Source organism: Molossus molossus, unplaced genomic scaffold, assembly GCF_014108415.1.
Source record: "Molossus molossus isolate mMolMol1 unplaced genomic scaffold, mMolMol1.p scaffold_m16_p_1, whole genome shotgun sequence".
Lineage (NCBI taxonomy): Eukaryota > Metazoa > Chordata > Mammalia > Chiroptera > Molossidae > Molossus > Molossus molossus.
In genome coordinates this window covers 46,105,861-46,250,039 of record NW_023425344.1, presented here as the reverse complement: position 1 = coordinate 46,250,039, position 144,179 = coordinate 46,105,861, and the positions used below count along the sequence as shown (strand labels likewise).

General features: G+C 34.4%; 1 protein-coding gene across 1 annotated transcript; it reads left to right on the top strand.

Moving 5' to 3' along the window:
- Positions 1-36,756: 36,756 nt before the first annotated feature.
- On the top strand, positions 36,757-127,597 carry TECRL (trans-2,3-enoyl-CoA reductase like). Its single transcript, XM_036245848.1, has 12 exons — positions 36,757-36,972; positions 57,572-57,623; positions 79,381-79,425; positions 84,017-84,120; positions 92,038-92,153; positions 97,470-97,575; positions 98,733-98,805; positions 99,163-99,206; positions 116,312-116,369; positions 125,615-125,700; positions 126,230-126,275; positions 127,470-127,597. The coding sequence occupies exons 1-12, from the start codon at positions 36,757-36,759 to the stop codon at positions 127,595-127,597; spliced, it is 1,074 nt and encodes a 357-aa protein (XP_036101741.1).
- The last annotated feature ends 16,582 nt before the right edge of the window (positions 127,598-144,179 follow it).

Here is a 144,179-nt window from a genome sequence, read left to right as displayed (position 1 = left end):
TTTTTAATTTTAATCCCTTCCTTTTACAATCTTCCCTAGAGATGTGCTTGCTCACAACATTTTAAAATTGTAAGATGGCTGATTTCAATGCAATAAGCTCTAAAATTATTTTTAAAGAATCACCAGTAAATCTATGGTTCTTTTATAGAAGGCCATACTAGCATACATGCAAAATGTAATTATGTGTTTTCTCTCTCAAAATTTCAAAGACAAAGTAACTGTTTTTCTTTTACAGTTAAAGTGTGAGACTTATTTTCAAGGTATCATTCTTTTATTGCAATTAAGGGGAATTGCAGCCCTTATTACGTGACATTCTTTTTGAGGCATAAATAGCCAATATTTTAAAAATCATATTGCAGTTTATAGTGAAAATTATAGTCACTATAATAATGTCCAGATGAATGCGGATTCATGTAATTATATTTAAAATGACAATAAGCCAACAGTGCACTAGAGACTCTTGTTATATTGAACACAGACAAGGTTTATTGGCTGTCATTTTAAAGATAGTATTTTTTTCTTTTTCCTCCATCATGTTTATTCATTGAACAAGATTTATTTCCAGATTCCTGAAAATTCAAGTCTTGTGAAATTTTTGACTACTGTTAAGATAAAAAAAGACTACTGCCAATTAATATCATTGATATAGTCTGAATTCAGATATCCTGCCTTCTTAAATAATAATACTTAAATCTTTGTGCTCAGGTAAATTTCTCTACCTTCCTCAAGTGGGTGTAGAGCAGGCAAATACAGAGCTCCTCTGACTAAAGCAGGTGGCTGGGCGATCTAGAGTTCTGCTCAGTTGTCCCTAGCCTTACCCCAGAGGCGATGAAGAAACATCCCAGAGAAAGTCAGTGAGGGTTTGCAAACCATGAATATAGAGGAAGGTATAAAGGAAATATTAATATAACAGAGTGCAGATTATCTCGTGGTGTACCGATTCATGAATGATGAAGTACAGGATGAAAAGCATTTGTTATTGCAGCTAATCATGGAAAATAAACTGGGGAGGAACACTTAGTCAAGTAGATTTTACTCCAGCCTCTTACACTGTCCTCTGAAATTATGGATGAAGCCCCCTTTGCTATACTTTTTGAATGATTCATCTTCTCAGCAAAATTTGATGGTATGTTTATTCTGTATCTATTTCTTTTTTTTTTTAAATGTTTTTATTGTTGCTAGAGAGAGAATACAGAAGAGGAGGAGAGACAGAGAGATACATGGATCATGAGAGAGAAATCATGCTGCCTGCATGCCCCCAATTGGGAATTGATCCCACAACCCAGGCATGTACCCTGACCTAGAGTAAAACCAGTGACATCTTTGTACACGGGATTATGCTAACCAACTGAGCCACAGTGGCCAAGGCTATTTCTTATGCCAATTAGTTTTTGTTTCATGATCATTGATTTTATTTTATTTTACTTTCCATTGCCTATTCTTATTCCAATAGTGCCTGCTTACAATCATATCTTTTATGTAAAGGGTGTCCCCAAACTGTATATAGGGGGTCTGTAGATTCTATTACATTTTGAAATTGAAATGTATTTTAATAAATACTGGATTTATAATTATTTAAAGTTGTATATACTTTTTTGGTGTGTGTGTGTATATAGATATATATGTATGCAAATCTGCTTTAATTGGTATTCCATATAAAAACTTACTTTATATTTATTGCATGATTTTCACTTTCAGAAGTATTTGTCTAATTAAAAATTTGCCTGGAGTTTTCATTTGTCTTAAATAGCAACAAATACATTCATATATATATATAATATAATATTATAAAAGTGGCTGATCTAATTATAGTGATATCCTAGAAAAACGTGCATTTCATTTACTGTATTAAACTGATTCTAAGACTTTTGTGAATAACATTTTGATATAAGGATGCATTTAAAATTGATCATGTCACAATTTCATTGGGTTTTGGGATCCATAATAGTAGTTTATAGAATAATGGTGCAAAAGTATGTTAGATAATATGAAATGAGTTTTTAATTTTTTCTCTTGACTTTTAGAATGCTTTGCAATTTTTTTCCTACCTTCTATATACTGTTTATTTTTCCCTCATATATTTGTAATATTACTGTTACTGCAAATAAGATCTGAAAATGGGTGTTTGTGTGTGCGCATGTATGTGTTTGCATGATGTGTGTACACCAGTGGATTCTCTTTAGTTGCTTTGAATCCTTCTAACAATATAAATGGGACATTTAAAAATGTTTTACATTTATTTTCTAACTTTATTTCAAAAGAGCACAATTTTTTCAATTCTTTATGTGATTTTTTAATCATAATATTTAAAAATATCTGTTGATTATTTTTTCTGCATAAATTTCAGAACAGAAGAGAAGATACACATGTGTTCAGATTGGCATCTTGACTCGGGTGTTCAGCAAGAGAAAGAAAATAGACATCGCCATTTTCCTTTCTTTCTGGCTTAGAAATAAGAACTGTTGCTGCCCCTCTGTAATTGAATGAAATATATCTAATGTCTAATTAGAAAGTCTCCCATGAAGAATCTCAAGACAGGGTATGACTGACCTGCTGCTGTTCTGTGATCGTGCCAAGTGCTTCCTTCGACAGTGTCTGCTGACCTAAGGGGTTTGCCCGGTGTGTTTGAGCACAGTGTGGCAACTGGCTGTTACTACTTTTGTCTCCCAGTGTCAGGGTCCTTCTCACAGTGCTGCCACACAGAGGTGAGTGCAAAAATGTAGTCACTGCCCCCCACATGGCAGGAGGCAGCGGAGAGCAGTCAATGGAGCCCCATGAAGACAAATGTGCATTTTCTTACTGAGTAAGTTATGTAAACTAAGGCTCTTGAACATTCCCCATTGGTGTTCTTATAAACTTGAAAGCAGTATAATTAAGTAAAATATGCATAATAAACAATTATGTGGCAATTAACAGAAACTCTAGGTCTGTTTCTTTTTAAATGGCAAGTTACTCATTTAGAATGGATTTCACGTGACTTGTGCTGATGCCATTATCGGTGATGTTATTGCTGATGCAGGTGGTGCGGTCCATCCTTTATTAATCACAATTCAAAATGTTGTATCAAAATGACTTCAAGATACAGTATTTCTAAAGGTTGGAAAAGAGAAAACATTAACTAAACTTTAAACTGTAACAGATCCAACAGGGACTAGCTGGGAACTCCAGCTGCTGAGGTACTCTAAAATAAATAAACTGTATTTTATGGAATATTAGTTTGATATATAATTAAACAGAAAAATTTCCACCTGGCTTGGCTATTCCAAGAGTCTTAAACATTTCTAATTGGGCAATGAGTATGTTGGGGTCTTGTCTTTCCGGTTTTGTTGTTGGAATTCTGATTTTCACATGGCACTAGCCTCTCTATAGCAGACCAGGTACCCAGGGGACCTGTGATGAACACAGGGAAGTTATAGGCCTCAGGCTGTTCATTCTTTACAATGATGGATTATCACATCAGAGTTTTCCTAGGGATAAGGGATTGTTTAAAAGTGGTTACCTCATACCAATTTGGAGAAACAGATTAAGCTGTGTTTATGATTTTCCAAGCATTCATAAAAATAAGCGAAGTTTCAGTTATGTTTAGGCAATAAGCTAGATTTATTTTGCTTCTGTGGCTGAAAGGTGTGTCTGCTCTGGGAATTTTCAAGTCTCCACTTTGTATTTAATTTTAACAAGACACTGATGTGTATTTCACTCCTCTGATTTACATTTTAGTGTTCTTGCAACGAGAGAGCCTGGCTTTGAACCCAGGCCTTCCTCGTCAGGTCCCGGGGGCTTCCTTGGCTCATGCTGTCTTTCCCCACGCCCTATGGTCTCAAACTACTTTAATTTTAGGCTGCAGTATTTCATAGCTCTTTTTTGGATCACCATGATTAATTACACTGCCACCATCTTACTTGTAGCTTTGCCTGCCAGCCATAATGTCTGTAGTTCTCTACCAAATAAACCTATTGGATATAAATCAAGCACACACAAAAAAATCAATCAAAGATACAAAATCAAAAAGTGACAAAACAGAATTAAGATTTTTACAGTGTGAAAGCCAGCCCGAGTTGGTTAAGTTCCTAGAACCTCAGTTCTTTCTATTTAGAGTCTTTCCTCTCATTTGCTTGTCTAAATGTGAAGTTGCAGAATGCTTTTCAGTCTAGTGATGATTAGACCTCTTATTTGTTATATTTATATTAGAGAATATTAATTCCAGAGTCCCTATTCACAGTCCTAATATTCCATCACAGACTGACCAATGTGTAACACAAAGTTTTGTTCTCATTTTTTTCAAAATATTTTTCATAACCCATTTTATGTATTCTTATATACTCATAAGAATACAATATGATTTTTTTTTTTTATCCTCACCCAAGGACATTTTTTCCATTTTTTGTTCAGATAGAGTGGGAGGGAGAGAGAGGAACAGAGAGAGAGAGAGAAACATCGATGTGAAAGGGACACATCGAGTGGCTGCCACCCACACGACCCAACCAGGACAGGGAACAAACTGCAACCGAGGCACGCAACCTTAGCAGGAATCAAGTCCGGGTCTCTCTGGACCACAGCCTACACTGTAACTGCTGAGTCAAACAGGCCAGGGCTACAGTATAATTCTTATTGTAAATCTGCCGCATATGTCAACTTCATCATGTTATATGACTTTAAAACAACAACAACAAATAGTAGAAATAGTTTTTGGGTAAAATCTACTTTCCCACATTACAAATGCACTCCATAAACTTTAATTGGGTCTCACAACTATTAATAGGAAAAAAAAAAGTAGATATAAGATGCAATGATTTTGGAATTTTATTTTACATTAATTGATGAGGAAAAATGTCTGCAAACTTTTACCTATTCACTTGCATGCTTTTGAAATACATTTTTTAGAATCTATTATTTGGTGATATGGGTCAAGAATTAAAAAAAGTCCATAGCCCCAGTGTTCCATTTCTTAATTTAGAGCTCTGACCATAGAAACCTGCTGCTATATGTGTAGCCATAATGGGTTCTGATCTTTTAACCAAAGGTTCTCTTAGGATTAGTTTTAGCTACAAATAAATATGTATCCTTTGGCACCTACATTCTTATAATTATGGCCCAGAGTTGTTTTATAATTTCTGAAGATATTTACAATTTCTATGCATACTACATAAATACCATGCTACCTAGAAAATATTAAAAATAGGAAAGTTTTTCCTGGGGGCGGCAGACAGAAGCCATATCTGGGACTCCAGCAACCTGGCTCACACTGGTAACCCTTCCCTGCTGACTCCCTGAGGCCCCGCCCCGCCCCACACAACTTTCAAGTCCACCCAAGCTGTTGCCACTTGCTTAACCATAGGATTGGCCGGTCTTGGATACTGCTTCAGGTTTTTCCTAAATTCTTTCAAACGAGCAGTACCGGGTCTCAGATAGCCCCATACCTCTCATTAAGTAATACACAGAAACAAACACAGGGAGGCAGCCAAAATGAGGATACAAAGAAACAGGTCCCAAATGAAAGAACAGAACAAAACCCCAAGAAAAGAACTAAGCGAAAGGGAGATAAGCAACCTAACAGATACTGAGTTCAAAATACTGCTTATAAGGATGCTCAATGAACTTAGTGAGAACCTCAGTGAACTTAGGGAGGGCCTCAAGAGCATAAAAAAGGACCAGTTAGAAATCATGGATACACAGTTAGAATTAAAGGAGGCATTAACTGAAATAAAGAATAATTTACACAGCTTCAATAATAGAGTATATAAATCCAAGGAGCAAACCATCGATTTGGAATATAAGGGAGAAGAAAATCCCCAATCAGAACAGGAAAAAGAAAAAAGAATCCAAAAAAATGAGGATAGTGTAAGGAGCCTCTGGGACAACTTCAAGCGTGCCAACATTCGCATCTTGGGGGTGCCCGAAGGAGAAGAGAGAGAACAAGAAATCGAAAACCTGTTTGAAACAATAATGGCAGAAAACTTTCCTAACTTGGTGAAGGAAACAGACATACAAGTCCAGGAAGCACAGAGAGTCCCAAACAAGATGAACCCCAAGAGGCCCACACCAAGACACATCATCATCAAAATGCAAAAGGTTCAAGACAAAGAGAGAATCTTAAAAACAGCAAGAGAAAGGCAGCTAGTTACCTACAAGGGAGTTCCCATAAAACTGTCAGCTGATTTCTCAAAAGAAACTTTGCAGGCCAGAAGGGAGTGGCAAGAAATATTCAGAGTGATGAAAACCAAGAACCTACAACCAAAATTACTCTATCCTGCAAAGCTGTCATTTAGAATCGATGGACATATAAAGACTTTCCCAGACAAGAAAAAGTTAAAGGAGTTCATCACCACCAAACCGTTATTATATGAAATGATGAAGGGTCTTTTTGAAGAAAAAGATAAAATATATGAACAAACAAAATGGCAGTTAATATATATCTATCAACAATGGAATCTACAAACAAAATAAACAGGTAGAACAGAAACATTCTCATAGATACAGAGAACATTTTGTTGGTTGCCAGTTGGGAAGGGGGTTGGGGGAATGGGTGAAAAAGGTGAAGGGATTAAGAAGCACAAATTCATTGCTAGACTGACAAACCTCAAAAGGAAAGGGGTTGGGGGGGTGGGAAGGAATAAACCAAAGACTTATATGCATAACCAATGGACACAGACAATAGTGTGGGAAAAGGTGGGAGGGGGGCGGGAGTGGGGAGGAGGGGGTCAATGGGGGAAAAATGTGGAACATCTGTAATACATTTTACATCCAACAATAAAGATTTGGGAAAAAAAAAATAGGAAAGTTTTGCCTAATTCATTCTCAACTACACCATTACTATCTCTTCATGGTTTTATCTGTTGAGCATATTTAATTAATAGAAATATTTATTATAAATTTATTTTTACTGTTTATAATTCAAAAGGAGAAAAAAATTAAAGTTTCCATTTAAAGATTCACCTTAATTTACAGGTGATTTTAAGCTGCGTCTAGCCAAGTAACGCTAGAATACTGATAATTGTAACATGGAATATATGCTCATGAACCACTTAATAATATTTAGGTGAATGATGGACCATATATATATACAATGGTGGTCCCGAAAGATTTAATGAAACTGAAAAGCTCATATCTCTTAGTGACATCATACCATTTTAATGTAACGCAATGCATTACTCATGTGTTTTTGTTGTTGTTGTTGTTGTTTTGTTTTGGGTTTTCTTTGTACGTACCCCTAGCAGGAACCAAACCCGGGACTCTCTGGTCCACAGGCCAATGCTCCAACCCCTGAGCCAAACCGGCCAGGGCTACTCATGTGTTTATAGTGATGCTGGTATAAACAAACCCACTGTGCTGCCAATTGTGTAAAAGTACTGTATGCCATATTTTATTGTACCTCTCCTATGTCCAGATATGTTTAGATACACAAATACTGACCGTTGTGTTCCAGTTGTCTACGGTATTCAGTACAGAAACTTTATGCATAGGTTTGTGGCCAAGAGGTAATAGGCTATGCCATACAGCCTAGGTGTGTAGTAGTCTATACCGTCTAGGTTGTGTACGTCCACTCTATGATTTTCGCACAAGGGCAAAATCACATATTAATGCATTTCTCAGAACATATTTCAGTCATTAAGTGATTCATGACTGTGTACATATATAAACAGAAAAAGAATATTAGATATGACTAAGTAGTAACTAATTAGAACTTTCTCAACAAGTATTTTTATGAAGTGTTCCTTTTAAATTAAATGAGCAGTAATTGTAGTATTTTAACAGCAATTTTCTAGCAACCCCTCATAAATAAAGATTTTAAAAAAATATTTTAGATCAAAATACTCTTTATCAGTCTATTAAATGACAGATAGCTGTCAGAATATTTCTGTATTATAACATTTCAAAATAAATATAACATAAGCCAATTTTCTTGATCTGCTCTTAGATCTTTGCATTAAAATGGGGGAATATACAGCCTCACCTCTATTTTCTCTAAGTTGTAAAAATTACAATGTTTCTCATGCACACTAGAAACACACTAAATCCCTTTCTCTTTTGTTTTAAATCTGTTTTGTAGCACTAAGGAGGCTACTCTCATTTACATGTTAATTGAAAAGAAAATAGTGGAAAAATGTTAGTAAGATGATAAAAAAAAGAAACCTATTTATCCCACCTAAACTTAGGTGTCATTTGTTCATTCTGTTAGATAGAAAAATGACAAGACCATCCAATTAATTACTCACATGGATTGTAATTTTGCAGCTATCTGCTGGAAAAAATGAGAAATTTATTAATCAATGAAAATGAAATGAATCATAAGCTCCTGTGCTCACTCCACACAATTTTAAGTTTCGTCTGATATGGGCTGGGAATTTTATACAGATTGACGATGCAGAAGCTCATTTATTTCGTCAGATTTTGTTCATTAAATTGTTTTCATCTATCTCTGTTGCTATGAAATCAAACTACTCTGAATAAAATCTTGTTCAGTTTTTAAGACAGCAGGCTTATTAGCCCTAAAGAATGGCTAGACTACAGAAAACCAATTTGCGATGTGTCTATAAAGCCTTGTTTTTAGTATAATTGAGAAAATACAATTTATAAAGTTGAGGGAACAGCGTTACTTCATATATTAATCATATTGTAAAATTTTTGTAAAAATAATAGTAATATTTTCTATCTAGTAAACTTATGTGATTGTGGGTGAAGTAGTCTAAATAACTGTTGGCTCATAAAACTATCAATTTCCTTTGGTGGGAAAATGTATTTGTAAGGACATACTTATTTTAGGTTGATTGTCCTCAAAACTCCTGTATACTCTTTTTCTTTATTTTGAGATAGATGACAGATGTTTCCCATTCAAGTCTGTAGAGGGTTCTGTGCCTGACTATAACAATAATTTCAATATTATATCAAAATAATTAAGTGACATATGTATAACTTATTCAAAGTTCATAACAGAAATCATTGTCATTTAGAAAGCAAACAAATAGGAAAATATCAAATTGTTCCATCACATTAAATATAATATTATTATCTAAACTGTATAAAAAACTAAGTGCTGATGATAAAGGATAATATTAATAGTCGTAAGATAAAACTTAAATGTTAATTTCAAATTTCTATCTCTGGAATTTCATAAAATATATTAACATTGAATAAGTCTATAAATAGATTTTGGAGGTTTTTATCTAGCCAATTAGAAACATCCCACAAACTAAGCCTCTGAACAGACTTTTGAAATTTAACAGTAAAAAAAAAAACAAAGTCAAGTCAACCATTTCTATATCCTGGAACAATTGTTCTTACTGCACCGATCTTGAAGGCAAAGGCAAAGTCCCAGCTCTTCTTATACTGTCAATGCCTAAAGATATTCTCTGAGAGATTTGCCACCTCTCGTGTCCCCCAGTCCTTTACCGCCACCTTGTATCCCTGCACATCTCAGTGGATTCTCATTATTGCAACTCTCCACTGCTTCAGGTCCACCAGCTCCCTTGGCTGTTTCCATGATAACCTTAGGTTTAAAATATTTTTTTCTCCTGGACCAGTACTGATAAGCCTGTGAAGCTCAGATCTGTCTTCATAAATGCACAGTAATTCAACTTTTACCTGGACTTTTTCTTTTTCTTTGGAGACTTAGCTTGTAATTGGGATAATATCCTTTTTTAAATTGCAAAAGTGTTACGAAGCTTTACTTACTCCTTGTTTTTTGGCCTGTGGAGCAGTATAAAAGTAACTATTTCTAATGTCACAACATAACTCTCATCTTCCCATCCATCCATCTATCTTTTCATCCACCCATTCATTTATCCCTCTATCCATTATTGTAACCATATTTATTGAACATCTGTTGTGTGTTAGGTAATATTCTTGTCACAGTGGCTACATCACCACCCAAATAGATCAAGTTCTTGACATCATGGGTCTCCCATTCAGGATGGGTTAAAGATAGCAAATAAGTCATGTGTGCTATATAGTTATATGATTCCTAATAACACAGATAGGGCTCCTTGGGTGTGTCAACTTTATGGAGGGTAATTTGTCAGAATCTCTCTGAGAAAGTCACATTGGAGCAGATTCACAGAAAGAAGTGTGGGGGTGAGTTCCTACAGTGGCATGGGGAGAGTTTCGGAGAGAGGAAGAGACAAGTGTAGAAGCCTTGAAAGAGGAACCTGCTTGACGTGATCCCTGCCCAAAAAGGAAATGAGTATCACTGAAAGAGAATAATCAACAGCAAAGGGGTTAAAAATAAAGTCAGAGAGCTGTTGATGTTGAGTGTGACCTTGTGTAGCTTTGTAGATCACTGTAAAGACTGACTTATAATGTAAGTACGATGGGAAGCCATTGCAATGCTCTGTGTAGACTGTTAATGTGATTTTACTTGCTTTTACAGATCTCTGACCAATATGTGGAGACTGCACGTTGGAAACAAGAACAGCTAAGAGAATACTGAAGTAATACAGGAGACACATTACCTTAGTTTGTACCAGAATAGAGGGAGTGGTAAACGTGTGTGTGTGTGTGTGTGTGTGTGTGTGTAAATTTTTGAAGGGAATATTCATTCAATATTAAGATGATTTGCATGTAGGGTAAAGAGAAAGTAGTCAGAGATAGCATCAATTCCTGTGAGTGTATCTCTGTGTTTATATGTGTGTGAATGTGTATGCCTCAGTAAATAGTTAATGCAGTTTCCATCAAATAATGTGGCAGATTGAGAAAGGATTGTTCACAGAAAGGATATCTTCTTTGAAAGATTCATTACGTTTGATGTGACTTCTAAATGGAGACATCATGTTTGCAGTTTGACACACAAACCTGAGTTTGAAGGCAGATTCCAAGTTGAAGTCTCAAAGTGTGAAATCCTCAGCGTGTGAATGGTATTTTTCAGCTATAAGACTCAATAAATTCAGTGTTGAGTGCAAATAAGACAAGAGAATGGCCTCTTCCTTCACTCTAGACATCTCTAACAGTTAGAGACCAAGATCTGAGACGCTGGATAAGAACCTACAGAAAAAACTGAGTAAAAGTGACTCATGAGATAGGAAGAAAACCAAAAGAGACTGGTGTTTTCGAAATCTCATGGAGAAAGTTTTTCTAGAAGGGAGTGATGAACTCTGTCAAATGCTTCTGACACTTCCAGGAAGATGAGTGCTTAAGGGTTTGCAGTGGATTTGGCAATACAGAGGCCACCTGTGGCCTCAACAAGACGTTGCTTTGGACTGGGAGACCTCAAAGTCTGATTAGAATGAATTCAGGAAATAATGGAGATGGTGAGTGTGAAAATGTTTATTTAGAAACTTTGGTTTCAGAGGGAGGGAAACATGAGGTATTTGCTGAAGAGGAATGTGAGAGGCTTTTGTTGTTTGTTTTATCCATAGAGATGTTATAGTATCTTTTTCTATTATATTTTTAATTTTTGTTTGTTCAATCAGAATGATACACTAGGGAAACAAAATGATGGATAAGAGGAAGAACATAATTCCTGGAGTATCTCTGGTGTTCAAGAAGGGGTGAGATCTAGTTTATAAAGGAGGCTAGCCTAAGGTGTATAGGAGTTTACCTATCCTAACAGTACTTAAAGCAACATATGTGCAAGCATATTTATTTATGGGCTGAAGAAACATGGAATATTATTTTTGGTTGCTTCTTTTCTCACTGTCAAATAGGTGGCATGCTTATCATTTGAGTTCCGGGATGGAAAAAGAAGTTCTGGAGGCTTGAAGAGATGACGGAACTTGGAAAGAGGCATCTCAAAGCAGGGACAGAGGAGGAGGAAAACGTAGTGAGCAATTTGAAAGACACTTAGGATGTGTTAGATGTAGTGGTCCTCGATGTACAGTTAGAACAACCAGTGAGTGAAGTTTCCTGGGTTTTTCAAACATATATACCTATTTTTAATTAGGTACAACATAGGTGATGCTTTGGAGTTAACCAGAGTTTAAATTAAGATAGTTAAAAATAATGGTTAAATTGCTATTCACGACTGGTAATTGCTTTATAGGCTTACATGAATGGACTTTAATATACTTTCTATATTACAAATTAATGTTAAAATTATTTTTCCCAGGGAAAAGATATAATGTTCCCTTTCCTAAATTTGGATCCATAAAAGCTGAAAAAGAGAGAGATTGAGAGAGAGAGAGACAGAAAAAAAAAAAAGGTTCCTCTTCCCTCCGTTACCATTCTTAATATTATGTTATTTTAAGACTTGATTGAAGAAAAACCATTTTTCCTCTGGCTAACTTTGCATATAAGTCTAGTTTTCCTAATTTCATTGGTAGAATTAAAGATAAATTTCAAGACTTTTCTTTTTTACCTTTATACAGTAAAATTCTTCACTCACTTCACTTTTAGTTCAATATAAGTTCTTTTCAGTAACTAAAACAACTACTCATATGTAATGATTAATTATATGGGTTAACTTTTCTTGATCATGATACCCAGCTATTTGGTCAAATGGCAGTCTAGATATTTCTGTACAGGTGTTTTTAAATAAGATTTACATTTAAATCCATAGTTTGAGTAAAGCAGATCACTTTCAGTTATGTGGGAGGGCCTTGTGCAATCAGCTAATGTCTTTCTTTTTTTCCCCCTTGATTGATTTTTTAGAGAGGAAGAGAGAGACAGAAACATTGATGAGAGAGAACATCAATTGGCCACCTCCTGCGTACCCCCACTGGGGATCAGGCCCACAACCTGGGGATGTGCCCTGACCAGGAACCAAACCGGCAACCTCTTGGTGCATGAGTCAATGCTCAACCACTGAGCCACACTGGTGGGGCTCAGCTCAAGTCTTTACACAAAATGACAGTTCTCTGGAGGAAGAGATACTGCAACTCTTCCTGGGGTCTCCAGCCTCATGGCTCAGACTGCAGAGTTTGGACTTGCCAGCCTTCACAATTACATGAGGCAATTTCTAAAAATCTCCCTCTCAATAAATAGATAGATGATAGATAGAAACATATAGATAGATATATGTGCACATGTACATACATACACACGTATGTTCTATGCTCTGTTGACTAATAATAACGAGCAATCTCTGAATTCCATTTCAACTGAAACTTGTATTCTCTCTGTCCTTCCTGTTCCATTCTGGACACCCGAATTCCTCTCTAATTCTCCCCACTCTTATGCTTCTTTTCCTCACAAGTTCTCCAGTTCGCTAAACAGGGCTCATGATGCTTCAATGTTGTAGCAGTGGCCTGGCCAGGCTCTCATTGACTAGTAGGGTCATGAGCTGTAACTGATGTTCTCTAAGTTTAGTAGGTCATCAGATTATCTCTCGTGGAAAGCTTTGTGAACTTTCAGACACTGTCCTCCACTGGGGATCCCTCACCTGTGTTTTACTTAAGGAAAGTTATTTTTTTTTTACCTAATGGCCTCTTAAAATTCCTCCCCTATCTCTTCTGATATTCCTCTTCAAGGCAGTCAATTGAGAAAGATTTAAAAATAGCTTCCCTCTAGTCCCCTCCACTACCCAGCCTGACTTTTTTTCCTCCTGAGATACAGCCTAAGCATTCTTTACCCCAACAAACTCTAGGAGCTGTCATCATGAATGACCTTTAACGAAACTCTCTTAAAGTCCTCCTGACCCCTTCTGGTTCAGAGAGCAGACTGCAGCAGACAAACAGCAAGTTCTGTCTGATCTTTTCATAAAATCCCTTTGACTACACTTGATGTGAGATTAAAAATAATGTTGTACCCTTTCCCATTGTGATAGAAGAGAATATATCACAGAGTTGTGATATTTACCAAAAAAATTCCAGCATACAATTTACTAAGATTTTAATTTAGATCATTTTATATCTACAATATGAAGGAGTCACTTGTGTTACAAAACGTAATTGTTAAAGTGAAGCTCCAAGACTTCTTTTGATAGCGAGTTTTTTCTCTGTACCTCAGAATTATAAATTCTAATTCTAATGATACTATATGTAATTTTAAATATAAATGTTTTTCTGATCTTTTCTATTCCAAATAAGAATTCTGATTATAGGTTATTATCGTTTGTGTTTTGGGGTCTGTGTGTATGTGTGTGTGTGTTTCCACTTTTCAATTTGGTCACATCTGACATAACTTATTCCCCTTTATTCCTCTAGGATTTAATTATCTAATTCCATCAACCACTTGAAACAAAAGTACATAACTGCATAATGAGAATAAACTTACATAATTTAGCAAATGTGTATGGATCCTGGCAGTTCATGCCGACGGTCTGATATATGAATGAATGCATATGAATGATGTTATGGCCACTCATACTTAGAGACAGAAATTGGAACTTGGGTGTGAGGAAGTTTACAAAAAGAGTGATTTTTTAGCCTGGACAGTGTGGCTCAGTGGTTGAGCAACGACCCATGTACCGAGAGGTTGCCATTTTGGTTCCCAGTCAGGGCACAGGTCCAGGTTGTGGGCTAAATCTCCAGTGGGGGGCATGCAGGAGGCGGCCAGTCGATGTTCTCTCTCATCAATGTTTCTCTCTCTGTCTAAAATAAAAAAATATATTTAAAAAAATGATTTTTTTACACAGTAAGAAATGCAAAATAAATTTTTGTTGGAAGCTAAAATATGTATTTTCCTTTTTGAGTGTTAAAATATATTTTTACTTACTAAGAAATTTTTATAAAACTTTTTGAGAAGACTTCCTTAGAGGGTGTTTCTGGTGCCTGCAGGCACCTAAACATATTATCCTTGTTTCTGTGCTGGGATTTTGATGGAAAAACAAATATTCAACTGGAAAAAAATTACTAATACATGTATTATGAGCATGATTAATTTTCTTACAAATGCAGTTAGTTCCTCTCAGGCTCTTTATTTAATTTATTTATTTTACTGTTGACACTGTTGCAGATGCCCATTTTTCTCCCCTTTGCCCACCGCTAACCAGCCCCCTCCCCATCTCCCTTGGCCCTCCCACACTATTGTCTGTGTCCGTGGGCTATGCATATATGTTCTTTAGCTAATGCCATCACCTTCCTTCATCCAGTCTCCTCCACCCCTCACCCCTCCAACATTTGTCTGTTTATTCCATGTATCCATACCTCTGGTTATTTTTTGCTCATCAGTTTATTTTATTCATTATATTTCACATGTTAGTGAGATCTAGCGGTATTTGCCTTTCTCTGACAGACTTATTTCACCTAGCATAATAATTTCCAGGTCCATCCATGATATTGCAAAGGATAAGCATTCCTTCTTCTTTTTTTTTTTTTTTTTTTTTTTTTTTTTACAGCTGCATAGTATTCCATTGTGTAAATTTACTAAATCCCATATTTTTATAATAATAGCCAGATGGCTTATCTTCTACATTGCCCCAGAAGGTAACCTGTTTGTCAATAAGTAGAAGAAGGGCCAAAAACTAAATTTTTATTAGTAAAATTGTACAAGCTTATATAAAAACATATATAAAATTTGTGTATTGATTTATTGCTTAAATTTAAACCAAAATGTATTTCATTGTTTATGCTACCATTGGTACTGTTAAGATATAAACTGACAGTTTATTTTGATATTTTTCAAAGTAATCTATCTATCCGTCACCCCTCTTTTTCCTTTCAGGATTCTCTAAAGATCCTCTCTTTATCTTTGGTGCTGAAATGTCATTAAGATGTATCTGGCTATGGACATTTTTTTTGGTACGTGCCCCTAGCGGAAACCGAACCCGGGACTCTCTTGCCCGCAGGCCGATGGTTCAACCGCTGAGCCAAACCGGCCAGGGCTGGACTTTTTTATTTATCATTCTTGTGAGTCTCTTGGTTAACAGACTGTGAGACCTGGTGTCATTAAGAGCAGAAATAAAAAAATAGAAACTAGAAAGATAATAGACAAGCTCAACAAAACTAAGAGTTTATTTTTTAACAAGATAAACAATTCAACTACGATAAGAAAAAAGAAAAGACTCAATTAAAATGAAAATGAAAGAGGAAACACTACACCTGACACAGAAATATAAAGAATCATAAGAAACTACTAGGGACAACTACACACCAACAAATTGAATATCCTAAAAAAAACTAGATAAATTCCTAGATACATACAACCTACTAAGACTGAATCACAAAGAAACAGAAAATCTGAACAGACCAATAACAAGCAGAGAGATTGTAGCTGTACTAAAAAATCTCCCAACAAAGAACATTCAGGACCAGGTGGCTTCACTGGTGAATTCCACCAAACTTTTAGAAACAAATTAATGTCAATCCTTCTTAAACGCTTCCAAAAAAACTGCATAGGAAAAAACATTCCCAAGCTCATTGTACAAGGCCAGCATTACCTTGATACCAAAGACATATAAGGACACTACAAGAAAAGAAAACTATAGGCCAATATTCCTGATGAATATAGATGCAAAAATCTTCAGACTGGCCCAAGATCCTGGTGCCTGTGCTTTTCCAAATCCCTGCTTTGTTCCTGATGGGTTCCCAGAAGATCAGGGTGTACAAAATCCAGTCAATGCCTCTAAGGGGTGAGGGGGGGGGGGTCCCACAGGCACAGCCAGGTCCCCAGAGGACTAATTGCCTGCCTGTCAGCTCCCAGCAGGCTAATTGGAAGCCTGACAATGAGGCAGCAGCTGTGAAAGTCAGGACACTAGATAAGCAGTCTAGCTTCTCTCAGGAGGAGCAGGGAGCTTGGTGTTTTTGCCTACTAGCTCTGGGCCGAGCCTGAGGGAATAGCCGCTAGGAGTGCTTATGTGTCCACAAAAAAACTGCCTGTTTCTTCTGTGTCCTGGGGACTCAAAATTACAGAGCTAGGTGATTTGGTAATCAGTCCCTTGGGTGGCAGCCTTGTAAGCGGGGGCTGTTTTTGTATGGACAGGGAGAAGCTGGAGACATGTATTACTGGGGAGCGCTTAGAGGAGAAGCAGAGGAAGTGGCCACGGTCCTCTCAGGCTGCGGGAGGATTTCAGCCAGCTCCCAGTAGCAGGCTAATTAGAAGCCGGACCCTGGCGGCAGCTGGAAAAGTTTGCAGTCGAACTCCACTCTGGGAGAAATGAAGAGCCTTGCAGTTTTCTTGCTCTTTCTGCACTGGTGGTGGTGGCGCAGCATTGTTTCAAACTGCCTCTTTGTTTAATGTGGTCCCTGGGCGAATTGCAAATGCAGAACCTCATCAGGTTGTCATCATCCTATCTAGCTAGCTAATACAAAAAATATATATATATATAAAGAAAGAAAAGGGAAGGCCAGACATTATAAGCATGGTCATCTGGGCAGCTTCACCAGGAAGCTGCAACTTTACCCTCCCCAGGGAACCACGGGTCCATTCCCTGCAGATCCCGGGGAAGAAGGCTGATGCATGTGCAGGGCAGTCTGGTGACATAGGGTGCTTGCCTGTCAGTCTAACCTGGGGAAAAGAGAACCGGCTAGAGGGGTGGAGTCTCCGCAAGTGCACAAGCTCCTGAAGGATTCGTTGTTGAAACTCCGAGACAAAGAACTGTCTGTCTTGTTCCTCTTGCTCGCTGGCTTACTCCTGCTTCCTTGCACACACTTGTTCCATGACTCGCCTCGGCCCGCCACGTGGCCCTCGAAGCCGCATGACCCAGGGACGTGAAGACCCCACAAGCGATGGACTGCAGCTGGGAACACAGGCCAAGCTGGTCGGATTCTGGACAGCACTGTGCTTTAACATGGAGCGAAGACTCTGGACAGTGGGCTCACTCCTAGCTCTGCGAAGACTAAATGGGACTTTTCCATGACGAGATGGAGGGAGATGGGACTTTGGAAGGGAACCTCCTTAACGTTACCTCATCAATAAAGCTTTCCACGATACCTTATTCTGCCGTAGGGTCCCCAGAAAATTCTTGTTCTTATGGCACCCCAAGAAGCTCACTTGCACCAGGGACAGGTGGGAACACAGAGGGAACCCCGCTGATTACAAGGTGATTTGGGAGCCAGTCCCTGGAGTGGCAGTCTCAAAAGCTGGGGTGTGAAATGTGCATCTCAAACCCTCTTCTCCTCGGGAAGGAGCAGGCTGTTGGGTTCCCTGTGCTTGTGGGGCAGTGACCATAATACTGGTTTGTCTTAGCTTTCCCCTTTTCACTGTGGGTGTCCTCTCCATCACCCAGTGTGTAGAAGTCACCCAACTAGTTTTGGGTTTTTTCTCAGAGGGGATTGATTCATGTGTGGATGTTTCTTTTCTGTGTCTCTGAGAGAAAAGAAAGCCAGGAGCCTCCTATTTCTACTTTCATGCTGACATCCCTCTTACCATTCTTTTTTAAAACGAGTTATGTTCTAGTCAACAAATTATGGAAAAGAAAAAAGAAAAGCAATGTAAGAACTCAAGATATTATTTGAAGACAATTCAGAGAAAAATATGAATTATAAGGAAATTGTTAAAATTAATACAATGTTATTTTCTCCTAACTTTAATTATAATAAAAACCTACAGACTTGTTCAAGAAAATTGATAGCATAGTTCAAAAATTAATATAACAGAAAGATGCCAAACATATATAGGGTAACCTGAAGAACAACCAAAGGGGAGTATTTGTCCTAGTTTATATTGTGATTACTTGTATGACTATGGCAGTAAAAATACTTTGTAATGGTGTAGGAATGGGGAATTCTCCAGTTCACAGGACCAGGTCACCATTTATTAATATGGAAACCTCAAATCCACAGGGCCGGTACTGCGATGCATCAACGGAGCATTAAATAAATGGGCTAGGGCCACTAGTTACCCATGTGGAAAAATTATGAATTGCTCATTGTACCATAAAAATATCACTATCTTATGAATTATAAAGATATATCTGGAAGGCAAAATTTTCAAAGGAAAGCTTTATTAATTCAGCAAATAGATTTATTAAATATCCCAAAATAATTAGGCAAAAAAAAAAGAGAACAGATTATTTCAAAATTAAGAATTAATGTCTATATGAAGAAATGCTCAACATCACTAATCATCAGAGAGATGCAAATTAAAACAACAATGAGGTATCACCTCACACCTGTCAGAATGGCCGCCATCAACAAATCATCAAACAACAAGTGTTGGCGAGGGTGTGGAGAAAAGGGGACTCTAATACACTGCTGGTGGGAATGCAGACTGGTGCAGCCGCTATGGAAAATAATATGGTGCTACCTCAAAAAATTAAAAATTGAACTTCCATTTGACCCAGTGATCCCACTGCTGGGAATATACCCTAAGAAGCCTGAAACACCAATCAGGAAGAATATATGTACCCCCATGTTCATAGCAGCACTATTTACAATAGCTAAGATCTGGAAACAGCCCAAGTGTCCACCAGTAGACGAATGGATACAAAAGCTGTGGTACATATACACAATGGAGTACTATGCAGCGGTAAGAAAGAAAGATCTCTTATCCTTTGAGACGACATGGAGGGAACTGGAAAGTATTATCCTAAGTGAAAGAAGCCAAGCAGAAAAAGACAAATACCACATGATCTCACTTATATACGGAATATAATGAACATAACAGTCTGAGGAATACAGTAGACCCAGACACATGGAAGTAGGGCACAGACTGACATCCCTCAGAAGAGGGGATGGGGGGTGGGGGGGTGGGAAGAGATAAACCACAGAACTTATATGCATGTATGCATGACCAATGGACATGGACAACTAAGCCGGGGACAGGGTGGAGGGGGGGTAGGGTGGGGGGTGCCAATGGGGTAAAAAGGTAAAATATCTGTAACAAAAAAATAAATAAAAATTCATATAAAAAAAAAAAAGAATTAATGTCTAGTAAATGCACTATCAGTAGTGAGATGTAACAAGTCAAAAGACTAATGAAGATATTAACAATACACATAATCAATGAAGGATTTAAATACAGATACAATAAAGAGCCTCTACAAATTATTTGAAGAAATATTCGAATCAATAGAAATATAAACAAGAATCTTGAGCTTGTTTTAACAAAAAAGAAAAAAAAAACATCAGAAATGTACGAGAACATGCTCAACCTCATAAATAATCTTAGAAATAAAAATTCAGATCACAGTAAAAAATATTTTACACATATTTTGTTAAAAAAAATACAGTGTATGATACTATTAAGTACAGAAAAAGCTGTGAAGCAATGGCGATTTTTGACGCCCCTGCTGAATGTTTAAGTTTATGCAACAACTTTGGAAAGCAATTTTCACTTCACAGTACAATTGGACATACCTGGATTTATGACACAGCCATTGTAGTTCTGGGTATTCAAGATAGGGAAGTATTTTCATGTGCATACCATGAGTCATGTACATGCATTTATATTGCAGAATTGTTTGTAAAAGCAAAAACATTGAAAACAAAAACCAAACCCTGGCAAACATCTAATAAAAATATTGTGTCGCACTTAAACAAATTTTATTACATAAAAAAATGAAATGATATGATCTATCAATGTCAGATCTAATAATTAGTGACAATTTTCTTCTATTGGAATTACTGCTGACAAAATGTGTGACTATATCTAACTCTCAAAAATGGAATGCTGAGCCCTGGCCGGTTTGGCTCAGCGGTTAGAGCGTCGGCCTGCGGTCCTGAGAGACCCGGGTTCGGTTCCCGCTAAGGGCACGTACCTCGGTTGCAGTTTGTCCCCGGCCCTGGTCGGTCGTGCGGGTGGCAGCCACTCGATGTGTTCCTTTCATATCGATGTTTCTCTCTCTCTCTCTGTTCCTCTCTCTCCCTCCCACTCTACCTGAACAAAAAATGGAAAAATGTCCTCGGGTGAGGATAAAAAAAAAAAAAAAAAAAAAATGGAATGCTGAGGAGAACATGTAAATCACAGAGGAATAAGTACTGCTTTTTTAAATTAATTTATTTAATAAATTAAATTAATTTAATTTATTTTTGTTACACATGTTTGTCCTTTTTCCCCATTGACACCCTCCTCCCAACCCCCTCCATAAGTTTATATGAAACCAAAAAAGACCCTGAATAGCCACAGCAATCTTGAAAAAGAAGGACAAAGTAGGTGGGATCATAATACCAAATATCAGGTTATACTACAAAGGTACTGTAATAAAAATAGCCCGGTACTGGCTCAAGAACAAGCATATAGATCAATGGAACAGAACAGAGAACCCAGTAATTGACCCAAGTCATTATGCTCAATTCATATTTGACAAAGGTGGCAAGAGCATATATTGGAGTCAAGACAGCCCCTTCAATAAATGGTGTTGGAAAAATTGGACAGCTACATGCAAAGCAATGAAGCTAGACCACCAACTTACACCATACAAAAGAATAAACTCAAAATGGATAAAAGACTTAAATGTGACTCATGAATTCATAAAAATCTTAGAAGAAAATGTAGGCAACAAAATTTTAGACATCATATGCAGCAGAATTTTTACTGATACAACACCTAAGGCAAGAGAAACAAAGAAAATAATGAACACATGGGACTACTACAAACTAAAAAGCTTTTGCACAGCAAAAGAAACAACCATCAAAATGAAAAGAAAACCCACTATATGGGAGAGGATAATTATTAATAATACATCAGATAAGGGTTTAATTGCTAAAATATATAGAGTACTCATAAAATTCAACAAAAGGAAGAAAACCCAATTAAAAAAATGGACAGAGGACCTTAAGAGACACCTCTCCAAACGGGACATACAAATGGACAAGAGACATATGAAAAAATGCTCAACATCACTAATCATCAGAGAGATGCAAATTAAAACAACAATGAAGTATCACCTCACACCAGTCAGAATGGCCGCCACCAACAAATCATCAAACAACAAGTGTTGGCGAGGGTGTGGAGAAAAGGAGACTCTAGTACACTGCTGGTGGGAATGCAGACTGGTGCAGCCACTATGGAAAACAATATGGTGTTACCTCAAAAAGTTAAAAATTGAACTGCCGTTTGACCCAGCGATCCCATGTCTAGGAATATACCCTAAGAAACCTGAAACACCAATCAGAAAAAATATATGTACCCCCATGTTCACAGCAGCACTATTTACAATAGCTAGGATCTGGAAACAGCCCACGTGTCCATCAATAGATGAGTGGATTAAAATGCTGTGGTAAAGTCTGGCCAGTATGGCTCAGTGGTTGAGTGTTGACCCGTGTACCAAGAGGTCGCCGGTTCAATTTACAATCAGGACACATGTCCAGGTTGGGCCTGATCCCCAGTGGGGGGCATGCAGGAAGCGGTCCATCAATGTTCTCTCTCATTGATATTTTTATCTCTCTCTCCCCCTCACTTCCTCTCTCTCTCAAATCAATAAAGAAAAAAAAAAAAAAAGCAGTGATACATATACACAATGGAACATTATGCAGCTGTGAGAAAGAAAGATCTCTTATCCTTTGAGACGACATGCAGGAACCTGGAGAGTATTATCCTAAGCGAAAGAAGCCAATCAGAGAAAGAAAAATATCACACGATCTCACTTATTTGTGGAATATAATGAACAGAACTTATATGCATGTGTGTGTAACCATGGTCATAAACAACAATGCTGGGGTTGGGATGGGGGTGGGGTGGGGAGGAGGGTGTCAATGGGGAAAAAGGACAAACGTGTAACAAAAATAAATTAATTTAAAAAAGAAAAAAAAAAATTTGTTTTATTTTTAGACATTTTCTGTTTGACAGGTCTCTTAGGTTAGCAATCCAAACAAGGTCAGTGATAAAACAGAACCAGGGGAGATGGAATCCTAGAGACCAACTGATGAGTATATTTTGGAGAGCATGACTTAATTTGGTCAAGGCTGCAGATGGGTTCAAAACCTGCAGACTGACACTTGAAGTTTTAACTTGCAAAAATGGACATTGACAATGATCTTGTTCAAAACAACTGGGTATGAGCAAGACACATGTTAAAATGAGGCCAAAAGAGAATATGTTAAAAAAATGGGACAAGGATCCCAGATAAAGTTTGCAAGATTTTCTATATAAAAAAAGAACATAAATGAAGGAGTAACTAGCTGAAAGACAATATGGGGTAAAGAGATATTTTTAATATAAGTGGTATTATGATATTCATAAACTGATATAAATAATTGAGTAAAATTTAAATGATAAAACAGGAAAGAAGGGGTTAATTGCTGGAGCTCTGTGTTCAGCCAGACAAGAGGAAATGGGATTCGGTGTACAATTGGAGGTTCTGGCCTTAGGTGGAAGAATGGCCAGTCTTAAAATATGAGTGCAAAGCCAGGCCGGTGTGGCTCAGTGGTTGAGCTTTGGCCCAGGCACCAAGAGGTCACAGGTTAATTCCCGGTCAGGGCACATACCCAGTGTTGTGGGCCAAATCCCCAGGGGCGGGGCATGCAGGAAGCAGCCAACTGATGTTCTCTCTCATGGATGTTTCTACCTCTCTCCCTCTCCCTTCCTCTCTGTCTGATATCAATAAAGAAAAAAATTAAAAATAAAAAACGATATGAGTGCAAAGAAGTAGGGATATAGGCACAAAGCTGGTTTCTGGACAGATGTGGAGCTTCTCTACCACTGCTTCTATTTTCTATTGGTATGTGAAGAGAGGCATGGGTAAAGTGTTGGAAGAACAAGAATTGAGAAAGTCTCAGACACTTGGATGTGTTCAGCAAAATACAAATATGCAGGAAGTCATGTGTGAAGTGTAAGGATTAGCCCTTTCCAAGTAAACACATTTTCTTTCTATCCATATTGGAGAGAAGAGAAATTATTTCCTAACACATAATTTTCTGTTAACTTTTTATTAAGAAATAATTTTTTTATCTATAGTTTGATTATTCTTACATATGTGTATACACAGATACATTTTTTTTTCAGTTAGCATATATCCTTCAAAAGATTTAATTTAATTTTCAGTGACTTATTTCAGTTTAGGTGCTTTTAAGGTTAGGAGGTATAATAATAAGATTTAATGACAAAAATGTTCATAAACAATACTGATATGGTGGGTAAACTTGAATAGCATTAAAATAATATTAATAGAAACATAACTATCTATAAAAATAAATTAAATAATAAGCACATGGATATTTATCACTTAGAAGATGACCTATATGATAGAACCACCTTTTAGGGAGATTATAAAATAATCCTGCAGATTTATAAAATATCTATAATATTAAAATAAAATCATAAATTTTATGGCACTTTTTCATGGTATAAGGTGGTTGGTACAATGTGAATTTTATAGTAATTTTATGGCAATTACTTCTTTCTTTAATTGAGCGCCCTTTATGGGTAGACTACACTAAAATATAAATGATACAATGTGATAACAGTGAAACTCTTTGCCCTAAAGATTAGCTAGGAAGCAAAGCTACTAATATATTCATCAGGAGGTTAAAAGTCAGAAGATGTCATGGATTTCTGGAAAAAAACTTTAGCTTCCTATTATTCTTTTTTGCATTTCTCATTACAAATGAGGAATACATTTTAAAGGTTTTTATCCTTATATACGTATCCTTCATCTCTTCGTGGGGTTATCTATCATGGTCCCTTCATTTATAAAAACATTACTTCTTATTTTTAAATAGTTACAAGCTTAAAAAAGTAACAGTAATGATACAAAGAATACTTTTAACCCCAATTTACTGTTTTTTGACTTGAATAAATACATTATTTTCCTGAACTATTTCATAATGAGTTCCAGACCTTATGGTCTTTTCACCCTAAATAATTCATCATTTATCTCCTAAGTACATACTCTTATATAACTATGATAAAATTATCCAATTTAGCACACTACTGATACAAAACTGTTATTTAAATATACAGTTTATTATTTCTTCAATTATTTCAAATTCATCCTTTAAAACATTACACAGTTTCCACCTGATCCTTCATTCAATGGAGAATTAAAAATTAATTACTGTTTATGTTTCTTTAGTCTTTCTTCATCTGAAACAGTTATTTAGTCATTCTTTTACATTGTGAAAAAAATTTATTTTGATGAATTTTTAGTCCAGATGTCTTATTTATTTTTATCTGATATCTCCTTATGATTTGACTGAACAAGTCGTCTTAAACAATTATTTTGGGAAGCAATTTTACAGAATTAGTGTGTCCTTAGTTCATCATATCAGGAGACACAAGATATCAGTTTATCATATTTTTGTTGGTGTTAGCATAGATCTCTTATGGTGATGGCTCCCAGGTTTCATCAATGAAACATTACTATTTTCTCTCTGTAATTAGTGACTATTTTGTGTGCAGTCACTTTGAAACTATGTAAATATCCTGTTATGTTGTCCATGAAAGATTATTGTTTTAGATTTTTTAAATATGCAAAATGGTGTCTTTGTGACTCTATTATTCCTTATTAGTTGGTATTCTACTGTAAAACAATTCATTCTTCACTATTTATGTGAGTGCATAGGCCAATAAGACACTACATACAAAAAGTACTTGAATTTTATATCTTTCTGCTATATGATTCTTCTTAATTCATTTATTGTTAGTCCATTCTCCCAGAGAACAGATATGGCAGAGTTAGTCTATTCTTCAATAGATATTTATTTTCTAATATAATCAAAAGAATATTCTGGTACTAAATATATTTTAGCACAATACTGATATTTACTGTACTTATTAACACAAAGCTACATTTTATCCATCTTTGTTATACTGTCTGAAGCATAATTATTATATTGCTATTTGTTTCATTTATTCATTAAAAATAATTGAGTGCCTGACATACTACACACTAAGCATTGTGCTGGATTCTTTCAAAAACAGATTAACTAAAATGAATCATAAGATTAAAGGGAACTACAATTCCTTTATAAAAACAACATAATACACCAAATAAAAAAAATGAAATTAATATTCAGCACAGGGACGTTTAATTTTCTTGTACATAATGACACTGTGGCAGCCTACTTCAGACCTTAAGAGAATTGTTTAACTCTAGGTATCACTGTGGCCCAGGTGAATCCCAGAATGGCTGGGACCCCCTAGGAATAGCAAGAAAAGTGATTCATGGAGCAAGGGTAGAGTGAATGATAGAGGAACATGAGCCTATGTAACAGTCAAGGGATATTGTGCTTGCCTTTCATTAAAAGGAAGCTCTCCAGCCCAGCCAGTGTGGCTCAGTGGTTGAGCATTGACCCATGAACCAAGAGGTCACTGGTTCAATTTCTGGCCAGGGCACATGCCCAGGTTGTGGGCCCAATCCCCAGTGGGGGGCATGAAGGAGGCAGCCAATGGATGTTCTCACTCATTGATGTTTCTATCCCTCTTTCTCTCTGAAATCAATAAAAACAGAAAAATTGAAGAAAAAAAAAAAAAAAAAAGGAAGCTTTTTGGCTCAGTGGTTAGAGCATTGGATCTTAGACAAAAGGGTCATGGGTTTGATTCCCAGTCAAGGACATGTACCTCTGTTGCAAGTTTGATCTCCAGCCCTGGTCAGGTTTGTGCAGGAGGCAACCAATCAATGTGTCTCCCTCACACCGATGTTTCCCTCTCTCTCCCTCCCTCCCTTCCACTCTATCTAAAAATCAGTGGAAAATATCCTCAGGTGAGGATTAACCAAAAATAAAAATAAATAAAAGCAAGCTGTCAAAGAACAACACCAACACACACACACACACACACACACACATGCACACATGTATTGGTACACTGAGACATACTTACACATAGATGATATTGTGTTTGAAGATAATGTAGGTTTTGAAAGTTTGCCACTAAAAATGTGTGTGTTGTCTCTCATTTTGAAACCACCATTATATTATGAAAATATATCTATCTATCTATATATTTTAACTATAATTTTAACTATATAATAATACATTATACAACCCTATATACATATTCAGCTATATATGTTTATGTGTGATACTGGAAAGTGATTAAGAACTTAGACTAGCTTGTGACCAATTATGCAAATTTTTGAATGTATCATTTTGGTCAAGTTTCTTAAACTCTGTGCCTCTATCTCTACATCTATAATATAAACCATCTATACAGCTGCTGTGTGCATGAGCACTGAGTACATTGACTAGAACCTAATATACCTCAGATGAACACTGGCTATTATTCTGTGAATGCCAAGTACTTTAGTTTAAACATAACTTTTATTTTGTCTAAATCAATTAAACTATGTAAATTGTGGCATAAATGTATTAAAATGAAAACCACATCCCAATCCAGAGAATTATAAAACAAGATGATATTTTAAATACTGAAATAGTTGATCTCTCTGATTTCAGGTGAAAATATACCTCAAATATCTCGGGGCCCATTACCTCTTTAAAATGTGCATTAAATATTGAATAAAAATAACACTATTAAATTTTAAATTATGAGGCTGTACTGTTTCAGTCATACCTCTCTGATATATTTTAAGTTTTCCTGAAGACCCATGAAACTGAAAAAAATGAGCTGACCTCAATCTCCAAGCCCCCGCCCCCTTCCCCCCAGAAAAAACAACTACATGTAATAAAAAGTAAACAGTTGTTAATTATCCAATTGAACCTTAACTTTTCGCTTGACCATCATTTCCCCACAACTTACTTACCAAGTTCAAAGAACGCTGCAGAGAAAGTGTTTAATTTTGTTTCTGAATAAATAAGTCCCGCATACTGGAATTTTTTTTTTCATGTTCTTTTTTAAATCTTGATAAAGGAGCTCTATAGTCCACACTACTCAAGGGAAGCAGTCCCTGAAAGGAGGCAAAATAGACATGGTCTCAGCTCCCAAAATAAAGGGCAGGCAGTTTGTGCCAACAACACACACCAGAGAACTATGTAATCACAAGACAGACCTCAGTGAGGGGCAGGCCTGAATGGTCTGGAAACTCTCCAGGGACGATGTAGAGAACACAGGAGAGAGCACAGGCCACTGCCCTTGAAAAGCATAACATGCGAGTAAGGAAAATGAAGCAGACAGAGCTGAGTTAAACATTGAGATTAAATGGTGTTTTTGTTTTTGTTTTTAGTTACAAAGGTAATTTATTTTACAAGTTGTTAAATTTATTGGGGTGGCATTGGTTAATAAAATTATATAGGCTTGCCTGGACGGTGTGGCTCAGTGGTTGAGCATCGACCCATGAACCAAGAGGTCACCAGTTCAATTCCAGGGCACATGTCCAGATTGAGGGCCCAATCCCCAATGGGGGGCATGCAGGAGGCAGCCAATCGATGCTCTCTCTCATTGATGTATCAATCTCTTTCTTCCTCTGTCCCTTCTTCTATCTCTAAAAACCAATGGAGAAAAAAAAAGATTTATAAAAAAAAAATTATATAGGCTTCAAGTGTACAATCCTATAACATGTCATCTGTGTACTGAGTTGTGTGTTCACCACTCAGATCGTCAGCGGTCAGTTTGTAATTTGTATACATGGTTCAATGAATACATTTTAGTAAATATTCAAATCAAAATTAAAAACATAATGACAATTAAGGTAAATAGAAATATATGGTCTGCTTGAAACTGAATATGAAGTGTGTTCTCTCGCCTTCCTATTTTTTCTCTTCCATGGATATTTTCATTTTATAAGAAAATTGAACTTTATACACATACAAGATGAAACTATGTTTTTTCTATTTTTCTTAAGAAAGATCAAATCTCAATCCAATTGATGTGTTTTTCAGGAAACCATTTTATTTCACCATAGTCTTGGTGAACAGACCTACACCTCAGTCTGATTTCTAATTAATAATAACGTCATGGGATTTCACAGTACATTTTTACAAACATTACTTTAACTGTACAATAACCTGTGGGGAAGGACTATAATGAGGTTTCATTTCTACTTCTTCTTTATTATGGTTGATTTTAAACAAGGAGCAAACTTTTAAATATTACTTGGAAATCATAGCTGTAAGGGTCATAGATCATGTTGAGAATGTGCTTGGTTAATGAGTAATATAAAATTAAGAGAGGTTCCCAGTTCATGCAACATCACATAGCACATTTTGGTAGAGTCAGAACAAAAACCTACATCTGTGACTTTAACTCCAGAGCTCATTCCCCTACATTTCAGCTGTACTGTCATTTTTAATAGAGCATCTATCATTTATCTTTAACGTAGGCTGATTTATTCATCATTATTTCTTACTTATGATTGTTTTAGATCAACTATTATAATATTTTTCCTAAGAATGTAAAACTCAAACTCTGTCATGGTAAGAACACCTTCTTTTTTTATCCTCACCCGAGGACATTTTTGCATTTATCTTCAGATAAGAGCAGGAGGGAGAGAGGGAGGAAGAGAGAGAGAAAAATATTGATGTGAGAGAGACATATCAACTGGCTGCCACCCATATGACCCCAACTGAGCCTGGGACAAACTGCAACTGAGTTACGTGCCCTTGGCGGGAACCAAACTGGGTATTTCCAGTCCATGGGCTGATGCTCTAACTGCTGAGCAAAACCCACTAGGGCAAGAACACCTTTTTTAAAACTCCTATCGCTTTCCTGATATTACAAGTGCTTTACTTTATGTAACCAAAATAATTTTTCAAATATGTATTAGTTGAAATGTTAACATATGTGTTTTTAACCACTTTGTTGTTTCAGGACTTTCAAAACCTTGTGTAACAGATCAGGATATAAAATATTCTTTGGGGAAAGCACCTATACTCTGGAGACTCAAAAAAACCCCATTCTTTTTGGCCGGTGTGGCTCAGTGATTGAGCATCGACCCATGCACTGGAAGGTTGCTGGTTTGATTCCTGGTCAGGGCACATGCCCAGTTTGTGGGCCTGATCCCCAGTTAGGGGCACAAAGGAGGTGGCCAGTTGATGTTCTCTCTCATCAATGTTTCTCTCTCTCTCTCCCTCTCCCTCTAAAATCAATAAAGAAAAAAGAAATGAAAAAAAAAAAAAACATTGTTTTTGTATTGCTTTTATTGCTAAGGTCATTTTTATCTGCTTTAAGCCTGCTGATTCAGAGCACATTTCATAGTTCATTGGTATCACCAAAATTGGGAAAATTGAAGAAAAAAAATAGGACAATATGAACTTCTAGGGGAAGCTGATGTAATATATTTGCAGATATTTGGTGGAGTCAGTTGAACTAGGCTAGAATCATGTCTGCAGGTCAGTGTGGTTATTTTGTAAATTTCATTTTCCTGTGAAGTAGTACACACTTTTGGGATTAGAAAGATAGAAAACAGGTATAATCTGAATGCTTGAGTATGGTGATGGGGTGAAGAAAGGCATAGAGTTTAGAGGCCATTTAGAAAATATATACCATATATATATATATATATATATTTCGATATTTTGTTCAGATTGAGTGGGAGGGAGAGAGAGCAAGAGAGCGAGAGAAACATCGATGTGAAAGGGTCGCATCGAGTGGCTGCCACCCGCATGACCCAACCACGACTGGGGACAAACTGCAACCGAGGTATGTGTCCTTAGCGGGAACCGAACCCAGGTCTCTCTGGACCACAGGCTGACGCTCCAACCACTGAGCCAAACCGGCCAGGGCTATTCTATGTATATTTTGAATGCCCTCTATTTTTGAGAAAGTTACCTGTTTACTTTGTATGTGTTCTATTAGATTTCATAAAAGTTTTATGAAATTCATAATATGATAAAATGACAGAAATGGAAAGTCTGAGATCACATATCTTTTTAGTTAAGACAAAGAACTTCTTGAAACCATATTGTTTGCATGAAACAATAGTTTCCTAGACACATATTGCTGCTATATATTTGCATAGGTCCAAATACAGTGTATCTTGACATATATTTTGATATTCTGCTCACACATTAACTTCCTAATCGCCTATTCTTTGTACCTAATATACAAGCATTTTTCATGAGCATTGAGAAAAAAATATCTAGGACTACTGGTTTGTCTTTGGCTTCCTATTTTGTTTTCTCTTTTATCCACCTAACCCCAAGTTTAGTGTGTTCCAGGATTTACTCTGGTGAAATTTAGCACAGATTAAAAGGACATTTTTTAATATGAGGTCCTTCCTACTACCAAAGAGAGTCTTTAACTCCAGCGATCAATTTACTATGATATCACTGATTAATATGTAAGCTTATGAAATTCCATTCAGCCCTGGCTGGTTTGGCTCAGCGGTTAGAGTGTTGGCCTGCAGACAAGAGAGTCTTGGGTTCAGTCCCCGCTAAGGGCACGTACCTTGGTTGCAGTTTGTCCCTGGCCCCGGTTGGAGTCATGTGGGTGGCAACCAGTCCATGTGTCTCTCTCACATTGATGTTTCTCTCTCTCATCCCCTCTCTCCCTCCTGCTCTATCTGAAGATAAATGCAAAAGTGTGAGGATAAAAAAAAAATTTCATTCATGTGGTGATTTATTCATTCAATAAGCAATATTTTATACTTTCTATATACCAGAAATTATACTATTACTTGAAGATAGAGGGTGGGAAAAGTTAGATCCAATTTCTGCATCATGAAACTTATGGTTTGGTGAGTAACAGAGTCATTAGTTAAATGTCACAAACATCTGTGGGTAATTAAAATTCCCATTACTTGACTATTGATTTAAAAAAAAAAAAAAAAAAGTAAGTATTGTAAAATGAACTACTCTGGAGAAAGAGCCAAGAGGCATTTATCCAATGATGGGCCATAAAGTCCTTTACTTTTTTCATTTTGCTAGTGATTCAGAGCAAAGGGGTATCCATTCTGAAAATCCCCCATACTATAATCATATGAGAATATCCATTGTTAACATGCAGCTATTCAAATTTGAGAGACTATAATTTAGAAAATTCATACTACAATTTTGGAAACAATTGGAGTATCTATAATAACATAGAACTAAGAAGCAAAAGACCCAGAATAGTCCTCACAGTATTAAAGGAGAATAAAGTTGGGTGACTGACACTATTCAACATCAAGACTTATTATAAAACTATAATAATAAAGAGAATATGGTGTTGGCAAAAGAATAGAAAGAGAACACAGTAGGGAGTCCTGAAGTAGACCCATACAAATATAATCAACCCATTATAGGCAATTCAATGGAGAACAGATAGTCTTTTCAACAAATGGTATTAGAACAACTAGACATCCATATTCAAAAAGAAAATAAATATATACACAAACTTTACATTGTTCACACAAACTAACAAAATAGATCAGAAACTAAACTGTAAAATCATACAATTTTTAGAAGATAACACAGAAGGTCAATGTGATCTTGGGTTTGGCAATGACTTTTGAGATACAACACCAAAAGCGTAAGTCATGAATTTAAAAAAAAAATGATCAGTTAGAATTTGTTGAAATTAACAACTTTTGCTCTGCAAAAGTTATGCTTAAATGGTGATAAGACAAGTCATAGATAGAAGAAGGTATTTGGAAAGTACATATCTGATAAAGGACTTATATACAAAATATACAAAAACTTTTAAAAGGCATGTCCTTGCCAGATGGCTCAGTTGGTTGGAGTGTCTTCTCATACACCAAAAGGTGATGGGTTCGATTCCTCGTCAGCGCACATATCCAGGTTGCAGATTTCATCCAGGCTCATGCAGGAGGCAACCGATGGATGTTTCTCTCTCACTTCAGTGTTGCTCTCTCTCTCCCCTCCTCTCTCTAAAATTAATTTTAAAAAACTGTAAAACTCAACAGTAAGAAAAAAAGAAATTACAAAGTGGACAAAAGATCTAAAGCTGCTCAAAAAAAAAAAAAAAAAAAAAAAAAGGATGCGCCCCCATCATTTATTATTAGAGAACTGCATATTTAAAAAACATTGAGATATCATGTCACCTGACAGAATGGCGCAGATCTGAAACACCAACACCACCACATATCATGTCACCTGACAGAATGGCGCAAATCTCAAACACCAACACCACCCCAAACATGGTGAGGATGTGGACCAGCAGAGCTTTCTCATTCATTGCTGACAGGGACGCCAGATGATGCAGCCCCTTAGGAAGGCAGTCTGACAGCTTCTTACAAAGCTAAACAGATGTCTGTCTACCATTCAATCCAACAATCACACCCCTAGTTATCTACCCAAATAAATCGAATTTATATCCACACAAAAACCTGACTATGTAGCAGCAATCAAAATGTTCTTTAAGAGATGAATAAACAAATACACTGTGGAACATTCATGTAATGGGTCTTTAGTGATTAAAAAAAAAGTTTTCAAATTATGAAAAAGCATGGAGGAAACTTAAATGCACAATGCTAAACGAAAGAAGCCAGAATAGAAACACAACATACTGTAGGATTCCTACCAGTGATATTCTGGAAAAGGCAAAACGATGAAGACTGTAAAAAGATCCCTGATTGCCAGGGATTCAGAAGAAAGGGAATGAGGAGGGATGGATAAGTAAATCACAGCACGTTTCAGGTGAAACTGTTCTGTATGATACATCATGGTGGATACGTAACTTTATAAATCTGTAAAAACCCATAAAACACAGTCTAAACATTGAAATATAGATTTCAATTAATAAATATCTATCAATATTGGTAACAAATATTTCACACCGATGTAAGATGTTAATAGTAATAGGAGAGATTGTGTGTGGAGGAGGCAGGGAAAGGGAGTATATGGGGACCTCGGTACTCTCAATGACTCAATTTTTCTGTAAATTTTTGTAAACTAAAATTGTTCTACAAGTAAGCCTATTAGTTATTTTAAATGATTGAAGAAGAAATAGCACTTCAAATGGAAAGTAAACTGAGATAAAAAGCTTTCTGTCAAAAAGATATGAAAAATATGAGGGGAAAGAGCAATGATAACTACCTCCTCTTTCACATTTTACTACTACTAAATGCAGTTTGAATACAGATTCCCACTTGAAACTACACCTTTTATAATAGCTTCTCATTTAAATATAGGTTTATATTACAATCTAGTTTACAAAGTGGTGTCTCAGTCTAGTATGAAACAAATATAAATTCAGGCTGTTATTTGCATTACGATCTATTTAGCAATAACCTTATAACACGTTAGTGAATATAAATTTTTAATTTTTGCGACAACTTCAAGAATACATAATAAAACAATACATAACATAATACCTGAAATGTTTATTCTCTGCCAGAATGATTTACTGTATGTGATTAGTACTCTCATCTTTTCTCCTTCTCCATTCTTTTAGGTGTGTGTTTGGTGGGTGGTGTTTATTTATGCTTTTTATTTTGCGTAATTTTACAACAACATTAAAAAGAAAGTACACAGTTTTGTTTTTTGTGTTTTTTTTTTTATGTACCTTTTACCTAGCATTCCTATTTTTGGCATCTTGCATAACCTTGGTATATCTACCAATATCATAACCTAACATTGGTACAATACTGTTAATTAAATTATAGCTATTATTATTTCACCAGTTTTTTCACTAATTTATCTTTCTGTTCCAGAAAAAAAAAGTTAGAATACCACATTGCATTTTCTAGTCATGTTTCCATATAGTCATTTTCTATCTGTCACATTCTCTTAATTTTTTCTTTTATTTTTCTCAATGGCAAAGTTATACTTTTTTTCCTACCCCAAGACCAGTCTCCTTCCATCTCCATTTATCCCTGCCTTTACCTTCTTCTACTTCCCCCAATCCCCTTTTCCCCCTGCTAATCACCATACTGTTGTCTGTGTCTCTAAGGGTTTTTTTTTTTCTTAATCCCTTCACCCTTATTTTTTATATTCTTGACAATTTTGAAAAGTGTTAAGTATTTTGTAGAATTCCCCTTGATATGTGCTTGTCTGATGTTTTCTCATGGTTCAGCTGAGGTAATGAACTTTTGGAAGAATACCTCAGCGGTGAAGTGTACTCATCTGATGATATCAGTGGGTACGTGATGTCAACATGACTATTCGTGGTGATATCAGACTTGGCCTCTTGGTTAAAATGCTGTCTGCCTGCCAGTTTCCTCCACTATAAAGTCCCTATTTTCTCTTTCCACTTATTATAGTTTATAAGTGTGTCATTAAATGAAACCTACACTCAAGGAGAGAATATATTTAGATATTATTACAAATCTTTGTGTAAGAAAATTTCTTCCCTTGTCCCTATTTATTTATTTAATCATTTATTTATAACAGTATGGACTGCTGTTATTTGAATTTATATTGTTCTTTGAGTTAGAATCTATTATCATCAGTATTTATTTTCTTAATTTGAATTATTGCAGCTTGGACAAAAAGAGATCTTTCAGTTTGGCTTCTGTGTCCTTTTGACAATTCCCATTTCTAAACAGAAACTATCAGTAAAGATACATTATATTGGTTGAAATTCTGTCATTTTAATAGAAAGCAATAGGCACCCGAGCCATACAATTAGCATCACATCATTCTTCCACACCCCTAATATTTATTTATTTATTTATTTATTTATTTATTTATTTATTTATTTATTTATTCAGTACATGTTTATTGTGCACCTACTATGTGCCAGGGATTATTATAGGCACTACAGATAGTTTAGGAGATGAGATCAAAGATACAACAAAATGCTGATGAAGCAGATCCTTGTGGACCTTTGCAAAGAACATTGGCTTTTCGTTAATAAGATAGGAAGTCTCTGTAGTGTGGTGAGTAAATCATTGAATTATCTGCATTAATATAGACACTGATTACTTATCTACTGTGTTAAAAAGATGCTCTAGATGGGCCAATGTTGCTACAGAAAGACAAGTTTGGAAGAGCAATTACAAGTGAGAATGATGTTTTGAAGGTAGCTGTGGGGATGGGAAGAAGATTTTGTTCTGGATTGCTGATCAACTAGATCTTCAGTGTAGAAAAAGGAAGACAGTATGGATAATGAAAGTTTGTTGTCCTGAACAATTGGGATAATAAAATTATAAAATGTGTATGTGCATAAATACATACACACACACATATTCTATGTTTTTAAAATATTAAATACCCAGCGTAATGTTGGCCTAAAGTATGAAAAAGACATCTGAGCATTGTACATGTGAATTTTCAGTGCATAATGTGAAGTGAAATCTAAAAATAAATAATGCAGTATTTTATTTAATTATAAAAGTAAAGATTAGCTTCACCTAGATATATAGATTTTACCCTCTATAATTTTAGCCATTTTCCTTTTAATGTTGTTATTAAAAATACCATCTCAGAATAATTTTATGTACTAAACTTTTGAATCAGTGACAATACATTTTGGATTTTTTTCAGTTGTCTCCTCACCAGATTTCCAGGTCTCAGAGTAGTTTGGTCTTTTTTACAAACCTGTCTTTCCAGGTTTTTATTATTTTTCATTGTTTATTCTGAGACTATTTAAATTTTCTATAATTTAGTGGTATGGTAAATATTATATTTAGTACTGATTTTACATACAAGTTCCATAATTTTTCAGTGATATAAAATGTGTACAAACATGAAAATAAATCACTCCCATAGACAACGTGCCATTTTTTCTGATCCCTGTATGGAGCAAAGAATTCATCCATTTCCTACCAGATATTTATACATGAAGAACATGCCATAAGTCTTCATTTTAGACAGCATCAATAAAAACATGTGTTATATAATAATGTACTAGGTGTTTGTAAATTTAACTAAGAAATAGCACTAAGCTAATTTTAAATACTTTTAAATCTGAATATGTGCATAAAGATACATGTGTCTGAAGATCAGTGCATCCAGAATTCAGAGATATTAAGAACTCTATCTATTCCACACTTGCTTTGGAATTTCAGATACCAGTGGCCATATTAAGAAGCAGAGATAAAAGGAGAAAGCAAGAAATAATCCAAATGCTGGTAAAGTAATCCTCTGCATTGCAGCGATTCGCAGTGGTGCGTTATATATAGAAGTAAAATCAAGCATTGTTTTTAATCCTGCTAAATAAAACTGAACTACTGGAATGGCATGCCACTTGACCTTTTGTGTTTCAGGAGCAGTATTTAACTGGTGTGAAGGAAAAACACTTGCAAAGTGTCTCCTGTTGACATGACAGATTCTCCTGGTAGTTCGCACAATGTTCAGAAGGCAGAAGACCCTTGCTTCAGAAAGCAAGAACGAGTTTTTTCCCCAAGGAGCTGCGCGGTCCACACCGAAGAATGACATGAGAAATCTTCTGCTTTCAGCAGGCCCTCTCAAACCAACCCCAGCAGTGAAACATTCAAAGACAACTTACTTTGAGATTGAAATACTTGATGCTCAAACAAGAAAGCAGATATGTATTGTGGACAAGGTGAGTTTATTTATTTAAATTTTTCTTATCTGCCACAAAGATTATGAATCTCTTGTTAAATGCTGACAAGACTGTAGTAAAATACATGATGGGCTTTGAGTGCTAATTTTTTTTTATGAGCAGGAAGGGCACTTTATACATGGTTTCGGTAGGAGATATTTACTGCATCTTTGGCAATCAGTGTACATGGTTGCTGATTATTATTAGGTTCTGGTCTTCCTACTAACATTGGCCATTACTGGGAGGCACAATTTCCACTGCTCACCTTCTTGTACATGATAAAAACATCTCTACATTTTTCTCTTCATGCACTTTGTTGTAAATTTGTATTATTTAGAGTTCTAATAGTATTTGTAGAAAATAGCAAGAAAAGTCACTGAAGTTACTAAAAATTATATTTAGCATATATGATAAACTCTCATCACTAAAATTATTTATAATCGATTATTTGTCTTAAAAAATGAACATCTCACTTTTTATAAAAGGTTTACTTATTTTAAAACCACAGTGTTTAAGGTCCTAAAGATAATTTTCTGTTTTGTGTTACCCACTTATATACATATCACAGATATTTTACTAAGTAAAGATAAAAATATATACTTCCTAGCTCACAAAATCATATGTATATTCTAGATACACATACGTAAGTACAATATTTCAAATATGTTCAGTTACAAAAGTTTTAAAAGACATTAGAAAATTTGTAAATTTTCTCAGATTTTTATTTGAGAAAAATTGGTATTTAAATGAAAGATATCTTCATTTATTTTATTTTTTACCGACATGTTAAGTTTTTGCTGTTCTAAAAATAAAATTGAATCACTGATTCTGTTTAACTAATCACTAGTCTTGTTTCTAGATAAGAAAGGAAGGACTTGTTTGCTGTTTTACTTGCCAAGAAAATAATATATACTTCCTTATTTAGTAATTATAACATTATAACCAACCTATTTTAGAGTAATGTTAACTTTCATTTACAGGTGAACATAAAAAATAATGCACGTTTACTAGTTAATCTAAGTGGAACATAGATTTTTATGCAACTCTAAAACATATTTTTTTCCTATCGTACCATTGGGGTCATATATAAATGTTGAATATATGTTATGTATAAAGAATTTTAATTTATGAATGTTATACACAGTATAATCTATTCTACCATCTCAGAAAAGATTTTATATATTTGTATCATACAAAAATAAAAAAATAAAATTATCATCTAGAAGTTGCCGATGCTTGTCATATCTCACCACTGAAAATTCAAATAAAATTTTAAATTAAGGAAAATAAAGCAATCAATGGTATGATTGTTAAATTGGTCGAGGATTTACAAAGATCAATATCCTAAAAATGAGACTGGTTATTGTGTCCTTTCTGATATGTATCTAAACCATGACAAAAATATCCCCCTGAAAATAGTAACAAGTGGATAGTAAACTGTCTCATCATGATGGCGTGACATTTAAAAGGAAAATTATCTGAGTTAATTTACATTTTTTTTTTTTGCTTCATGATCCCTAACAGTTCAAATTTGTAACCATGAGAAAGCTGATTTTGTCTGCTCCTCAAGATATTGTTTTTCTTAGACAAATGTGTAGCTATATTAATAGTAAGGTCACATTAAGTACCTTTTATTGTATTTGTCTCTATCCAGCTTACAAAAGAAGAGTTGCTTATGACGTAGTCCTTATCTTTTAGTAAGTACTGTCTAATAAAGTTGTAAAAGTTAAAGGTCATGTACTTCGGAAGTAAGTAAATCTGGACTGAATCCCTGCTACATCAGTAGTATTTCTCAAGGCTCATTAAAGTTACCGAATTGCTGATCCCAGGACCATTATTTAGAATATAGGTTAATAAAACCTATTTTGAAAGTATATAGTGAAGGGGAGATAAATAATATGTAATAGGTTTAGCATAGTGCCTTGAAAAGAATAGGGAAAAACATTTTTTTGTAATTTAAAAAAATCATTTGGAGAGATAAATTTAATGTGTGCAAAAATTTAAGAAAAATTAAGTGATGAACCTTGTGATACAGGCACAGAATTTCAATTTTACTTAATAATTACCCATTGACATGATTTGTTACAGCTCTTAGGTTAGATATACATGTTTCGATATCTTAAATGAGATGTATGTATCTTAGCAATTCATGCTGAGTTATCATAGAAATTGTGTTTGCATCTAAATATTATAACATTAACTTTAGAATTGACAAAGTATGTACAAAAGATAATCATGAGATAAAATCACTGAGAGAATTCCTGAAATTAAGAAAAATATATTGAATCATGTTCTACTTACACACAGACACGCACACACACCCCCTGAACAGAACACTTTCTATGACCTTAAATATCTTCTCCAGCTTGTCTCATTTCTCTCATTACTTTCATCGTGCTCATTTTGTCTGCCCATCATTCCCTCTTCTCATTTCATCATCAACATAATCCATTCAGATATCTGCTCCCATCACTTTCTAGAATATGAACTTGCTGCGGTCACCAGAGGCAGTGGTAAATACCTTGCTAAATCCAAAGGTCAATTCTCATACTTTACCTTAGTATATCAGGAACATTTGCCAATGGTAAGTTGGCAATCCTCCTTAAAATACGTTTGCTATTTGAGTTCCAGGATAATACTACACACTTTTGTTTTTAAACTGATTTCATTGGCTTTTCCCTTTCCCCGTGCTGCTTCTGACTTATTAGGCGTGGACTATCACAAACTCAGTCATCAGAACTTTCCATATTAGGTCATTTACCTTATTGAGCCCTGAAGTTTTATTTATTATTGTTATTTTTTCTATTTATCTGAAGATAGAGTGGGAGGAAGGGAGAGAGGATGAGAGACGGACAGAGAGAAACATCGATGTGAGAAGGGCACATCTACTGGTTGCCTCCCACAAGACCCGACCAAGGCCGGGGACAAACCACAACCGAGGTATGTGATCTTGACCAGAATAGAACCCACGACTCTTTGGTCCACGGGCTGATGCTCTAACCGCTGAGCTAAACCGGCCAGGGCAAATCCCATAGTTTTAAATATCATCTGCCTATTGATGACTCATAAACATGTAGGTGTAATTTTTACTCTCCCTGAATTGCAAATACATTTATGTATGTATATATCTATCTAGCTAAATGTTTACTAGGCATCTCAAATTTAGTGTATCTAAAACTGAACACTTGGTCTTCTCCTGAAATTTTTCCACAAGATTTTTAAGGTCAATAAGTGGAATCACATTCTTTAAATAGCTCAAGCCAAACACTTAGGCATCACAATTTATCTAATCTCAGAGAACACATACAATCCATCTTCACGGTGGTGCCTTCACATATATCTAGACAATGAAAAATTTTAACCACCTCTCCTGCTAGAACTCCTCATTTTTTCTCTGTTCGTGTCCTTAGTACCGTCAACACATCCCCTACACAGCAACAGAATTAGCCTGTTTAATCGTGTACAATAATGCTATTCACTACTCAAAACTAGTCAGTGTCTTCTTTCGGTCTGGACTTAGCTGTCAGTTTTTTCTCGGGGCTTTTCCTCGCTTCTTATTTGGAATTTCAATTATCTGGCAATATCTTCTATTCCTCTTCCTTGCTCTGTTTCCTTACTAGCACTTATTTTCTTTTTTGCTTTGTTTATTATTTAGCCTACCCTTGTATGCACCTTCACAGAATCAGGGACTTGGTTTTTGTCACTCCTGTCTGTCCAACGTTTAGAACAGAGCATGTCACAGAGAACATGTTTAACCAGTATGGACTAACTAGATCAATGCCTGCACGACACACATGCAGACTTTCAACGCACTCACGTTCAGCACTGATAGTTTATAGGTAGAGGAGTATGATATTAGAAAATACTTTTTACTATTTTCTAAATCAAATTGTCATAGGAATAAATGTAAATATGTTAATAGGAAAAAACGTTTAACTCATCCATTGTACTGAATCACCAAATTCCTCCTGGCTTGCTCCCAACAATGATGTATATAATTTAACTTTGTATTAGTGTATAATTTACTAAACAGTCATGTATAATTACAAAATCTAACAAGCTTTTCATAAAGAAGACAGTACAGAATGGGATATTTAATTAATTTAGTTATTTGCCATGAATGATTAAAATAACATAACTAACCAAGGATGATAAGATGGAGAATAGATTTAAAATATATCGTTGAATATCACCCTTACACATTTAATGGAATATCAAAAATACATAATACATACAAATGTAAATAATTTAGCAATGAATTGTTTCTAGTTGCTTACTTGCCCGGTCTCATTTCTGTGTTATAAAATGTCAGAAGCTTATCCTGGGATCTGTGGATGATCCAGGAGCGTGGCTGGAACTCTACAAGCTAGGGTTGGCGAGTGTTTCCAGTAGCATGCCATTCTTTTCTCTTTACCCGTCTCACCAAGGAACTTGACCAGAGGAGCCCTCTTTCTTCTACTGTTTAATTTGCTCTGTCAAAACTCTCAAAAGTTTTTTAAAAACTCTTACAAATAAAATAGAGCACTCAATAATTCTCCAGTCCTTCTAATGGTAAACGTACCAGTTTTTACCAGAAACCAGTAGAGAGAATTATGGTGTAGTAAGACTGCATAAAAATTTCACTTTTAATATGTAGTTAGAAATTTTGAGAATTCTTAATTAATGCCTTCATTTGTTCATCTGTAAAGTGAGGATGGCACCTGTTTTTAAATGGCCTCGGGACAGTTTTCTTAATTCCACATATGAGTAAGTGACATTTTCTTTTTCTTCCATTCTTCTTCTTCCTCCTCTTCTTTTTTTCTTATTCCTCTCCTCTCATCCCTGGCCCCTTTTCCTACCCTCCTCCTCAGTCCCCTTTCTTCTATTTCTTATTATGTAGCACGATCAATTTGAAAGCATACAAGCTTTGGATTCAGACAGAGCAGAATTTATCTTTTTTCTTCAACATGATCTGATATCTCTGCCTTTTATTTTTTTTAAATATGTTTTTATTGATTTTTTTTTTTTTTTGAGAGAAAGGAAGGTTGAGAGAGATAGAAATATCGAGGTCAGAGAGAAACATTGATCAGCTGCCTTCTGCACATCCCCAGAGGATTGAGCCCACAACCTGGGCATGTGCCCTGACCGGGAATTGAACTGGGACATCTCAGCCCATGGGACAATGCTCAGTCTACTGAGTCACACCAGCCAGGCTTATTATTCTTTTCTATAGAAGGATTCGAGTATTATTATTCTTGCCCTTTACAGAGGAGAAATTTGTGGCACAGAGAGTTGAAATGAAAAAATGAATGTGTTAGAACCAAGCCATGAACCTGGACAATGCATGTTCTGTGACTTGCTCTCAACTATTATTCACCCCCGCTTGGCAGATAATGAGTTGTCATGAGCCAAAATTCTCGTGTTCAGTTTAATGTCATGACTTGGGTGACTGACTTCTGACAAAGACAATGTGTTTCAGGACAAAGGTGATATATATATGTATATAGAAAATATATATATTTTCTTTATTGACTTTAGAGAGAGGAAGTGAGAGGGAGAGAGAGACAGAAACATCAATGAGAGAGAACATCAATTGGATGCCCCCTGCATGCCCCACACTGAGGATTGGGCCCACAATCTGGGCATGTGCCCTGACCGGGAGTTGAACTGGCGACCTCTTGGTACATGGGTTGGAGCTCAACCACTGAGCCACATTGGCTGGACCAAAGGTGATATTTTAAAGGGATGTCTACTTGCCCTTCTATTTCAGACAGAGGAAAATTCTTGAGCATTCTATTTTTTATATGTAGACATAAAATATCATTAGTTAACATTCAAACCTAGAAATTAAGAAATGTGTTTAGAGCCCTTTTTAATAGTAAATCCAAAATGTACTATCAACATTTTATATAATTAAAAATTACAAAATTGAGCCCTGATGGGTTTGCTCAGTGGTTAGAGCATCAGCCCACAGACCAAAGAGTCACGGGTTTGATTCTGGTCAAGGGTACATACCTCAGTTTTGGTTCAGTCTCTGGCCCTGGTCAAGGTCGTGCGAGGCAACCAATTGGTGTGTCTCTCTTACATCGATGTTTCTCTCTCTCTCTCTCTCTCCCTCTCCTTCCCTCTCCCACTCTAGCTGAAGATAAATGGAAAAGTATTCTCTGGTGAGGATTAAAACATAATAATTTACAAAATTGTGATGGTTCCTCCCAAAAGAGGTAATGAACATAACTGTTTTCTGTGAAACCGGAGGAGCTCCAAAACCCACCCCTTTTTTTGGATGTAATTGGGAATTTCTATTGAAGGCAGTTATAATTTTAAAAGAATCAGTATACCTTCATTAATATTATTTGCCCTGACTTACATTTCTCTCCGAAAAGGCAATGTTATTATATTTAAGGGATCTGTGTCATGAGAAGAAATGTAGCACAGTGGTTTATGTCTGAGGTCAGACATATTTGTGCCTGCATTAGACATAAATCATTTTCTGAAAATTATGCTACTTTATAAATTATTTCTCTGTTATCTTACTCAACTACTCTGACTCTTGGTATTTCTTTATCAAAAGTAGAGCAAACATCTGTCTTCCAGGAGCAAGTAAGGATTCTCTATTTGTATGTAAAATGTAGCACCATGTCTAAACATGGCTCATTGTAAGTGAATGTAACATTTTGGTGCCAGTGTATTAGAAATATTATTATTCCACTGAGGGGAGGAAGATAATGGAGTTAGTGCATCTCTAATAGGACTATAATAATTTAAGCATTTTAGAAATGATAGTCATTAACTTTTTTGAAATGATCAGGAGGCATATTAGAATTGGAAAGCATAGCCACAGAGATCATCTTTGTAGCATCAATTGGTAGCATTCTGTATCCCACTCTCATACCCCAAATAACATGAATCTGTTACTTATATCATGAAAGATGCCAGAGTAGGTATAAGCATTGCATACAATGTAATAATAGAAAAAAAATGAACCCTAGAAAACATTTACAAAACAAATGTAGGCTATGATGTGTATTTAATTGAATTTTACTTACATTTTTCATCTAAATACATCACCATGTAAAAAAAAAACAATTTTTGTTGTGCTTAAGCTATAAAGATATCATTTCTATCTTGTAATACAAGAGATGCAGTGATACTCCATTTAGGACGTCCACATATATCAGTTTTAGAGGATACATCTAGAGAAGAGTTGAATTGACCAGATTCACTGGTTCTCAAATCTCTGAGACTTTAAATATCACAATCAGTACTGAGTAATGCAATAGATATTGTGGAGATACTTGTCTAGTGCTCTAGTAGGTTTTGAGATAATGCATTGACTCACACAAGTGCAATTCATATCCTCCTAGATTTTATTCCCTCCTCTAGAAGCCAAACAATGTAGCTGTAATTTTAGGTGCAAAGGTATCTATATAGTGAGAGAAAAAACAAGGTAATTTTGTGTGGTAAACAAGGGGAGATAAGTTTGTGGTGAAAGGAATATGGTATTCCATTACTATTTCATTTAATTAGATTAAGTTTAACTGAGACTTTACTGTTTGGATATGTACTATATTAATAAGTTGTAATTAGTGAATCTTTCTATATATAAAACTGTTATGAATTTGTCTAAATAATAGTTGTTAAGTGGAGCCCCGAGTGTCAGATGGTGAGTTATGGTTCCACAGCAGACAAGAGAGGCTGAAACAGAGAGATTTCCTGTAGGTCCTGGAGGAAGCACACAGCGCCCCTGATGGTGAAACAGGAGTTAGGGCAGAGTGCAGACGGGGAGAGGCCGGACCTGGGGCGCATGCCTCCATCAGGGTCCATGGACTGAATGCTTTTGGGCTCCTGGGATAAGCTGAATGGATCAATTCAAACCAAAAGAACAGGACTTTAGTAAACCCCAAGGGGGTCTCATCTATGGTGCACACAAGAAAAAGGAACTGGGAGGCAGGGGTACTGTGGATCACAGGGCTATTGGGAAAATCCTCTCGGGGTTGTACACGTACTTGTGACTCTGAAGGCCACCATCCAGGGTGGGCGTTTGGTGGGGAGCTGGAGTCCGTTGAAGGTCACTGCAGCCGCCAGTCACACCAGGCAGACGCCAGGCAGCCACGCCATGGGGCAGCTCAGCTCAGGCCAGACCAAGAAGGGCTGCTGTGCAAGCTCCAAGAAAGTTCAGGATGAAGGAATCGTGGTTCTTTCGTGACCTAACAGCTCAAACAAAAAAGATTAAGATGGTGCTTACATAGTATATTTCTGGGAAATAAGTTGGTTTTCACCTTTTGCTTCATTTTTTTTTCAAAGAAATTAAAGGCAAATTATATATTAGGCATGTATCTGGTCCAGATTAATATTTTACTGGTACTTCTTTGGTAGTCTAACAAATAACTATCGGAATAATTACCTAAGTTGTTGCTGTGATCTTGGTGTGACCTTCACACACATTTTTATTATTCCTTTCATGTACCTTACTTAGTGCTGAGAGTTATTATTGACAACTTTCCTGTAACTATTTTTTATAAAATTAGGGTTTAACATAGGAGCAATAACTTAAGGCAACATTAAGAAATACAAATTCCATAACTTTATATTTTAAATTATTTAAAGACTCCGGGGACAGCAGTCTGAAGGGGCAACATTGCAGCAAGAATACTGATATTTATATCACATTAAGACTTTTAATATTCTCACACTTCATGTTCCTGGACACCAGTGTGTGCTCCCTGAGGTCTTAAGTCTGCATTATTAGACGCATAGGCATAATGAGATTTATATTTGCTCGAATTTGTATAATGACAGCATCTAAGTTCAACACAGTCCTAAATTATACATAAAGGTGAATGATCTTAGATTCATGTGTATTTACGTTGCATCTCATTTTCTGCTGTGAAAATTATGCTATTTGCAGGACTACATTACAAGAGCTCAAAAGTCTAGTGGGCAATCATTGTTCGAAGCTATTACCCCTAAAATGCTTTCCGTTGATTATGATTAAGTACTACCTACAAGAATACCCTAGAGTGCTGCCTGACCCTTCATCCCTCCCTTCCTCTCTCCTTTTCTTTTTTTCTTTTGTTTCTTCTTCATATACATCGAAGAATGCTAATCTTCCAGTTGGTAGATACTGTAATAGACCCTAGGAACACCAGATTGAAAACCATACCAAATCAAACCAAGTACAGGATGGGGGCAAATGCAGGTTCACCGTTGTGAGTACGTGGAACAGAGTTTATTCTTGTATTATTAATTATTGTATTATTTTCCATATGTATAAGTGTTAACCTACTTTTGCCATCCCTGTATATTCCATTCGTGTCAGATGTTCACAGTATTGTGATTGATGATGACGTGTAAATAGTCCCACAGAAGATAATAAAACAGATGCTAAAACAGGTCTGAACAAAATAGTGCTGAGCCCAAATGAATAATTGTCTTTTCTACTGAAGAAAGTGAGAATGACTAGAAATCTCTTCCAGGTATAATGGTCCCAGCACACTGCAGGACTGTCGTGGGGCTATTTCTAAGAGTAAAGGGTGATCTCCTAAAGTAGAAATGATCTCCTCTAAATGCCTTCATCCTTGGTCTCTCAGGCTGTGACTGAAGGCACACTGCTAGACAGACACTTCTGGAGAATTTAGGAAAGGACATGAAGATAAATTCCCTACCCACTCAAGACTTCCAAAGGTGCAAACATGTCAGGCCCCATACCATTAGTATATTATATTTTATGAGAGGATTTTTAAACTGACATTCAACAAATAAATTTCCATTCCTGTTGATCTACTGGGATTCAGCTGAGTAATCTGAGCCCACCGGTCTGTAGCCACAGAAAGCCTGTGACTGTCACACTCGTTTATTTTTCTATGAGAAGTTAATTCTCTTTCAGGCAGATTTATTTTGAACTGCCTGATACATCTAGATAACAGATATTTTATTTGAGAATTGATCTTAGTCTTAAATCAAAAAATGCTATACCTCTGCCTTCTTATAAACTGATCATTCTAACATCATTTTGTGGAAAGAGTGAATCCATTATTACCTGTCCTTTTTTCTTATTGCAGTTTAAGTGTTATTTCACACTTCTACTGCCTCCAAAATAACATTTTAATACTGCTTCATGTTTGGGTGTTTCTAACTTTGCAATTATTGGTCATTCAATTTTAAACAATCAAAGTGTAATGTAATTAGTAATTTATTTTAGCAAAGCATTTGATGAGTTACTGGCTGACTGATTGAGTCTTTTATTTGTCAACACTGGTCTCCCTGCCATCGGATATAGATTTATTATCTGCTTCTCATAAACTTCATTTAATAAGATTCTGTTATAATCCAAACTTAATTTAATCAGGAATTTAACACAGAATCCTGAGGCCTTTATTCAGATTAGTTTTTCCTTGTTTTTATAGATAGGCAATTTCAAAAATCTCTCAGCCTAAAATTCCTGAGAAATTAATTTTATCTTAAGATCTATTTTTTGTACAATTTTTTAAATTCTTAACATCATAAGAACAGAAACAGAACAGCCACAACTCCTGAGCTATTGATTACTAAAATAAAATCTGCTTCCTTTTAAAAAGGAAATAAAAAATCAAATACTTTTTTATAATTAAAGAATAGATTTATAAATTTACTTACTTGCTTTTAGTTTTCAATCAGTATTCCAGCATTGTATAGATATAATGTCTTCTTAGGCCTTTGTTGGTCATAGAATCCATATAATTTAATGGTCAGTGTATTTCATAGTTTAAGTATGCACGCAGAATTTGGCTAAGGTACCCAACTTTCTTTGTTTTTTTTTAATCCTCACCCGAGGATATTTTTTTGCATTTATCTTGAGATAGAGCAGGAGGGAGAGAAGGAGGAAGATAGAGGGAGAAACATCGATGTAAGAGAGATACATCAACTGACTGCCACCCACACAACCCCAACCAGGGCCGGGGACAAACTGCAACCGAGGTACGTGCCCTTAGCAGGAACTGAACCCCGGTCTCTCCGGGCTGCAGGCCAATGTTCTAACCGCTGAGTCAAACCAGCCAGGGCTAAGTTACCCAACTTTCAACTAACTATTTTGGGGCTGTATGCTGCTATCATAAAAAAAATCTGTACTCAAATTTTACCTTTGCTTCTGCACACAAAGATATCCACTTCCCCTTTGCCTGATTGTGTCTCTTCTAATTACTCACACAATCGAATCAGTCCTAAGAGGAGTAGACGTTGTGTGCAGCTCTATAATACCTAAAGGATGCGTGATGGAATGAGCCTTCCCTTCCCATGACCCCGTCCCTCACTACCTAACCTGCCTCTACCTTAACACGACTTAGCCAGAGTTCAACATGGTGGAGATACAAAACATTCCTGGGTGGCCCACCCAGGGAGAAACAAATATTTTGAACATTATATATCTACCAGAATAATTATAACAATCCTAGCTGCCTGGTTTCCTTTTTCTTTTCTATTTTTTTCTTTTCTCTTTTCTTTACTTATTTTTAGAGAGAGAGGAAAGGAGAAGGAAAGAGAGATAGAAACATTGATGAGAGAGAACATTAAATGGCCACCTGCTGCATGCCCCCCACTGGGGATCAGGCCCACAACCTGGGCATGTGCCCCGACTGGGAATCCAACCAGCGACCTCTTGGTGCATGGGTCGATGCTCAACCACTGAGCCACACGGCTGTGGTAGCTGCCTGGCTTCAAAACAGTAAAATAAGTGACCTTACAGCAAGCAAGTGTAGGAACAAGTCCAAGAAATAAGAGCAAGCAGCTTCCAGATTTATACGTGTTACGGTAGGGCCCAGATGGACATGTGGAAACTCACAATGACTTTGAAAACCTATGGCTTGAAATGGACTCACTGCCGCCTCGGCCCACATTCCATTTCCGATAGTAAGTCAGAGAGCTAAGTCCAGCATCAACTGACATCCCTCTGAGAGACGTGGAGATGAGGAATACAAAAATATTTGCCAAGATATCTATTTTTCTACAGATCTTCAGTTTCAGAACCATTTAAATTATTATTCTTTTGTTGGATGAGGAATATATTTTAGAAAGACTATTCAAATTAGATAGATTAATAATATTTGATGTTTAAAAAGGTAGGTAAAAATTCTAATTTTTGAGTAAACTGGTTACCCATAACCCATATTATCTCATTTCCCAAAATAATCTCTATCTTTGAATGAGTATTTCCTAGAATCAACAGGGAAATAAACTACAAATTTTAATATTTTATGCATAGTAAGTTTGTGTGTGTTTGCTGAAATTCAGTTTAACTGTATTGTTCATTTTTCAAAAGCAAATATAAAGAAAGTATCTTGATACTAATGTAAATATTTGTGTCACAAATAGTTATTATAAAACTCAATGCATGACGTATTTTAAAGTACATAAAATTTTAATTTTTAGTGTATTTTTAAAGCTAAAATTAACCAACATATCTCTTAAAAATATTATCAGTAGAACAAAAAGTAAAAACATTAATTATACAACAGAGTTAAACTTTCAGGTGATTTACAAACCTGACATAATTTTTGAAAAATAAAAATCACCGTCCTGAATTTGTTTGTAATTTGTACAATGAAATAATTGGGCTACCGTCATGAGCCACTTAAGTACAGGGGTTCCTTCTCACAAACGCATGATTAGGTGATTTTGTCGTTGTGTGAACATAGAGTGTGCTTACACAGACCTAGACAGTATAGCCTTCTACAGACCTAGATTATATGATCCAGGCTATTGCTCCTAGGCTACCAGACTGTACAGCACGTTACTGTACATGGTAACATGAGAGTATATTCAGCACAACAGAAAATGATGCAATCAAGAGACTAGGTAAACATGAGGCATATGGGGTTGCTGCTGGCATAACAAGGCATATGGTTTTACAGCCAACCTTTGATATATAGAAACAGTACACTCTAACATAATGATAAAAAGTATAGTATAGTAAATACACATGCCAGTAACATAGTCACTTATTGTCATCAAGTATTATGTACTGTACATAATTGTAGGTGTTACACTTATATGACTGACAGCATGGTAGGTTTGTTTGCACCAGCACGACTAATGTGTTGTTGACATGTTGTTAGGAAGGCTATTACATCACTGGGTGACAAGCATTATTTCAGCTCCATTATAATCTTGGGGACCACCATCCTGTGTGCAGTTCATCACTGACTTAAGTGTTACTATACGATGCATGATAACATGTTTTACTTCTTCTTTTTCCCTCTAAATCAAAGATTTTCAACCAGTGTGCCATGGTACACTGGTGTGCCACAAGAATTTAAAAAACATGCAATACCTGCTCATTTTATTAGGGCACTGACCTCTTTTCCCTTGGATGCTCAAGTGAACACATGACAACAGCCAACACAACAATAGCCATCGGATGTGAACAAACCAAAATTATACCTATTTTTTGGTCAGATTGGCAAAAATTATATCTATATTGGTGTGTTTCAGAATTGTAGTAATTTGTTCAAGTGTGCCATGTGATGAAAAAGGTTAAAAAGTGCTGCTCTTAAATGATTAATATTTTTAATAGTTCTTTACTGCTTGAAAGAAAACTACTCAAAAACTTAGTAGCTTAAAACAAAGACCATTTATTTATCTCATTATGACTATTTGGAAAAGAAAATTACTGTCATTTGATTACTAGTGTTTTTAACATATTTTTATGATTAATATAGTTGCCATAAAGGTAATACTATTTAATTTGAAATGGCCCTTCAGGGTTTACACAGAATGCATTTCATTCAAATATGGCTTGGGCTTCCATATTTATTTAAGTAATACCATGTTGCATGTAAACTTTTATGAGTGCAAGAATTACTTTTCTGTTTTTTCAAACTTAAAATAAAAAAGTATAATAAAAGTCATCTGAGAAGTAATTATAAATGTTAATTCCAGTAGGCTTTATTTTATACTTAAAAATATGCTTTTACATAGATGGATGCTTTCATTAAAACTAATCAAGTTGTATAAAAATTTTTTTAAATTAAAAAATGCTTTTAATTCTGTGGTCTTTATGATCTCATCCAGTCATAAAGTATTCTAATATAGGTTGTAAAACATATTCTAAAAACATTCCACAAGGAGAATTACCATGAAAAATTCTGTGTTCTCAAAATCTGAATTGGTTTCATTTATAAAACATTTCTTTTTTGTATTTTGTTAGCAATGCAAACTCTAATATCAATTATAATTTTTAATAAATGTTATAATTTCATATATGTATATTTATTACAATACAAATATTGTCTGGGCTTTACTCCTAAATAAAATTTACACATAATTTATTGGGAGGAAATTTATTTATATAAATGTACATTATTCAGATAAACATATGTTTTAAAATATATGGTGAATATTTTAAAGAAATTAATTGATGTACTAATGTTATTTTCTTTTTGAACTGAAAGGACAATAGTCAAATATATTATTGTTATATATAAAGAAACATTCACTATGATAAAAAATTCTAAAATGTGTTTATATGTATATATAATTTTGACTAAAACAAATAACTAATTTTAAATAATTCACTTTGGTATATAAATAAAGTTTATATGATATAATTTTCCAATTTCTTATATTATAAACAAAATCCAGTTAAACTTAAAATATTTAAACCCTATTAACACTGATTTTTTTAAATACATTTATACTGTGGTATCCATTTTATTCATAATGAAAATCCTTGATACTCTATAAAATACTAAACATAGTCTGAATTTATTAAAAATGATATAGATGGATTATTTATATTTTAGTTATAATAAGAAGATTACCAACAATAAAGTAATAATATTTGTTTACTCAGAAAACTCCCTTGCATTCTGAGTAAAATATGGGCAACTACATATACCATCTACTATAATGTAAAAACATTCTAATGCAAATTCTGAGGCATTTTTTTCTACTTTCTTGAATTAATCTATCTTAAAATATGATTCTTTAGGCTAGTTTAGTTCTCTTCCCTGTGGTCCCAAAACGAGAAGGAAAGAGCTTTTGCCAGTTAGTGAGAATCTCTGCACTGGGTAGTGTGTGTGTGTGTGTGTGTGTGTGTGTGTGTGTGTGTTTATATCCTTACAGCTAATTATTTCTATTCAACTTATCTTGTATATTATTTCTCTCTGTGTCTTCATTTGTGGACGCATTTCTTTTCTTCCCAAAGTTTATGACCCTTTTTGTATTGCACGTTTCGATTTCTCTGTCAAATAAATTTCAAGTGGTTGTTGTTTTTCCTTATCAATTAATTTTTATTCCTCTAAGTAGTATAAACAGTATTCTGGAGACATGTTCATTTCAAAGAGTTCCTGAAAAAGTGGCTAAGTTTTAAAGTAGCAATAGTACAAAATTTCATTCTGGTGTGTGTGAAATACTGCAGAGACTTTCTTAGGAGCAAAATCAAGCTTTATCTAGATTGTGAAAAGTTTTTTCAAAATCCATCACCTAAATGTTGGATAAAGGAATGATGGCAACCTAAATCTTAGCTATAATCAGTTGAAATTTGGAAGTAAATTTTTGGTTCAACTAAGAAACATAATTTACTTGTCTACTTAACATTTTAAGATTAATTATTTCTGATGATAAAAGCGTTAATGAGAATTTCAGGACTTCAAATGTTGGAACACTTATTTCTCCCAGCTACACAATTGTGATTACAAAATGAATAATGATTGTGATGATAGTTTGTCCTTTCTAAGTGGTTGTAAAACTGGCTAAAAAGTACAAGTTATTATGAATAAACTTCCTGATGAAGCCACTGAATCATCAATTTGGTAATCTTAAAGTCTTACATGCTCTGTTAATTATCATCTTTTCCTCTCTTGGTGCTCTAAATACAACTAAAGGCATGAAAGAGTTGATCAAGCACAGTCTTGTGGCTAATTAGCTTAGTTGTCTAAAACATTTAATGGTTAATTATTATAGTTTTCTGCTATATTTGACTAAAATTGCTCCAGAAAGGGCACTTTTCAAAGATTTATTCAAAATCAGCACTTTTCTAATATGTGAAAGTCAAATGTAATTAAAAATAAATAATTGAAATTAAAAACTTTGATGAAAGCTTGCAATAACAACTCTCACATGTTGGTTTCTTTTAGGAGCGCATAATCTTAGTATTGAAAGTTGGTAAATTCAGAGACAAATGCATCCATCAATAAGAAGATTGTAATTTAAATTATCCCAGTTTTAAGAAAAGTATATAGCTTCTTCACAGAAGTCTACTTGGGAAAGAAATTTCATATGATAGTTAGGAACTTGTATTTGTTTTCATATGACTTTGCACTCTCAGCTTTATTTTTCACTTCAATAAAAGTTATTTTAGGCAATCCAAATTAGAAAGGAGGAATTGAAACTGTCATTATTTGCATATGAAATGAAATTGTACATAGAAAACCCTAAAGACTCTCCCCAAAACTACTAGATTTAATAAATGGGTTCAACAAAGTAGCAGGATACAAAATTAACATCCAGAAATTGGTGGCATTTTTATACACCATTAATGAACTCGCAGTAAAAGAAACTAAAAAAAAAAAAAAAAAAATACCATTTACCACTGAAACAAAAAAATTAAAATACATAGAAATAAACTTAACCAAGAAAATAAAAAAACTTTTACTCAGAACACCACAGGATATTGAAAAAAAGAAATAAAGAATGATATAAACAAGTGAAGCATATACTGTGTTTATGGATTGGAATAATCAACATCATTAAAATGTCCATAATACCTAAAGCAATCTACAGATTCAATGTAATCCTTATTAAAATACCAACAGTATATTTCACAGATATAGAACAAATACTCCAAATTTATATATGAAACCAAAAAAGAACCTGAAGAGCTGCAGCAATCTTGTGAAAGACGAACAAAGTAGGAGGGATCACAATACCGGATATTAAATTATACTATAAAACCATTGTAATCAAAACAATCTGGTACTGGCACAAGAGCAGGCATATAGATCAATCAAAAGAACAGAGAACCCAGAAATGGATGCAAGTTATTAGCTCATTTAATATTTGACAAAGGAGGTGAGAGCAAACAATAGAGTAAAGACAGTGTCTTCAATAAATGGTTTTGGGAGAATTCAACGGGAACGTGAAAAAAATGAAACTAGACCACCAACTTACACCATACATAAGAATAAACTCAAAATGGATAAAAGACTTAATTTTAAGTTATGAAACCATAATAATCCTAGAAGAAACCATAGGCACCAAAATCTCAGACATCTCATGTAACAGAATTTTCACTGATACATCAACCAGAGCAAGAGAAACAAAGGACTACATCAAAATTAAAAAGCTTCTGCACAGCAAAATAAACCATCAACAAAATGAAAATGGATCCCACTGTATGGAAGAACTTATTTGCCAATGATACATCCAATAAGGGGTTAATTTTCAGAATATATAACAAACTCATACAACTCAACAAAAGGAAGACAAACAATCGAATTAAAAAATGGACAAAGGACCTGAATAGACACTTCTCCAAAGAGGACATACAGATGGCCAAGAGATACATGAAAAAATGCTCAGTGTCACTAATCATCAAAGAGCTGAAAATTAAAACAATAATGAAGCATGGCCTTACACTGGCCAGAATGGCTGCCATCAACAATCAACAAACAACAAATGCTGGGGAGGGTGTGGAGAAAAGGCAACTCTAGTACACTGCTGGTGGGAATGCAGACTGGTGCAGCCACTATGGAAATCAGTATGGTGTTTCCTCAAAAAATTAAAAATGGAACTGCCATTTGACCCTGTAATCTCACTTCTAGGACTATATCCTAAGAATCCTGAAACACCAGTCAGATAGAATATGTATACCCCTATGTTCATAGTGGCACTGTTCACAATAGTTAAGATCTGGAAACAGCCCAAGTGCCCATCAGTAGATAAGTGGATAAAAAAGCTGTGGTACATGTACACAATGGAATACTATGCAGCTATAAATCAGAAAGATTCCTTACCCTTTGAGACAGCATGGAAGGACATGGAGAATATTATGCTAAGCAAAATAAGCCCATCAGAAAGACAAGTATCACATAATCTCACTTATACGTGAAATCTAATGAACAAAATAAACTGATGAAAATAGACCCAGGGACATGGAAGCATGGAACAGACTGATGGATCTCAGGGGGAAGGGAGTGGACAGAAAGAGATTAACCAAAAAACTTACATGCATGTACACATACCAGAGGACACAGACAACAGTCCAGTGAAGGCCTGGGTTAGGGGCAGGAGCTGGGTGGAAGGGGTCAATGGGGGAAAATTGGGGGGACATCTATAACATTTCAACAATAAAGATACATTTTTTAAAAAGTTACTTTAAAATTATTTTTTAACTTTATTTTTATTGTTTACACTCTTACGGATGTCCCCATTTCCCCCTGTTTGTCCACCTCTACTCAAACTTTGTCCACCTGCTTCCCTCTGGCCAACACCACACTGCTGTCTGTGTCTATGGGCTATGGTGTTCTTCATTTTGAAAGACAAACTATGGTAACACTAGGTCATTATCCTTAAGGACTTTATAGATTCTTTAAACAGCCAATGTTCAAACAACAGGTATGTGGCTTCATAAAGTGATTAAACAACACAGAGCAAAACTTAATTGAGGAGTTATTGATCAGTAATATTATTTGTTTTTCCAAATTATATGTTCCTTAAAATGACTAATGTACAAATATTTGTAACACTTGAGAATTGTATGTGGATTTAAACATTCCTATTAGAAGAAGCAACACGTAAGAGTTCTTTGTGATTAACAGTAAAATAAAACATAAAAAGGGTTAAAACAAGCAGGTTTTACAAATATAATTAATATATTAAAACTGAATAATCAAAATTATAATATAAACATACTATAGCTACACAAATATATAACCTTCTCTAAACCAATATTCAATAGCATCTCCCAGAGAAGATTAATACTACAAAATATTTGAAAATTATATAGTCAGAGAATTCTTTAGGGTCCTTTTGTTATTTACAACATAACATAAATAAGAATTAATGTCATCCTTCAGTTCTTAAATCTTAGAACTTTGTTATTTAGTAAACCATATACATAGAAGAAATCAGAAAAAAAATTTGAACAGTATAGCACACTGTCGGTTATAGTTGTATTAGGCAGTGAGTAAAATATGGTAAAAGAAATGTTTTCATTGTTATAATTTTAATATATAATAAGCTATCAAATATAATAATGTTAATAAGAACTGTCTGGCTATTATTATTATCCCTTTGTGCACTTTTTTTTTCATTTCACCCTCCCAAAATAACCATAAGCAGATCTAAGTGTAGCAAAAAATAAGTAATGTATTCAATATGCTATATATGTTTAGAGAAAGAAAAATATTTTTCTTGCATGATCATGAAAATGTCTTTTGATGCTGACTTTGAAGGACAGTTGAGGTTTTCATAAGCCAAGGAAAGGGATCAGAGATGGAAGGGAATTTGAATATTTAAATTTGATATGAATAGTCAGAAAGTCAAAAGGTATTGTAATGGTTCGAAGTGTTTGGATAGAACATTTATCCTCATGAATTTTCCAATTACATGAAGAAACACTTTTTTTTTTTTATCCTCACCCGAGGATATTTTTCCATTTTTTTGTACAGATAGAGTGGGAGGGAGAGAGAGGAAGAGAGAGAGAGAGAGAAACACATGTGAAAGGGACACATCGAGTGGCTGCCACCCGCATGACCAACCAGGGCCGGGGACAAACTGCAACCGAAGTATGTGCCCTTAGTGGGAACCAAACCCGGGTCTCTCCGGACCGCAGGCCGACGCTCTAACCGCTGAGCCAAACTGGCCAGGGCAAGAAACACTTTTTAATTGAATTTATTTCATCATTAGTAAGGGTTTATTTTAGTAAATTAGGACCAAATAATTGGTCAAATTTCTACGCATAGAAAGAATCCAAATAAATATCTAACCTGGATGTTAGTGAACCAATAGTAATTTTACATGGAATTTTAACAACTCAACTAACTATGGGGCCTAGATAGGGCATTTTTCTCATGATATTCTAAAGAAAACATTTCCCTTTTTGTCCATATAAATTATTTTCATATTGTCAGACTTCTCTGCTATATATAGGGCAGGGAAAAAGTAGGCTTACAATTGTGAGTATGAAAAACACAGTTTATTCTTAAATTATTATTAATTGTTGTATTATTTTCCATATGAACAACTGTAAACTTACTTTTACCCCACCCTGTATACACTCTTTATCTTCTATTTGTCTTATGCACTTACTGATCTTTTAATAGATAATCTCACTTATTTGAAAACCAGAAATTGAATATTATGACCAGAGAAAATTTAAAACTTTATTTTAGAAATATAGATTAGAATGAACTCATATAATAACAACATTGTTGTTATATTTAAATTAAAATTTTGAAAAAATGTATATAGGTGCAATGTTTCAAGTTGTTAAAATGAAAATGATTAAACGCTAAAGAAAACTGGCTATTTTGTGATAACTTTACACTTCAAACATATTAAATCACGTTTTTCTATTAAATAAATATACAGCAAACAGATAAACACTTTTTCCTTATAATTCTCTCTATTTTCTTTTCCTTTGCAGGTGACGCAAACATCTACTATTCATGATGTTAAACAAAAATTTCACAAAACAAGTAAGTTTCATATATACTTTAGAATTTATATTACAGTCTTATTTTTATCAAATTAGTTCAGAATTATCTGTCAGAATAAGTTCAATATCATGATGGAAAGAGTGTGTGAAAACCATATTTTTTTAGCGTGGAACTCAGAAATAATATTGTGCTAACTGCCTCTTGACCATGACTTTCTTGTATCTTTCTCTCTAACTGATGCTTTAATTCTCATTATTCTTTTGGTTTTTCACAAAACTGTTTTCTAGTTACTATTTAAACAATTTTTATCCTAACAGGACACTTCCTATATTAAAAAAAAATTAATCAATACAAAGTATTTATTTATATTTAAGCAAAATATCAAGCAAATTTTTAACTCTGTGTATTTATAGTTGTCAAATTGCTTCCACATAGAAATACTTTATATAATGCATTTAAATTATATTATATAATTTTATTAATAGCTAAATATTAAGAGATCTCATTATTATTTACTTGGAAATATTTATATAAAGCTTGTATAAATTACAAGGTTTAAAAGAGCTTTTTATTTTTACAATATTTAAAAAAGTTTACTCATAACATACTAAAGCACTATAATTGCTAAGAAACATTTTTAAGTAAGCTTTTTTTTAGAGCAATTTTATAGACCAGTAACAAAATTGACAGAAAATACATAGAGTTCCCATTTATACATGTAAAGCCTCCTCCACCATTAGTGTTCTATATCAGAGGGGTACATTTTTTGCAACCCAATAATCTACATTGACACATCATTACTACCCAAAGTCCATAGTTAACATCAGAGTTCATTCTTATTGCTAGGGAGAATTTCTTTTCTTTCTTTTTTTTTCAATGCATTTTTATTCTTGTAAGAAAAAACACACATACCATTTTAGGGTTCTGGTTTAGTAGTATTAACTATATTTACATTGTTATGAAATATTTGCAGAACTTTTTCATCTTGTAGATCTGAAGCTCTGTATCCACTGAACAACTCTCCATTTCTTTCTGTTTCTATGAATTTGATTACTTTAGATACGTCATATAAGTAAAATCATACAGTATGTTTTTGTTTTGTTTTGTTTTGTTGTGGGTTTTTTTGTGGGTTTTTTTGGGGGGCGGGGGGCTGGCTTATATCACTTACCTCAGTGTCTTCAAGGTTCAGCCATGTTGTAGCATGTGTCAGAAATCCCTTCCTTTTTAAAGCTGTATAACGTTCCATTGAATGCATATACTGCATTTTCAGTCCTTTGGATTTAGTTGAGCAATGTTTCTTTCTGAAAATATTTCTAAAGCTCACAATTTATAACATTGAACTGTTTAATAATACCTTAGAGTAAAATAGGCAGAATTGTTTTTATTATTTTTATTATTTCTTTCAGGAAAAAAAATAGGTATTTACTGAATACTTTCTATATATGTGACATTATGTTAGGCATAATTACTAAATTAAGGTAGAAGACATCCTTGTTAGCCTTCAAAAATAGCCTCATGATAAATAAAATAGCCAAAGTAGCCCACTAGTGTGGCTCAGTGGCTTGAGCATCATCCCAAGGACTGAGAGGTCCCGGCTCAATTACTGGTCAGGGCACAGGACTGGGTTGTAGGTTCGATCCCCAGTGGGGGGCCTGTGAGGGGCAGCTGATCGATATTTCTCTCTGACATTGATGTTTCTATCTCTCTCTCCTTTCCTCTCTGTCTAAAAAATCATTAAAACATATTTAAAAAATAGTTAATGTATCTAAAACTTATAAACATTGGGGAGAAAATGATTCACAATTTTTAATAAGAATAGAAAGCATGAACAGTTTGGAACAGAATTACTTGAAATATGCTTAAATTCTTAAAAAGGTTGAGTCCTGGTGTTTTGCCACAAGGACATATAAGATTTGAATGTGTAGAAGAGAACCAGACAGGGATTACAGTAAAAAGAAAAGAACAAGACAAAACAGATCAAAACAGAAGATCTGCCATGGATTAGTTCTATGGTTTTAGTAATCAAATTCTGTGTGTATTATGCCAACATTTTACAAATTATTGAAAAAGTTTTCAAATTCCAAATTTGTATCTTATCACAATCTATGTGAACCATGTTAGCATTATTATTTCCACAAGTATTTCCAGTTTATTTACATTCTAAATGCAACTGATTTGATTTATTCATTTCTTTACATAAAATATAATTCTTTTTAAGTAGTAATTTAGTATTTGCTTCTTTGGAAATACTAAAATCATTTTTTTCTAATAAAATAGTTTCAGAAAATTTGGATTGTAGTAAAATGTGAAAAGATATTTGAAAATTACAAAGTAGAAAGGCGCAAGAAAATGTTTTCATTTAAATTGATATGACAATATGAGAAATGCATCATTTCTATATTTGTCTGGAAATGAAATTTATCAAAGGCTAATAGATAGAGTGTGAAGTCACCTTGACATGTAATTCTATGAGTATTTTTTGATAGTTTGTGACTACATATAGAAATAGAGAAGTTACATGGAGTCTTAATATTGTAGAGCCAGAAGTTTTATATTTACGTGGTCCGGAGCCCATTTCTAGTTATTAGGCAAGTAAAGTTAAGTAGTTTTTATAAAATCCTCAAAATGACCAGTTTCAGAAATGGAAAATTGGATATGACAATATTAGGGTTAGTTTTAATAGTTGATTATATCAATGCTTAGGGATTTATTGACAAGTGTTATTTTACTTTTCTAAGCACAGTTCAAATCTTTAACAGCTTTCTGTAAATTGTAATTTTATTTACTTTTATTTTTTTCTTATCCTCACCCAAGGACACTTTTGCATTTATCTTCAGATAGAGCAGAAGGGAGAGAGGAAGAAAGAGAGAGAGAGAGAATCAACAATGTGAGAGAGACACATCGAGTGGTTGTCACCCACACAATCCCAACTGGGGCAGGGGACGAACTGCAACCAAGGTACGTGCCCTTAGTGGAAACCGAACCAGGGACTTTATGGTCCACGGGCCAACACTCTGACCACTGAGCCAAACCGACCAGGGCACTTTATTTACTTTTTCAAAAGTATCTTTATTTTGAAAGTATACCTATCACTTACAAAAAAATAATATTTAGAAAATTTTGCATTTATACTATATTTTAAAAATGTATTGGTCTTCAGATTATACAAAATATAGGCACAAAACCATTTTTTGCTTATATCAAATTACAGCAAAATATCTCAAACCCATATGTCTAATATATTTGTCAAATCATGAAAGGAAACCACAGTGTTGACACTAACAATAAATGACTATATGTACAAGGATTAAAAAAAAGTTATGTGCTGATTGCCTTAATATCTTATCTCTAAAGCATATTTTAAGACCATGTAACACTGCATACTTTATTCAAATTTATAAATATATTTAAAAATAATATATTAAATAATAATATAAATAATATATATAATAAAATAATATATATATATAATACAAGTATAATTATTAGGTTTTTATAGACTTTTCTTTCTTATGCCAAATTATTATTTTTTTTACATTTCTGCTGCTGTTTATTTTCAGGCCCTGGAGTTATGATAAGAATTGTTAACCTTGTACAAAAAAAAAATAACTTATCAGAAGACTGGTTTCCAGAGGGAAGAATGCTCTCACATGTCTTTATTCTCTAGCCTCTAGGTGTTCTCTCTGATCTTGATTTCCTGTCTGCCTACTATTTCTCTGACTTCTATCAGCTTTACATTTTCCTTAGTTTTATTTTGGAACTTTTTTTTACTGTGGTTTTTCTTGTCATAAAATGACTCTCGTATGTTCTTCCAAGGTTTATATTTTTCAGTTCTGCTCTGTTATGAGCCATTTTGCAGATTATCCTGCTAACACCAGCACTCAGTGGGCGAGGAAAGAGAGAGGAAAGGAAAATGCAGTTGCAGTGTTGGCTGCTACGGAAGAAGGGGAAGAGCTATGGTTTTCACAGAAGGAGACACCGATTAAACTAGAAATTTTATATACACAGACACACAAACACACCCATGAATATATTACTTTCACCTATTTTTCCTCATCTCATTTAATGCACCAAAAACTGGTGAAATGCCCTCAGCTGCGAATTCTCCAGCAGCCTTTCCTTACCTCCACCCGCTCAGTGCTCACAGGGATGGTGGTCCTTGCAGGAGCCTGGAAGCCTCCCTCGGAGGCTCAGCAATCTCCACGCTCCCGTCTCTGCATGGCACCCTCTCTTCACTCCATCTTCTCACCAAGGCTGCACAGAGGAATTAAACCTTGGCAAAACCAAGCTGAAAATAGGGATTTATATGAGTCCAGGTGACGCTGAATGAAATAGTCTGAATAATTTCTAAGATCTCAAGAGACCTTTAAAAAAAATCTCTGGGTATATACAATTTCATATTCTAGCTGAGTAGCATTACCCTATATCATCTTACTAAATTTAAAACTCATTTTATGTATTCAATTTATTCTCTCTTGGGATACAATATGACTGTAGTAGAATAATAATTGTTAATATTTTGGGGAAAAAATAGAGCTTACAAAGAGCCATGGCCAATGATGGAATTACTAATTTAAATCTGTAATAATATGTTTTATTTTATAGATTTAAATAATCAAAATGCCGAAATAACAAATGAATTTCAGGGAAAAAATTCTGCCTGAAAGTTAAAAGTTATTTTGTTATGCTTTATCATATTCAAAAATATTTAAATTCTTATATATTTACCCAAGTTCACATAGTTAATCGTTGGCTGAGCTGGAATTTAAACTCAGGGAATATGACTGTACCCTGTATTCCTACCACTAACCTCCATTGCCTCTAATGTACTGAGCCATATTTTACATTAATTTCTTCAGGCAGAAATTCAAACAATATCTGTTTATTTAGATTGGAAAAGGCTATCACTAATCCCCTTTTTCAAATAGGAAACAAACTAGAAAGTTAAATTTTAAATTATGCAATGAATAATAGTGCATCAGTCTAAACATAGCTCACAATGTGTTACAGTGACTGAAATTCTGTCAGATGTCATATGGTACCAAACATAAAATTGAAAATAACAGATAATATGAATAAAAGAGAGGAATGCAATTTGTCCCTGGCCAGTGTGGTTCAGTTGGTTGGAGAGTTGTCTGGTACACCAAAAGGTCATGGGTTCAGTTCCTGGTCAGGACACATACCTAGGTTGCAAGTTCAGTTCTGGTTGGGGTGAGTATGACAGGCAACCGATAGATGTTTCTCTCTCTCTCTCTTCTCTCTCACTCTCTCTCTTTTTCTCTCAAATCAATGAACATGTCCTTGGGTGAGAACTGAAAAAAATTAAAATAAAATAATGCAAATATGGCTAGAAAGTGCTAAGGAAATTTCTTTTGTGAGACTAATCTAAGAATTAATAGTATATGAACTTAAGTAAAATATGAATGACAATCACCTAAAGTGTAATTTGTGCATTAACTGTGTCATAAAAGTTCCTGAAAGAAAAGCAAAATAATTTTGCCTGTGACTTGTATGTTATCTATTAGTTAACAACACCATAAAAGTTTCAGTGTTTATAATCTATTGTAGTACTTGTCTCTGCAGTTCCCAGAAAAAGCCTTGGGAAGAAAGCAAAAGAAAAAACAATGAAATTAGCTGACTGATGGTAGTTTTAGCCACATGAAGGTATATAAAATTCATTGTGACAGTTGAAATGCATATAAATCTTTGCCAAAAAGCCAGGGGAATATAAACAATGCTAAACTTTGAAAGGTTCAAGGAGAGTAACTCAAAACAAAGATAACAGACTAGAAGGATTTATCATATAGAGTATAGAATAATGAGTATTCTGTAGGCAATCTAAAAGGAGGCTCCTGTACCAGGCTGTAGAATTTCCTGATCTCTCAACAAAAGAAGTTCAAAAAATGATAAATGCAACCAGGGAAAGAAGTGGCAGAATGCTTTTCTTCGAAAAAAGCCTTTTGTTGCTAACTCAAGAAGTAGCTAACATTCTCGAATCATTTCTTTGGCAAAAGGAATTAGAGCTTTGTCAATAATTTACAGATAAATGTAGTAATTTGGCAGGTTATTTATACTTCGGTAATGCTCAAGGGTACATTTTGTGAAAACTATGGTAATTAAAGGCTATTTACCTACAATTAATTTAATCACTGAGGTCTAAATAAGACCGTAACTAATAAATAGCAATATCATATTTTTTTTATATTACATGTGGATTTTAAGAACAAGGTAATTTAATAAAACCTGTAAGTGTTGATGTTCTGGTTATTGAAAAACCCCTCTGACAAATCTGCCAACTGAACACAAAGAAACTGGATTATGTGCCCTGACCCCCAGTTGACAATAACAAAAGAGTTCCATCAGTTACTTGTATCCTTGAAAACCTTCAGCCAAAATATTTTAGGAACAGAGTAAACTGTCATGAATTACATTTCACCCATTTAAATTTCAACAGGATTTTAAAAATATCTCATTCATTTAGCATACTTATCTGATATTTAACCATTTTTGTGCCACGTATTGTTATTTTTTCTAGAGTTTTAGAGACCATTATCATTTTGAAGCTCAATATTTGTTAATTTACAAAATTTTATTTCACAGAAAATGTTTAATAAGTTTCCACATTAGTATCTTTCAACATAATTGTTTAAATTTTCAATTTTGTCTTTAAAACAAAGAATAATATCAAAGAATAATTAATTAATTTAATTCAGCAAGTACTCATTGATCAAATCAAATGATCAGGTATTCTATTATACTACTGAGAAAATTAGTATTCATAATATAGCCATCAAAAATTTCTAGCATGCAGAAACACACATATACACATTGAATGACATTCTAGAATTGATTACTGTTGAATACATTACTTAAGAATTATGAAACTTCTTTTACATTAAATCAATGTTATACTATATGGCCACAGACCCCCTCTTCATGTTAAAAGTAATTGACAAAATATTTCCAACTTTGTTTTTTTAAATAATATTTCAAAATATTCAAGAACTTTATATTTTAATGGAGAAAAATGGTAAATGTTAAAACAAGCAAAAATAAAAAAAAAAAAAAAAAACAGAAAGTAATGCTAGAGAAAGATGATTTTCCTAATCAAAAAATTTCCAACAACAAAAAAGGTTTATTTGTTCTTAATGTGGCAAGTTGAGATAAAAAAATTTTAAAAACTAAAGAATGTATCATCAACCAACATGATATTAAGAGCTGCAAATACACTGAAATAATATTTTGAGAAGAAAGGTCAGGTCAAATCTATCCCATTATGCTATGTAACATGTACTATAAATCACAAAGTATAATAATACATTGCTCAAAACAGTTTCTTCTTGTATCTCAATGTTTTCTTTTTTAAAATTTAGCTAAAGATGTATATGGAACAATAAAATGTTGTTGTCTCTAAGTCTTCTTAACTGACTAAAAGTCCTTTGCCATAATTATCTCTCTTAAATTTCATACTTAAGCCAGTGTTTTCTTTGTGTCTTTAATCTAAATCACAATATAAACCACTGGCACATATTAGTGTCCCTATTTTGAAAATGCAGCTCCTCTCACTGTGACTACTTTTGAATACTGGTCAAATTTGCATTGCTATATACTTAATGTAAGCGGATGCTCACAGAAGTGTTGAGGGTTTTATTTACCTATGTGATATATGATTGTTTGAAGGATCTTAGGAGAGCAAACTGTTAGGAAAGGTTGGCTGTTTTGCCAGTCAAGGTTCATGTAATAAAACCGTCATAACTAATAGCAATTCCTAAAGTGCATGAGGTGTGATCCTGTCTGTAAGTTGTTTTGTCCCTCATGGCACAGCATCTAAACCTGTGCATTGCTCTGCAATGTCAGGGTTATTTTGATAATCTTTTATGATATTGCAATGTCCCCCCAGCCTGATGCTATAAAATAATTTTGTTTTATAATCCCCAAGCATCCAAATGGTTGGGTTAGCAACATTTGAACTTGAACAAGTGTGCACATTATAGATGCATCAAATATTAGAAGATAGTCTATCTGAAGCAAATGATTGATTTCCAATGTATATGTGAGTATGCGACTGAGGACATTTCCATTTCCAAGGGAGATAGATGTCTAGACAGTGAGGAAGACTGGTTATCATATTCTAAAAAGGAATGCTCTTAATAACATAAACCCAAGAAGCACCGAGCACTAAAACCACTAGTACAAAGATCATCTCTCAAACTTTAATGAACATCCAATTTCTTTTCCTTTTTCCTGCATTTTGGCAGCTACTGTTTCGGATTAAATTTTATTCATTAACAGGGTTATGGACATAATGTATGGTGAGTAATATGAAAAAGCAAGAGAGCTTATGAAGATGTAGCTGGAGGCAGCATCAGTCTTCTCTCTTCCCTGAGATTTTTCTTCCTTAAGGAAATTGTTGGAAAGACACAAAATGCATCACAGTGTAATTCTAAGTAAACAATCTAAAAGCAAGCACATGAGCTTTTAAAATGCTTTATTAATGACTTCATTATTGTAAGAAAATCCCATAAAGTAGGTTATTTGTTTTATGCATTTTCTCATCTACATAGTTGGTAAAAAATATCTTTCATTTTTTACATGTTATAAAGCAGTTTATATTCAAATAGTTACTTAAATCCTATCATAAATTACTTGAAAATACAAATAATCTCATTGTTAAATCCAGATGTGCTTAATTGTGTCACAGAATTTTCTGTAATTCCAAAAGAGTAGTGTGGCAATGTTTTATTTTCATAAATGATTTTTTTATTTGACTTCTATATAATTTTTGGCACAGCATTGAACTTAATAAATGGCATTATTTTTGAAAGATAATAGCTTCACTTTAAAAATTTTTTTTTTTTGTTTTTAATCTTCACCCAAGGACACTTTTGCATTCATCTTCAGATAGAGCGGGAGGGAGAGAGAGAGGAAGAGAGAGAGAGAGAGAAACATCGATGTGAGAGAGACACGTGGAGTGGCTGCCACTCACAGGACCCCAACCGGAACCAGGGACAAACTGCAACTGAGGTATGTGCCCTTAGCAGGGACCAAACCAGGGACTCTCTGGTCCACGGGTATCTCTTGGACTGTGGGCCGATGCCCTAACTGCTGAGACAAATAGGCCAGGGCTAGCTTCACGTTTTTACTATAATAAAATAAATACAAGATAAATTTCTTTTCTTTTACATTTTTATTTATTAACTTTAAAGAGATGGAAAGGGAGAGAGAGACATTGATTTGTTGTTCCACTTATTTATGCATTCATTGGCTGCTTCTTGTGCGTCCCTTGACTAGGGATCGAACCCACAACCTTGGCTTATTGGGACAATACTCTAACCAATTGAGCTACCTGACCAGGGCTCGAAATATATTTCTAAAAAGCAAAAACTGACAATGACTAAACATTATCCACCTACTATTAACATTTTTACTAATGTCTAGAGATACCTCTGTTTCTATGTACACAATTTCACATATTTTAAATAATGTTCTCTAATAGCTTTTTCTTGATCTATTTTTATGTAAATATGTATTGATCTACTTGATCAATATTAGTGGTGATTTATTAACTTTTGCTTGAGTATGGCATACACTTTCTCTGGATACAAGGTTTAATGGCTTCTATAGTAAAGCAATATATGCTTATTTATTCAACAATATTTAGTGAATGTTAAAAAATACTTTTTGAGCATTTATCATAAATGATGCATTGTGATATACACCAGAATAATATGTTTGTGAACTTTTTAATTGCATTTGTAAGAATGATAGAATAAAAGCTGTTATAAAGAATAAGCTCATTTAGAATCCTAACATATATAGCCAAATTGTCTTTCCTAATTGACAAAATCAGAATGTCTCTTTTTTCTTTTCTTCAACAAAACTGGATATTAATAACTTAATTTTTATAATCGATGAAAGGAAAAAAGATTTCACATATTAGATTCCATTTATTGGATCACTAGTGAATTAATTTTTTTCATATACTTGTGATTTATATATGTTTTTCTGGAAATTGCCTGTTCATTGTCTTTACCCACATCTTTGTCCATTTAAATGTCTTCATTTATATCTATATAAAGTCTTTATAAATTAGTGTACAGGTCAGACACATTTTCCCAGTTTTGCTGGGAAATTAAATTTTATAGATCTAAATTAATCAATATTTATTTTATATTATCTGTTCTGTGTGGCCTATTTAATATTGTATCATCTAATCTTTAAAAATGTTGATTTTTGTTTATCTCACATTTGTAAGTTATAGTATTATGTTTTACATAAATATTTTTTAATATCTGGAATTTGTTCAGATATAAGAAATTGAGTACAGGATTCTCACCATTTTAGTTATCATTTTTATTTTTGTAATTTTAAATTCTAATCATATTATTATTAATACATTTATATAGCTATTTTCTCTCTTTTAGATATACTTACATTACTTGTTTTTTTTTTAACAATATCTACACGTTATAAACTTATTCTATATTAAAAAATATTTCCTTGGTCATTTATTTTGTATTATGATTTCTCCATTATTTTGCTGATAATTTTGATCAGGTAACTTCTTGACATTTCTTTAGTTCATTTTTTAGAGTTCCATAAATTTGAATTCTAAACATTTTTAGGGACATGATGTTTTGCAAATATTATAATCTAAATATTTCTATAATATCTATATATTTCATTTTTAAATAGTTATAAAATACCACACTGTATAGCACTCTTATTTTTCCACCATTTATTTTAGTGAGCATTAATTCTCTCCTGAATTGAGTTACAGTAAAATATTCACAAAATAAATTCACACTGACAAAGCTGTCAGTTACAGCATTATCTAAAAAAATATAGTAGTATTATGTAGTATTGCATACGTAGTATGTCAGTTTTAACATACAGACCTTAAATATGTGTGCGCATGATTACATGTAGGCATTGTCATATTTACTTTTTATATTATAGTGCTAAGAAAGAGATGATCTAAAGTCTGTTTTCAGAAAATTTTTAAATTCTTCTATTTGAATTAGGCAATCACTACTGGCTAACTTTCTTCAGTGTAGACAAAATATTTTTAGAAGCTCCCAACAATGTTTAACAATATAATATTTTAATTCCTTTATACAGTGCCCTTTGAGTTAAAAGCCTATGTTGATCATTTCTAAGCTGTACCCAAATAATATAAAACAGTTAAAAGCAGATTTAATCTAGAAAGAACATTTTATATAGACATCTACAGTATCATTTTGAGGTTCACTAAATGTTTATTAAGTGAAATCTAAATATATATTTTAATTAATGTATCAGAATGACATCAATTAATAAGATTATACAGGTTCAAGTGTATAATTTTATGATACATCATCTGTATATTACATTGTGTGCCCATCATCCAAAATCAAATCTTCTTCTGTCACCATATATTTGACTCCCTTTACCCTTTATTACCCCCCAACTCTCCTTTTCCTCCACAATGCTGTTGTTTATTAGTTTTTGTTTGTTTGTTTTTTTATTTGTTCCTGTGTTGCTTTCAGTTTTATATCCCACATATGAGTACAATAATATGGTTCTTAACTTTTTCTGTCTAACTTATTTTGCTAAGCATGGTTTTTTCAGTACCATCCATGTTGTCGCAAATGGCAGTATTACATCTTTTCCTATGGCTGAGTGGTATTCCACTGTGTGTGTATATATACATCTTCTTTAGCCAATCATACATTGAAAATGCTTTGGTAGTTTGCATGTATTGGCCAACATGATTAGTGCTGCAATAAACATAGAGGTGTGTATATCTTTGCAAATAAATGTTTTTAATTTGGGGGTAGGGTGTAGATATTCGGAAAAGGGGTTGCTGGGTTATATGGTAACTCTATTCTTAATTTCCTGAGGATCCTCCATACTGTTTTTCACAGTGGCTGTCCCAGTTTACATTCTCACAGTAGCGAATGAGGGTTTGGTTTTCCCCACAACCTCTCCAGCATTTGTTATTGCTCATGTTGTTGATAGTAGCCATTATAATAGTTGTGAGGTGGTATAGCATCAGAGTTTTGATTTGCATTTCACTGATTGCAAGTGAGGTAGAAAATCTTTTCATATTATCTGTTGGCTCTTTGTATGTCTTTGGAGAGAAATGTGTGTTCCGGTTCTCTGCCTGTTTTTTATTTAATCGTTTGTTTGTTTTTGGTGTTGAGTTGTAGGAGTTCTCTATATAATATTTTGTATAATTCCTCAGTACATCAATTATCTAGCGTACTTCTAGAATTTGTCATCTTTTTTTACATGAAAACTTTACCTACTCTAAGTATAATGTCCTTCTAATATATTACCTCTCATTTATCTTTTCTTTTCTTTTTTTCTACTTATCTACCCAGCTTTTCTCTATGTTTTTTTGTTTGTTTGTTTGTTTTCGAGGACATTTGTATCAGGTTTTCAGATGTTTTCTTCATTCTAAGCCCTAGCTTTACATTGAAAATTACATCTAAAACAATGACTGTACAAATATGCTAACCTCAATATGACTTGTTTCTCTGAAACTTTTACTTCCTTTCTGTTTTACTCTTTACTTCTTTTTCACACGATGAGATTTTTCCTAGTTATTATTTATTTTTAATATTGAAACTGGCCAAACCACATGACCATCTACTATTCTAAATATTTCACTCTTGCATGAGTACTCCCAGTTTCTGGAATTTACTGAGATTACTTACATTCTCTAGAATATCACCCTTTTTGAAGGGTGTCAACTAACTTAAACTGTATTTTGTACTTTATCTAAACTGCTATCTTACTGACTGATCCATATCAAAGTCTTCATTCCACTATATAAAAGTCTTTCTATATCTTAGAGGATTTATTCCTCTAGATCTCATTTTTTATATCTTCAAATGTTTATTCTTTAATCAAACAATTACCAACTGACAAACACTCAACAGCAATATCATCATCCCTTCACCTATCCATATTTTACTATTCACCTTAAAACAGATTTCTTTGTCAGCAAGCCAAGATCTTTCTAAGGTCACTGGCAATTTTACTTATTTTATTTATTTATTTATTTATTTATTTATTTATTTATTTATTTATTTATTCATTCATTCATTCATTCATTCATTCATTTATTTATTTTCGGCTAAGACAGTGGATCATTTTTGGTCATTTGTAACTGGAACTGTCGACTGCATTTGGCATGTACACTACTTTTCTCGTTGTTTGATATACCTCTCTGCCTACTTGATTCTAAGATATACTTTCTTTGTCCTTTCTGACCACTCATTCTCAGACTTTTTTAAGGACTTTTTATGATTTTTTTCCTCTTAAATACTATTACTTTCTAGGTTCTATCTTCACCATTCTTTACTTTTTAATTTTATTTTTCTCTTTTTTGTGTGCTCTAAATAATTTCCGTATTTAGAAAATTTCACTAATGAATGAATAAAATAAAAACTGTCTCCTTTCCAGAACTTTCAACTGTATATTAAACAGCCAATGTGTCATCTCAACATTTTACATATCTTTCAGACACCTCTGCAGGGATTCATTAGAATTTGACACACAAAGCTGAGGCAATAGATTCACTGTGAAAACATTCAAGTTTTCTTTCCAAATTCCTAGAATTGATGAAAACTGAATTGAAGAAATACTTGGTGCAATTAACAGGAAAATATATTTTATAATGAATTATATTGTAATGTAAAAATGCTATAAAAACGCCTTAGGGTTCAAGTGGAATATTTTCAATTTCTGTACAGTTTATCTACCTCCCCTGAAAACTGTTTTTGGATTTATCAGTATTTAAACTACTGTGATAATGAGAAACCATATTCACCCTAGGTGTTTTGTTTTGTATTTGAAGCTATTGGATTTGGGGAATGGCAAATTAATATAAACTTTTCAATTCCAGAACAAATGAAATATCTCAATTATAAGAACAATTAATTGTGTATGTGTATATATATACATGGCTGTGTAGGTATGTGTATCGATAGATATATTATAAGTATATTTATTAACATTCTTGGAGTGTCTGTTGCAATACCATTATTTAAAAGGGGTCTCTGACTATTTTTTTTTTTTTTATCCTCACCCGAGGATATTTTTCCATTTTTTGTACAGATAGAGTGGGAGAGAGAGAGAGAGGAAGGGAGAGAGAGTGAGAAACATCGACGTGAAGGGACACATCGAGTGGCTGCCACCCGCACGACCAACCAGGGCCGGGGACAAACTGCAACCGAAGTACGTGCCCTTAGCGGGAACCGAACCCGGGTCTCTCCGGACCGCAGGCCGACACTCTAACCGCTGAGCCAAACTGGCCAGGGCGGTCTCTGACTATTAATAAGTGTGTACTACTAAAACAATTACCAATTCTATGACATTGGTATATCTGAAATCTCACAACCACAGTTCAGATATTTGACATTTTAAATCTAGATACCTCTAGTGGTCTTCTGTTCGATAGATTTTCTCATATTGACCTGCTCTGTATATTATCCTTACCACCCTATTACTCCCAGCATCAACTCCATGCTCCTTATGACCTATCAATTTCTCATAATGTCCTCAGACTATATACGTGTGTAGGTGGGCATTTTCTTGTTTTGTACACATGAGACTTCCCATTGGAGCAAGCTTTTACCTGACAGGAAAGAGAAAGTTGCAAACATCTTTGGATTCTAGAAGGAAAATAGATGAAAGTTATTAATCAAAATTGGCTTTATATAAGTATAAAATTTTATTTATAAAACTTTATTTAAAAACTCATTTTATCAAAATCTAAGATTAATCACTATTTCTACATTCTTCCTACATACACAAGGTATCCAAAATACTTTAAATTCAAACACCTTCCATTGTTCATTATTGTTGTCCAGCATCTTGTTTATTTTTGTATATGACCATAAATTATCATTATTTTTATTATTTTATATAATCAAATATATATTATATTTTATATTATATATAATTATCCACATATACACAAGTTTTTGTGTGTTTTTTTTTTACTAAATATTGTTTAGTTTATTTCACCTATTAGGTCTGGAATCAATTTATTTTTCTCAAAATTGATCCTTTCAATGTTCATTTACTAATAGAAAGGGTCTACTGGGTATAAGATTTGGTAGTCTAACTAATAATGTCCTTACTTTATATTTTCACCACAAGACACTACATTTTGTTTATTTCTTCAGCATGAAGTTCTAACATCTTGAGGAATTGAACTAAGCCATGTATAAACTTGTAGAACAGTGTTTTATCTTTCTGCACGAACGTCTTGAAAAGAGCCAGCTCTGCACAGCGTACTGCAGAACGGTGCAGCTTCTGTTTACACTTCATCGGGGCCCACCATGCCAGCCAGGAGCGCTCGGGACGCAGACTCCAAAACTTGGTCACGGTTCACTATACATATCCCACCACATACATTAAGTAGTACCTTTTGTTTAATTTGTTGTTGTTGTTATTGTTTCAATTACAGGTAACATACAATATTATATTAGTTTCAAGTATACCACATACTGAGTAGACATTTATATAACTTATGAATTGATCAACCTGCTAACACCATATATAATTATTATACTATTACTGACAATATTTTCTATACTTTATATCCCCATGACTATTTTTGTAACTCTTTTTAAAATTTACCTTTATTGTTGAAACTATTACAGATGTCTACCCTCTTTTCCCCCATTGACACTCTCACCCTACTTCTGTCCCCCACCAGGCCTACACTGTAGCGTTGTCTATGTCCATGGGTTATGCATACATGCATATAAGTTCTTTGGATAATCTCTGCCCACCCCACTCCTCCTTCCCTCTGAGGTTTGTCAGTTTGTTCCATGCTCCCATGTCTCTGGACCTGTTTTGTTTGTCAGTTTAATTTGTTCATCAGATTCCACATATAAGTGAAATCATGTGATACTTGTCTTTCTCTGATTCACTTATTTTGCTAAGCATAATATTCTCCAGGTCTGTCCATGCTGTCTCAAAGGGTAAGAGATCCTTTTTTTTATTATTAAACAGCTGCATAATATTCCATTTGTAAATGTACCACAGTTTTTTTATCCACTCATATACTGATGGGCACTTGGGCTGTTCCCAGATCTTAGCTATTGTAAATAGTGCTGCTATGAAAACAGGGGTGCATGTATTCTTTCTGATTGGTGTTGCAAGATTTTAGGAGATATTGCTAGAAGTGAAATCACTGGGTCAAATGGCAGATCCATTTTTAATTTTTTGAGAGAACTCCATTCTGTTTTCCATAGTGGCTACACCAGTTTGCATTCCCACCAACAGTGTACTAGGGTTCCCTTTTCTCCACATCCTTGCCAGCACTTGTTGTTTGTTGATTTGTTGATGGCAGCCATACTGGCAGGTGTAAAGTGATACCTCATTGTTATTTTAATTTGCATCTCTCTAATGATTAGTGACTTTGAACATTTTTTCCATGGGTTTTTTGGCCCTCTGCTATGTCCTCTTTCAAGAAATGCTTATTTTGGGTCTTTGGCCTTTTTTTCTCCCCATTGATTTTTAGATAGAGTGGAAGGGAGGGACAGAAGGTGGGAGAAAAGAGGAGAGAAAGAAAGAGAAAAAAAATTGATATGAGAGAGACCTCGATTGGTTACCTCCTGCATGGTTCCAACAGGGGCTGTGGATCAAACCTGCCCTTGACCCAGAATCAAACGCACAACTCTTTGGTCTGTTGATGTTCTAACGACTGAGCCAAATAAGCCTTGGCTAGTTGGATTGTCTTCCTTTTGTTAAGTTATATCAGTTCTTTATATATTTGGAAACTACACCTTATTAGATGTGTCATTGGTAAATATGTTCTCTCATACAGTGGGATCCCTTTTCATTTTATTGATGGTTTCTTTGTTGTGCAGAAGCTTTTTCTTTTGATGTCCTTTGTTTCTCTTGCTCTGGGTGATGTATCAGTGAAAATACTGTTACTTGAGATGTCTGAGATTTGGGTTCCTATGGTTTCTTCTAGGATTTTTATGGTTTCACAACTTATAATTAAGTATTTTATCCATTTTTAGTTTATTCTTGTGTATGGTGTAAGTTGGTGGCCTAGTTTCACTTTTCCGCATGTACCTGTCCAATTTTCCCAGCACCGTTTGTTGAAGATGCTACTTTTACTCCATGGTATTCTATTGCTTCCTTTGTCAAATATTAATTGAGCTAATGGCTTGCATCGATTTCTGCGCTCTCTGTTCTGTTCTATTGATCTATATGCCTGTTCTTGTGCCAGTACCAGGCTGTTTTGATTACATGGTTTTGTAGTGTAATTTGATATCTGGTATTGGGATCCCTCCTACTTTGTTTTTCTTTCTTGAAATTGATGTGGCTATTCAAAGTTTTTTTTGTTCTATATAAAATTTTGGAGTATATGTTCTAGAGCTGTGAAATATGCAGTTGGTATTTAATAGGGGTTGCATTGAATCTATAGATTGCTTTAGGTAGTATGGAGATTTTAATGATGCTAATTCTTCCAATCCATGAACACTGTATATGCTTCCATTAGTCTGTATTTTTTTCCTATTTCTTTTTTCAATGCCCCATAGTTTTCAGGGAACAAGTCTTTTATGTTTTTGGTTAATTTTATTCCTCACTATCTTAATTTCTTTGTTGCAATAGCAAATGGGATTTATTTTAGTTCCTCTTTCTGAGAGTTCATTATCCGAAGTAAAATATTTAAACCCTTCAAATCAGTTTTATCTTTCAGGATTTAATTCAATCACTGATGACAACTTTTATGTTAAAGCTCTATAATAAATAGCTTTAGGAAATTTAAGAAATGTAATTTTTTAGACTCATGGGTTTCAAACATTTTTTACTTTGATTCAGAATATTAGTCTTATAAAAACACAATATTGATAATGAAGCAAAAGTTCAAAAAACCAATACTAAGCCTGTCTATCTAGAATTTAATATGTTGCATCCATTTTTTATGACAATACATTTCTACTGTAGTCTCCCCTCCCCTCCCCTCCCCTCCCCTCCCCTCCCCTCCCCTCCCCTCCCTTCCCCTCCCCTCCCCTCCCCTCCCCTCCCCTCCCCTTCCCTTCCCTTCCCTTCCCTTCCCTCTTTCCTTTCTTTTCTTTTCTTTTCTTTCTTTTCTTTTCTTTTCTTTTCTTTCTTTCTTTACTTTTCTATAATGCTGAGAATAAAATACTGATTCCAATCTTTTAAATTACTAATGGGTCATAGCCATGTTTAGAAAATGCCACCTTATTAAAATAAATACATTTGAATTATATGAAGACATTACATATTTAGAATGCTATTACATAGTGATTTGAACACTTCCACTTATCAAGGAAAACACTCTAAAGCTAGGCTAAAATATGATAAGAGTTATATAAATCAAGTTCAACATCATAGATAATTTAAGATCCTGGACAATGCATTATATCTACTACATAATCATAAGTCAGCTGTGCGTCAGTTCAATATACCCAGCATTATAAATAATCTTCTAGACTGTAAATGCATGCTAAACATTTTTTGTAACCTATGTTCTTTAACCTTTATAAATTGTCTTTTTTTTCCTGCCATTTTTCTAGTCTACGCTACCTCATTCCAGTAAGTACAGAACATTTCAGAAAATGTATTTTTGTTCCTTTAAAAGATAACTGAGGGAATATAAGATAACTGTTACTAATCTAAAGGCCTACATAGGCAGTTGATAACTCTCACTAGCACACAATGTTTAAAGATCACAACCTATAAATGCCCAGTTTATTTTATAAGTAGTTTTATAATTTATCTATGTTGAAAGAGTTGGAAGGACATGGATTTTCTAAAGATGTTTAGAGCTTCTAAGTTCTTTGATTCATCATCATTGTGGCTTCTGCCAGTATTCGCTCATGTAGTTCACAGACATATATATTTGCTTAAAGTGATAGGGCTAGTTTTGCATTGACATTTCCACCATTAAAGGAATCATAAAGCACTATTGAAAGTGATGTCTTACATGAATATTATTAGAATGTTCAGAATATGACAGCTTACATACACTAATCACAGGTTGTCAATGACTATTTGTCAAGTATAAATGGATTCTCAAAAGGTTTGTATTTTTTCCAATACCCACAACTAGAAATTCAATTAAAACTATAGAAGACTCTCTTGTATTCATTTGCATTATATCTTCTTTGGAAACCAGTTTTCACATATGAGTAATAAGGTAGCTATTTATTTTGAATCCTCACCCAAGGATATTTGTTCAATTATATTCAGGTAGAGTGGGAGGGAGAGAGATAGAGAGAATGAGAGAGAGAGAGAATGAGAGAGAGAGAAAGAGAGAGAGAGAGAGGAAGAGAGAGAGAGAGAGACATCGATGTGAGAGGGACACATTCACTGGTTGCCTCTTGCACAACTCCGACCAGGGCCAGGGACTGAATGGCAACTAAGGTACATGCCCTTGACTGGAATCGAACCCATGACTCTTTGATCCACGGCTGGTACTCTAACCATTGAGCCAAGCTGGCCAGGACTAAGGTAGCTATTTTTAAATATTTTAGAGAGAGAGAGAAACATCGACGTGAAGGGACACATCGAGTGGCTGCCACCCGCACGACCAACCAGGGCCGGGGACAAACTGCAACCGAAGTACGTGCCCTTAGCGGGAACCGAACCCGGGTCTCTCTGGACCGCAGGCCGACACTCTAACCGCTGAGCCAAACTGGCCAGGGCTAAATATTTTTTAACAAACAATGTTAGCATACATTTCAGAATAATAAATACCTATATAAATAATGACAATTGTATTAAATACAAAAATAATGTGCCTTCATCTGCATATTTTCTAATTTAAAAAAATCAAATGTCACAGTTAAATATTTATGCATTCCTCATATGCCAATGTTATTACTAAATTTTGTTTATATTATAATTCTAAATGGCTTTTAACTGGTGGTTAGAATTTTTGACTTATGAGCTATTTTTTCATTAGAACTTATATGAATAAGTGGTCTTCATGTAGTAAATTAGGCAGAATTGATTGCAATAGTCTAGTTATATCACATTATTATCACTCATTTTGACACTTTAAAAAGTAATGTTTTGAAAACAAAATAATTGTGGAATATTTCTTTGACAATACTCTTAATTTATCATTTATCAAGATTCTTTGCTTAAAAGTAGATCTCATAGCCCAGCCCGCATGGTTCAGTGGGTTGTGCATCATCCCGTAGAATGAAAGGTCCTGGTTTGGTTCCCGGTCAGGGCACATGCCCAGGTTTGGGCTCGATTCCCGGTGGGGGTGTGTCGGAGGCAGCGGATCAATGTGTCTCTCTCACATAGATGTTTCTGTCTCTCTCTCTCTCCCTTACTCTCTCTCTAAAAAAAATCAATAAAAAGATTTTTTTTTTAAAGTAGACCTCATAGTCAGAATTAAATTTTCAATAGAGGCTTTCAAGTATCATAAGAATCCCTGGTTGGCTTGGCTCAGTGGTTAGAGCATTGGCCTGCGGTCCAGAGAAACCTGGGTTCAGTTCCTGCTAAGGGCACATACCTAGGTTGCAGTTTGTCCCCAGCCCTGGTTGGGTTGTGCGGGAGGCAGCCACTCGATATGTCCCTTTCATATCAATGTCTCTCTCTCACTCTCTTTCTTTCTCTCTCTCCCTCCCATTCTATCTGAACAAAAAATGAAAAAAAAAAAAATGTCCTTGGGTGAGGATTAAAGTAACATAAGAAAATAATTATATTCTGGTAATTATGAAAATGTTTTGATTTTCTCATTCAGGTAGAATTCTTTAGTAATCTATGTATTCCTAATGGTAGTATAAGTAGGAGATACCAAAGTGATGTTTGCATTATGATCAATATACGCATAATATTAAAAGTCAATATTACATATTATTCAGATGGAGCATCTTACTCCAGATCGAGACAATAACCCACTTTCACATGCCGATGTTAAATGCATTTTACATAAAATCAAAGTCCTCTTTTTTTGTTCAAGTAGAGTGGGAGGGAGAGGAACAGAGAGAGAGAGAAACATCGACGTGAAGGGACACATCGAGTGGCTGCCACCCGCACGACCAACCAGGGCCGGGGACAAACTGCAACCGAGGTACATGCCCTTAGCGGGAACCGAACCCGGGTCTCTCAGGACCACAGGCCGACGCTCTAACCACTGAGCCAAACCGGCCAGGGCAAAGTCCTCTTTTTTTAAAAAAAAATTTAATACTCACCCAAAGATATGTTTATTGATTTTTTTTTTTTTTTTTTTTTTTTTTTTTTAGTAGGGGAGAGAGAGAAAGGCAAAGAGAGAGGGACACATTGATAAAATAGAAAAACATTGATCGGTTGCCTCCTGTATGCACCCTGACCAGGGATAGCACCCGAAACCTAGGTATGTGCCCTGACTGGGAATTTAACAGCAACTTTTCTGGTATATGGAGGACGCTCCAACCAGGCAGGGGCAAGTCCTCCTGTTTTACAGGAAGATGTTTAAGCTTTTTACTGAAGAATAACTTGCATAAAGTGCACAAGTCATACCTAGATCACATAACTTCTTCGTACATGTCCACGGACTGAATGCATACATCAACAATCCCCAGATCAAAAAGCAGGAAATTACCACCCCTTAAGCTCTCATCTTGCTTGCTTTCAGAACTATCCACCACTGCTTCTCAGCGCCCTGACAAGGGTAATCACAATCTCCATGTTATCTCCATGACACTGGATAACCATTTTATTCATTTCCCAAGATCGAATCTGTCTTCCAATGAACACTTCCAGATTTTAAAATGTTTACATTTGTGCTGACAATTAAATGTTATTTCTCATTGAATAGATCCTAAGTGGTACCCTTCCCGAATTGGTCTGCAGCTAGAATGTGGTAAGAACTAATTTTCACATCTATTTATCTAATTTGGAATCCTTTTTCTGTCATCAAAGGCTAATATTTACCATGTATTAAATGGCAAGCACTGTAGTAAATGCCATAAATATATTATCGTATGTGATCCTTCCAACAAATCAGTGTTCCACTTTTATGGATAAAGAATTTTAGTCTCAAAGAGATAATTTTTGCCATTCACTATCAGCGCATATTGGAGGCAGGTTCTGAACTAGCATTGTTTTGCCTCTAAAGCCTTCACTGAGCTGTTTCCTCACGCTCTGCCTTCTAATATATCCTCAGGAATCCAGGTTAGCTCTTTCCTTTTTATCCTTTCAGTTTCTGCAATGATAAAGCAGGATCAGCGAGGTGAGCAGGAGCAGAAACAAATGAATCACAGGGAGAATTATTATTACCATTATGAAACCTTAAGTTTCAATTTCTATTCTCCATTCAGAAAATTTATTGAAAAGATACATTTAAAAATTAGTCCTCCTAAGAATCATTGTTATTGACACTGGATCAAGTTGACCCTGAAATTGGAATTGTTAAATGAAAGTTGTGGGTAGAATGTAAATTTCAGAAGACTACATAGTCAAACTCAATAATAGTAACAATAGGCATCTAATAAGAAATTTCAGTCTCTAAATTTCTCCATACAGTGGTGCACTTTTTTTTTTCTGTTGCTTTAAAAATATTCTGACTATCATTTTTCAGATAACACATTCACATATGAACAAATAATGATTTTTCTTGTATCTCTCTAAGGTCTTGTAGTTGTTCCCATTGTTATCTTAAACATTCTGTCTTTGTCTGAGACCTCTGTGTTGAAAACATAAAAATTCATGGCATTCTTAGAGTCACATTTTATTGGTGGTCTCGAATTCCTCCAAGTTCAAATGCTCAAGATGAATTTTCATTTGGCTAGAGTTTAAAAGAGACAAAGCATTATCTTGTTTATTTTAGTCTCTGCAGGGCCTAGTATGTTCCAGGCACATAAATGCCTTTCAACACATGGATTATGAAATAACATAAAATGAAATAGTGGTGTTGTTTATGAACTTGACTCATAAAAAGACTCGGAGAATGTCACAGACATCAATGTCAAATGTAATTTTAATTTGAAGGTCACTATAAGGGATTGGGGGATTTCTGTTAGTTCAGCCTTTCCAGTAAATGTGAATTTTTACTTTCCCCTCCCATTTATTTACTTTGTTGAGTATACCAATGTGTGATTTGAATGAAATACAGTCAAGTGTCCTTGGATAGAAATGTGCTGACATATTTTTGTTTTAGAAATCAATTAACTTAGTGAGGTAAGCATACCATGGTGCAAAGTGTTTATTTGGGATAACTCCAAATTTTAATCCAGACTCTCTATTTACCTAACTATAGGGTCTTCTTTTGTAAATTGGAACTAATTAAAGAACCTAACTTTTTTTTTTTTAAGATTATGTTTACAAAACACTGTAATAATTTGTGCATGTTAGATACTTTAACAATCATAGTTACAACTATAAACATAGTTAACATATTATGAAAAAAAAGACAACAAAAAATTATTTCAGGCCTGAATATTTACATACATTTATCGCCAGAATATATTTGCCAAAATGATTGTACTACAAACAATGACACTATGTGAATTTAGTCTTTTACATTTTCTTCACAAAAAAGTCTTCACTAAAACATAAAATCACAAACATTGATTTTTTTTTATGAGAAAACACAATAGACATTTATTGGGGTCAGTGGTGCTGCGGAGCTTGGCTGGACAGAGTTGGCCTTACTTGGCTAGTCTTACTCATGCAGCTGTAATCAGTTGGTGAATTGTTGGGGAAGGACTGTCATAGTCACAACTGCAACCCCTCCTCTGTTCTATGTGGTCTCTCATGCTTCAGAAGAACATTATGAGCTTATTCTCATGGTGGAAGTAGGGAGATAAACACATGAGCACAAGCACTCAAGAATTCCTGAGGCCCAGGTTTGCCACTGACATCTGATCCCTTGCCCTGCATTCTGTTTGTGAAAGCAACTCACTTGGCTAGCCCATATTCAAGGCACGAGGAAAAAGATACCAATTCTTATTAGGAGAAACTAAAAGTCATATTGTAAGTGGTGTGGATATGAAAATTGTGAAGAATGGCAGCTGTGGTTACAATAAATCTGTCATATAAACAGTCAACTCAGCCCTGGCCAGTTTGGCTCAGCGGTTGGAGCGTCGGCCTGCGGTCCTGAGAGACCCGGGTTCGGTTTCCGCTAAGGGCACGTACCCGGCCCTGGTTGGTCATGCAGATGGCAGCCACTCGATGTGTACCTTTCACGTCGATGTTTCTCTCTCTCTCCCTCCCACTCTACCTGAACAAAGAATGGAAAAATGTCCTCAGGTGAGGATAAAAAAAAATAAAAATAAAAATAAATAAACAGTCAACTCAGATGTGTTCTCTTTTCCCACCTGATTAATTATCAGGACTTCATAATGTGCTGGAAGGAGAGGGTTGAATTTCTGATTCTTCATCTACCCAACTGCCTACTTACAGCTCTCACTTCTATAGTAGAAAGGTGAAGCATGGGTGGAGTTGGCCCTTCTCTTTCTATCACTGCTCCAACCATCCACACCCTTTATACAACAGCCTTGACAAACCCTAGAGATATACCTTAGAGATAGGCCTTAGAGATATACACCTTAATATCTGGCCCATTCTTGAGAGGAAATACCCAAGGAAGATGTATTGTTTGAGTTAATTCATTCAGAAAACTCAAAGGCTTTAAATGGCTGAAGTATGACATAGGAAAAATGCCATGGCTCACATTAGACATGTTCTCTTGGCCCTCCATATTCTTCTCCCTTTGGAAAAGGACATAGGCATAGACAGGTGTCCATGATAACTGAGTCTAAGAGTGGTGTAATTAATTTTATGTCTGGATTCTGTCAGCTTGTTTTACTCGCAAATCAAAGCGATGGAACCACATTTTAAAACATAATGCCAGTGCTCTGTTCCTTGAAGCTAGCAAGGGCTATGGAAGAGTAGAAACTAATCACCTCCCCAAAGGTGTCAGTGGGTGCATGTTGAAAAGGTGTCCTTAGTCCACTTTCAAGTGGTAAAAAGCCATCAGAACTTTTTGGCCTTATTAATAGTTCATGCTGCTGTACATGATTGTCCCAGGATACCACTGACCGTTTGGATAGCAAAGTCTTTACCTTGATCCACGTTGCGTTAGTTCCTATTGTTCTGCAACAAATTACCACAAACTTATCATCTTAAAATAACACTCACTTAATAGCTTGAAGACCCAATGTGGCTGGATTCTCTGCTCATTAATCTTCACAATATATTTCTCTAGCTAATTTGAAATTCTGGAGTGCTAGAAAGTTCTGTCTTTGTTTCTGTTGTCTTCTTTTTAAACTGAATACACAAATTATCTCCTTAAGCCCCAAGGGTTTAACTTTTAATAATTTTCAAGTACTTATAGACACATCTACCCAACTGCCTACTTACAGCTCTCACTTAAATGTCTGATAGTTATCACACACTTATCATACCCTAACTGAAATCCCAATTTTCACCCACAAATCCTGTTCCTTCCTCAGTCTTCTTCATGTCAATTAATGGTGTTACAATGTACTAAGTTCTCAGGCCAAAGATCTAAGACCAGTTCTTATCTAACTGGATCCTCTCTTCTCAAGTTGAACCTACTCTATGTTCAACATATACTGTAAGTGATGATTGTTAACATTTCCCTCCACTGCCACTTTAATCCACACAAATATCATTCCCACACAAATATCATTCACCTCTTGATGGATTCTCAGTTCCTCCTAAATAATCTTGCTTCTTTTCTTCCCACTTTCAACACAGTATCCACAGTGGTCTTTCAAAAAGGTAAACCCTGCCTCTCCTCTGGTGCTTTAAAATAACCACTAAAATCATTTTACCCCAATTAATGTATCCTATAATAAAATCATTTAGAGAACAGTTGAATGTATATGTACTGATACCCCAAATTATATATTTTATTTTATTTTTTTATCCGCACCCAAGGACATTTTTTTGTTTTCTGTTCAGATAGAGTGGGAGGGAGAGAGTGGAAGAGAGGAGAGAGAAACATAGACATGAAAGGGACACATTGAGTGGTTGCCACCCGCACAACCCAACCAGGGCCCGGGACAAACTGCAACCTCGGTCCATGACCTTAGCGGGAACCGAATCCAGGTCTCTCTGGACCGTAGGCCAACGCTCTAACCGCTGAGCCAAACTGGCCAGGGCCCAAAATTATATTTTAAAAGTACCTTGTATCAAACTTGATTATGACATTATCCAATATTACATTTACTTAGAACACAACAGTATATTAGCTCTTGGTAGACTACTTTGTTTAGATAGCATTGGGAAACCACTGTGCATTTGAAAACTAACTAGATATATGTTATAAAAGGAGTATATTTAGATTTTATTTTACTTTAAATGTTTATTGTATATGTCACAATTTATATATACAATTTATTTTAGATTTGATTTGTTTCTCATTAGAATTTATTTATCATTATGCCTTGAAATTGTGTTAAAGTATTATTTCCTCATTACTTTAGGTGGGCCTTTTTTGAAGGACTACATAACCATTCAAAGTGTTGCAGCATCCTCCATCATCACACTCTATTTTACAGACCTAGGTCAGCAGGTCCGTTGGACAACAGTAAGTATTAATTTGAAATGCAATATATATGCCCACATTTTGATGTGAAATATTTGCTGATGTAAAATATTTCCATCAAGTGATTTATAGTGAAACAAAATACTATAACGAATGATATTTTAAACTGACCATTCTTTCTATGACCAGTTCTTAATATTCCATTCAAGAATTGGAGCAACGAAAAAGAGAACAGTTGAAAGAAGGAAGATAAGGCCAGCCATTGTAGTTCAGTGGCCTGAGTGTCCCCCCATGGACTGAGAGGTCCTGGTTCGATTCCCGGTCAGGGCACATGACGGGGTTGTGGGCTCCACTGTAGGAGTCAGCGTATTGGTGTTTCTCTCTCACATCAATGTTTCAATCTCTCTCTCCCTTCTTCTCTCTGTAAAGAATCAATTAAAAAATATATTTAAAATATTAAAGAAAGAATATAAATATCTATATGTCAATCTATCGAATGACTGATGACCTCATTTCTGTTCCCCCTGTGCCTTCTCAGTTTAAATGGTGTTCCTTCAGCTTTCCTTCTAGGAGTCTGGTGATAATGAAGATTCTGTTGACATTGGAAAGAAGGAAGGTCAAATATTCAATAGAAATGTTCTAACAGAGGGAGAGTATTTTGGAAACTCAGAGTAAAGTAGTTTGGCCTGGGAGGAGGGTGTGCTTTGGTTCGTTCTCCTTGGAGGAGTAGTTTTCCAAGTGGTGGTGATTGAATCCAATGGCATTGAAAGAATGAAGACTACATTAACCGACTTGGAAGAACAAGAAACGGAAAATACTTGACACCAGTTCACAAGTATTGAGTTATTCATGAGTAATGGAATACATTCAGTAGCAAGAAGAAATGCTATCTGATATTTAGTAACAGAGGTAATAAAATTTTTAATCCAGTAAATAATTTTGACCTGATATACAAAGAATACTGCAATCTATCTATTTTCAGTTAAATAAAACTTATTTATATTGTTTAAACTTTTAAAGCTTTCTTTCGGATTGCATTCTATTACATGTCTTTGATGTGATTACACTTTTAATATTTTCTATTCAAAATGACTTTCCTTTTTGTCAGCATTATCGATCAGCTGTGTCATTTGAATAAGCACTGAGGAGAAAAGGTGCTAAGGTGGAATTCCATGACAACTGTGCTAGAAAATTAGAGCTTATTTGAGAGGAAAGTAATTTAGGTGACAACCACAACTCTGGAAATAAGCTAGATATTTTTACGCAATCCATGGTTCACATAGCCTTTCTTCCAAATGAGTCAGGCCAATGAAGTGTAAAAACACACACACTCCATTGCTATCACACCCACTTTGTATCAACTAAGTTGTACAATATGAGCAATGTTTTATCACACATAATATTCTTGTACATTTATAAAATATTAACATGCACTCCTAGAATAAAAACATTATCATAATGGGGGTTTTTAAGACACAATCTCTTTAATTTAGCAAGATCAAAATTGGCATTTAATATTTTTTATCAAGAAAGAGTGTGTTCTCATAGAATTATTGAGAAAATTGAACTTATTGAAAGACTTAGGAGAATGGTCTAACATAATAATATAACAATTCTCACTATATAAATGCAAATAACTAGACTAGACTACAGATCTTACTGTTTTTATTATTGCATATTCCTTCATGTGTGCACATATCACTCTGCCATTTTTCTGTTGCATACATTCATCTATCTACCACCGAAGCCAGACGCAGAATTTTTCTATTCCCACGGAGGAACCCCTACACTACCCCTGTGTATTCACACACTCTCGTCCCTACCCTGGGGCAACCACCAATCTGAATCTCCATATTTTTGTCATGTGGTAAATGCTATATAAACAGATTCAAACAGTTTTATTGAGATTAATATTCATTTTTTTTATAAGCATAGTGCCTTTAGGATCCTAGTTGTGTCCAGTATCAATGTTCCACTCTTTTTTATTGCGTAGCATTCAGTTGTATGGATGTAGCAGAGTTTGCTTAACTGTTCACACATTGACAGACATTTGGGTGGTTTTCAGTATTTTCCTATTACAAATATAGCTATTATTGCCCTGGCCTGTTTGGCTCAGTGGTTGGAGAGTCGGCCTGTGGACCAGGGAGTCCTGGTTTTGGTTCCTGCTAGGGGCAGGAACCCACCCCTAAAAATATACATTGATATATATATATATCAATGTATAGGTATTTGTAGGAACATAACATAAATTTTTATTATCTGGGACACACTGTTGAGTTTTAAGAGTAACTTTTATATTTTAGATATACATGTTTTATCTGATATATGGTTTATGAATGTTTTCTCTGAGTTTTTATCTTGTCTTTATATCATGTTAACAAAATGTTGCTGTGCAAAATGTTTTCAACTTCAGTGCAGTCTAATTTTTTAATATTGTTTTCTTAAGGATCTTGCCTTTCCTGTCATATATAAGAACACTGCCTAGCATTGGACCTGGAAGTTTTGTTTCTATGTTTTCTTCCAGTAGTTTAATAGCTTTATATTTTAGTTTTTATCATTATTATTATTGTAAAGGATTATCTGTTTTTTATTTTTAAACTTAGTATTTTCTTTCAATTTGCCTCATGTGTTTTATAATCTATTTTCTGTTTGTTTTTCTTGCCCAATTTTGGATTAATTATCATTCTTTTCTATTAGCCTCCCTATTATTTTGGGAGTTATAGCTTCTTTTAAAAAAAATGTTTTATTGATTTTTAGAGTGAGTGGGACGGGGAGAGAGAGAGAGAATCATCCATGTGAGATACAAATATCAATCAGCTACCTCCTGCACACCCCCTACTAGGGACGGAGCCTACAACCCAGGCATATGCCTTGACCAGGAATTGAACCGAGACTTCTCAGTCCGTGGGAGGATACTCAATCCACTGAGCCACACCAGCCGGGGTATAGCTTCTTTTTTTAGTAACTTTGGTGATTACCCAAGACATTACAATATGCAGCTTAAAAAATTAAATATTAATATAATTTGCTTAATTTAAGTTTACTAATGTGAAGATACTTTATAGATAGTTTAATGTTTTTTACATACTTGAATTCCTCCTGACTCACTTTCTATTGTTTATTTTGTCTGTCTATATTACTTACAGCAATATTATATGGTCAATGTTTATCTAGATTTATCCTTTTTATGGCAATTTAGTTCTTCTTTTTAATGGTGAGCTTACAGCTAAGAAAATTATTCTCCTTTCTGAATAATATCTTTAGTGTTTATTGTGGTTCTGTCATTAATGAAGTCTCTTAATTCTTGTTTATATTAAAATGTATGCATTTAACTTTTATTCTTGGAAGATATCTTTTGCAGAAAAATAATCCCATGTTGGCAGCAATGTTCACCTTTAATTCACACAATTTTAGCATTTTGTTTTTGACACCCATTGTTTCTGTTAAAAAGTCTACTATACACTTTTGAAATTAATGTGTCTGACCTACTTTACAAATTATTTTTTGTTGTTGTCTTGGTTATAGTAGTTTGACTATGGTGTTCACAGTTATGTTTATGTTTCTATTTATCCGCCCTTGAGTTTATAGTATAATCCTGAGTCTATGATTTTGATATATATTTAATCTGAAAAATTAGTTAGGATACTGTTTTTACCTTTTATTTTTTTATCCTCACACGAAGATATTCTTCTATTTTTCTTCAGATAGAGTGGGAGGGAGAGAGAGAGAGAGAAACATCTATGTGGGAGAGACACATTGACTGGTTGCCTCTTGAAAGACCTTGACCATGGCCTGGGACGAACCACAACCAAGGTACCTGCACTTGACTGGAATCAAACTCGTGACCCACTGGTCCACAGGCTCTAATCACTGAGCCAAACCAGCCAGGGCTCTTTTTACCTTTTGATTCCTTATTATTCTCTTTGTAGTCTTCTTCTGGGATTCTATTATATTTCCATATTTCTTGTTTCATAGTTTTCAAATAATTGCTAAAACTTTCAACCTTGTTTTTACTTTCTTTAAACATAAAAAAGACCGTTTTAAGGTATGTCTCTGATAATTCTGTTAGGTGACTCTTCAGTTCATATATTTTAAATATCTGCTGTTTCTCTTGGTTTTGGTCATAATGTCTACTCTCCTTATATATCTGCATATTTCAGCATTACTGTAGGAAAATTTGTGGAAAATTTTTAAAGTAATGTGAGGCTCAGAATAATGTTATCTTCTTTCAAAGGTAATACATCATCCTACAGATGGACTAATAGCACTACTGAGTCCAGGTCATTTTAACACAGTCAATGATTCAGGCTCAGCTTCACTACCTGTAAAGACAGATCTATTTCTGCTTTATCTTTATTCCTAAACTATAACTCTTCTATGTCCTAACTCAAATTCTGCAGATTATATCAGGCAACTTCTACCTTTGGAAAATAATAAGAAACAATTTTTATTCCTTGCATTCTCAGGCACCCTCAAAAGATTTGGTGTTCTTATCAGGCTTGGGCTCTTTTTTTAATATGTTTTTATTGATTCTTTAAGGAGATAGAAATAGAAACATTGATGTGAGAAACATCAATCGGCTGCCTCCTGCAAGCCCCCTACTGGGGATCGAACCCGCAACCCAGGCATGTGCCTGACTGGGAATCAAACCGGGACCTCTCAGTCCATGGGGCAATGCTCAATCCACTGGGCCACACTGCCTGGCCCTCAGGCTCATATTGGGCTTCATTTCCCAGGTCAATCACTACTCTAAAGCTCTGTTTAAAAAAATCTTAACTTTCTAATTTTTCAGTGACTTAGAACCTCTTTGAAGCCTAAAAAATATTTTTCTCAGTTTTTCTCACTGATCTCACTAGGAGGGTTTGTTTAAATAACTTGGAATAAAATTCTCCATTATATGTTACTTAAATTAAACAAACAACAACAACAAAAACCCTTTCTTCTACTGTCACCGTGCTTCAACAGTACTCACTGAGTACAAAATGATAGTACTACAGGGAAATGCTCTCATAATTTTAGTTAGTAGCTCTCCTATCTTTATAAGATTAAATATAGCACTAATTGATTTTGTCAGTAATTTTTAACAACTATAAAAATGTGCAATTCATTTTGTTCTCCTTTCTTAATTGCAATTTTGGAAAATAATTAAAAAGTTATTTTTTCAAGAGAGAACAAAATGCATTAAGCACAGTCTAAACACAAGAGTTCTATTCAAACACACTTGCAGTCGCGTGTTTTGATTTTTTATTTTCTAAAACATCTTATTGCCTACTTCTTTTTTTCAATTTAGACATATAGCAACTTGAATATTCCACAGAAGTTCCAAAGAATCACAATTTCCTAGTTTGCCTAGTAGAAGGAGTGAATTTTATGTTTAAAGCAAGATTAGTTTAATACAAAGAAACATTTTATAAAATGGATATATGAAAGTAATTTGATATTGGAAATAAATTGGAATGTACAAGTAATAAAGATATTCAAAGTAAAAAGCAAGTGTATCTGCTTATTTTGATTATAGAAACTCTACTAAATTTTTAGATTATAATGGAGATCCTAGTCCTTATAAATTTGTCTGATTTGCTTGGGCTTTTACCTGGCATATTTGCTTGTTATTTTGGTTTTGGTTTTAGTTTTTCTTTTTTTTAGACAAAAAACAATTCTTTTTCAGAAGGCTGTCATTAATATTTGTCTGTCTTGCCTTCTTTTTATTTATTCTGAAAATATTTTCTGCTTACATTTCATGTTTATTACAACACCTCTCCTTTCTTCTACATGCACCCAGATAGACTTTCTTTGAAAGATGCATTGTCTAAAAGTTATTTCTTATCATTTCCAAATTATTTCAGGTCAGGATCTATTCTTTGTTTTTGAGTATTGTTTTAACCCCACGTTTCAGCATGAACAATATTTTTGATAGAACATTAGTCCTCCTAGAACATATTATTATAAGCTAGCAGTCTCTCTCAATTTATTTTTTTTTGAGATGATGGAGAGTAGATTGTAATTTAATTTCCTCTGATCCAAAGAAACTTCATATTTGTGATGGCATTTTCATTAACTTAATAAAGAGTGACATTTGGTCCAGGTTGACTGTTGTTCACAACATTTCATGTCTGACACAGTAACAGAGAATTTACTCAAATTTGACTTGACTAGATCAGATAGTGTTGAAATATTTTAAACATTTTGTTGTAAAAAACAATCATTATTTTCTCATTCTATAGTATTAACTAGACTCTATCAGAAGACATTCAAAAGTGGTAAACATTTTTATTCCTATCTGCATAATCAGGCTTGTTGTATGCCATAAATTAATACTATCTTTCAATAGAAAGTTTGCTTTTATACTGAAGGTATCAGATGTTGCATTATTTTAAATTTTTTATTTATTTATTTTAGAGAGAGAGAAACATCAATTTGTTATTCCACTTATTTATGCATTCTGATTAATACTTGTATGTGCTCTGACCATGGATCAAACCCACACCTTGGTGTATCAGGACGATGCTCTAACCAACTGAGCTACCTTGCCAGGGCCCCCAGATGTTGCATTGTTTTTACCTTCATGTACAAATCTTCCTTGGCTTATGAGATGATAAATATTGTTAAAAGGAAGAATTATAACTGAATAAACCAACATATTTCACTATTTATGTGTGTGTGTATATATATAACCTACATATATATCACATATTCTAACCATATACCTATACAAAATTTTCACCACAGATCAAAAATATAATTTGTAATTAATGTTCACAGCTGCATTATTCAAAAAAAAAACCATGCAAATTTTCTTCCTTGGAAAATAATGAAAATTGTCAAAGACAACATAGTAATGGCAGTCAAATCTATTATTGCCATGTATGTATCCTTTCTCCTCTTCATGAATGCAGAGAGCTAAATTACTCTCCTTTCTCTGTCTAAACATTCCAGAGAGTAATTGTAACCTGGTTTTAGCGCCAAAAACAATCCAAATAATGGGCAGTTACTGAATTCAAAACCTATCAAAAGCCAGTCAGCTGAATAATCTTTTGCAGTAACATGGTCTTATTTCCAATAATTTTTCCAAATCTTCTGATTGTCTCTGTGGATGAGATATTTCTCTCCACTTATGTGTTTGCACCTCAGCTCCAAAAATCAGAGGGCAACCTTTTCAATCACCCACTAAAATTCATTAGAATTAAAGTCTAAATCTTTCAAGAGAGAGAACTGAGTTATTTCCATTTGAATCAGAGTCAAATAACAATAATAAATAAATAAATAAATAAAAAGGCACAGAAGCCCATACCATCCAGTGACAGGGACAGTTCCCATAGAAGGTAAAGTAGGTATGAGGCTGGGAGACATGAAGAAAATATTTATAATAGTTTGGTTATTTAAATAAAAACACCTTGTACTATTTATGAAGAAATCATTATATTAGGTTTAATATATACTTTATTTAAAGTTGTTTTTTCTTTATTTATTTTAGAGAGAAACGGAAAGATAGAAACATTGATGAGAAAGGACATAGACTGGCCACCTCCTCCACACCCCCCACGGGGGATCGGGCCCATACCTGGGCATATCCCTGACCAGGAATCGAACCAGCAACCTCCTGGTGCATGGGTTGACGATCAACCACTGAGCCACTCTGGCAGGGTCTAATATACACTTTATTTTAAATGGACTATATTTGTACTCTTTATTGCTTGACTAGTCCTTCCAAGGAAGACTTCTTGTTATCTGTGTCAATGCCCAGTCTAATTCTTTAAAAAAAACATGCTCACCTGTCCATTTCACCAGTTCACGCGGAAGGCTGTCTATAGACATGCCTCTGGTCATAAGTAAATCTTAATAAAGTCTATAAAAATTTATTGTTTGATCTAAATTCTCTTCTTATTTTCAGGTATAATAAGTAACTTTAACAACATCTAAAACTGTATTCTTTAATCTAAATCACCTTCTTATTTTCAGATATTTTTGGCTGAATACACAGGACCTCTGTTAATATATCTCCTCTTTTATTTGAGGATCCCATATATATATGACAAAGAAGAGAGCTCCAGAAGGCCACGCCACCCAGTGGTACAGTGAGTAATACAGACAGCACATATGAATGAAGGAGTTGAACTAGCATGCAGATATTATGTTAGTAAAGGTTGCTTGTACAACCAATGAAAGTGCACTCCATTTTAGGGAAATACATTTTAGATTATCATGAATAATGTATACACACCAACTTGCAAATGTATAAACTAGGAACTATTAAGTATACTTTAAAAGAGAGATAATTTAAGTTATTAATAATTATAATTAGCAAGAGAAATCTGGAAATTTAGAAATATCAAAGAAGCTTTAAAGTATAAAATTAAGAGGTTTCATATAAATCTTAAAATATAAATATTTCTCTAAAAATATGGGCAACATGAAAACATGGAACAGACTGACGAATCTCAGAGGGAAGTGTGGGGGAAAGATTAACCAAACAAGTTGTGTGCATATGTGCATAGCCCCTGGACACCGACAATGGAGCCATGAAGGCCTGCTGAGAGGGCAGGAGCGGGGCAGAGGAGGTCAGTGTGGGTAAAACGGGGAACGTGCAGACTATGCAAACCGGAAAAATAAATAAATAACGACATACATAAATATATGGGCAACAGTGCATTAGAAAAGAAATAATGACCTAAGTAAAAAAACAGGGGAAAAATTTTTTTAAGTTTTCTTTAGTAAGTCAGAAAAAAATAAAAAGACTAAGTTGTAAAAGCAGAATAAGCAGAATATATAACTATAGTAGTTAGCCTATTGTGGAAATATCACAATCCCTCACTCTCGTTCTTTCTCTCTCTCACACACACACCATACCAAATTAAAGAAAAACTATTGTTCAAGATACCACACTTAGATGTAGGAATGTGGGATTAGCAACTTAAAAACAAAACCTGATTAAATGAAAACATTCCAAGTGAGTTAAGAAGCAGAATTTAGGTCTTAGGGATACTAAAAGACAGAGAATGATTAAACTGCTGACTTTGTCATAAAAAAAAATCAAGCTTTTTCTTGCCCTTAATATCTGTCCTTCAGCCACACTGACCTTCCTTCCTACCCTCTCACACGGGGCGTGTACACAGGGCATGGACACATGCTACCCCCATTCCTCCATCCTCATTACCTCCCTCTTCCTGATCTCCTTTTCAAACTTCAAGTAGAAGCTCACTCTCTTACTCAGGGAGACACTGCCATTCCTTCCATGACAAACATGCTACTAAATTGTTTTTCCCTTATACAATTTTTACTTTAAAATTATATATTCACAATCATTTGTATTTCCCTCTGTAGAGTTGAAGTTTTAGAATGCATATATTTTGATGTTCTGTCTATCTTCATTGCTTAACACATTGCCTACTTTACAGGGAATTCACAATAAAATGTTTTTAATGGTAAGGTAGATGAATGAATTGCATACATTTTTATTTTACACTGGGCACTTTTTGAATATACAAAAGAATAACCTGACCTTGAGGGGAGTTCTGAGATAGTTTTTCTTTTTTTTTTTTTTTTTTTTAATCCTCACCTGAGGGTATTTTTCCATTTTTTGTACAGATAGAATGGGAGGGAGAGAGGGGAAGGGAGAGAGAGAGAGAAACATCGACGCGAAGGGACACATCGAGTGGCTGCCACCCGCACGACCCAACCAGGGCCGGGGACAAACTGCAACCGAAGTATATGCCCTTAGCGGGAACCGAACCCGGGTCTCTCCGGACCGCAGGCCGACACTCTAACCGCTGAGCCAAACTGGCCAGGGCCTGAGATAGTTTTTCTAAGAAAGTTGCATTTGAACTAATTTCTTTGTTTTCTGGAAGGATGAGTTTGATTTTTAACTAGTAAATTTGTAGGCTCTTCATATGGAAACTTTCTGTGGTACAAAGTCGTTGGTGCTCTGTAGGAGCATAAAGAAAGCTAGTAGGGCAGAGACACAGAGGCCAAGGGAGATGGGTGCTCAGGGATGATGGTCAGGTCAGTATGGAACAGGGCCTTTGGACAATAGCATCTGTCTTTCTTTTTCTTAAGTGAAGAGAATGCCCATTTTATTTAGAAAGATAATGGGGTAAAGAGTTTATAAGGATAATGCACTTGCACTCAGTTTTTTGACCAAAGATGTAACACGTACCAGATTTATAGCACAGCATGAAAAAAGAACACCCGCCCCCCACCATGGCAGTCTCCAAGGATCTGACGGACAATTGGTTGCTATTCTTAAACAGACACAGATTTTATGACCTCTCAGTGATAAATGTTTTTGTGCAACATAGTTCCAAAATAGCAAGTATGTTGAGTTTATATGAAATCATTCCAGAGCAGATACATGCCAACACACAAACTATTTCTGAAATTTAAATGTCTATTAGAGCACTATAAAATAATCACAACGCTTCTAAGCAACTTAATTTCAGGACAGATGATGCCATTTCTCATGGTTAAAAAGATAAAATTCCAACCTGACCAGGTTCGCTCAGTGGTTAGAACAAAGGCCTGAGGACCAAAGGGTCGTAGGTTCAATTCTGATCAATGGTGTGTACTGGGGTTACAGGTTCAATCCCACGCCCTAGTTGGGGTCATGTGGGTGGCAACCAATGTTTTTTTTCCCTCCCACCCTCCCTCCTCTCTCTTCCACTCTGTCTAAAAAAATCAATGAAAAAATGTCCTTGGATGAGGATTAACAAAAAAAGATCAAATTTCAAATGCTATATCTACTGGCCACACACTTCAAAGTTAAAAATGTCAAAGTGCTTTGAATCAAATCACAGAGTCAAAGGCATTTTTCAGGTAGGTTTAGATCTATATGTGACTTGACAGCCACAAAATTCTTTGAATCTTTTAGAAGCCTCTACATACTGAGGCTAAGGCCATATCTCTTGCAGGATCTCCCTCTCCATCTGCAGTGAAAGGTGGTGCACAGCTTGGGGTAACCGTTATTCTTCATTCAAACAATGATGTTCGAGATAGAGGCTACATATTCAAAATTATCACGGTCTCTCTCCCCAGAGGGATCCAGTGAACTAGCTGCACTGTGGCTAAGACCACACCTCCTTACGGCATCATCAGGGATGGAGAAGTAGCCAGAGAAATCTCAGCACTCAGTAGTCATAGTTCAATTATCTGCCTTAAATGCAAGAGGCTACATTATCCCACCTCCCACCATTAACACATTTTTAGGTCATCCCTGATCTCTCACACTCCATCTCAATAAACTTTACTGTCCTCTATTTATTGCCTTCCCCAACTCCAGGAATCCTTCCACTATTTCTCTATAATTCAAAGTTCATTATCAGCAAAGTCTGTTGTATCTTCAACCTTTGTCTGAATATTGCTTTCATGTTCTTCCTCAACAGACACCTGATACACGGCCTCCCGAGCGGCTCTGTTGAGACTGTGTCTTTTTTCACAGCCCTAATATCTTGAATTGATCAAATTAAGAATAATATATTTTCAAATATTATGATTGGGAAGATGTGTTGAACCTAAGCCTATTTATTGGTGTTCAGTTAATGAAGCGCAGGACAGAGAAAGAGTTGATATTTAAAGGAAAATCAATCAAAATTGTATAAAATGGAAACATTTTGAAATAAAATCAAACTTAGTGAGTTACCCAATAATGTGCAAAGTGGCATAGATTTAAATATAAAGATATAAAAGTATATACTATTTTGGTCTCTATGCTCACATGCTATAGAATAAAATAAGTAAGTGACTTAATTGAGAAGTATCGTAGCTTGAACCAAAATTTCTTATTTCGGGCTCTGCTACAATGCTGGGCATAATTTAATTTTTCTGCTGTCTTACAAAGTAAAATATTTGGCTACTCAAGTATTTATATAAATACTTACACAAAAGAACCAACATGTCAGAAGAGATACCGACTTCCTTATCAGTCTTTTGAACCCTTAACGCAACCTCTTATATCAGGACTTTTGTCTCTGTCTTACTGTCTAGAAGACTCTCCCCCAGAGATTCACACTGCCTGTTCTCTCACATAATTCAGAAGTAGTCCATTGTTTATAGATATACACACCATATATAAAATGTCTCTCCCATAATAGGTTCACAATTATATATTCATGAATTAGTGAATAATAATAAATTCCCTGATGACTGAGACAGGTAGTTTTGTGTTTGTTTGTTTTCCCTAAAGTCATTATTATTCACGCAAGAAATAATTAATTAATTTATGTAAAAATAATCCCCCAGTGGAAACTCAATGTTTTATTTTATATGGAGTGATTGGCATGGTGATTTTTATACTCAGCCTTTACTAGTTCCAGTATGCTATATATATATATATATATATATATATATATATATTTTTTTTTTAATCCTCACCCAAAGATATTTTTTCCATTTTTGTTCAGATAGAGTGGAAAGAGAGAGAGGGAGAGAGGGAGAGAAACATTGATGTGATAGAGACACATTGACTGGTTGCCTCCCACAGGACCTGACCAGGGCCGTGGACAAACTGCAACCAAGGTACGTGCCCTTGACCGGAATCGAACCTGTGACTCATTGGTCTGCGGGCTGAAGCTCTAACCGCTGAACCAAACTGGCCAATGCCCAGTATGCAATCTTTGATCCATATTGATTTCCTTGAATTTTAGCCAAAGTTTCTGAAATTTTAAATTTTATTTATAACAAAAAAGGTACATATGCTAATGGAAATATTTTTAAGTATAAAAAGAAAATACCCTGTAAATCGAATTTGACATTTACTTTTAAAACAGTAGTTATATAAATGACAAGAAGGAGTTCTAACTTAAAACAATAGCAACAAAACCCAGCACACAGATAAACAAAATACTGCAATATGTTTGACTGGCGAAAAAACAAACAACAACAACAAAAAAACAAACTAAACAAAACACAAGTTGCATTGACTTCATAGAAAATGAAATTCAAACTTTTAATTATGGTACCTGCTAAAGGACAACCAGACAATGAAAAAGTTATTTGAATATTATAAAATGTCAAATGCATTCTAAGTAGGTTTTGGATATTTTTAAAACTTGTAAATTATCTGCTTCAATTTAGAGTCCTTTTGATATGAGCACATTTGCAATTATTATATTCATATATATTCCTGGAGCAGGTGTGAGCATATAGTGTATGATGAGTATATAATATATTCATAGCATCATCAGAAGTAAATTTATGGAGTGTTGTAACAGTACTTTCATTATTAAACAAATTTTTTAAAATTTCTAGAATAAAAGTATTAAAACAGACACCTGTGTTGTAATTACTGGAGATAATATTTCCTAATATAGAATATCATAGTGAACTAAAAGAGAGATACGTAAGTTGAGCCAGATTTTTGGAAGGGAATTTAATGTGTTCATATTTTATTTTCTTTCTAGCTTGGCCTGTTTCTGTCATTGTATACACTATATCCGATATCTTTTGGAAACCTTATTTGTTCACAAAGTTTCTGCAGGGCATACACCTTTGAAAAACTTGATAAAGGTGAGGATTAATATGTTTTTTCAATTTTAATTATTATTGAGATATTTTGTGTATCAAATAATCTGCACAACAATTCAATCATGTTTCTTTTCCTCACGCCTAGTGTTTTTTCTATTCCATTTATCAGCATATCTTAAACATTCTGTTCTGAAATGCCATTTCCTGGAGCTGCCTTCAACTAGTAACAGAACATAAAAACCTTTTATTTTGGAAATACTTAGCATTGAATTCAGATTCTTTGAAGAGAATCTCATATATAAACACTCCTATAAATATATATTTGTGTGATTAAAGTAATGGTACTACACCCATTTTTATGATATTATGATATTTTTCTTTTCAAATAAGTGATAAATGCAAAAGTTACTTAACCATTAAATAACTATCAAGAAAATAGGAAATTTTCTGAAACACTGAAGTAGAAATGTGCATTAGATAACATGCCACAATTCAAATTAAAATTTGTTTTGTTATTTTCCAATTTATAATATATTCAATGGTCGTTACTAAAATCTTCTTCTTCTTTTTTTTCTCAAATATCTGTTTTCTGAAAATCTGAACAAGGCAGCTGCTGTCACTGTAAAGAAACACAGAATTCTAGAATTCTTAGAAACCTCAGAAATCATTGAAACTAGCTTCTCTTTTGACAGAAGGTATTAAAATTTATTATACAGGGCAAGATCAGTATTACAACCTAGGACTTCTAAAATTAGCTCATTGCCCTCTCGAATCAATCAATATGCATTACTACTAATGGTTAAAAAATTCATTCTTTTATTCATTTGCTGTTGGGAAGTGATTATCAATACATCTTATCTAATAAATATTTTATTATTTTTATTACTTCATTCATATTTCTTACTGGAGAGACAAAACCATTCTTGCAAAATATACTGTCACATTTACCGCATATCATGAATACCCATTTATATTAATAAGAGTTGAGCAAAGAAATGCATTACTTGACTGATATTAAATAGGTACTTTTAAAATGCTAATTTACTGGGCGAAGAAGCATTCCATTTATCTAACTTAGAAAATGTGTACCATTATTCATGTAAATCTATGCAGTGTGGCATAAAAATGTATAGAATGGTTTAAAATGATGGAATATGTATTATGTATATGACCTAACTTTTATTTTGTGCTATTTGTAGGGCTGTGCCTTTTATTGGGGTTTCACTTCTTGGATTGCCTACTACATTAATCATCCATGGTATACACCACCATGTATGTAGAATTTCTCCTTAATTAATCCCATACTAAATTGCATGTATACACACTCACGTGAAACTGAAAGAAGTGGAACTGTTAATACAGATGGTGAACTCATAAGATAATTAATATCTTTTATTACTTTTGTATACTCCAACTTTGCTACCATGATCAAGATGACATTAGGACATGGCATTACATTGCATTTTAAATCTTTTTAGATTGCAAAATTATCATCCCAAAGGTTAATTACATTACACATAGTACTTCGGTTAGAGGATAGTGATATCTAGTGAACTTTGCCTGAATTATGTGTATAATGTGACAATCCAAAATATAATCATTTGCATGACATCTTTTCCTTCTTCCTAGCATTTGGGAACAGGCAAGTCACAGTATCTGCAATCAATTTTCTGGTATGTATTATTTATATTATTTGCTTATCATGCTCTAATTGTGGTATTATTAAAAATGCAAAACATTATATTTGCGTATTTGACATGTAGATAATATTATCTATGTTTATACAATATACATAATGGTATTAAATGAAGTAAATCAAATAACTTCCCATTATCAAGTCATTAGTTCTCAAAGTCTTTTAATCAAAATATTCCATCTGTCTATGAAGGATGATTAGAATTATTTTACCTATAGTAAAATTTGAAAAATTATACTCAGTAATTCTTCTATTGTCTGCAAATTTACAAACTTATAAACCTCTAAGAGCAAAAGTTTTACAAGTCTAACATGAACATTCAAAAACCATTTAGGCATAATTGTTAATTAATTCTAGGTGAAAACATAGTCTGAATTTTTTAACGAAATGTGGATCTTTCCTAATTGTTTTCAGTTTAGCTCTTTAGATCATTCGATTTAACTTCAAATGTCATTGTTTGAATTGGGTACAAATCAATCTGAGTACAGCGTATTCCTTATTATTTCTGAAAAGTATTAATTATGTATTAGACATAAGCAAGGGGGGCAAAAATCGGTTTTACAGTGGTTTGTATGGAAAATAATGCAGAAATTAGTATTGCATTCACAATTGTAAACCTACTTTTGCCCCACCCTGTATTTAGCCTCATACACCATATAATATCATGCTTCTATTTTTTTGTTCATCTTCTTCTCTCATTCCTGTCCTTGATAGATTAAGCTCCATGATCTCAACCCTGACATATTGATACCCTCCCATGATTTGAATACAAGTCCATTAACTTTGTGGTTTGTACTGAACAACTTGTATTCCTACTTTCCTTACAAGGCACCAATCACACACCACACTTGGTAAAAAGCTCTCTTATAAACCTTTCTATATGCATAAATATATATTTTAATTAACAGTTTAGTTAATGACATCCTCCTCTGTGCTGGCTATGAGAGAGTCAAGTCATGCTTTATTTTTTTTTTAGCATCTACTTTTGTACATAGGAACTCACTGCTTACTTGAATGAATGACAAAAGTCATTTCTTTACTTAAAAATTCTGTAAGCAGCCCTGGCCGGTTTGGCTCAGCGGTTAGAGCATCCGCCTGCGGTCCGGAGAGACCCGGGTTCGGTTCCCGCTAAGGGCATGTACCTTGGTTGCAGTTTGTCCCCAGCCCTGGTTGGGTCGTGTGGGTGGCAACCACTCGATGTGTCGCTTTCATGTCTATGTTTCTCTCTCTCTCTCTCTCTCTCTCTCTCTCTCTCTCTCTCTCTCACTCTATCTGAACAAAATATCGAAAAAAAAAAAAAATGTCCTCGGGTGAGGATAAAAAAAAAAAAAAAATTCTGTAAGCAGCCCTGGCCGGTTTGGCTCAGTGGTAAAAGCATTGGCCTGTGGTCCAGAGAGACCTGGGTTCAGTTCCCCCTAAGGGCATGTACATCGGTTGCAGTTTGTCCCTGGCCCTGGTTGGCAGCCACTCGATGTGTCCCTTTCACATCGATGTTTCTCTCTCTCTCTCTCTTCTTCTCTCTCCCTCCCACTCTATCTAAACAAAAAATGGAAAAATGTCCTAGAAGATAAAAAAAAAAAAAGAATTCTGTAAGCAAATATATTGTTAACTATACCATTGTGTTTTAATTTCCCATAAGTGGTATATCAGTCATAGACAGCATGCTTATGTTTTTTATTCTTTTAAGTTATTTTTTAAATATATTTTTAATTTTTTAATTACAGATGACATACAATATTATCTTAATTTCTGATATACAATATAGTGATTAGGCATTTATATAACTTACAAAGTGATCACCCTGATAAGTCTAGAACCCATCTGGCACCATATATAGTTATTACAATATTATTGACTAGATTCACTATGCTGTAATTTATATCACTGTGAGCATTCCCCCCCCCTTTTAAAATTTATTGGAGTGATACTGATTAACAAAATTATACAGGTTTCATATACATAACTCTACAACACATCATCTGTACACTGTATTGTGTGGTCACCACCCGAAAGCAAGTCTTCGTCCATCACCATTTTACTCCCCTCCATACCCTCCTTCACCTCCACCCACACCCCCGCTCCCAGCACTCATATGGAGGAATGCATTTTGATGCTTTCATTGCTAAGCAATGTGCACCAAGTCTAATGCTCTCTGTATAGTAACTACTTAGTAAATTTGAGCAAATGGAAGAATGGATTAATGGATAAATAAAATAATAACTGTATATTTGATCTTTATTTAGATGTGTTTTTATATTAACATCTGATCATTATCCTCTTCCTTCTCTGATCATTCTCCTGCTATGATTTCATTTACTATGTTTTTGAAATTTCTTTACTTCTATTTATTCCTGTGTAAATATTTACATAGCTCTCATTTTATGTGATATTCTTGATTTCTTTCCTTTCTCCAATGTAGTATGACTATGAATCCATGACTCTCGTATAAAAGAAAATATTTTTAAAGGAGTAGCTTTTAAAACATTATGTGTCATTATAGTTATAATATTTTTGTTAAGAAAAAGTAAGCACAGTAGGTCAGACAGGAAAAAGTCAAGAACCATATGATTTTACTCATGTAATCTAAAACTAAAAACAACAAATAAGACAAACAAAAACTTATAGACACAGACATTTTAAAAAATTGACCTCAAGTTATTAATGCTTCTTCTTCACACATGCCTTTATTAATCAATGATCTTTTATATACTTCCTATGGGAAAATTAATAATAATAATAAAGAATTAGGCAAATAATAAAATATCATCGCAGTTTCACAGTTGCTGTCTTCTAAGGCCAAGATACCAAACTATACAAATACTGATAAATAGCAGCATAGATATGTCCAACACAGATATAGTAGGTAAACGTGATAACTTTAACTCTATAACATAAAAAGTACTGTCTGTTTTAATCGTAGACTTAAATTAAGATAAAAAAGAATAACCTGTGCTTTTAACTACAGATGGTATTGAAGACATAGGAAAACCTTAAGTGAAAGTCAAAATTTTGAATGTAATTGTATTTCATTGCAGATAAGAAATTTAGAAATGCTATAAAAGGGCCACTGTGACTTTGAATTATCAATTGTGATAACAAATTATAAAGACCTTCCGCCATGGCCGTTGTGGCTCAGTTGGTTGGGTATTGTCTTTTTGCACCTCAAGGTTGCTGGTTGGATTCCCAGTCAGGGCACATGCCCAAATTACTGGCTCAATCCCCAGAAGGGGGAATGCAGGAGACAGCCAGTTAATGTTAAGCTCGCTCTCACGTGGATATTTCTTTTCTCTAAAAAATCAATAAACTATTCTCTAAAACAAAAAAAAGACCTTCCCGCTCTGAAATTTCTTAATAATGATCAGTGTAGGTGAGACACACTTAATTTTTATAAATAAGATATTAAGATATAAGTTTTAGAAAATTGATTCCAATATTTTAATACAGGATATAACAACTAATAAATTAATCTAGTTTGCACATAACCAACATCTTATAGTTCAAGGTTATTTTTTTCATTCATAATAACCAAATGCGTAAGTATGTACCTTTGAGGTTTACCACAAACAATATATATGCAAATAATTGAAAAAAATAAGTAACCTGTTTTTAAGTCCAATGCATTGTAAATTATGTTAAAAGTATCATTATATAGGAGAATCAATTGTTATATAGAAGGAACCAAGGGGAAATGTATGGGTCAATCCTCTATAATTTAAAATTAGCCAGAAAATTTCTATCTTAATTGCAAGTGCTAATTTTCTGCTAATAAAATGTTATATTTGCAGAATTTCCTGTTCTTCATCTATGTATTCTCAACATAAGTGGGGAAGAAGCATCATTCATGTAGAGCTGGTTTTGCTCAGCAGTTACTGAGAAGAAAACAAAAATAAAACAGGCTTCAGAGCATAGTAAAGATAGTGCCATGCTCAGCGCTGTAGGGGAGTGGGGCTTCCATTTCGGTCTGGAGTGGAATGGAGAGTGGATCAAAGAAATCTTCCCAGAGACTGTACACACACAGTAGACTTCAAAAAGTGTACTGAATTGTTCTCCCAAAATAAATAGTATAAAGGTTTTAAACCACCCCTATGGACAACCGTATTAACAATTCAGTCAACATGCATACATATTAATGTGGACCATAATGTGGACCAAAAATCAAAGTAAACTGGAGGCCCTTGTTAAATGAGAAAATGTAGGGTGTTAAATAACAATTACCCTGTGTGTCCTCCTCACTCCTAAGTGATGGCCAGGTGTGCTGAAAGCACCCTGAGAGAAGCACATGTTTGGGGTGATTTGGTACATAGCTCTTGTGCAAAGGACATCTCATTTACTTTGAAGCAATAAGTGCACCCCAGAAAGAATGCTCCTCTCCAGATTGCAGAGAACAAACTGTCTCATGTTGTATGTGGCATTTAATCCGACTGTTAGAGCCAATGGGCATGAGTTTTCAACTTGAGATAAGTGAAAACTAAACATTTCAACCTCAGACTTGAGTGTTTTGGTGTAACATATAAAATGTACTCTGCTGAGACCTTAACCAAAGTATTCTGCCCCCCTCTTTGGTTTATGTTTAGTAATTTTTTAGAAGGTTTCATTTTCATTTTAAAAGAAGAACACACAAAAACCACCCTCCGGGAAGCACCTCCACCTTTCATTAAAGAACACAGAGTTGGAAGGACCATCATTCTCACTTTGACAAGTGAAGAAACTGACCCAACTGCCAAAAAAAGTTGTTTTTGCTTCTGCTATTGTATAAAGCAGTTCATTACCTGGTACAAAGATAATATATTAGAACACTGTTAAATATGATTATAGTTAATCCTTAATTACACATGTGAATCATCCATTTTGTGAACTAATCATTAACAATTTTAATTTTCGTATCTGCTCCCTTTTTTTTTCTATTACTATTCTGAGTTTTCTAATATACTAAACACACAAAAAATGAAAATGCTTTACATTGGATACCTAATGTATTCAAAAGTTAAGTAATATTACCTTGTGAAAAATCTTTGGTTTTGATGAGTTTTGCCATGTTTATACTATATTATAAGAACTATATCATTACCCTGTGTAAATTCTCTTTCAATATAACCTTTTCCTTCATATGTTTGCTATTACAAAATCTACAAGGAAAAAAAACAAGTAGAATGAAATACAGTATCGACAAATTTATAAAGACATCAGACTATCTTTCTCTACAACTTTTAGATGTTATTTTATTTTTCTGCTGTAAATATTGTGAAGACACAGTATAATCCAGCCTCTTCATATTTCTATGACACCTCCTCATCTTCTGAGCCCAACTCCCCCCACAGAACAGATAAAAACACCAAAGTCACAATTGCAAAATAAAACGTTTTAGAATTTTTAATATTTTGTTATTTTATAATTAACAGTTCTGTTTTCTTTATCCACTCTTCCTCTCAACTTTATTATTACTCTCCAGAAGTAGTTATGGTTTGCTAATTCTATGTACATTAAACATCTCACTAGAAAACTAGTTTTTTCTTTCCTTCTTTATTGTGTCTTCAATAATGTAGGAAATGGGAGGAGTAGATAACATATAAGTTTGTAAAGTGCTGAAAATAACTCTTTTTCCTGGTTTGTCTCTGTGTCTTCAGTCTCATCATTAGTTACCCACTCATGTAGGTTAAATTTTTTTATTAAAATGCAAATATCTTTGGAGAGTAATAAATAATGCTCTTATCAAGTAGTCACACCTTCTCCTGTAACATTTAGCTGAGAAGGACCATGGGCCTAGGACAAATTCTTTTGATTAGGAAGAGGAAGCTTTTCATTCCAGTGGAGGAGCGGGGGCCTGTTCCCCCGTGCAGGCTGGGGAACTGCTGCTGGCTATTTGGTGTCTGTGGATGAGATGAGGGAGAGAAGGTGAGTGTGCCCAAGTTACGTGCTCTCATTCTCAGCATTTTGTTTAAGTTTGGGTTGTAACAGTTTTTTTTTCTGATCCTCTGCCTGTGATTGATAAACACCAATAAAAGGTTTACATTTACTTTTTTAGTGAAGAAAATGAAAATTCTAGGTCTTGTGCTTTCCCATCATTTTTCATTTTAGTTTCCTCCCAAATCAAGAGGGAGCTAATATAAATAATAACGTGCATAGAAATTAAGTTTTATACCTAAATTTGGTTAAAGTCACTGTTTCTTATGTAATTTATTTATAAAGCTAGTTTTAAGCTATTAATGATGTAAATTAATGCAGATATTATATTTTTATTATAATTGGTTATGATTATTATTGTATTCTCAGCTAAAGCTGAATTACTCCTAACTATATTCATTATCTCAATTAAAATCAACAGATACCATAACCATAGAAATGATTGTTGCTAGAATAGATAATATCAAAGCCAATGTAAAAATAATTCTTTAAAAAATAATTACCATAAGTGTATTTTAGTAATAATTAACTTCACAGTTAGTATATATAAAGCATCTCTTCTAATATTTTAAAATTTTTATTGTATGGTGTCATTCTTATACTATATTCTTATACTGTGTGTGCACATTCTTTTGTTATACAATAGTTCATAAAAGCTCTGTGGATTAAAAATTAAATTCAGGTATTCCCAGAATGTGGTAATGAGGTAGGCCACAGAAATAAAATAAAGGTAAACTCTTAAAGGTAATGTTTATTTTAAACATTAAATAAATCCTATAATAAAATATTTGACTTAGTATACCAAAAATACCATCTCTTAGAAAAATGTTTATATAATAAAATATTAATTTTATGCAACAAATAAATTTATATAATAATGTTTCATTTTCACATTATATAATACACAAATGCAATATTGAACTTTTACCTAAAATCCTACAATTACTCATTTTCAAAAGTAAAATGTATTGGTTAAAGCAAAGAAAATAAAACAGAGCAAAAGAGTCATAATAAATGGTGCTGGAACTACTAGACATACACATTTAAAAATGAATCTAGACACAGACTTTACACCCTTCACTTAAATTAACTTAAAATAGATCTCAGACTTAAATGTAAAAGGCAAAACTATAAAACTCAGAAGATAACATAGGAGAAAACGTAGATGACTTTAGGTATGGCTTTTTATTTATTTAAAAAAAAATTTTATCTTTATTGTTGAAAGTATTACAGATGTTCTCCTTTTTTATACATAACACCAAAGACACAATCCAAGAAAGCAATAATTGATAAGCTACTGCATTAAAATTAATAGCTGCTCTGTGGAAGATAATGTCAAGAGAATGAGAAAGCAAGAATAGACAGGGAAAAATATTTTCAAGATATATTTAATAAAGGAATGTATACAAAAAATATAAAGAACTCATAAAATTCAACAATAAGATGACAAACAACTATATTAAAAAACAGGCCAAGACCTCATCAGACATGTTAGCAAAGTAGATATACAGATTGACAAAAAGCTCATCAGAAGATGCTCTGCATCATCTGTCACCAGGTAAATGCAAAGTGAAACACCAGTGAGATATCACTGTATATCTACTAGAATGCCAAAATGTTGGAGAAAATGGGGAACAGTGGGAACTTTCATTCATTGCTGGTAGGAATGCAAGACGGTACAGCTAGCATTTGGAAGAAGTTTGGTAGTTTCTTGCAAAACTAAACATAATATTACCATATGATTCCTTAATCACGTTTCTTGGTATTTACTTCAATTAGTTAAAAACATACTTCTATGCAAAATCCTGCATGGTGTATTTACAGAAACTTTATTCATAATTGCCAAATTTGGAAGCAACCAAGATGTCCTCAGGGGGTGAATGAATAAGTAAGTTGTAGTACATCCAGACAATGGAATACTATTTGGTGTTAAATAGAAATGAGCTATCAAGTCATGAAAAGATGAGGATGTAAAGTGCAACATAGGGAACATAGTCAATAATATTACAATAAAAATGTATGGTGCCAGGTGAGTATTGGCAATATTGAGGGGAACACTTTCTAAGGCATATGATTGTCTAACCACTTTGCTATACATCTGAAACTAATACAAAATATTGAAAATAAACTGTAATTCAAAATAAAATGAAATAAAGACCTGGAGGAACCTTAAATATATAAGTAAAAGAAGCCAATGTTCTTTGCAATTAAGGTGGTTCTAGCGATGTCTTTGGGTTGCTTTTCTCTTCTTAAGTATGTTTAGAAAATATAAACTTTTTTATTACATTATACTTATTAAAAAAAAAGTAAAATTGTTGGAAATTATTTATTTGTATATGAGCAAAGCAATTGAAATTCATATTCATTTGTTCTACCACTATAATGCAGAAAATGATTCTTGTATATAATGTTTTAATATTATTTGTTTCTTAATATAGCTGGACAATGTTTCCTATTTTTTCTTACATTCCTGTATACTTTGTGACTACAATGTCTTTACCGTCATTGTTACATAGGGGCTATACCTAGTTCATAGTTGATAGCATCCATATATTTTATTATTTAAAGTAATTTAAAATTTAAATAATTTAAAATCAAACTTAATGTTAGCAATCGCTCCAAATTTTATTATTAAATTGTTTTGATAGCATATAATATGGTAAATGAAGACATCTAACTTTAGTAAAAATCAACTCAGGAGAAATGTATAAATCATGTCAAGAAATGTTGTTTCACATTCAACATGCTCCTGAAATTTTAATCAGGGATAAAAACATATATTGAGTTTGTAGCAGTGAATGAATTTTTTAATCTTACTCAACCCCGAACCAAGAAGTAATTATATCAGCCATTTTTATCTAGGTTAATTAGTATTGCAGATATTGGACTCATTTACTTCCAGAGTTTTAAAGCCAATACTTAAGGCAAAAATTGTAAATAGTTGCAATTACTCTTAAAAGCCCATTAGGGGGAAAAAAAGATGGCAGTGGGTAGGACCGCAGGGAGGGTGAGTGTGTGAGAGAGTGAATTAGTGTGAGAGAGAGTGAATTAGTGTGAGAGAGAGTGAATTAGTGTGAGAGAGAGTGTGAGGGGATGTGAAGGTGGATGACCAAACTCCTGCAGAGCAGACACTCGGAGCAGAAGGTTCATGTGCTGTGGACAGAGCAGCTGGCTACCGCGGTAAGCGGCTCTTCAGGGCACTTCTCCCTGTGCCACAGGGAGGTCTCACCATTTTGGAAGATCCTGGGTCTTCCCTGGGAGGAGACAGTGAGAGCAGCTAAAGCCCAGCAACCTGAACCCAACAGTGGACCTGGCGCCATCGGACCAGTGGACACCCTGTGTCAACACAGACCAGTGCACAGTAGTGGAGCTGCCAAGGTGCTGGTTGCGGAAGCCACAAACAGCTGGGAGCCCAGCACCATCCCCCACAGTAGCAGCCTGATAAGAGCTGAGATATACCCCCAGCAACAGAGGCTGGGGAGCAGACATCTATCCTCAGGCAACAGAAGACAGATTAGCAGCTGAGACCCATCCCCCAAAAATACAGCAAAGGCTGAGCAGGAACTGAGCCCCACAGGGCAGCAGCACTCCCCAGCCACCAGGGGTGGGACCTGGGGCTCCACAGAGGCTTGTGCAACCCAGCGGCCCACAAGAACAGTGGGAAGCCAGGGCTTGAGAGTGACCGGTGTGATCCAGCTGCCTGCAGGACCTACAGGGTGCTGAGACGCCACAGAGGCCTGTGCAGCCCACCTGCCCACAAGATAGACATGGAGCCAGGTCTCCAGAAGAGACTGTGATCCAGCACCTCACGGGATCAGCAGGAAGTAGGGGCTCCAACGGGGCCTGTACAACCCAGCTGCCCACCAGATTGGCAGAGAGCCAGGGCTCCAGTGAGGCCTGTGCAACACAGCTGCCCATGGTACGATCAGGGAGCATGGCTCCCACAGGGCCTGAGCTATACAGCTACAGGTGGTACCAGCGACCAGCTGGCAACACAGCTCCAGAGGGGCCCATGTGATCCAGCAGCAGCACCTACCAGGACACATCAATACCAGCCCCCAGTAGTCAATCCTCCAGGATCTACAGCAGGCAAAAGGCAACACACAACAGAGCAATCTGGGAGGCACAGTAGTCTTATTTGATATACAGTGAGCTGCCCACACATTCAAACATCCCTCACTGGGTCTAGAGCTATCAGACGGCTAAAATGGACAGACAAAGAAACAACACCCAAAGGAAAGAAAAAGAGGAATCACCAGAAAAGCAACTACAGGAAATGGATGACAACAACTTGTCAGATAAAGAATTCAAAGCAATGATTTTAAGGGTGCTCAAACAATTTGGTGAGAACTACACCAACTTAATAAGAATTATGAAGAGCTCACTGGGAACTACTTTGCTTAAAAAAAAGAGGTAGAAGCTATGCATAAAAATCAAGAGGAAATAAAGAATGACATAGATGTTATGAAAAATACCTTAGAAGGGTTCAATAGTAGATTAGAAGAAGCTGAAGACCAAATCAGCGACTTAGAACACAAGGTAGAGAAAAACACCCATATACAGCATCAAATGAAGAAAAAGTTTTAACAGCAGGAGGAAAGTTTAAGGGAGCTGTGGGACAACACAAAATATAACATTCGCATAATAGGGATACTGGAAGGAAAAGAATCAGAGAAAGGAATAGAAAACTTGTTTGAAGAAATAATGACAGAAAACTTTCCTAAACTGGTGAAGGAAAAAGTCACACAAATCCAAGACACATCAATACCAGCCCCCAGTAGTCAATCCTCCAGGACAGAGAGTCCCAAGCAAGATGAATCCCAGAAGACCCACAGCTAGACACATCATAATAAAAATGGCAAACATTAAAGACAAAGATAGAATCTTAAAGGAAGCAAGAGATGGACGGAAGTTACCTACAAGGGAGCTCCCATTAAACTGTCAGCTGATTTCTCAATAGAAACGCTGCAAGCCAGAAGGGAGTGGCATGAAGTGGACAAAGTAATGGAAGGGCAAGGGTCTGAATCCATGACTACTCTATCCAGGAAGGCTATCATTCAAAATTGAAAGAGAAATAAAGAGCTTCATGGATAAACAAAAGCTAAAGGAATTTACCACCACCAAACCAACGCTGCAAAAAATGCTGAAGGGACTGTTGTAAAAAAAAGAAGAAACAGAAAGAGAGAGAGGAACACAGGCATAAAATTAAAATTAAAACTAATAACTATCTATCAATAATTACCTTAAATGTAAATAGCTTAAATGCTCCAATCAAAAGACACAGGGAAGCTGATTGGATAAAAAAACATGACCCGTATATATGCTGTCTACAAGAGACCCACATCACAACAAAAGACTCACACAAGATGAAAGTGAAGGAATGGAAAAAAAATTTCAAAGCAAAGGGAAATGAAAAAAAAGCTGGTGTACCAATACTCATATCTGACAAGATAGACTTCAAAACAAGGGCCATAATAAGAGACAAAGAAGGTCACTACATAATATTAAAAGGATCAGTCCCAAGAGAATATAACCCTGGTAAACATATATACACCAAATACAGGAGTACCAAAATATATTTTAAAAATTCTGGAGAATTTCAAGGGAGAGATCAAAAGCAACATGATCATAGTGGGTGACTTTAACACGCCACTGATAACACTGGATAGATCTTCTAGACAAAAAATTAACAAGGACATAGGGTCCTTATAAGATAAAATAGATCAGTTGGACTTTCTTGATATTTATAGAACATTTTACCCCAAAGCTGTAGATATATATTCTTCTCAAGTGCGCATGGGTCATTCTCAAAGATAGACCACATGTTAGGACACAAAGCAAGTGTCTACAAATTCAAGAAAACTGAAATTATATCAAACAAAAATGACATGAAACTAGAACTCAATTACAATAAAAACACACAAAAACATTCAAACAATTGGAGGCCAAATAGCATGCTATTGAACAATAAATGCGTTACTAAGGTGATTAAGGAAGAAATTAAAAACTTCCTGGAAATCAATGAAAATGAACACACAGCAACACAAAATCTATGGGAAGCAGCAAAAGTAGTTCTGAGAAGGAAGTTCATAGCACTACAGGCCTACCTCAAGAAAAAAGAAAAATTCCTAATTGACTTTCTAACCCTATAAGTTAAAGAACTATAAAGTAAACAATAAGAAAAACCCAGAGCTAATAGAAGGAAGGAAATAGTAAAGGTCAGAGCAGAAATAAATGACATAGAGACTAAAAATACAAAAGATCAGTGAAAAAATAAGCTGGTTTTTTGAAAAGATAAACAAGATCGATGGACCCTTAGCCAGATTCACCAAGAAACAAACAAACAAACAAAAAAGAGAAAAAGAATAAACAAAATCAGAAATGAAAGGGGAGAAGTCACAACTGACACACCAGAAATGCAAAGGATCATCGAAACATACTATGAACAATTGTATGCCAACAAATTAGACAATCTAGGGAAAGTGGACAAATTTTTAGAAACAAATAGCCTTCCAAAACTGAACCAGGAAAAGATAGAAAACTTGAACAGACCAATACCAATGAAGGAAATTAAAGATGTAATTAAGAATCTCCCAGCAAAACAAAAGCCCAGGCCCAGATGGCTTCACAGGAGAAGATCTAATACCCATTCTCCTCAAACTATGCCAAAAATATCCAGAAGACGAAACACATCCTAACTCATTTTATGAGGCCAGAATAATCCTACTTCTAAAACCAGATAAAGACACTACAAAGAAAGAATACTACAGGCAATATCCCTGATGAACACAGATGCCAAAATCCTTAACACAATATTAGCAAATTGGATCCAGCAATACATCAAAAAAAAATTATTCATCATGACCAAGTGGGTTTCATCCCAGTCATGCAAGGATGGTACAATATTTGCAAATCAATAAATGTGATACACCACATAAACAAAAGGAAAGATTTAAACAATATGATCATATCAATAGATGCTGAAAAACATTCGACAAAACCAAGCACCCATTTCTGATAACACTCTGCAAGGTGGGAATAGAGGGATCATATCTCAACATAATAAAGGCCATATATAAAAAACCTACAGCCAACATTATACTCAATGGGCAAAATCTAAAAGCATTCCTCTTAAGAACGAAACAAGACAAGGATGACCATTTTCTATACTATTATTTAACATAGTACTGAAAGTCTAAGCCCCAGTAATTAGACATGAAGAAAAATAAAGGGGGAAATTGGAAAAGAGGAAGTGAAACTGTCATTATTCACAGATCACATGATATTGCTGATAGAAACCCCTAAAGACTCCATCAAAAATCTACTAGAGTAAATAAATGAATTTGGCAACGTAGCAGGATACAAAATTAACTTCAAGAAATTGACGGCATTCTTATACATCAATGATGAAATCACAGAAAAAGAAATTAAAAAACAGTCCCATTTACCATCGCAGCAAAAAAATTAAGATACCTAGGAATAAACTTAACCAAAGAAGTAAAGGACCTCTTCAAAGAAAACTACAGGCCATTGAAAAAAGAAATAGAGGAAGATATAAAAAGTGGAAGCATATACCTTGTTCATGAATTGGAAAAATTAACATCATTAAAATGTTCATACTACCCAAAGCAATCTATAGATTCAATGCAATACCCATCAAAATACCAATGACATATTTCACAGAACTAGGACAAACACTCCAAAAGTTTATATGGAATCAAAAAAGACCCCAAATGGCCACAGCAATCTTGAAAAGAAGAACAAAGTAGGAGGGATCACATTACCAGACTTCAGGTTATACTACAGAGCCACTGTAATCAAAATAGCCTGGTACCGGCACAAGAACAGGCAGATAAATCAATTGAACAGAATAGAGAACCCAGAAATTGACCCAAGACAATATGCTCAATTAATATTTGACAAAGGTGGCAAGAGCATACAGTGGAGTCAAGACAGTCTCTTCAATAAGTGGTGATGGGAAAATTGGACAGAGACTTGCAATAAAATAAAGCTAGAACACCAACTTACAGCATACAAGAGAATAAACCCAAAATAGATGAAAGACTTAAATGTAACTCATGAATCCATAAAAATTATAGAAGAAAATATAGGCAACAATATTTCAGACATCATACACAGCAGAATTTTCATTGATACAACACCTAAGGGAAGAGAAACAAACAAACAAAATAAACACATGGGACTACATCAAACTCAAAGCTTCTGCACAGCAAAAGAAACAACCATCAAAATGGAAAGGTATCTCACTATATGGGAGACCTTAATTGCCAATGATACATCAGATAAGGGGTTAATTTCCAACATATAGGGTACTCATACAACTCAACAAAAGGAAGAGAAAGAACCCAATTAAAAAATGGGCAGAGAACCTAAATAGACACCTCTCCGAAAAGGACATACAAGTGGCCAAGAGACATATGAAGAAATGCTCAACATTACTAATCATCCGAGAGATGCAAATTAAAACAACTATGAGATATCACCTCACAACTGTCAGAATCGCTGCCATCAACAAAGCATCAAACAATGTGTTTGCAAGGGTGTGGAGAAAAGGGGACTCTAGTACACTGTTGGTGGGAATGCAGACTGGTGTGAATGCAGACCAGTGCAGCCACTATGGAAAATACTATGGTGTTACCTCAAAAAATTAAAAATTGAACTGCCATTTGACCCAGTGATTCCACTTCTAGGAAAAAACCCTAAGAAGCCTGAAACACCAATGAGAAAGAATATATGTACCCCATGTTCATAGCAGCACTATTTACAATAGCTAAAATCTGGAAACAACCCAAGTGTCCATTAGAAGGTGAGTGGATAAAAATGCTGTGGTACATATGCACAATAGAACACTATGCAGCTATAAGGAAGAAAGATCTCTTATCCTTTGAGACAACATGAGGGACCTGGAGAGTATTATGCTAAGTGAAACAAGCCAAACGGAAAAAGAAAAATATCACATGATCTTACTTATTTGTGGAATATAATGAATTAAACAAACTGATGAACAAAATTGACCTAGAGACATAGAGGTGGGGTACAGACTGACAAGCCTCAGAGGAAGAGGGGTTGCGGGGGGAGAGATAAACCACATAACTTATATGCATGTATGCATAATCAATGGACATAGACAACAAAGGGGGGATGAGGCAGGGGGGATGGGATGAGCGTGTTATTGGGGAAAAACAGAGAAACATCTGTAACAAAAACAAATTAATTTAAAAAAAAGAAAAAAGTCCACTAGGGAATTAAGTTGATGATAAACTTAGTATCTCTAAATCTATCTATCTATCTGTCTATCTATCTGTCTGTCTGTCTGTCTATCTATCTATCTATCTGCATATCATCTATATCTATATTATCTATATTGTTATGTTTTATTTTGTTTTTTCCTCCCTGTACCCAAAATGTATACAGATAATCATGTCAGCACTATAATTACTGATTGGGCTGGGGAAAGAGCACCTAAAAAAAGAAATTATGACATTACTAAAAGGCTGCTCAACTGATCTAACTAAAATCAAAATGTTATTTTATTCATGGTTCATATTTTGGATAGAATATTATTTTTTTAATGTTTAGTTCTGTTGAGGTAAGTAGGAAGAAAAAATATTTTGATGGTTGAATGAGTATAAAATATTGATAATCACAAAGTAAATGTGTTTTACCAGAAGGAAAACCATTATTTTCTGATATATAATTTGCTCACAAAGATTTGGTAGGTTAATTTTCTTATTAACATTTTATAATATATCCCATTTTGTGTTTGGCACTGTGAGTGATAAAAAATATGTATGAGAGGGTGTGTGGACTTAGAGATAAGCAAAAAATAGGAAGAACAGACATAAAAATCATTTTGGTAATTAATTGTTAATAGTGTTGACAATGTGTGAGAGAACTTTAGAGAAGTGAGATGCAGACTAATTCTCTGAAGAAGTTTCTGTCGATGATGTCATTTTACTTTTATTTTATTACAAGTACACTTTATAACAATACTTGATTTTATGTAATCATCATAAAATATCTATGAGACAGGAGTTAATATTAGCATTGGATGAAGAAATGAAATGTCAAATATCTAAATCACTTAATCTCTAACAAAGAATCAGTGAAATATACTGCATTCTAACACAAGTCCATCCAACCCAAAGCTCAACACTCTTAAACATATTAACACATAAATAATGTCAACTATAAAATTATTATCAGAAAATGCAAAATTTATCTTTGCAGTTTCAATAACTTTAGAAACTAGGAGCATCTTCCACAATTATAGGAATAATGTTATATGTGAAGAAATATATACAAAAATAATTAAACAAAAAAAGAACAAAATCAGTTATATTTTAACAAATTAAAAGCATTAAAGGCACTGAGTAAAAGGTATATATTACAGTGAAAATTAAATGACTCTAAATATTAAAGATTTTGGATAACATGGCATTTATTAATACCATCGTATTTATATGTTGAATACATACTTGGTGTTAAATAGGATAAGGGGTATATACCAGCCAAAGAAAAAGGTCTTATATTCTTAGGATACATGTAGCAATTTTGGAGTATAAACCCCAGGAGATGTTGTTAAGTCTTGAGCTTCTTAGAGGTTCATAGTGGTCTACTAACAAGGACAACTAGCAGAGTATACATGAGCAAGGGGTCAGATGACAGATGAGCAGCTAGTGTCTGTAGGACAATACTACTTACAACAGGTTTTCTAAACTGACCTGAAATCAGCTGAGAATCAAACTACCAATCTTGTAGTGGGAGGGTTGCTACTGCATTAATAAATTTAGAATATATAAACCTATGTCAAGTCTATCTTCAGCATCATGACTTGTCTCTTCATGAAATAAAAATGTATCCCCTGTAGCAAGTACAAAACATGTAATCAACACAACTTGATGCATCAGGCAATTTGAACTGACTTAAACAGTCAAGAATTTCAGAATTTCTCACTTATTGTGACATTATTTTGATTCTGTATGTGCCGGTGCACACCTTTTATTATTATGATGCAAAATTTCTTCTCCTTACACATGAGAGTAATAAAATATCTATTGAATCCTTGGGATTAATATGTTGCATACATAGTTATATCGCTGCAGAATTCATTTTTAAGAGGCACAGGTATATCACACTAAAAAATAAAATATTTTGCAGATTTGTGAAGCTGGAAATCATTTCATCAATGTAGTATTGGCTCATCCCAATCACACAGGTTAGTCCCCATGCCTTTTTAAAAAATCTTCTCTAGAGTAAATTATGTTAATTATTGTTTTTAAAAGTCTTAAATAGAAAGACAAATCCTCTATGGTTCACTTATATGGAATCTAAAACACAGACTCACAGAAACAGAGACCAAGGGGTGGCTATCATTAGGAAGGGTGTGGGGTACAAGTGAGATGGGGAAGGGACTATATTCAATAATATTGTGATTAGTTTACATGGTGACAGAAAATTATAGAATTAGTGGGGTGATCACATTGTAAATTATAAAAATGTTGAATCACTATATTGTACACCTGAAACTAATATAACCAATATAATATTGTACACAAACTATACATCATTTTTTTTTATCCTTACCTAAGGACATTTTTCCATTTTTTGTTCAGATAGAGTGGGAGGGAGAGAGAGAGAAACAACGACGTGAAAGGGACACATCTAGTGGCTGCCACCCACACAACCCAACCAGGGCCGGGGACAAACTGCAACCAAGATATGTGCCCTTAGCAGGAACCAAACCCGGGTCTCTCTGGACCACAGGTCGATGCTCTAACTGCTGAGCCAAACTGGCCAGGGCTACATAATTTTTTAAAAATAAGTTTTTATTGATTTTTTTTTTTTTTTTAAGAGAAAGGAAGGGAGAGGAAGAGACATTGATGTGAGAGAACTATGGAGCGGCCGCCTCGTCCACGCCCCCTACCGGGGATCTAGCCCACAACCTGGCATGTGCCCTGACTGGGAATCAAACAGGTACCTCCCAGTCCATGGGAGGATGATCAATCCACTGAGCCACACTGGCTGGGCCTATACATAATTTAAAAAAAAAACAATTTTTGAATGGTGAATAGCAATAGTTGGAAACATAAGATATGACTCAATCCTTAACCTTTAATGCCTCAGTTTTCCAAATAATTGAACTAAATCATGTACCCTAATAATGTCTTCTCTAAAATAAAGTTTGCATGAACACACCCAAACTCCTCCCCAAACATGTCAAACAAATATCTCACTCTAAAATGTGATAAAGTAAACACATGATTGAAAAGTAAAGCACTATGAAATCCACTGATGAATATCCAGATTACTTAGGTTAATGCTCAGTCCTGATCTAATTTGCACAGTGATTGATACAAGCAATGCCTGGGAGAACATTTGAAATTTGGTAGTTAGTCAAAGATATTAGAAAAAATTTAGAGTCTATATCATTTAAAGATATTTTGGGTAAATGAATCCTCTCAGTCAGGTTCAATTATAGGTAGGGATTTGCAAATATTTATTTATACAAGACATAAATGAATTGTATATTTCAAATAGCAATGGTCAAAATTTGGGCTTCATGTTGTGATCAGTCCAGCTAAAAATATAGAGGTATAGTTGTCTCTATAAGTGTGTTTTAATTTCTACCTGAATTTCTTAACATTTTCTTGCCTTGAACATTTCTGGTAGTCTTGTGAAGCATATGAAACACTTTTCAGGATAATTTTTATATATAATAAAATACGTAGCATTACACATGAAATTTATTATATTAGAATATTTGAAAATACATGAAAAATGGTGTAATATAATAATATGCTTCCTATTGCAACATTAAATAACACTGTAATAACAACTTTTTTGAGAATCAATGACTATAAATTATGTAATTATATATGGTAATATTTAAAACAACTCTAATAAAATTTGAAAAGATCTGCCCTTTGTAGGTGAGGGGGCGGGATCAGGAGGAGGGTGTCAATGCGGGGCAAAGGAGAAACATCTGTAACAAAAATAAATTAAAAAAAAAAAAAAGAAAGAAAATATCTGCCCTAGAGGGTATGGTTCAGTGGTTAGACTGTCAGCCTGCACACAGAAGGGTAGTAGGTTCAATTCCTAGTCAAGGGCACATATCTGGGTTGCAGGTTCAATGTTTGTCCCCACAGTTGAAGTACATGCAGGAGGCAACAAATTGATGTGTCTCTCTCACATCAATGTTTCTCTCTTGCTCTCTTTCTCTCCCTCCCTCTGCCTCCCTCTCTTCTAAGCTGTCTAAAAAGCAATGAAAAAAATATCCTAAGGTGAGGATTAACCAATACATTTTTAAAAAATATCTGCACTGCCCTGGCCAGTTTGGCTCAGCGGTTAGAGTGTCGGCCTGCGGTCCGGAGAGACCCGGGTTCGGTTCCCGCTAAGGGCACGTACTTCGGTTGCAGTTTGTCCCCAGCCCTGGTTGGTCGTGCGGGTGGCAGCCACTCGATGTGTCCCTTCACGTCGATGTTTCTCACTCTCTCTCCCTTCCTCTCTCTCCCTCCCACTCTCTCTGTACAAAAAATGGAAAAATATCCTCGGGTGAGGATAAAAAAAAAATAATAATAAAAAAAAAAAATATCTGCACTTTCTTGGCTGAAAAAAATTAACAGATTAAGCAAATACTATTGTGGTTTGTTGTTTGCATTTGCAAAAAATTAAAGCCTATGTTTTATTAAGAGATAGAATGTCTTTTTTATCTGAACCAAATTCATGGATCTACTGAATTCTCCTTGGATGTATATGATGAAACACCAGATGATAATCTGGTAGTCTAATTAAATTTTTATTTTATTTTATGTAGACACAAAGCAATACAATCCTATTATAATGCTACCATTGACAAAGTTATAAATATCGCATATTTTAGTCTTGATTCTGACTTTCTAACAATGTGATCTTGCTCAAGTTTCCTCATCTATCTGGAAAATGGTGTCATTATTATTATTTTTTAATGCATTCTTTAAATTGTTGACAGTATTACAGATGTCTCCCATTCCCCCCTTTGCCCCACTCCGCCCAGCCCTGCCGTACCCCAGGCCTTTACCTCACTTTTATCTGTGTCCATGGGCTATGCATATAAATTATTGGGTTAATCTCTTCCTGTTCCCCTCACCCCCCCACTCTGAGATCTGTCAGTCTATTCCATGCATCCATGCCACTGGACCTATTTAGTTCATTAGATTTCACGTATAAGTGAGATCATGCGATATTTGTCTTTCTTTAACTGGCTTATTTTTGTTTAGCATAGTAATCTGCAGGTGTCATTACTTGAAAAAAAAATTAACACATATTTTCAAAATCTAACATGACTTTGAAACTATTCGTGAAAGAAATACTTTGCATGCGTGTGTGTGAATGTGTGTGTGTTTACATATCCAGTATCCATGTTGCTCTTGAGCAGTGATCTCCAACTGGTGTGCCACAAGAATGTTTAAAACCTGCACTACCTAACAATTTAGTCAGGGGACATGACCTCTTTTCCCTTCGATTTTGAAATAAAAAAAGTACAACAGCCAACACACCAATAGCTGTCTGGTATGAATTAATCAAAAGTATACCTTTTTTTATTCTTTGGTCAGATTGTCAAAAAGTACTCTTTTTAGTATACTGCAGAAGTTTAGTAATTAGTTTGTGTGTGCCATGAAATGAAAAAGGTTTAAAATCACTGCCCTTAAGAAATCAGATGCCAATTTAATCTTCTCTGCATTGTTAATTGGATTTTATTTTTTTGCCTAGAAAAAAAAAAAAAATCCACAGAGTATGTGTCTTTTCCTGCAATATGAATTGCTGCCCTCTTTTAGTATAAATGGGGTCCATTAAATAACCTAATTATTCTCCAGGAGAAACTGTGGATTATTATGGTGTTACTGTTGTTCATCATCGCTAGCATTTGGAGACTTGGAAGCAGTTGAGCTAGATCTGCCCTGGTAAGTGGGCACCCATGCCATGGAGCCCAAACATAGCTTCCATCACTGCCACCATACTCCACTCATGTACCCGTTTCCCATCAGCAGAGAAATCCATGACAGAGGCTGGCCAACACTGACTGACTGAGTTACCTTTTTTTATTGTCTCTTTTATTATAGATGCTTCTTGTTGGGCATTAACAGGTGAAAAAGAGCTACATGCTTCATGTCTACACTTATATTCATGGACATTCCTGATCTGTTGGTCCATTTGGCACAGCATGTGATTCTATGTGTAGTGTAGCCTTCAACACATCTTTTTCAACTCCAGAAACTCTGCCCATTGGGAGAACCCCACACCCCACATTACTGTCTTGCAAGGTGATTCCTGAATGTGACTGTATGTAGCTTTCATGCATTTCTGGTTTATACCCATGTACCAGCCAACTCATCTCTGAAATAAGCTCGGGCTCTTCCTCAGTTTTCAACTGGGCTTAAGGTCTAACTAAGTGGCCACGTATGTGAGTTAAAGAGAACACACTGGTTCCACAGTGGGGAACGATGTGGTTGTCTACAACACCTGCCAATGCAGCTTGCTTGTACCCTGTTGTCTGAATATACCATTTCTATCTTACAATGCATTATTTCTGGTCTCACCCAACCTATGACTTATGCCTAATGGAACTCAGCTTATAATGCAGCTAAGACCATATGGACATTGGTGTCCCTAGAATACTATCTGAATCTTTACCACAATTCGGTAGCATCCCAGGACTATTGTCTCAAATAACCATAATTCTCCATGGCAAATGCCATGGCCTTGCTCCAGAAGACCAGGGTTCAGCATCTTGATGATCCTACTGGCTTGCCATACGTTCCACACATTATCTTTCCCCACCATCGATAGGTTTAATATAGAGAGTTTACCCAAGTGCAGAAGTGCTTCCACTAAAACTTGAGTCTGCTGCAGTTCTCGGACTTAAACACTACTAAATTATTGTAGCTTTTTGTGCTACATGGTGTATGGTTCAGAGCAGATTTCCCTGGTGTGTAATACAATCCCTCCCTAATGGAAGAGGCCTGCAAGTCATTCTGCTTCCTCTTTAATAGTGAGAAGTGCAAATTGCAGTATATTTCCTCTGACTTTGGAGGTGATACTGCATGATCATTGGGCCTTTAAACAGTTTACTGATGATGGGCCCCTAAAACGTTATACTACTTGTTAGCTAACCCACCCCTCCTGTAAACCACACATCTTAATAAAGCCTCCAACATGCCAGCCATTTCTTATTCATCCAGTATGAACAGCGTGATGTTACTGATAAGAGTGCAAGAGTGTGATTTCCAGTGTGATGTCCAACCAGTCTGGGTTTCCTTGAGCTATGACAGAGGATGGGACTACTAATATGGTCCTAGAAAAAAAATTGAAAATGTATACTATTGTCCATTTTAAGAAAAAATACTCTATTCTGACCGCCATTTCTAATAACAATAAAAATACACACACATTTATCAGCTCAGTGGCTATGTCCATATACCCAAACCTGAGTGAATCTGTTCTATCAAGGACGCCATATCTGGTCATCTTAGTTGCAACAGTGGATAATGTTTGATCAGATTTACAGTGTTCCACTGTCATCCTCCAAAATGCATCTGGCTTTTGTGGAGCCTATAAACGTTAATTAAATGGTAATATAAGGGTTCTAGAACCTTGCCCTAGCACACCTTATACCTTAAGTGTGGCACTAATCTGCCCCTGGGGTGCAATATTGGTTTATATTTACAGAAGCATGGGTGCAATTTCAGAACCTTCCACTTGGCTTTCCCTGCTGCATAGCTCTTCCCCTAAAGGCCAAGAAAACAATGTGAAAGTTGTGCAAACTACAAAGTGTCTATAGTTCAGATATTAATTCAGTGTCTGAGAAAATGACCACTTTGGCCCTAGAGGACACACTGTGTCAAACAGTGCTTGAAAGGTAGTAATACCCTACTTCCACTAGGGTACAGGCCACCAAACAAATTACCACAGATGATTTCGGGAAGTTATTTTAGTGAGGGAATGTGAGAATCATTACGTATACTTGTTTTTGGGATATAGGATCTTTCTTCCTGGGATCTCAGACTGTTCATGCGTCAGTGAGTTTAGTGTCTTACAATTGGTTCAAGTCTCAAAACTGGGAAAGGAACACAGATTTTTTATTTTATTTTATTTTTTTATAGAGCTAGCTGCCCCCAGTCTTTTGACTATTCATCTCTAATTTACCGTCTTTATCTAAATTTAGAAAATAGCAATGTCGCAAATCCATCAATCTAGCCTCCATTGTGTCCTTTTAATCAAGACATAACTTTCTGTGGATCAAGCTTCTTCTGAACTCACCTCTCATTCTGGTTTAGGACAATAAGGTGCTGAAACTAGACCTGGCTTCTATTTGAGGGAGATGAAGGGCTCCTTTAGTCCAATCACTATCACTACTGCTCATCCCAATTCTAAGAGATATCACTTCCAGTCATCCCGGTACTGCAGCAAGCCAGTTCAAATCTCAGTGAAGGTGGTGTCCTTTCATGAACACATTCTTGTAGTTGTTGAAAATGATGTATTTTTTGGTTCCTCCCAGGCACTGGTAAGAATATGGGAATATGGAGCACAGGAAACGATGTCTTCCTATGTAAAGGGTCTTCCGATTTCAGCTTTATAGAGACTACCTATTTAAGATTCCTACTTTTCTAAGCCACTTAATAACTTTCCCTGTCTGCCATGGGAATTATAATACTCCTTTCTCCCTTACTGTGGGCTATTGTTTTGTTCATGTTTCGAGGTGCGTCAGTAAGTTTGTACCATTTTAGCAGGACAAGAGGGTGCTCCAAAAAAATAAACCCACCCTTACCTGATTTTATATTTTACCCTCTAATTAAGCACCCTCAGAATACAATCACATGTGTATTCTCCTATAGTCTGCTGGTTCAAGCTAGCTGGGCCCTGCAGCTCCATTGGGAAGTGATCCCCTTTTTTCTTACGAAGCTCAGAACAACCTCAGGTAGGTTATGTGTGATGTTATCTTACTGTAGTATAGGGGTTAAGAAAGGTCATGGGAAAAAACCCTAAGGAGATTTTATTGCAACATAGTAGCCTCTGTACTACCTTTAAGGAAGCTGGGTGTGCTTTTACTAGGGAGAAGAGGGTCAATTCTTAGATTCAGGGAGTTCATGAAGATCTACATATTCCACAATTTTTGTGGACAAAACCTTGGCTTAGCAGACCTGCTTTGAATTAGTGTTGTATGTTCTTTGGATCTTGACTAGACTTACAGATAAGTGTTGTACCAGGTCTTCAGCTTTCTCAGCCTTTGTCTCATAGCAGGTGAGTAGAGCCTCTTCTTATGGTACCAAGGAGATCCTCTAGTTCTTACACTTGGCTTTTAATTGTAAATTCTCACAGTTGGCTTTTAATTGTAAATTCTCACAGTTGGCTTTTAATTGTAAATTATCAGTTTCAGTTTTAGGTACCTTTGTCAAGAACATTGATAGTAATCAGCACTCAATTCCACTGGGCAAAATGAAGCATTCCTTTCCACCAGTATAACATCCCAGTACACCACTGGTAAATGGTTTTGCACTTGTCCCTTGAACCAGCAGCTGTCTGTTCTGAACTAACCATCTATAATGGGGTGCTCATTGCAGGCTCTTCAGTAGATCAGTCAGCTCTAAAACGTCATTCCAGCATCTGCTTTTTGGCTACTCCTGGTGTCAACTACGGTAGGTTTAGTTTCCTGAGATGCAGATAATGAGATGGAGATTAGCAGTCAGGAGGTGTATTAGGGAGTGATTTTTTGTATGGTAAGAAAGAAATTATGTTGGGGTAGGAAATTGAGAGCAATACAGTTATCAGTGAGAGTCTCAGATGAATTGATGGAGCATTATAAAGCTGAGATGAAATAACAATGTTGTCCTATTGAGACATCAATTTGATATATTGATCAAATACTAAATTAGGACCAAACCAAAAAGTGAGTGTAACCTCAGGTGACGTTGTTCCCTTAACCACACCTCCCTCACAGGGTGGCCGACAGCTGAAGGTCCCCTACCTGCGGTACTCCCAGAAGTTGTGGAATAAACCGTTTATGCTTGAAAAATGTAGGTGGTGCAGCATTGTAATGTAAAAAATCTTCAGCCTTATATTTAATAGATGATCTATTAAAAATAGTAAGTGTAGGTTGAGAAAACATGGTGGGAATGAATTAAATGAGTAATGCCTAAACTAAGCTATTATTAAAATTAACAGCAACCATGTACACTTAAGACAATATCTATATACATTTTTCAGTGTCACAAGTCATATTGTTATTCAATCTACAAACTATATCTGGAAGACATTTGTATTTGTGGACCCCTGATCATCCACAACCTCCAGGAGCTGATCAGTCAAAAAGTAGCTTTTACCCGGATTACCTTGTATGCAACTTCCTACTTCGATATTCAGTTATTATAACATGGAACATTTCCTCAATTATATCTCTTTTGATGTATATATGGGTACCAAAGATGTTTAAATAAATGTTACCCAACAAACCTGTAATATTAAATGGCATATGTATTTATTACTATCTTGAAATGAGCAGTGTATAAAATCTGCACAGGACCTAATATATGTTTTACTTTGATATTTCAACAATAGTTCCAATTTTGAAAACATACTGACATTTTTTTATGACTTTAGAATTTTAACTAAAGAGATTCGTTTATGTGTTTATCTAATTAAATCTTGCTATGGGGAATAACAGTAATATTATAATTCACATTTACTTTTATGACTGCCACAGCTCAAAGGTCAACTTGAAGTCATTATAAATTTGTTATCTAAAATATTTCTCAAAAATATTTGAAAGGTGAAAAATAACTAACAAAAATCAAGTGACAATACGTTAAGAATAATAAGAGCTTTAAATAATAATCCTGACTGCTGAACAGAAACACATTAGGTGGTATTTCTGAATACTAACTACATTGATACTCACTGTAATCTTCTTATGAGAGATTTTTACAATTTTTTAATATTAGTGACATCCTTATGAGATTTCCTTTGGACTTTCACTAATTTAATAGAGAGAGGTTTGAAGTATTTAATAATCTCAACCCAAATTATCATTTTTGACACTAAAGGAGAATAGGAAGAGGCATGCAAATATTAAAATGCATTTATTAATCTCAGTATGCAATGCCACTGCAGCTATGATATTTGAAGTAACATTTATATATTGTTTTATTTAAACTCTTAAAGAACTAATTATCATGGTCTGTTCTGTAATTTTCCAGCAACATAGCTATGGACATGGTCCGCAAGTGACAATTATTCTATTTGAGTCAAAAGGTCATAACATTTGAAAATGGTTCTCTTCTGAGTAATTTGTGAAATGGGTTTCTATAAATGTATGATGACATTTCATGTGGTATATAGTTGCTCTAGGGAATTTAGAATTATATAACAAATATATGATCACATTTGCAATATGTAGCATCATTGACATTTTACTCTTCTTTCTAAAAGGAACTAATGCCTGTTTTCCAAGTCCAAATTATAACCCCTTCACATGGATGTTTTTCCTGGTTTCATGTCCTAACTATACCTATGAGGTATGCTGTTATGTATGTAAATAATTGAACTTTATTTTATGATATAATAAATGTATGCATTTATGTATTTACCTGTGTTATGGATTAATATATGATAATATTTTATCTATAGATATAGCATAGTCAGAGATATAAATTATGATATAGATTTAAATTCAAGTTATATGCTTAGAAAACTGGAACATTTCTACCACAATTTTCTTTGGGAAAAAAAAGTATATTTGTGCATATACTTACTATATTTAAAAAAATTTTTACAATCTTTATATAAAATATATTGAGATGTTTTAAGATTTTATTTTTTTGAACATTTTGGAACACAGTCTTCCATTTTCTTATGAATATGATATTATTTTATAGACTTGCTTGTGACTTAATCATATTTAATGCAAATTATTTAGGGGAAAGTAATTTCTACCTATAGTTTTTCTACTGTGCTTGAAGCTTTGAATTGCCTATTTAATGCTACAAGTGAACAAATCTGTAGATTACTCATATATAAATGTTAACTTGTGTTTTAATCTAACAGATTGGATCATGGATTAGCTTCACAGTAATGACACAGACACTACCTGGTAAGACCTAGGATTATCAACAATTGATGTAAATGAATCTTTAGAAGTGATTTCTGAGAATAAGGTGCTATAGTACTAAAGTTTGTCATGTTTGCAGAATAATTTTATGCTTTCATTTTTATTTTCTAAGCAGTTTAAAACATAATAGTGATGGTGATAGGGAAGGGGAGGCTGGGTGGAAGGGGACAAAGGTGGGGAAACTGGGACATCTGCAATAGTGTCAACAATAAAAAGTGTGTGTGTGTGTGTGTGTGTGTGTGTGTGTGACATTACTTGCTATGTATTTCTATGTATTGTGGCCTAATCCAAGTCAGGAGATGAGGTTAAAAGAAGTGGTGGTAATAATACATTGAACTTGAAACTCTCTCTTGTGCCTGTGCACAGACAGGTGTGTGTGCTCTTCAGGTGTCCATGATGCCTGTGAAGGGAAGGCTGAGAGTATGAATGTGTAATCTTTGCTAGGCATTTTAACACATGCAAGGATGCCAAATTTTAATTAACTGCATGTAATAGAAGGGATATTTGTTATATCTATTATATCCATTTTTTGTTCCACTGTACAAAAACTTTGAATCATAATTAATGTGGTGTGCCATATGTATTTTTGTGTATGTAGGTAGAGGTATATTATATGCATATGGAAACTCTTACTAAAAAATTCTGATATAAAAATTCTTTATTTGGTCGCAATGGGATATAAAAATTATGAATTTATGCCCTGGCTGGTTTGGCTCAGCAGTTAGAGCGTCAGCTCACATAACAAAGAGTTGCAGGTTCATTTCATGTCAAGAGCATGTACCTCAGTTGAGGTTCAGTCCCCAGCCTCATTTGGGGTCATGTGGGAGGCAACCATTCTATGTCTCTCTCTCACATCTCTCTCTCTCTACCCCTCACCCCCCACCCTCCAACTATATCTGAAGATAAATGGAAAAATATCCTTGGGTAAGGATTAAAAAAAATTATGGATTTATTTTTACCTCTGCTATATACTTTTTATGTATATAAAACCATGCACTAAATGCTGATTGAACATATTAAGTTATGCAATGAATATGAGTACATAAAACTGATAGAAAACTATGAAATATTTGAGAAACACTTTAAAAACAATGTCTGATCTTTTTTTCTAAAATAACTTGATACATCCATCACAGAAATGAGAAAGAAAGAATAACTATTTCTTTTTTCTTCTAGTTGGAATTTTTACACTTCTGATGAGTATCCAGATGTCTTTGTGGGCACAAAAGAAGCACAAGACGTATCTGAAGAAATTCAGTTCTTATATGCATAGAAAATCAGCAATGATTCCATTCATATTGTAAGAGAAAGATAATTGATACTATCACATATATAAAAGAAATACACTAATTCAGACTTGAACAAGGATGGCTGACTATTATGTTCCAGAAATTCACAAACAGTATTTTTACTGAGTAAAAATATTAAATGGTATAATCTCGTTAAATATAGACTAATAAATGAGAGAAATGAAAAACAGAAATATAGGCATAAGTAATAAAAAATAGCATCCAGTAATTTGCAAGGGACTGGTTTTTGGACAGTATTTTCTTATTTCATTGAATATTCTATAATACTGTTTAAGACAGTTAAAATATCTGAATTCTAAATTAAATATTTTTAAAAATTGTGACATTTAAGTCACTTGAATTTTACACATTATTTTGATAGTAATTAAATTTTGTCTTTATTGTTCAAAATGTTATTGAAAAGCATTTAATGTCTTATGTTATGAGTTCAATTTGTTGTGAAAATTTTACCTATATTAAAAGTGGAATACCTGTAATTAGTCATGTATCTTTTTTATTCCTAATACATACATTGTATGCTATCACTATAAAATTATAATTAAAATATTTTCTAGACTTTATTAAATCACTTTAATATATAATATATATTTATCTATACGTCATGTTTATATATAAATGTATATTGAAATATGTAGATTTCAAATGAATTAATATAATGTTAAGAGAGAGTGCACTGGAGATTTTTTGAGATGTAGAGTGGAAAATTCTTCACTTTATTTTTACATTTTTAAATTCTGATGTTCTCTCAAGCTTGTGTTTTTGTGTGTTTGTGTGTGTGTGTGTGTGTATCTGTGTGTAAATATGCATATGTATTTTACCAAGGAAATGGCTGATACTGCAAAAATCAAGAACAAATTAGTTAAATATTTAAAGAAATTCTCAGTTTCATCATCTTAAAATTGGGATTCTTTAAATTGGTTAATTTCTAGAACCTTTCCAATTCTCAGATATATATTATACATATAAATATATACATAACAAAATATCATCATCAAAGCTTATATTATATATGTATTTGACAAAATATTCTTGATAAAGGTAGTCTATATGCATGCATTCTGTGGGTGATTATTATTGAAAAAGGTGGTCAATTACTCAAGAAATAACAAAGAAAACCCTCCAAAAGCATTGTTATCATTCTTAAATATATAACATGAAAATATCACAGGGGAAGACAAAAACAAATGTTAACTCCTTCATACTCATTCAGCAAAAGTACGTGGAATCATGCAAAAGTCTAAAGGAAGCACTAATGCATTAAACCATGTACATCTAATACATCTATGTAATTAACTACCTATGATAAATACCCCTTAGTAAAAAAACAAAGAATAGTTTGTTTTCTCAACTGGATCCTGACTGATGCCAAACTAGGAAGTTTGCACTTTGTCCCAGGACTAGAAGATCTTTTTGATACAGCAAGGATGGATGTGTTACATATACTATTCAAACAAAGGCTGGAAATAACTGCAAATATATAATTACAGATCTCAGCTTCTACCTCCCAGTCTCTTAATGTAGCAATTATTATGATCCCTGACAAGACATAGCTTTGCATCTTCCATTTGGAGCTGGTTAAAAACAGTGGTCAATAACATAATACTTAAGTTTTGTGACCATAGGTAAGCATACTCAATTCAGTACAGTAACATCAGAATTTTTTGATTGTTACTAGATGTTTTTATTACATATAATATTTTTAAAAAAAAACATATAGTTCATTTAATCGAATCAGTACTCTAATAGCTAGAAAAAAATATACTTTTTCTAGCCCCAAATAAAAATTTTCAAACAGTGCATGTAAAATACATCTTTAATTCTCACACATTTCTTCACATGTTTCTTATTAAAAGTAGCTGGAGAAGGGGGGGGGGATCAAAAGAAAAAAATCAAGTCGAGTCAGCCAGCATGCCACCCTGTATTATCACAGCACACTGCCTCTCTCCCCACCCCTTCCATCCTCCCGCCGCAAGCTGCTGCTTTAAAGGTGTCTGGTTTGTTTGCACATGCTTTCTAAAAATTGTTTGGCTAAGTTTCAATAAAAATAGATCTGTAGTGCATTCTTTTAGCAAAGTTGGGTGAAAACTAGTTATTCTCTGATTCATTTGCAGACACACCCCGCAACTGTAAGCAATATCATTTCTTTAATGAGACAATAAAAATATGACAGCATCAAATCATTTTTAAATAAATGAAGCATTATTCTTCTTAAAATGTACATGTTCAATCTCACTCTCTATAAAATTTTGTGCCAATTATCTAAGCCTAAATCATAAAATTTAATATTATAGTTGAATATTTTATATATTGACCTTTGATCTTCCAGTAATTAAACATATTTTCAATTCAAATTTTAGTAACTACTAATCAATACATGTTAAATTTTAGTAGTATATTTCAAATATAACATTTGTGCTCATAAAATAAAATAAAACAACCTGTGAATCAATAATGAGGGTTTCTTCTATTTTTATTTCAATCGCACACACACACAAAAAAAGAAAACCCTTCGGTTGTTCCTGGATATTAGAGGTGATTATAGCAAATGTAACTTTATAAGTACAATTAAAGGCATTTATATAGTTTTTGCATAATGATAATAATTAAAAACCGTTTATTTTAAAAGTCTGCTTAAAAGTTTATTTTAACCCAGGTGCATATTGAAGCCTATAATTAGCCTTCCTTCAGAGGAGGTTTGGTCGTGAAAAGGTACAAAAGCATTTCCATAGGCGGAAGTTCCATGCTAAAATGGGATTTTGTTTTCTAACTGTAGTTTGTAATGCTGCTTAAAACTTGTGAGGAAAAATGCTCAGAAATATTAAAAAACAGAAAATACAGGGTGTTATGCTAAGTGAGGTAAGTTAGATAAAGACAAAAATTCTGTATAATTTCACTTATATGTGGAATGTAAAAAAAATAAATAAACAAATAAAACAAAACAGAAACAGACTCACAGATTCAGAGAATAAACTGATGATTTCCAGAGGGGGGTCGGGAAGGGTAATAATGGTGAAGGGAATAAGAACAAACCTCCAGTCATAAAACAAGTAGGCCATGGGACATCATGTACAGCACAGGGAATATACTCAATAACACTGCAATAACTTTACAGTGACAGATTGTTACGATGGTGATCACATCATAAGGTATATAAATGTCAAATCACTATGTTGTACACCTGAAACTAATATCATATAGTTGCCAAATATACTTTAATAAAAACAAATTTAAAAAACTTATGATCATCCTAGATTTACCTTCTTAAGAATATAAAAGACATATTTTCAGAAAAATGAAATTCTATAAGAGTAGTGACTAGAGCCCCGCCAGTTTGGTTCAGCAGTTAGAACTTTGGCCCGAGGAACAAAGGGTCTAGGGTTCAATTGCCAGTTAAGGGAAGTACCTGAGTTGCAGGACTGATCCCTGACCTCAGTTGGGGTCATGTGGAGGGCAACCAGTCTGTGTGTCTCTCTCACATAGATGTTTCTCTCTCTCTCCCTCCCTCCTTTCCATTCTAAAAAAAAAAATTAATGAAAAAATATCCTCACGTATTTTTTTTAAAAGAAGAGTAGTGCCTGGAAAATTTTATTACTTACATTAAATGTAAGAAATGTTCACAACAATCACAAAGCATAATTTCCTGTTTATCCCATTGGTTTTCTGGTCTGGAAATCAATGTTTTGTTTTTTCTTTTATAAATTCCTATAATTCATTCTTCCTCTATTTTTAAAATTTTTTATTTATTAATTTAATTTTGTTACAGATGTTTTTCATTTTTCCCCATTGACACCTCCTTCCTTTCCCCTTCACCTCCTCCCCAGCTCTGTTGTCTGTTCATTGGTCATGCATACATGCATGTAAGTTCTGTGGTTTATCTCTCCCCCCACAAAACTCCCTCCTCTGAGGCTTGATAGTCTGTACCCCACCTCTATGTCTCTGGGTTAATTTTGTTCAGCAGTTTGTTTAGTTCATTATATTCCACAAATAAGTGAGATCATATAATATTTGTCTTTCTTTGCTTGGCTTGTTTTGCTTAGCATAATACTCTCCATGTCCTTCCATGCCATCTCAAAGGATAAGAGATCTTTCTTTCTTACAGCTGCATAGTATTCCATTGTGTACAAGTACCACAGTTTTTTTATCTACTCATCTACTGATGGACACTTGGGTTGTTTCCAGATTTTAGCTATTGTGAATAGTGCTGTATGAACATAGGGGTACATATATTCTTTCTGATTGGTGTTTCAGGTTCACAGAACTAAAACAAACACTCCAAAGTTTATATGGAACTAAAAAAGACCCCAAATAACCACAGCAATCTTGAAAAAGAAGAACAAAGTAGGAGGGATCATGTTACCAGATTTCAGATTATACTACAAAGCCACTGTAATCAAAACAGCCTGGTACTGGCACAAGAACAGGCAGATAGACCAGTGGAACAGAATAGAGAACCCAAAAATTGACCCAAGACAATATGCTCAATTAATATTTGACAAAGGTGGCAAGAGCATACAGTGGAGTCAAGACAGTCTCTTCAATAAACGGTGTTGGGAAAATTGTACAGCTAACTGCAAAAAAATAAAGCTAGAACACCAATTTATACCATACACAAGAATAAACTCAAAATGGATAAAAGACTTAAATGTGATTCATGAATCCATAAAAATTCTAGACGAAAATGTAGGCAACAAAATTTCAGACATCATACGCAACAGAATTTTCACTGATACAACACCTAAGGCAGAGAAACAAATGAAAAAATGAATACACGGGGCTACATCAAACTCAAAAACTTCTGCACAGCAAAAGAAACAACCATCAAAACAGAAAGGGATCCCACTATGTGGGAGACCATTCTTCCTCTATTAATGATCTCCTATTTGCTATCCATTCAGGAGATAGTTTATTTTCCAAAAGGTGTCTCAAACTTTCAAGTAGAGGGACTTGTTACACTTCATCTAATCACTATTGGCTAAGTCAACAAAAATACAATAAAATATATAATCCCATTAAAGATTTGTAAATCTGTGTGCAGTTACTTTAAGAAGTTTATAGGATTAAAAAATCAGTTATTTAGGGGTTATTATTTTAAAATACCTGACTCTGGCTAAGTTTGTTAACCTATTTAGATATGTGTTTCTTATCTATAAGATAAGGTGTTGGAGAGGTAACCTATAATAGTCTATGTATATATGTTCTTAGAGAAGATTGTAGATCCAAATAAATGCAAATTCTTATTGCTTCTAAAATAACATAATAAAATTTATGTTTGAACCATATGACTAATATTTAGTTTAATGTAACATAATTTGTACTAATGTACTGAAACTATTTATTAGTGTATGGCATCTGAAAATTTGTGTTTGAGTCTAAGCTCTCCTGCACAACCAGGGATTGTTCTTTCAAGAAACTTTCTATTTGAGGATGAAAATGAGAATATAAAAATTAAATACATGAGTGGTAAAGTAATTCTAGACTGTGGCCAATGTTATAAAGGAATAAATTCTGTGCTCTGACAGAGGAAATAGCAATAGAAGGGCTAAGATGTGGTAGGTGGTAGGTGGTATGATCATGGACTTCCTAAACTGATACTTGTAATTTATCTTGGCGTAAGGTTGTAGGTAGAACATTTAAGAAACCTGAAATTGATGTGTATAAGCCTCTGAAACAGGCATACTTGTCTGTTCTCCTAGTGTGGTATTTTCTATTTTGTATTTGGTTGGATATGTACTAATATACCATTGAGTATTTAAGTTACATTTTCCTGATGGCTAATCAAGTTGAGCTCTTTTACATATGGTTAATAGTCATGTGAATATCATCTTTTGTAAATTGCTGTTTGTCTTTTATCCAAAAAACTATTGAGTTTTTTTATTGATATATAGAAAATCTTACGTATTAAAGTTGTGAGTTCCTTGTTTTTTATTCATCTATCTACCCTCTAACTCATTATCTCTTTCATCTATTTCTCTATGGATCTATCAAAACAGAAAACATATAGTCCTGTTCTGTAAGTTGTTTTCCAGGCTGCTCAAGGCATATTTTGATTAACAGTCATTTTTAACATTACTATAGTCTACTTAATTATTTATCTTTTATAATTATTGCTTTTTGTGTCTTTAAAGTGCTCTTTGCCTACCCTAAGATCACAGATGTGTTTACCTACGTTTTCTAAGATCTTTAATATTTTATCTTATGTATTTAGATCTGCAAAATATCTGATGTTTGTGTGTACAGAGTAATATAGAAGCCAAGATATATTTTCATTGTATAGGTAGTCAATGTCCTAGATTATTTATAAAGACAAGAAACTGCCCATTGCACTATATAGTATCATAAATCAGGTGACTGTATACGTGAGATTTTTGTTTCAGGGATTCACAATTCTGTCCCATTGGTCAAACTTATGTTGTTTTTTGTTTATTTTGCTTTGGTTTGGGTTTTTAACTTTTCGCCAATCCTTGTTTGTCTTAATTTAGTCATGTTTCTGGTAGCATTGATACTTCCACTTTGTTTTATTTTGCTTTCTTCAGCATGGTTTTGATTATATTTGGGCCATTGTACTGAATTTTAAAATTATTTTTATAAAATAAAAAATATATCTTTTGGAATTTATATGGGAATTATAATGAACCTATAGATTAATTTAAGGAGAATTGATCTTTGCAATAATGTGTCTTATAATAAACACTCTTTTCATTTACTTACTCTTTATTTTTTATCAATAAAGTTGTTTAGATTTCCATGTTAAAGTTATCACAGATTTTATTAGAGTTATTTTATCATATTTGATTTTTATCGCTATTTAAAATTGTATTGTTAAGTTTCTTTTCAATCTTCTACTTTTTAGAAAGATTTTTTTAATTGTATCAACTTTAAATACTTTCTGTATTTATTATTTCTAATAGTTTTCTAGATATTATTTTGGATTTTCTGACATATAATCATCATGTTATATGCAAATTATTCATAATATTTTTATTGTCAATGATTATAAGTGTGCACATATGTACATATATATATATATTGTGTGTGTATGTGTGTGTGTGTGTGTGGGTATACACATTTCCACTACAAAATTTAATATAATGAGAGAGCATGCTTCCTCATTCTTTTTTCAGGGAAATATTTACCTCTGGTTTTTATAAATATCCTCGTCAGATTATAAAATAATCCTTCTATTTCTAGTTTGTAGGTTTTTATGAAAAAGAGTATTGAATTTTCTCAAACAATTTCTCCATCTACTATAATGGCAACTTTTTTTCTCTTCTATCCTCTTTGGGTTTTATTTGCAGTTCTTTTTTCTAGTTTTCTCTGAATAGAGCTCAAATAATTGATTTACATGTTTAATTTTATAATAACTCTTTCATTAATAAAAGTTTTTTATGTACCCTCCAAATTTTTATGTCAAGCATTCATTATTCTTTTACATTTTAGCCAAATATATTCAATTTGTTTTCATTTTTTTAAATTTCAGATAATTTAAATGTGAGTTTTTAGTTTTTAAGGATTTCAGCTTGTTTTGTAGATATGTTTTGTCTAATCTAACTAATTCCATGTGTTCAGAAAACATACTCTAAAGGATTCTTTTTTTGTTATTATTTTTGTATTTTATGTTTGAAATCTGTTGAGACATTTATAAAACAGCATGTGATCTAATTAGTAAATTCTTTTGGCACTCTTAAAGAAATGTGAATTTTATAATGCATGGACATTTCATACAAGCTTTCTAGACTTTCATTGAGTTTTAATTCTATGGGTGTATATATATATACATACATATATACATATAATGTTTTTACTGATTTTTTAGAGACAGGAAGAGAAATAGAAACATTGATGCGAGAGAGATACACCAATAGGCTGCCTCCTTCACGCTCCCTACTGGGCATCAAGCCAGAAACTCGGGCATGTGCCCTGACTGGAAATTTATCTGGGACCTCTGGGTCCATGGGACAATGTTCAATCCACTGAGCCACACAGGCCAGGCTCTATGTATATTTTTAAATGCACAATACATTTATTGACATATGTTATAATAAACAATTAACACTGGCTTATTTGCATGTTAGTGAAATTTGTATGTGTTACTGAAACAGTTCAAATTTTAGTAGGAAATGCTATTGTTCTTATACCCAAATATCTCCAAAACTATGTATTTCAATACTACCTCAAAGAACTCCAAAATCTAGATTTATTGTGGTAATATCTAGGAGACTCACTTTCCTTATCTATACAAGAGCACAGTCATTTATGCTTTATACAATAATGCAGATAAAATAAGATATGTTTCATCTGGTTTATAGATAAAATTATAATGCTAATCTCTTTTGGTTTCCCCAATAGAATTGAAAGGGAACACAAAGGTCATTTGAAATGCAGCCCTTGTTTTGGATATAAAGAAAAGTTAAGAGGATGAGACAGAACAATTTGGTTAACACAAAATAATTGATGAGCTAGAATAATTTTTGTAGTATTCATTCAATAAAAATAATTCTGGACAGGGAAATTTATTAGGGACTTGCGTTGGCTATTTAAACAGAAAATATTACCTTGAATAATAACATGAAATTCAAAGTACAGAATAAAATCAACAAGTCAAGAGAGAAAATTTAACCAAAGAAAGTTGATGGGATTGTTTTTCTCTCCACCGACAACACAGTAGGTTTCATGGTTGCAGTTTGTCACTTAAATGTGTGACGCACTTGATCTTGCATTTAGTTTGTACTTTCAATGGGAGAGTGGATGCAGTTACCATTCTTACAGGCAAGAAGTTTAAAAATCCCTATCATCCCTAAAGTCTCAGAAGAAATCGCCAGCCCAGAACTATGAGAGAGCATAAACTTATATGAATATTAATTTATATGTAAGAATTTGATTATTAAAACTCACAGAATTTCAGTTGTCCTTATTCTTTCACTGCAATGAATTTAGGACATAAATCACAAACAGTGCTAAATTCTACAATACCATTTTCAAACAAACAAAACTTAAATGTTAGTTGATTTATACACATCTTTGGGGCCCTACTGGGAAATCAGCATTCAGTGATCTGGAGGCCGTGCAGCAGATATGCAATGGCCATTACAGCCGCGCTACCTTTCCTGAGCCAGGACCTTTCCACGACATTCTCCGAATGCTGCAAAGAGTAATCTGCCTCCTATGTGAAGACACTTATTAAAACAAAAAATTAACTATGATTCCAACATATAAAAATAAATGTTTCTAAATATGTGTTTGTATGTTTATGTGTGTGTAAGGGCACTTGTGTGTGCAATGGGTACATATTCTTTTAGCATTTATAGCTTATTTAGAGCTCCGTACTTGGAATTATTATTATTTTACTATTAAAAACTATGGAGATTTTATCACTGTAGTTTCTGGATAGAAATCATTTTTATTTTTTTTAAATTTTGAATTACCATCTTTGAAAAATATTTATATCTACACACATAAATTACATCAGATTTATATACATAATAGAAAATATGTAGTCACCATTAATTTTATTAATGAAATTATTCACATAATGGGAAAAATCCTTATATAGTTGAGAGCATCTATATTATCAGGTACATAATACATTTTTACATAAACAAGACAATTTCAAAATATCTTTAATTTTAATAATTTTAATCCAGGCTAAATGTTATAGACTAAATGTTTGTGTCCCCCAAAAATCTCTAAGTTGAACTCTTAACTGCCAATGTGATGGTATTAGGAAGTATTATTGACTTTGGGAGGTGATTAGATTATGAGGTAGAGCCCTCAGGACTGAAAATAGTACTCTCCTAAAGGACATTCCGGAGAGCTCTCTCATCACTTTCTACCATGGGAGGAGACCAGGAAAACGCAGTCTGCAAGAAGGCCCTCCCCAGAACCTGACCTTCTAGCGCCTTGATCTCAGGTGTTCACCCTCTAGAACTGTGAGAAATAAACCTTTGTTTTTTCCAAGGCACCAGTCTATGGTATTTTGTTCTAGCAGCCTAAACTAACTAATACACCGAGATTGTACCAGAGGGATTACTTCTCAGGCATCATGCACATATTTATCCTTTCCAATAACAAATGAGAATAGACAGGAGGAGGTAGTTTATCTGTATGGAAAGTAATTATTCTTTTAGCTACTTTATTATTTTACATAGTTTTAAATAGTTGTTTCTTCCTTCCAACTGGTTTTCTACACCTGTTATTAATTAGAAATGAATAGGTACATTTCATATGTTAAGACCCTGATTATAATTATTTGACACTGTTTGTTCAGCACTTACATCTCAATTAACATGTGGACTTAAAGTTCATTTAAATGTAAGTGAAGATAATGCTCTGCCTGCTGGCTGCAGCAGGCTTTGAGCCAACGAAACGAAAGAGTATAAGGCCGAATTCTACAATTCAGAATATCCCACAAAGCTGTTGGTCTAATCTGACTTTCTCCAGCCTTCATCTTCATTACTGTGTGCGGGTGCATGTGCGTGTCTGTGCATACATGCACACGCCTGTGTTTGCACCAAAAGGGCAAAACCATACAGCTATGAGATCATCTTTAAAGATAAACTAAAGTGATAACTTCTCTGCAAAACTTTGCATAGCCTGACCCATTCTTTTTCTCTTCTCTTCTGGAGGGATCCAGTTGTTGTTTCCTTTGGACTCCCGAATATAATTGTTATACTCTATTATATTCAAATATACACTAATATAGCAGTTTAAATACCATTTTTCATATTATATATACTTATTATCTTCCTGCACTAATGCACAGTATATCTTATGCATTTTGGAAGGCTACAATAAAGCCTTAATCATCCTTTATTCTGCAGTGATGAGTGTGGACGAAGAGGGCCACATGCTAACCTGACATAACCTGACAAGCTCAGGAAAGGCCTGTGTGGTGGCCTTACAATCTCAAAGACCTAAAGGATGGCCTGAAATTAAAACTTTTTAATTAAAAGCAGTTTATGGCAGGTAGTCATGGCCTAGGCCAGCATCTTTTCCTGATGAGTTCAATCTTTACCTTAACTGAGCCTGTTGATTATCTTTTGCATCTACAATAACATACGTTTGGAATATCAAAATAATTTTCCTCTTTCCAGAGGCACACTCTGTGGAGACCACAAATTCCCTCATGGTGGTTGAGTTCATTGTTGACTGTTAACTATTCTGTACCCGTCTGTATAAAAGAAGCGTGTTTATGATTTTATTTTATTTGTCACCCAGTCCCAGAGGTTTCCCCGCTTTGCTTTCTCCCACCTCCCAATCTATCACCAATACATTGCATGTAACTCACCTGTGTCTTCTCTTTCATTGTAATATATAAAATAAGGTGCAAAACTGCCATTCTCTGGAGCGTTATCTCTATCTGTGGAGATTTTGTTTTTCTACAATTGTTGACAGTTTTAACTCAAATAAACTCACAAAAATTCTTCACAGGTTTGAATGTTTCTTACATTGACATGAACAATGACTTAAGGGGATCTTTCCATCACTTAGGAATGTTGAATCTAAAGTTGCTAATGTAAAATCAATTTCTGTTCCGATGAATTATTTTTCTGGCAACTTCTATATAGGGGAAAAAGTCCAGATTAAAAACACTGACAACTAGACTGTTATTCAGTAAGTATTTAGAAAAATGGTCATTTCCTTCACCTTCATAAAAGAACAGTAACTATGAATACTTGCAACAGACTAATGGGAAATGCTGAGCAGTGTAAGCAGTTTTATGTTCTGAGGGCTATAAAAACACACCATGTGAGAAAAAAATGTTAAAATGTTGCCATTGCTAGAGCAAGCATAGTGGATGATCCACTGTTTCTACATTATTATTTGTCAGTCTTGCATTATAAAACATGATGACAAGAAGTTTGCCCCTGAAAAACACTGAAAATATTATTTTCAGAAATATTTAAAAAATTGAAATACAGTTTTATTTCTCAGAGCATCTAAATATCTTGTTGACATATACATCCTACAGACAACTTATAACACAGAAAAAAAATTATATTATCAAGAGAAAGAAAGTAGAGAGGAAAAGAGTCATTCACGGGGTTCTTTCATTGATTAAGGAAACTAACAGGCTGGTGATATACTAGGCAGGTTGTTAAAATTTGCCAAAAAATGAATACATGTTTGTGGTATTAAATGAAAAGGCTGTGTAGCATTAAATAAAAATTAAACAATAAAATTTCATTTTCAACATTTACCTTCAGAAACCAGTGATATGGAATTGAAAGTTTAAATAATCCATGAATGTTTCCAGTCTACCCATACTTAAAATAACATATTCCATTTTGGGATCTTTAGTTGCATTGTGCATTTTTCTAAATCTTCCTGAAATTTTCCATTTCATGGAAGTGCTAGTCAACTATTTACCCCCCAAAGAATGACGGTGAAATTATAAAGGTAAGAGTCACACATAGCTGCTTTATTGGCAAGATAAGTGTGCATTAGAAATGATATATTCCCAGATTGATTAGTTCTCCCTTCAGTCCATTGAATCATTGGCTTCTCTAAAGTACAAAAAAACTATTTTAAAAATCAAGAGAATATTTATAAGAGATAAATGAAAATGTAGTTAGTCTTATGAATTATCAAGGAAATTTAACTGAAAAAGCAGTTGTACCATTTAATATATATTTAATTTTAAAACATGACAAAAGACCTATCAACACCAAGAAGCTCAATGAACTCCATGTAGGATGACTTCAAAGAGACTCATACAAAGACACATTATACTGAAGTTGTGGAAAGACAGAGACAAAGAGAGAGTCTTGAAAGCAACAAGAGAGAAGTGAATTATCACCTACAAAGGATCCTCAATAATAATATCCCATTAGAAACTCTGGTCGCCAGAAATCAGTGAGCTGATATGTTCATAGTGCACAAGAAAAACAAAACAAAACAAAACTGCCAAACACAAATCTTGTATCTCACAAAACCGCCCTTCAAATATAATGAAGAAATAAAGACATTTCTTGATAAAGAAAAGCTGAGGGAGTCTGTTATCACTAGGCTTGCCCTGAGAGAAATTCCAACAGTATTCTGAAGGTTGTGATGCAAGAATACTAAACAGTAACTCAAAGTCATATAAATAAAAATCTCAGTGAAAACGTGGGCAATAATAAAAGCTAGCAATATTATAACAATGCTTTATAACTCTAATTTTTGTTTTCCACGTGACTTAAGAGACTATTACACTAAAAAACTATTAGTCTGAAAGCTAATATTACTAACTTTGGTTTGTAACTCTTCATTTTGTTTTCTAAAATATTTAAAAGAACAATGCATTAAAATTGTTTATGATTTGGGATACACGATACTCAAATATGTAAATTTTTTTACATCACTAACTGAAAGTGTAAATAAATATGTAATAGAATAGTTTTTGTATGTTATTGAAATAAAACTGGTATAAATTCAAATCAAAATGTTATCATTTTAGTATGTTAAATGTAACCACTATTACAAGCAGAAAGAAAACAGTTATAGAATATATACAAAAGATAATAACAAAATTAAAATGTTTCACTAGAACAAATATCAGCTAACCACAAACGAGACAATAATGCAGGAAATGAGAAACAAAAAAAAAAAATGCTAAAATTCATGTAGAAAACAAATAGCAAAATAACAAAAGCGAGCCCTTCTTTTATTTTTTAAATTTATTGTTGACACTGTTCCAGATATCCCCCATTTTCCCCATATTTACTCACCACCACCCAGCCCCAACCCTCTCCCTCTGGACATCACCACACTGTTGTCTGTGTTCATGGGCTATGCATATATGTTATTTGGCTAATCCCTTCACCTTCTATCATCCAGTCCCTTTCCCCCTCCCCTCTGACATCTGTCAGTCTCTTCTATGTATCAATGTTTCTGCTTCTATTTTGTTCTTTTTTTTTTTTTTTAATCCTCACCTGAGGATATTTTTCCATTTTTTGTACAGATAGAGTGGGAGGGAGAGAGAGGAAGGGAGAGAGAGAGCGAAACATCGACGTGAAGGGACACATCGAGTGGCTGCCACCCGCACGACCAACCAGGGCCGGGGACAAACTGCAACCGAAGGACGTGCCCTTAGCGGGAACTGAACCCAGGTCTCTCCGGACTGCAGGCTGACGCTCTAACCGCTGAGCCAAACTGGCCAGGGCCTATTTTGTTCTTTAGTTCTTTTTTTTTATTAGATTCTGTATATAAGTAAGATCATACAGTATTTATCTTTCTCTGGCTTATTTCATTTAGCATAATAATCTCCAGGTCCATCCATACAGTCACTTAAGGTAAGAGTTCCTTCTTTTTGACAGCCACATTGTATTCCATTGTGTAAATGTATCACAGCTTTTTTATCCACTCATCTACTGATGAGCACTTGGGCTATTTTCCAGATCTTGGTTATTGTAAATTGCGCTAGTATAAACATAGGTGTGCATATATTCTGATTGGTGTTTCGGGATTCTTAGAATGCATTCCCAGAAGTAGGAATGCTGGGTCATAAGGCAGTTCCATTTTTAACTTTTTAAGGAAACTCCATACTGTTTTCCATAGTGGTTGCACCAGTTAGCATTCCCACCAAGTGTGCACTAGGGAACCCTTTTTCCACATCCTTGCCAGCACTCGTTGTTTGTTGACTTATTGATGGCAGCCATTCTGACAGATGTGTGATGATATCTCATTGTGGTTTAGTTTCTATCAGTAAGCCCTTCTTTATCAGTAATTAATTTAAATATAAATGGATTACATTTTCCAATCAAAAGACAGAGATTATCAAAATAGATTAAAAACACATGATACAACTAAAAGAAAATGTACTTTAGATCTTAACACAAAAATAGGCTGAAAGTAAAAGTCTGGACAAAATGTTCCATGCAAGTGGCAATCAAAAGAGAATAGCTGTGGCTTTCCTAATACAAGACAAAACAAATTTTAAATTGAAAAGGTTTACAGAAGACCAAAAAAGAAAGTATTAATAAAATATTGACATCAACATTTATATTTAATATAATTATGAATATGATTTGATTTAATTCTGCTATTTTACTATTTGTTTCCTTTTGGTTTTTCCTCCTTTGTTCTTCATTTTCTGGTTTCTTTTGGTAAAACTTGTTTGTTTGTTTTTTTGTTTTTTAATTTTGATTCCTCAATTAGCATTTCAGTGTTTTATATTGTTTTTAAATGGCTGCTATAGAAATTATAATATGCATTTTTAAATAAACACAATCCATTTACTTCATATAAAATAAAGAAACCTTGTTATATATAGTAAAAAAAAAAAATTGACATCAAGAAGATATAAAAATTATAAACATTTATGTCCCTAGTAATGAGAGACAAAAATGTATAGAATTGAAGGGAGGCATAGGCATTTCTACAGTAACAGTTGGAGAATTTAATATTCCATATTTGTAATTCTAAGTAGAACAACCAGACACAAGGTAACTAAGGAAATGGAGGACTTAAACAACACCATAAACTAACTATATCTAATGGACATATATAAGACACTCTGTCTGTGGAGCAGAAAGCTCTAGTCACCAATCCCAAGTGAGGAATCCCATTGTGAGGGATGGCAAAAATAACGAAAATGACAACCACCATAAGTAGGAGCCCACAGATTTCAGCCCACTCCATTTTCTTCAGTTTTAGAGTAGCCAAGGAAGACACAAAACACATGTCACTGGTGGAACAATGTTTTACTCACAGAAAGGAGAAGAGATACAACAACATTAGTGTCTGTAGTGTGTTCAGGACTCCCAAGGCCAGCAAGCCCTTCCCAATAGCTGACTCGGTGAAGGACTGCACATACCCCTGTGGTGATCCAGGTAAAAACCCTTTCCCCTCTCTGAAAGGGGGCAAATATCCAAGTGGGGACATTATATATCCAAATGTCATATAATGCATTCTCTTAAACAATACAAGAAGTTTACTGCTTACTCAGAACAGGGTAAAAATTCTCCTAATGAGGAACAGAAATCTGTGGCCAACCACAGGTTAGCACCAAACTTCCATATGTATCATGCATCTTCCACATAATAAGCACTCATCAGTACTAGTTACTTTTCCTTTCATCCCCACTTAAGTCAGACAACTGAGACATTCCCAGGGCATTAGTCCAGTAAGCTTTAATCTTAATTTCCATGTTCCGTGTCTAGATAATTCAATGAACATTGTATTTATTCATGCTTTGTATCATTTCCTTTTAGTCTTGAATCCAGCCTGGATGTGCAGCTCCTTTGGTGCTAGAAAAAATATTTATTGGATTCAAATCACTGGGGATCTGTAAATCACATGTCCAAATACTGATATAGAATTAAGATAATCCAACTAAATATCTGGAATCTACAATACAATGCAACACATAATAAATATCTTTATAGGCCGAAACTTCAACCTCTATATCTTACCATTCCTCTTTCAAGAGAAGCTAATAAGCCATACAACTAAATCTGCCTGGTTTGAATGAAATGGTTTTTAGTCTCCACAAAAAAGTCTTGAAAATAAAGCTTTTTTTTTTTATGTTAAAAATATTTGTATTTATGGCTGATTTAGTCTCACATAAAAAGAATCAAGATAATTTTCTTAAAACTTG

Excerpts from the sequence above, each read along its gene's own strand:
- TECRL (XM_036245848.1), top strand. The coding sequence starts at position 36,757 with ATGTTCAGAAGGCAGAAGACCCTTGCTTCAGAAAGCAAGAACGAGTTT. Across the intron at positions 92,154-97,469 it reads CCACGCCACCCAGTGGTACA|CTTGGCCTGTTTCTGTCATT; the intron begins GTGAGTAATACA and ends TTTTCTTTCTAG. Across the intron at positions 97,576-98,732 it reads CTTTGAAAAACTTGATAAAG|GGCTGTGCCTTTTATTGGGG; the intron begins GTGAGGATTAAT and ends TGCTATTTGTAG.